Here is a 144,179-nt window from a genome sequence, read left to right on the forward strand (position 1 = left end):
GATTGTGAGGTGGCCACCAGAATGTGAGACCTTGCCTGAACTAGATCGAGTACCCACCGAGGTCTGTGTCTCTGGGCTGGTGGAGGGTGCAGATGACTGCAGTGACAGCTTTAAAGGGGCACTTCCTTCTTCCTCCCCAAAGTCCTCAGTCTCCTTTCAGATGGAGGACCTGCTGGACTTTTTCTGGCATTCCCTCTTCTTGCTGGCACCTGTAAGTGAGAGAGGAGAGAGAGCGAGTGACTGCATGAGCTGCCTCTATCATGGAGGAATACATGACTCTTAGCTTTCTATGTGACTACATTCTGCATGGATCCTTACTGGTGGAGGCCACCTGCCAACCTCCCCTTCCTCACAGGCTCGGTCTGTTCTTCCTTTGCCAACTGGGCTACCCGCTCCTCGAACTCAGTGAGGTTCTGCAGGTCAGGCCAGTCCCCTCCTATCTTCTCTCTCTCTCTCCTGTTGTGCCACAATTTTTCCTGCACAAAGAGAGAAGATGGGTTGATGGCAGTTGGGTTTCATTTATCTTCCTCATGCTTCCAGTCTTACCAATAACCCGTTGGATTGTGTCCCATATTATTGATGCACTGCAAGCTGTCCAGAGCGGTGAGCCCATGCAGCTAGAAGGATAAGGCTCACAGAGGCATGTCAGCGGCGCTTTTGCTGGTGCCCTCAACACCTAACCCCTTGCTGCCCTATCCCACTCCACCCCAGGCAGCATCTGAGCTCTCTGTTTGGAAGAGTCAGGGACCGGCAGTGGCCTCTCCACCTTCCTAGATGGACTGCAGTGAGGCCATGGGGCATCACCTTATCACATTGAGTAGCTCTTTTATGTATGGGTCACACGGATGGTGTCCTTGCCACTGAAGCCCATGTCCCCTCTACCATTTAGTGAGGTGAGTGTGAGCAGTTGAGGGTTTACTTACCCTGGCAGTGCGGATGATGGCAGTCCTCATGTGGAGGCCGTGGGCACTGACCACTCTGGCAACTTCCTCCAATGCAGTATTGGTCACACAGCTCGGCCTCCTCCTTCCATCCTTGGGGCTCAGGACGCCTGTCCTGGCCTCCACTGCATTGAGCAGCACATGGAGGGAAGCGTAGCTGAATCTAGGGGTCGGAGCTCCCTCGGATCACTGGGCCATCTCCTCCTTCCGCAGTGCGTTCACGACAAAGGATTTGAAGTCCGGGCACCTTTTAAATATGGCACCCGGATATGACGGTGGGACGCCTGTCACTCAGCTCACCCCGCCATGCAATATGTTAGGAAACCCCCGACTGCATAATTAATGAGCCCAGCATCGTGCGATTCAGTGCAAATTCCCACTGGGTTCCACGGCGGGAAACATTTCCGATTCACGCCCCCTCCGTGGGATTTAGGCCAGAATGGAAAATCCCAGCCCATACGATAGAAGTCAGAACATTTGGAGAATATTAGTACTTCAAATCCGTGTTAATGTTCATGGCCAGAAAGTGGCAGATGTCAAAAAGCACTTCTTCACAAAAACACAGAATTGTTACAATACAGGAGCCCATTTGGCCCATTGTGTCTATACCAGCTCTCTGAATGAGCAATTGACCTGGTGCCATCCCCCTGCCTTCTCCCTGTAACCCTGCACATTCTCCCTTTTCAGATTCCTGCCTAATTCTCTTTCGAATGCCTCGATTGAACCTGCCTCCACCACACTCTCAGCACAAAGCGTAGTGGAATCTGGAACTCTCTTCTCCAAAAAGCAATTGAGGCTGAGTCAATTGAGAATTTCAAAACCCATGGTTGATAGATTTTTGTAGGGGAGGGTATTAAGGGTTATTAAACCAAGACTGACAAATAAAGTTAACATACAGATCAGCCATTATCTAACTGATAGTGGAACAGGCTCAAGAGTTTGAATGGTCTACTCCAGTTCCTATGTCCCTTCCGCAGGGTCGGTGCAACAACTAAGCAGACTAGACAGTCACCTTGGACGGCAAAATTTGCGGGGTGGGGTGGGTTGCCAAAAAACTGAACTGATACTACATAGAGCTTTAAAGTGATATGAGCAACCTTCCACAAGTGCCCAAAGTTTCCACAGATTAATCTGAAACACTGCAATTTTCTAAAGCAGCTCTTTCCCAGTCCTGCTCAATAAACCTCCAATGACAGCAACCGCCATCCCCTCTGTGTTCATTGATCTACTAATCATAGCCTACCCTTCCCCTCAGTGCTCGCTGATCCACCAATAAAAGCCACCCTCCCCCTTCCTGCTTGCTGATCCATCAATCAAAACTTCCTCTTCCCACTCACTGATCCACCAATGACAACTTCCCCTTTCCCCGCTCTGCACCCACCCCAGGTGCTTGCTGATCCGCCAATCACAGCCTCCCATTTCCCTTCCCGTGTTTGCTGACCATCCAATCATGGCTTTCCCATTGATAAAAGCAAAATACTGCAGATGCTGGAACTCTGAAATAAAAACAGAAAATGCTGGAAAAACTCAGCAAGTCTGATAGCGTCTGTGGAGAGAGAAACAAAGTTGATGTTTTGAGTCTATATGACCCTTCTTCCGAGCTAAAGATAGGTAGAAAGGTGGTGAGATTTATGCTGTTTAAGGGGAGTGGAGCAGGAGAAGCTGGATAGAAGGCCAGCGATAGGTGGAGGCAAAGGAGAGGTTGACAAAGATACCATGGATGAAAAGTCAAAGGGAGTGTTAATGGTAGTGGTTAGGGCTAAAGGAGGTGTTGATAGTGGCATAAAGGTAAAATGCAGAATGTGTTAAAAGCAGAACAAGGGTCAGCACTCTGTGAAAGAACAATATGGAACAAGCAACAAATTGACCTTTTGGGGTTGGGGTGAGGTGGGGTGGGGGGGAAGGGGGGTGGTTGGGGGAAAAGGATGGAAAAAAGGATAAAAGGAGGATAAAAAGGGGGAATAAAATGAAGAATGAATGGATAAAAATGAAAATAAGTGGATAAAAATAAAAATAAATCTTAAAAAAGGGGATTTAAAAAGAGGTGAAGATAGAGGAGAGAATTCATGGTCTGAACCCATGAATTTTCAACCAATAGGAAAGCTCCTATGTGATCTTCTGGTGAGGTGGGTGTTGAGGTCTCGCGAGAGGTGAGGGAGCGTGAGAATCTGGTGAGCGACGTCGTGGGCATGTGCTGTTGCTGAGCTGTGGGAGGCTGCGGGTAACAGCTATCCGTGAGTTTGATCATCTTTAGCTGTTGTGTGAGAGTGGGATTGATGGGAAACACATCTTAGTGCCATTTTACTGTATTCAATTTTGAAAGTCAATTGTAGGGGAGGGGTTCAAGGCTGAAGGTTTGCCAATGGCGCCTAATAGTCTTGCACCAGCCCTTTCCTTCCAAGGTAAATATGAAAATGTAACAGTGAAGGGAAAAGCATAATATGCTTAAGATGGTTAAATTATGAAAACAATATTGTGTAATGTATCAAAATGCTGATCAGCTGCTCTTGGGTGACATCTTAAAAACACATTGTGCACACACATCATTAGGCAAAACAACCACCAACTGAATGACTTACTTGAAACAACCAGCTACTTTTCACTTTATATCAGACAGCTGACCTAGCAAACCCAGAGGTCAGATTTATGAGCTTAAGTACCAAATAATGTGACAGACGGGGTGAGAGGATATAATATCGTTAATTGCAAGCAAAGTTAAACAAGATAACTGAAGCAATACATGGAGAATGAGATGACTGACAATGAATTGCAAAATGGGATAACTGAATACATTCAGTAGCATGCAGTGCAAATGATGAGATAATAGAGATTTTCTAGTCCTGGTAAATTGGCTAGGTGCGAGTGCAAAGCTTGTGAAAAGTGCAGTGAACCGATCGCACAGAAATTGTGGTCAGTTTATTTGCATAATTCATTAAAACTCTGTGTGGAGCTGTGACCTCATGCAGAGAGACAATGGAATGAAAATCGCCCACTTTAGGTCAAATTTAAAACAAGTCACATTGAGGTAAAAATAAAAAAACTGCGGATGCTGGAAATCCAAAACAAAAGCAGAATTACCTGGAAAAACACAGCAGGTCTGGCAGCATCGGCGGAGAAGAAAAGAGTTGACGTTTCGAGTCCTCATGACCCTTCGACAGAACTTGCGTTCGAGTCCAAGAAAGATATTTCAACTCTTTCTTGGACTCGAACGCAAGTTCTGTCGAAGGGTCATGAGGACTCGAAACGTCAACTCTTTTCTTCTCCGCCGATGCTGCCAGACCTGCTGAGTTTTTCCAGGTAATTCTGTTTTTGTTTTTGACATTGAGGTAAGTGTTTGTTTGTGGGAGGGAAGCAGTCTTGGAGCTCATAAGGGCATTTCAACCAAATGGCAGCCTTTTCCAAAGCTGACAGGCGAGAGGGGGATCAATGTTACCAATGTAAACAAAAAATAACCTATGGTGGAAGCATGAAAAGGAGAGAAAACAACCTTCGTCTTATTGATGGCGAGGTGGATGCCTGAGGAGGACTGGCATATTTGACTGCCTTCTTGGGCACTCCCTGGTCCCCTCCCCATATATCCTGAAATGATCATCAGTTGAAATGACCTTCTCAGCCACTACCAGTGACACGCCCATGGTGTAATTGTGCTTCATTATAGCATGTGCACAATTTTCTCTGCTCAGTTAGTGAACACGTTGGGCTAAGCTACGTAATGCTTACTTTCGCTCATATTTGCAAATGGGAGGGTAACAGTTGTCCTCCTGTGCACCAACCTCTACCTCTTGGCACCCCTCTTTTGATTATTTTCTTCCTTCAGAGAGCACAATTAAAAGGTGGATTCCCATGGGGAAAGCCATGTTACCACTAGTGCATGTCACAAAAATGTTAGTGCCACAGTAACTGACACAGAGGGTGCTGACCATCTAAATGCAGACAGGAAACAAACACAAATAAAGCTAAAAGGTTGAGAAATTCCTTTAAAATCATCTTCTTGGACTTTTACTAACTACCTTCATCATTTTTAGTGAATGTTGATGTTAGTGTCTAGCATTGTACTCGGCACTCTGTGGGACATGGCTGAACTTACAGGCTCAGCTGGTCCTCCCCTTCTATGGATTGTAAAGGACATTGTCCAAAATCACTCTCAACGGGGTTATTGAACTGTTGTAGGTGAACCCAAAGCCCTGTAAGGACTCTGCCAGCCAACACACTCCTCCCTTCCCCCAAACCTACTCCACAGCGTCTCCCCTCCCCACCACAGAATCACCCTTGCTGGTTCCAAGCCTCCACGTGAGCTGCCATTCTCCTGTTTCCTTGCGTGTGCTGCAGAGTTCAACAAGAAAAACCACTAACCTCAGATGCAGCTGCACAGAGGTGACTGCTGTTCACCACTTTTAAACGGACGCTAACCGGGTGCCATGAGGTTCTCATGTGCCACCGATTTTATTTTGAAGGTAGGATGTAACTAAAAAAAAGTTCTATGCTAATAAGTATTCATGGCATTAAAATGTGTTACAAACGGGAGCCTGCTATAGGATGGTGTGAGGTCCAACACGCCACTGACTTAATCTCTGCATCTCAACCTGCCTAATTCAGTCACACTGCAAAGCACGTTTCCTGCTCTGATAAGCTCCATAAAATCACCCCTACAGATGAGAAATATACCCTAATCAAATGGTTGATGCAAAATAATTATTCATGGACTTCACAGAAGTGATAAGATGTGCTGAGTAATGACATTTTCACACAAATAGCAGAGGAAACCTGGAAACCTCTTCCTTCAAAAGCTGGATGGTCAACTGGAGCTTTCAAGACTGAGATTGCTAGTTTTTTTTTAGGTCAAGTTAACATAGGATATGAAGCAAATGTAAATAAATGGAGTTAAGGTATTGATCTGATATAATGATGGAACAGTCTTAAGGAGCTGAAAGGCCTAATCCTGCTTCTATGTTTCTCTGGCATGGTTGACAATGAAATTAAAGTTTGAGAAATTTAACAAAAGGTAATGAAGCACACCATGACTTAACTGTATCTGAGTTGATGTGGAGAGAACACGTAATGGGAGTAAATAACTTACAGGGAAGAGAGAGTTTGTATCTTCACAAAACGGATTTCAAGATGCCCCAGTAATTTAGCACAAAAATATAGCACACATCATAACTGCATTATAGATTAATGTAAGTAACTACTGTATGTAAATACTACAGTACCAAACTGAACTTGAATCCCAATGATTGAAATTTGATCATGTTAACTCAATTTGGTCTAGTTCAGATATTTGGGATTTGAGTCTTTATGTATTTGTGTCACCATATATATATTCTGACACTTCCAGATACATTAGATCTAAGTACATAAGTGCCATAAGTTCTAATAAAAACATGTATGTATCCAGCTTGCATTGTGGTTTCATTGCAAGTTTGCATTCAATCCCTGAGCGCCTGCTAAAGGGCTCAGATCTGCACTCTTAGGTAATATACAGGGTTGTATGGATTAATATGGTGGAACAGTGTAGAGGGATAAATAAATCCATGTTCTTTGCGAGGCCATTGCAAAGGGAAAAAAAATGTCCATTTCCCACAGCAGTCTAGTGGGGAGCACACACTTGCTGCCTGATAGTTTGGTGGAGCAATCAATGGAGATGAGATCTATGTTCCCTGTTAATCTGGTTGGGAACTTGAATGCAACATTTAAAGTTTGGCAGTGCAAAAGAAGCACTCCAGGCACTTACACATTGCTTGTGGAAGTTTTGTTCACTAGATTAATTATAATATGGGCCGTTTATAATGTCAACAGTATAGCTATGCCCTTTTAAAGATAGAGGTATTTGAAACACAGGAGGAAATGACAAATATCACCTTAAACAAGGACTGTCAGTATAGCTGTTTCAGAGGGCTGGCACAGGCATAATGGGCCAAATGGCCTCTTTCTGTGTCGAAAAACTCTGAGATTCTGGAGCTTATGACCAATGCAATCATAAGTGGGTTATTAATCATTTTATATGAGTAGGTCATGATAGTTTCCGATAGTAACACCTGTAATGGGTTTTCATTTGAAAAATGGAGCCTACGAAAAATAAATGAATCTGCTTTACAGTATCACAGCTTTTGTTGCTATTCATCACTGCATCAGTGAGAGTACAATTGGTGTCCTCACTAATACTTATCTAAATTAAATGTCATAAAGTTGGAAATTTTAGCAGCTTAAAACCCTGGTCAGGTTAGATTCAAAAGCGGATAAATACATCACGGATTCTTCTTTTGCATAAACACTAATATATGCTCCACTTTCCACTCTGCATTACATCTCAGTCCCCTTCCTGACATCTCGATCTGTCTCTGTCTGTCATACTCCGTAAGAGTGTCAGCATCATCGATCATTTATTGATTGGTTTAAATAGAAGTAGTGTCAGTTTTGAGGGAGAGATGCAGCAGGAGATGTAGCAATGCAAATGCATAGCCAGGCCCTGCATATCATTAACATAATATTGTCAACTTAGAGCCAGTCACTCCTTCTTCATCCAGGCTGAAAATAAAACTTTGTTGTCTCAAAGCTTCAATTGCCAACATTTATTCTTAAAGGGGAACTCAACCTTGACAAGCTTGTTCAAAATACAAGTCAATGTATTTTCTATGAATTTTAAGTTTCCCAGAGATGCTGTAAGGTGATCGCTGACAGTCAGATTGGTTATTAAATGTTAAAATATGAATGGCTGGAGCAGTAAAGTTTCACTGTAAATATAGATGGACGGACATGGGGTCATATGTCAGATGTGCAATCATCTATCTACATTTTCTCAGATAAGAGATCCCACACTGAAATCCCCTGTTTCATGGAAATGGTGGGGATGGAGGGGGGCTTGAGGATAAAGGAAGTAAATTTGCATGAACTCAGACACAAGCCAGCTCTTCCAGATTTCTCTTATTAAAAAGTTCTCCCAAATTTCCTTCAATTTGCAGGAACCTGACCTCAGTTATATATGTCAAATGAGGGTCAAAGTCATTGTAAATCATCCAGTGCCACATCTTGATCAACAACACCTGAATGCCCCAGGTGGTAGCATCTGAGCGAGTGCCTGACTGTGAGGAAGCAAGTGTTACAGGGGCAAAGTTGGAAGGTGTTGGGGCAGGCGAGCTCATAGCAGGATTAGTTGCAGAATCCCCTGGCTGGCTTGGTGCTCATCGTTCTCTGAGATCAGCGTCAATTGCTCAGGCAGGAATTTCTTTCCTGCTGCTACTGCTCTGCCCTTACTGCTGTGGTGGTTATGTAGAAAAGGAGTATAGAGCATGGACGTGCCTCATTTGGATTACTATGGTGAAAGACGGGTGCCTGAGTGTGCCAGTGCCCAGATTATGCAAGGAAGAATCAGAAGAAATATAGAATCCTACAGCACAGAAGGAGGCCATTTGGCCAATCAGGTTACGCTGGCTTTTTGAACAAGCTGTCCAATTTATTCCAAGCTCCAGATTTTTTGCAATAACCATGCAAATTAGTTCTACTCAACTACATGTCCAATTGTTTAACAGAGGTTCCTGTAGAAGCTGATACCACTGTCCTTTCAGGAACTGTGTTCAGGTGTTCATAATCCTCTGTGTGATGAAACTTCTCTTCTCCTCTTGCACTTTTAACAATTATTTTCCACCTATGACCTATGACAATACTGCAGTTGATGGCTAACCAGAGATTCATAAAAGTTTAGCATGATTTGACCCTTTAGTATTCAATGTCCCTAAAGATGCACACTAGGGAAGAGTATCCAGTGTGTTATCTTGTTGCCCCTAGTGCAGTCATTAAACTTTTTCCAGTAATACTCTGCAGTCATGGGGTGAGTTGGTACAGTGCAACTCTTAGTGTATTAGAGATTGTTTCTTGGAGCAGTATGTTGTGGAACCAGCCAGGGAGCAGGCTATTCTGGATTTGGTTTTGTGTAATGAGATGGGATTAATTAATGATCTCATAATAAAGGATCCTCTAGGGAAGAGTGGTCATTGCATGCTAGAATTTCAAGTTCAGTTTGAGAGCGAGAAACTTGTGTCCCACATTAGTGTTCTGGAGTTAAACAAAGATAACTACATAGGCATGAGGGCAGATTTGGCCTTAGTGGACTGGGCAGGAAGACGACAAGCTGGGACAGTTGATGAACAGTGGCAGGTATTTAAGGAGATATTCAATTCCTCCCAAGTAAAATATATTCCAAAGAGGAATGGTAAGAGGGGGGAAAGCATCCACAGCTAAGCAAGTAAGTTAAAGATAACATAAAGACAAAAGCTAAGGCATATGAATTGCAAAGGTCAGTGGCAGGCTGGAAGATTGGGAAACTTTTAAAGATCAACAAAGGGTTAATTATAAAAAAAATAAAAAGAGCAAAGGTAAATTATGAAAGAAAACTAGCGCAAAATGTAAAAACTGATAGCAAAAGCTTCTACAAGTATATAAAAGGAAAGAGAGTAGCTAAAGTGAATGTTGGCCCCTTGGACAATTAGACTGGGGAGTTAATAGTGGGGAATGCAGAAATGGCAGAGACGCTTAATCAATATTTTGCCTCAGTTTTCACAGTGGAGGACACCAGTACCACCCCAATAGTAACAGGTAGTGCAGAGGATATAGAGAAGAAGGAACTTAGAACAATCACCATCAATAGAGAAAAAGTACTGAGCAAACTATTGGGATTAAAGGGTGACAAGTCCCCAGGACCTGATGGCCTACATCCCAGGGTCTTAAAGGAAGTGGCAGTGGAGATAGTGGATGCATTGGCTATAATATTCCAAAATTCCCTGGATTCTGGAAAGGTTCCAGTGGACTGGAAAAATGCTAATATAATGCCCTTATTCAAAAAGGGGGGAAGGCAGAAAGTAGGAAACTATAGGCCAGTTAGTTGAACATCTGTCATTGGGAAATTGTTGGAATCCATTATTAAGTAAGTAGTAATGGGGCATTTGGAAAGTCGAAATGCAATCCATCAGAGTCAGCATGGTTTTATGAAGAGTAAATTGTGTTTGACTAATTTGCTAAAGTTCTTTGAAGACGTGACAAGCAAAGTGGATAATGGGGATCCTGTAGATCTGGTATATCTGGACTTCCAGAAGGCCTTTGATAAGATGCCACACAAAAGATTAATACACAAGATAAGATCACATGGATTAGGGGCAATATATTAGCTTGAATAGAGGATTGGCTAACCAACAGAAAGCAGAGTCAGGATAAATGGGTCTTTTTCTGGATGGCAAGCTGTAACTAGTGGGGTGCCACAGGCCCTCAGGCCCCAACTATTTACAATCTATATTAATGACTTGGATTCAGGGATAGAAGGTACTATAGCTAAATTTGCAGATGACACCAAAATAGGTGGGAAAGTAAGTTGCAATGAAGAAATAAGAAATTTACAAATGGATATGGACAGATTGGGTGAATGGGCCAAAATTTGGCAGATGGAATTTAACGTGGATAAGTGTGAGGTTATCCATTTTGGTCAGAAGAATAAAAATTATTTAAATGGAGAGAAACTTTAGAATGCTTCAGTGCAGGGGGATCTGGGTGTCCTCGTGCATGAATCACTGAAAGCTAGTATGCAGGTACAGCAGGTAATAAGGAAGGCAAGTGGAATTTTGGCATTTATTGCTAAAAGAATAGAGTATAAAAATAGGGAAGTGTTGTTGCAACTGTACAAGGCATTAGTGAGACCGCACCTGGAGTGCTGTGCACAGTTTTGGTCCCCTTATTTGAGGAAGGATGTTGTTGAATTTGAGGCGATTCTGAGGAGGTTCACTAGATTGATTCCGGAGATGCGGGGCATGTCTTAGGGAGAGATTGAGCAGTTTAGGCCTATGCTTACTAGAGTTTAGAAGGATGAGAGGAGATCCAATTGAGGTATATAAGATGCTGAAGGAGATAGACAAAGTAGACATCGAGCAGATGATTCCCCTTATGGGGCATTCTAGAACAAAAGATTTAAATCAGAGATGGGGAGGAATTACTTTTCTCAAAGGATCCGGAATTTGTGGAATTCACCACCTCAGAGTGCAGTGGATGCCAGGGACACTGAATAAAGTTAAGGAGGAGATAGACAGTTTTTAATTGGTAAAGGGTTAAAAGGTTACGGGGAGAGGGCGGGCAATTGGAGTTGAGGCCGAAATGAGATCAGCCATGATCGTAATGAATGGTAGGGCAGGCTCGAGGGGATGAATTGCCTACTCCTACTCCTAGTTGTTATGTTGTTATGTTCTTATGTTCTTAGGCAGCCCGCATGATATTTCTGACAGGCTTACTAGTAGGGTCACCAGGAATTCTGTCTTCAAACTCTTCAAAGATGACTTGGAAGTCTGAATGAGTAACGTTCTGTGTCCATGCCCTGTTGCCTTCTTAGTGAAACACCTTTCCTCCTTTCAGGCAGTAACTTCATCACTTGGCAATGAGCTTTTGCAACATCATGGAAGGTTTTTTTACATGGATAAATCTCACAATTAATTGGCAAAAGACATGTACTGAAATTTTTGATAATGTGCTACATTGGCCCTTTAAGAGATAGCCATTGGTACATGGGCATTTCGCTGCATACCTTCCAATTTCAAACAGCAATTTTAGAGCACTATTTAGAATGCATTGCTGTCTCAAGGATTAATGTTCACTGACCAGCCAGTCAGAATGTATAAAATTTATACTCTAGTATTAAATAATTTTAAATGAACACTTTAACTCAAGGCAGGATTGTCTCCAGAATCCCCTAAATGGTCTGGTCCTCATTATTCTCTTCGAGATCAGCGTCAATTGCTCAGTAATGAATCTATTTTCTGCTGTTGCTCTTCCTGTTCCTCCTCCATTTATTTTAAGAGGCGCATTCTTCTGTAAATTGTTATTTAAATAAATGTTCAAATGTACTCAGTACAATCAGTTAATCCTGAAAACTGGCTAGAAGATTTTCTTGTCGAAACATTAACATTTAAATCTGTTGTATGTATTTTATTTTAAAACCAGTCATTTCAGAAGATAAAATCTTTTTGCAAAGTAGAATAAGACCGGGAGCTTTTTCAAGACTAACATATTAAGTGCAATTGAATTCTGTAGTTTAATTTATTGTGAAATGCAGCAGCCTGCCAGTTTCAGAATGCACATCGATTTAGAATGTAATAATGAGGGCAAAATGACTTGTTTCATGTGGGGGAGGATTTGCCTAATTAGTTACATTTATCACAATTGTTCCAGTGGCAATGCTGATTTCAGTCTGAAGGACAGTTTTACAAGATAATCTGAACAGTTTATAAACCGACCTGTTAATCAACCGTTGCTGAGGAAAAGTAAGTCTTAATGGAAAAGAATTGAGGAAACCAGCAGGCAAACAAGGGGATAGCATAGTGGGGCAGTGGTTAATGCTGCTGCTTCACAGCTTTAGGGACCCAGATTTGATTCTGACCTTGGGTGTCTGTCTGTCTGTGTGGAGTTTGCACGTTCTCTCTGTGTCTATGCAGGTTTCCTCCCACTGTCCAATGGTGTGCTGGATAGGTGGATTGGCTATGGTAAATTGCCCTTTAATGTGTGCCCTGTGATGGACTGGCATCCAGTCCTGGGCGTACCCTGCCTAGCATCCCATTGCCTGTTGAGATAGACTCCAACTTCCCACGACCTTGAATTGGATGAAACAGTTTTGGAAAAGTGAGTAGGCAGCCAGCAAAGAGAATGGTTTTATTTTGCTGTTAGAAAGTTGTTTTAAAAGAATCTTGATATACAGAGGAGGGATGGGGACAGAACATGAACCTTTTACTTCTGGCTGGCGAGGTTCAAGTCTGGATCTGCCTTATGAGATGAAAGCAAATCTGTTGGCTGTAAGGGTGCTATGTGAATTGGGCAGTCTCAGTCAAGTTCTTAGCGATCAAAGGCCTATAAAGATGAAAACTCGTCTTCCTTTTTGAGTTAATTGCTTTTGCTCCCCTTTCCCAATTCACTTGCTTCTTTGTTAATTAAATGTTAAAAAGTAAGTTCCCCTCTCCTCTCCTTTCAAGACCTAGTGAAAGAATTGCTGCCACCACCCCGCCCCCCCTTTCCACCCACCCCGATCCCAAGTCAAAATCCCTGAATAAGATTAAAAGCAAAAAACTGCGGATGCTGGAAATCCAAACAAAAACAAAAATACCTGGAAAAACTCAGTTGGTCTGGCAGCATCTGCGGAGAGGAACACAGTTAACGTTTTGAGTCCGTATGACTCTTCAACAGAACTAAGGAAAAATAGAAAAGGAGTGAAATATAAGCTGGTTTAAGGCGGGGGGTGGGGGGGGAGTGGTGGGGGGACGGTGTTGGGACAAGTAGAGCTGGATAGAGGGCCAGTGATAGGTGGAGATAACCAAAGGATGTCACAGACAAAAGGACAAAGAGGTGTTGAAGGTGGTGATATTATCTAAAGGAATGTGCTAATTAAGGGTAGAAAGCAGGACAAGCAAGGTACAGATGGCGCTAGTGGGGGTGGGGAGGGGTGAAGGAATTGAAAAAGGCTAAAAGGTAGAGATAAAACAATGGATGGAAATACATTTAAAAATAATGGAAATAGGTGGGGAAAAAAATCTATATAAATTATTGGAAAAAACAATAAGGAGGGGGAAAATCGGAAAGGGGGTGGGGATGGAGGAGAGAGTTCATGATCTAAAATTGTTGAACTCAACGTTCAGTCCGGAAGGCTGTAAAGTGCCTAGTCGGAAGATGAGGTGCTGTTCCTCCTGTTATTCCCCTGAATAAGATTGCCCCTTTTTCAGTACTATTTGGCAATGTTTGGCAAACAGGTTGTTGCCTGGAAAATGTACATTGTAGGTATGGTTGGTGAGGCAATCTGAGGTGCAATTCACCTTTAAGAGAATGTGAGCAAATTGACCACATGATTATATTACCCAATCGCTGTGTAGTGCAGGCTACAGTGTTAATCAGTCAAATCTCACAATGGCAAACTATGAAACAATGTAACTTCATCTGAAACAGATGGAAACGGGTTTGTACTCGAAAGAGTTACAGTGTTAATCAGTAATTTAGAATAGGGACTGGTTAGAGAAGCACACATTGCGTCAGTGCTTCATCTGACATTGGTGTCTGCATCTGTAGTATCTTGTTTACCAACTTGCTCACCAGTAGAGAGGCGTGCAACTGTGTTCGTTGACCCAACAGAGAAGGAACACAACAGTTGGGATAGAACTAAGAGTGCTTTTTCTGCAGTACACCTAACCGGGGAGTGCTTGCAATGAAAAGTGCTCCATTACCAGCACTAAGAACTCATAAGTCAAATAAGCTCAAACTGTTATACAGGTTGGCCTGCTGTGGGGATAAATAAATTATTCTGAGCACCTCAGAAAAATAAACACTCAGCACTTTAGGTTCTCTTTTGAGAATCCTATTGAAACCCTGTTTCAAATATAAAGAAAGACCTTTCAAATTGGCTTTTTTAGGTTAGCACGTAGATCACTAGCCAATATGGATAAGAGAGGCTAGATAGGCACAAAATGTTTCCAGTTTTTGCAGGGTCAAGAGCAAAGGGGCCACAGATTAACTAAGAGATGTAGAACACAGATATAATTTCACACATAGAGTCAAGGGGCTGCAGAACTTAATAAGGTGTTTGAGGTGGTTGAGGCAGGAGCCAGCAGGGGCTGGCTGGGTTGTTTGGGCACACATATCACCCACCAGTGGTTTATTTCTATCCCATTAGCCAGCTAGCCGCCAGGTGGAGATGGGTCAACTCACAGGCCACCAACCTATACTCAGGTAAGTTAGAGAGGGCAGAGCATGGCAGTATCTGGCAGGTGAGGGGGAGTCTGGGGTGGCAGAGATCCAGTCTTTCATTGTGGGGGCTGCTGGAGCCCTGGGTGACACAAAGAGTTTAATATTGACCTTGTAGGCCAGTGTTGCTCAGCATAACATTGAAATGGAATCCGAGTCCTACATCTGTCACCCCAACCAACATATATTAATAAGGCTTCCAGAGGAATCAGTTGAGCACCTTGCCACAGGCAAAATCAGCAGGTTTAAAGCTGCTGCAAAGTGAGAATGGAGCAGCACTTGATTTTAATGTCCTTACCCCAGTTTCTGTCAGGCAGTGGAAATTAAAATTCACCCTTTATCAACATTCAAGATTAGGTCAAGTGGGTGGATGAAGGATAAGGGAAATGGAAAACAGGGTGGGTTAATGTTTATTTGCACCAACCTGGAATGCCCGACAACACTTCATACCTGACGACCTGCTAGGAGATAATTCAGAGTCTGCTCTGATTTCTAAGAATTCCTGTTCTGCTTTGAAGTAACATCCTGTTGTGCTCCTAAGATATTGGCAATTTTCCCATGTGGTCCCAAGGACGGGATTTTCCGGTCCTGTTGAAGTCAGTGGGCTTCGAGTGGCTCGCTGCATTTTATCATCCTGCCCCTGTCTCAGTGGGGCCACAAAATTCCGCCCCAGGAATTTTGATCAAGGAAGTAAATTGATGGATGCCCCTGGTGAATACTGAAGTCAGAGAGTGGACTTATATTCTACCAGGTTTTTTATTTTCAATTCATTTTCAGGATGTAGGCATCACTGGGAGGACCTGAGAAGGTGATGGTGGGGCTTCTTTTGGTCTAACTGAATGGATATCTAGGCCACAGAGGGCAGTTAAGAACCAACCACTTTGGTGTGGCACCAGAGTTACACACAGCCAATACTGACACGGATGGTGCGGTTCCTTCCCTAAACAATATTTGGGATCCAGCTGGATTTTTAATGTCAATCCAACAGCTCCATGATCACGTTGATTGAAATAATGACATTGGTGTGAGGATGGGAGTTCTGCTTTGCACTTTCAGGACTGCAGTGCAGCCTGACTGGTAAATGAGAGACAACGCAGCAAATACAACTGCGGATCAGAGAACAGATGTAGAAGTGCCACACCTTAAGAAAACTCCTCGGTTTTCTACTAGGCAGATGGCCCAAGTATATACAACACAAATTATTATTTTTCCAGGATCCGCAGTTTCTTGTTTTTGTTTTTATCACAAATTATTATCTGTCAGCCTGCTGCATGTTTACAGTTGTTCCATGTTAAGCTCTCCCACAGCCTTATAGTAATTTTTATAACAACCTATAGTTGTTTCATTACTTCTCATGTATACTGAAAAAAACCTTCAAAGTTTTTCATGCATAAAAGCATTGCAATATGATGTAGCTACACAGCACAATTTATAACTAGAATGGGTGGCAGGTTAGGTGCAGATGTGGCGTTGTGCAAGTACTAATTCAACTTGCAACATGTCTAGACTACTGGATAACAGGATAATAAAAAGGGAGCAGGCATGAACTGGAGGAGGCCTCAGAACTGAAAACTGATGATTTCCGTTGTGGGAGGGAGGCCAGCACGAGTGTGTTTGTAAAGAAAATCATTGATGGAACAGAGGAAGATGAAGGCACAGACCATTCCCAAGTGGATTTTCTTTGATTTTTTTACTGCTCAGCCACCAGGGGATACTGTGGGTGGAGTTTTCCGAGTACGTTTGCATCAGGCTTCATGGCAGGCGTGAGCGGACAATATGGTGGGAAGGCCAAAAATCGGTTTCTCGCCGTCGTGAAACCCCAATTTGCAATCGTCTGCTCCGCCCGTCAATGGCAGCCCGCGCTTCCCACCATCGCACATCGGGGACTTCATTTTAATACATCTGCATATCTTTATAAGCCCAGCCTGCCAGAATCATCCTCCCAACGTCAAATTTACCACCCAAGTCGGTGGGAAACCACGCTGGTGCAGAACATGTCTAGACAAGTGTGACATGCAGAAATCAGGACTTATGGTCAAGGCCTTGCTCACATCGGGGACACCTGAGGAGCAGAAGATGCTGAAGACGTGCAGCAACCAGACCCTGGAGGAACGTGCATCGCATGCTGGGTGGATTCCCACAGAATGTCACTGTCGAGGGCCCTCTTCGGGACATCAGTGTCATGGCCATGGTCTGCTAAGGATGATCGCCAAGGGGGTGGAGAGGAAGCTGTAGGCTTCACCTTGGGGGGGTGGGGGGGCGGGGGGGGGGGAGGAGTGTATCGGGGGGGGGGTGTTGGGAGAGGAAGGTCTACATTTAACTGGGAGAGGAAGATGTACTGGGGGTTGGTGAGGATGAGATGGATGAGGGTGAGGTTGGGAGGGGGAGGACGATGGTGTTAGAAGGGGTGAGGTTGTGGGTTGGAGGGAGAGAGTATTGGGTGAGGAGGGTGTGTTGGGAGAATGCAGCAACTGGTGAAGTAGGTGTAAGTGGGGAGGAATGTATAAGGGCAAGAGTCCATGGGGCAAGGAGGAGTCCGGGGGCAGGGAGGAGTCCAGCAGCAGGGAGGAGCAAATGAAAGGTTTGTGGAGTCGATGACTGTCTCCTGGGGAGCGAAATGAAGGTGGGTGTGGTAGGACGGAATGGTGAGAATGAGAGAGGGCAGAGTGAGCCGGTAGGCATGAGGGTGTGACAGTAGTGGTAGAGGGATGGTGAGGGTGGTTGGTGGGGACTCGGAGACAGACATGGGATGGGAGGGAGGAAGTCGGGGAGGTCAGTGTGAAGGGGGTGGGATTCTCAGGAAGGTAGGGAATGTGCACATTCACCTGGACATCCTGGAAAGAAAAGGGTTCTGGCTGGTAGGTGATGGTGTGGAGATGGAAAGTGATGCCAGGGGGGTGATGGGGGAGAAGATGGAGAAACTGAAGACAAACTTTGCTAGTACCATGCTTCTAAAATCAAAAGTTATAGGAGCCTCATGTTGGGAATGAACGGGTGCGGCATGGGAGTGTGATCAGTGGGTGGGCAGAGTTCCAGCTCAGATGGACAACTGAAAGAGAACCCCAGCAGGCAGCAATGAAAATGCTCAGGACATTGACTGTGATGGGGGAAGGATCCACCTGTGTGGGAGAGTGTTTGCACGAGGCCCCAAAAGACCCTGCCAAACATTCACCTCTCCCTCCAGAAACACTTGTGGACTGGTTGCTTGCAGCTGAACTGCTAGTGGAGGAGGATGCAGGGGGAGGACTCATGAAGCCTGTCAGTGAAGCTGAAAGACACATTACACATTACACATTGCTCAGTGGAAGTGAATATATTTTCAGATTATAAAGTAACAAAATGTGTTCACCCCTGCAACCACTTGTGATCAGAAATTCTTAACTTTTCTAGGCCTACCACTTCTAGGTGCTGCCCTGACATCCGCAGCAGTTATGGAGACAGCCTGAACAATGGTCGGCCCTGTTGCCTCTGATGACTTCAGTGAGTGTCCTCTGGAAAGCTGAGGCTTTGAGGGCCCTGGCTTGCTTTGGCTGTCCTCCTGTGGGCCAGCTACTCCCTCTGCGGTGACAGAGGATGAGGTTGATGGGGTCACAGACAAAGGGGATTCAGAGGGAGAGGGCAGCCTCTGAGGTTCCTAAGCGGATGACCCAGCTGCTGCTCCTCTTCTTTCAGGTGCCCAAGTGTCCCGGCCTGACTCATTGAGGGGAAGGACCACCTGAAGAGATGTCAAAGTGCCCTCTTTCACCCTGATGTTGCCACTGCAGGAATCCATCCATGGCTCCCGCGATGGAGTGCAAGTCTGCGGACATCTCCACATTCTGCTGGACCAGGGTCTCCTTGGCGACTGCCATCCTTCCCATGGAGACCTCCATATGTGCACATCACTTCATCAGAGGGCAGGCAGACACACTCCTCCGACTTGCGTGCCACTCTGTTGAGGTTTCCAACAGCTCTGCATGATGTTCCCCCACCTTCTGCTGACTCTCCGCGATGAGTTGGAAGGCCAAATCCAGAGGCTCATCATCTGACTCGGACCCCACAGATGTCTCTTTCCCAGCAGTCCTCCGAGTGCCGGGGGGCACAGCTGAACCTGCCTGCTCCAGCTGTAGACACAGGTCCGTGCAGTGACCACCAGATTGTGAACCTGAGCCTGCTCTAGATCTAGGTTCCACCAAGATATATGTCTGTGCGCTGGTTGATGGTGTGAGTAAGCGCTGTGGCCGGTCTTCCAGGCTGCTCATTTCCAGCTCTTCAGTGGAGGAGGTGTCCTCTTGGCTGGAGGTGAGGACATGGATGGAGCTGAGGGACTGGCTGGCAGAGGGCGTCAGTCACTTGGCAGAGCTCCCTGTGAACTAAAGTAAAGATAATTAATGCATGGCAGTAGAGTCAAAAGCAGGAGAGGGAGCACTCACAGTTGCATTGAGAGAGGGATGATGTGGTGCAGGATCCTCACTTGGTGTTCACCGCCAACCACACCATCACCACAGGCACTGTCCACATCCTCACCAGTCAGCGTGATTGCACACTCCTCAAAGTGAGTGAGGGGCCTAATGTGGGCCACTCCACCCCTGGTCTGGGACCTCTCCCTGCTGTTGTGAGCCAGCTTCACCTTCATGAAAACAGGTGGAGAGAGTGTGAGCAGGACATATGGCACTGTGTGGAATGTTTGTGTGGTGAGTGGAGCCATAGACAGGATGAGGATGTGAGCTCCAGAGGATGAGCCTGATGGAGATGTGAGGGTGTGTGTGTGAGAGTTAGTGGTGTTGTCCCTTGAGGTGTGAGATCCTTGTGGATGTGTGATGGGTTTGTGAGTGTGTGAGTTGAGAGTGATGAGAAGAGTGAGTTACCCTGGCAGAATGGAGAAGACCATCAGCAGGCAATGTTCAATCTTTTTAGCTCACAAGAGCCATCTCCAACTGTTCTGAAAAAAATCTCAAAATAAATTATGAAAATACAAAAACAGAACAAATTTCAAAAAAGTACATGTAATAAAAAGATGAAGAACTCTTAGAAAAATGTTTCAAGACAAATAAAATTCAAAGGCAATTGTAAAGAATGTAAGAAGAAAGGACATTCTCATTAGCTAAAAGTAATCAATATTATCCACTAATCTTTTGGAAAATTAACTATAATTGAAGCATTTACAAGGATTGAACAGGAAGAGATTTTTATTTTTACAAAGCCGTGGTCTCATGGACCAAACTTTCACCTCCATCGCTTCATCAGCAATCTTCTTGACAGTCGATCGTGGTAAGTTTCTCCAGAGGTGTCAATGATTGTCATTTCTGTAGCTATTCCAGTTCATATCTGTTCCCTTTTTATTATCTTGGTGTCTAGACATGTTGCAGGTTGAATGATGTGTGGTTTAAAAGTGAATGAATATTTTGAGGCTAGTATTTTCTTGGAATATATGAAGTAAAGTGCAAGGATGTTTGTGCGGAGCATAAATAATGTCATAAAGCTGTAAGGCTGAATGACCTGTTTCTGTGCTCTATCGTTCTCCATAACTTCATTTTACAAAGAACTTTCCGGAAGTCCACTTCGGATGAGCGGGTGGGGAAGATGATATTACAAATATTAAAAACACATTTTTAAAATGGACAGAAGAGCTTTTAAGCTGGCAACATATCATGTGGCTTTGGCAATATTGGCTGCAGACAGACCTAAAACTCAATTCATTCAATTACTAAAACTATGATTGTCTCAAAAGCTCTCGACATGTGAAAGGCTAAAACGCAGGATGTGAAAAAACAACCCGCTACCTTTTTTGGAAGAAGGACTTTGAACTCAATCACTCACATGATTAAGGAAGCCACGTTTGTTACGTAAAACAAAAACAGAATTACCTGGAAAAACTCAGCAGGTCTGGCAGCATCGGCGGAGAAGAAAAGAGTTGACGTTTTGAGTCCTCATGACCCTTCAACAGAACTAGGCGAATCCCAGGAAGGGGTGAAATATAAGCTGGTTTAAGGTGGTGGGGGGGTGGGGTTGGGCGGGGGGAGAGAAGTGGAGGGGGGTGGTGTGGTTATAGGCACAAGCAGTGATAGAAGCAGATCATCAAAAGATGTCACAGACAGCAGAACAAAAGAACACATAGGTGTCGAAGCTGGTGATATTATCTAAACGAATGTGCTAATTAAGAATGGATAGTAGGGCATCATCAAGGTATAGCTCTAGTGGGGGTGGGGGGAGCATAAAAGATTTTAAAATATTTTAAGATAATGGAAATAGGTGGGAAAAAGAAAAATCTATATAATTTATTGGAAAAAAACAAAAGGAAGGGGGAAGAAACAGAAAGGGGGTGGGGATGGAGTGGGGAGGTCAAGACCTAAAGTTGTTGAATTCAATATTCAGTCCGGAAGGCTGTAAAGTGCCTAGTCGGAAGATGAGGTGTTGTTCCTCCAGTTTGTGTTGGGCTTCACTGGAACAATGCAGCAAGCCAAGGACAGACATGTGGGCAAGAGAGCAGGGTGGAATGTTGAAATGGCAAGCGACAGGGAGGTTTGGGTCATTCTTGCGGACAGACCGCAGGTGTTCTGCAAAGCGGTCGCCCAGTTTACGTTTGGTCTCTCCAATGTAGAGGAGACCACATTGGGAGCAACGAATGCAGTAGACTAAGTTGGGGGAAATGCAAGTGAAATGTTGCTTCACTTGAAAGGAGTGTTTGGGCCCTTGGACGGTGAGGAGAGTGGAAGTGAAGGGGCAGGTGTTACATCTTTTGCATGGGCATGGAGTGGTGCCATAGGTGGGGGTTGAGGAGTAGGGGGTGATGGAGGAGTGGACCAGGGTATCCCAGAGGGACCGATCCCTACGGAATGCTGATAAGGGGGGTGAAGGGAAGATGTGTTTGGTGGTGGCATCATGCTGGAGTTGGCGGAAATGGCGGAGGATGATCCTTTGAATGCGGAGGCTGGTGGGGTGATAAGTGAGGACAAGGGGGACCCTATCATGTTTCTGGGAAGGAGGAGAAGGCGTGAGGGCGGATGCGCGGGAGATGGGCCGTTGAGGGCCCTGTCAACGACCGTGGGTAGAAAACCTCGGTTAAGGAAGAAGGAGGACATGTCAGAGGAACTGTTTTTGAAGGTAGCATCATCGGAACAGATGCGACGGAGGTGAAGGAACTGAGAGAATGGGATGGAGTCCTTACAGGAAGCAGGGTGTGAGGAGCTGTAGTCAAGGTAGCTGTAGGAGTCGGTAGGCTTGTAATGGATATTGGTGGACAGTCTATCACCAGAGATTGAGACAGCGAGGTCAAGGAAGGGAAGGGAAGTGTCAGAGATGGACCACGTGAAAATGATGGAGGGTGGAGATTGGAAGCAAAATTAATAAATTTTTCCAAGTCCTTACGAGAGCACAAAGCAGCACCAAAGTCATCATCGATGTACCGGAGAAAGAGTTGTGGAAGGGGGCCGGAGTAGGACTGGAACAAGGAATGTTCCACATACCCCATAAAGAGACAGGCATAGCTGGGGCCCATGCGGGTACCCATAGTCACACCTTTTATTTGGAGGAAGTGAGAGGAGTTGAAGGAGAAATTGTTCAGTGTGAGAACAAGTTCAGCCAGACGCAGGAGAGTAGTGGTGGATGGGGATTGTTTGGGCCTCTGTTCGAGGAAGAAGCTAAGGGCCCTCAGACCATCCTGGTGGGGGATGGAGGTGTAGAGGGATTGGACGTCCATGGTGAAGAGGAAGCGGTTGGGGCCAGGGAACTGGAATTTGTTGATGTGACGTAAGGTGTCAGAGGAATCACAGATGTAGGTGGGGAGGGACTGGACAAGGGGAGAGAGAAGGGAGTCAAGATAACGAGAAATGAGTTCCGTGGGGCAGGAGCAAGCTGACACGATCGGTCTACCGGGACAGTTCTGTTTGTGGATTTTGGGTTGGAGGCAGAAGCGGGCCGTCCGAGGTTGGGCGACTATCAGGTTGGAAGCTATGGGAGGAAGATCCCCAGAGGAGATGAGGTCAGTGACAGTCCTGGAAACAATGGTTTGATGTTCAGTGGTGGGGTCATGGTCCAGGGAGAGGTAGGAGGAAGTGTCTGTGCGTTTTGTTTTTGTTTTTTGTTTTTGTTTTTGTTTTTGTTTTTTTTTGTGTTTTTGTTTTTTTTGTATTTTGTTTTTTGTTTTTTGTTTTTTTTGTTTGTTTTTTTGTTTTTTGTTTTTTTGTTTTTTTGTTTTTTTGTTTTTTGTTTTTTTGTTTTTTTGTTTTTTGTTTTTATCTCACGTTTGTTACCTGTTCTTTTAAAAAAGTAACAGCAGAAGCTGTTCAGATCAGAAACACCATGAGAGATACCAACTGACACTCAGGGTCTGCAGACGCCGCCTGCCAATCCTGCAGATAACTACGAACCAGTGTCGCCGACGACTGCGCATGTCTAGGGACTTGGTGGCTCAGGTCTGCCACTTACTGCAGGAATTGGTGCCAATGGGACATGGAAGACATCCACTGCTAGTGGCTGTGAAAGTGACCGTGACGCTCAATTTCTATGCCAGTGGATCCTTTCAGGGCTCCACAGGTGACCTCTGTGGGATTTCACAATCCGCCACCCACAAATACATCCATGAGGTCACGGATGCCATCTTCTCCATGACCACAACTTTGTGCATTTCGCCTGGGACCGGGACAGCCAGGATGCAAGAGCCATTGGATTCGCCCGGATCTCAGGATTCCCACAGGTGCAGGGTGCGATTGACTGCACTCATGTGGTGCTCAGATCTCCATCGCTACACTCAGTGGACTTCATCTACTGCAAGGCTTCCACTCACTGAACGTGCAGCTGGTATGCGATGACCAGAAATGCATCCAGCAGGTGTGTGCACAGTTTCCATGGAGTGTGCACAACAGCTACATCCTGAGTTGCTCGCTGATCCCTGCAGTCTTCCAGGGTCCACAGAGGCTGCAGGGTTGGCTCCTTGGGACAAGGGCTACCCGCAGAGGCTGTGGCTGATGACACCCGTGCAACGGCCTCAGACTGCAGCAGAGTGACGCTATAATGAAGCTCATGCAGCAGGGGAACATAAATTAATGAGTATTATACATAGAGTGTGATACCATTAGGTGAAAGTCAAATAATGTGATGTAGTCGAGATGAGATATGCCCTTGTATTAAGGTTTGTGGGCCATTGGGATGCTAAAAATGCAGTTTCAGTGCCTGGACCGGTTTGGTGGAGCCCTGCAATACAGTCTGCAGAGGATGTCATGCATCATTGTCATCTGCTATGCCCTTTAGAACCTGGCACTGCAACAGGGTGAGGAGCTGGCTGAGGAGGAGATGGAGGAGCTGCATGTCTCCTTCGATGAGGAGGATGCCAACTGGGATGAGGGTGAGAGTGTCCTCGGTGGTGACGATGATGGGGATGAGGGTTTCACACTGGCTAGATGAGGCAGGCGCACTCAAGAGGCCCTCATAGCTGCCAGATTTGTGGAGGAAGATGATGACTACATGCAGTGAAGTGTCCCCATAAATCCCCACATCGCAGTTGTGAACGTTTGACTCCAGTCTGGCTTATCGCAGCGCCAATACCCTTTGAGAATGCTCCTGTCATGGAGATGCAGTGGTCGCCCTAACAGTCACTCGATAGCAGGAGGATGATGACAACACTCCATAAAACTTCACATGGCCTCTGAGAATGTCTGACTCCTGTCTGGCTGAGGGCAGCTCGCTTGCACTCCATGATCAGGGCTAACTCAGAGACGCAGCCATGAAACTTTAGATGCATCTGATGCTGTTTCCACCTTCAGCACCTCAGCCCTTCAGGAGCTGGAGCACAGCATCACTGGTCACAGATGCTGGTGTGATGGGGGCCAGCCCCACCTTAAAGCTGCTGAGAGCACCCAGAGAGAATGAGAGAACTCTGTGATGCCTGCCCACAACATTCTGGCAGCAATGACCAGCACTGCTGAGGTACAGGCATCAGTAATGTTTTCAGGGAGTATGAGGCTGGTCTGGAGGCCGCACAAAGCACAGGGAAGAGGCCCTGGACTGAGACACCTACCTTTTATCTTGTGCAGAAAGATTCCACATCTGAGTGACAAGAACACTGCTCATCAGAACAAGGAGCCACAGGCAGGGAGACATTCTTGGGAGTTTATTGACAATAGTGAACAGTTTGTACAAGTGATCAATACCCATGGCCAGGCTGTGCAACTACTTTTACTTAACTTCCCCAACCCTGCTGCTACGTCTTGGTGCTCCCCGGACATCTACAGCAGAGGTGGAGGCAGCCTGCTGACTGTGATGCCCTGTCTTTGGTGGGCATCCCCCGGAGGGCCGAGACTTGAAGGACCCCGGCCTGCTTTAGGGGTCCTGCTGTGTGGCAGAGGCACCCTCCTCGGCCTGTGAAGCTGGATCTGCGGAGGTCACAGGAAGAGGGGATTCGGATGGGCCGGTCACTCCCAGAGTCACCAGGTTGGATGGCCCCGGAGTGTGCACCTGCTGATCCTCCTCCCTATGGCTGCCTGAGGGCTCTGGCTGACTCCATCAGCAGAAGGGGTAGCTGGAATGAGATTGAGCTGCCCAGCACCCCTCTCGTGTACACACTGTTGGAGGCCAACTATGGCATCAGCGATGGAGTTAAGCCCACACAGCAGTGCAGGAGTGACATCCTGGACCAAGGTCTCCATGGCAGCCACCATCCTGCCAGTGTTGACCTCGGTGTATTGCAATGCCGGCGCTATCACTTCAGCCTGAAGACGGATAGACTCCTCCATTGTGCCTTGCAATCTGAGGAGTGCAGCGGACATCCCTTCCTGATGTTCCCGAGCTTGCCTTTGCAGCTCCAGCAACTGTGACATGACCGAGTCCAGAGGCTCGTCATCTGACTCAGACTCAGCAACATCCTTAGGAGTTTATTGAGTTTATCGAGTGCCGGGGACCTGGGAAGTCCCTGCCTCTGCCTGCTGTGGATCAGAAAGTGCGATGTGCTCACCAGATTGTGATCCCGAGGCTACTGTAAAGCTAGGTTCCACCGAGGTGTGTGTCTCTGCACTGGCGGAGGGTGTGGGTAAGCGCTGTCAGGGGGCTTCAGGGAAGTGCCTTTAGATTCCTCTTCAGAGGTTTCTTCGGAGCTTGATTGGAGGCCCTGGTCACGGACTCTGTCGGCTGTTTGGCAGATGTGCCTGAAAAAGCAAAGGAAGATAATTAGTGCATGGCAGTGGCCTGTGGAAGAGGACACATCACTCATGGCATGCTTACCTGATGGATGCTGCACTGCTGGATCCTCACTAGGTAGAGCAGCACCAACCTCACCGTCAGTACAGGACTGGTCCCAGTCACCGCCGGCCAGCTCTGTTTTCGAATTCTGTCAGAACTTTGATTTCCGGCATCCCTCCACCTGCCTGCAACCTTTTCCTCCTGTTGTGAGCCAGTTTGTCCTGCAGCGATAGAGGTGGGGAGAGTGTATCAGGACTCCTGCCGGGCCGGATGATAAGTATGCCTGGCCTGTCTGGGTGGTAAGTAGTCCCCTGGACAGGATGGGGATAATGATGGTGTGCGTGTGAAAGAGTGAATGGTGATGTCCCTTGCACTGGCAGTGAGTGAGAGCCCTGTAGCTATGTAATGGGTTTGTCAGTGAGAGAGCTGGGAGCGATGTAAATAGTGAATTACCCTGTCCGAACAGAGGAGATCATTCATCCTTTTGCGGCACTGGGTGGCTGTCCTCCTCTGTAGGGTATTTGCGCTGACCACCACTGCCACTGCCTCCCAAGCCAGATTGGTGACATTGGCACCCAACCTGCGGCCAGAGCCGGGGTAGAGTAAATCCCTATGGGGCTCCATGGCATCCAGCAGTCGCTCGAGGGACCCATCGTTGAAGCAGGGGGCTGCAATCTTTTTGCCTTTGCTGGCCATGTCTCCCAGGCAGAGGTGGTGAGCTACCGGCGATGAGCGCTTTGCTGCCGGCTTCCTTTTAAAGATGGCGGCCAGCGTGATGAAGCGGTGAGGCGATGGCGAGCGGATGAATGAGAGCCTGCCCGCCATGGAAACGGCGTGTTTCCCGGGAATGCATAAATAATGAGGCGTGAAAGCCCGCCATTTTCGTCGGCAGGTAGGACTCCATTTTACCCGCCCGCTACCGCACCTTATGCCATTCGGGGAAAACTCCGCCCCAGTGTGTGAGAGACAGTGGCCGGGATTTTCCGGCCCCCTCACGGGCGGGACCCACCTCGGGCGAGGCGAGCGGCGCCCCAGCCAGAAGTCCATTGACTTGCGGTGGGACCGGACAATCCCGGCGGCAGGCTGGTGCAGAAAATCCTGCCCATTGTCTTAAACCTCCTGGTCAAGTGTCTGCTAATAAATAATCTTTATTTTCAAATCCATGAAAAGCTTGCTGCTGGAATCATCTGCATTGGGACAAAGCGCTGCCAGGGTAAGAAAACACACTACCCTCACACACAAAAACACTTAGATCACGATTAACAATAAAGCACACAAACTCCATCCGTGACATGATATTAAAACTAATATAATTTCGCTTAAGAGCACTTTCGTTTGACCAGAGGATTGCATTGGTAATGATCTTAGTCCAATTTCCCCAACCAATCATTGGTTTTATTCTGGTGCCACCAGCCACTCCAGTTGAAATCTCTTTCCTGCTTTTCCTTTTCTACACGGCTGTTTTTTTCACCTGGTCATCTCTTTCATCATTCCTCTGTAATTACTTAATTCTTCATTTTTGAAGGCGTTGTTCTTAAGCCAGACTTGACTTCAACAAACCCTTCTATTTTCGATACAACTATGAGTATTTTGAGCTACATCCCAATTTCTGTTCCTAAAGCCTGTGGGGAAAATGACAAATGTGTGCAGGATCTGGAAGTCACAGTGCCCAACGAATGTAGTGAGTCCTTATTCTGTAATCATATTTAGTTTGGAGGGGAGGGGAGAATTATTTAAATGAGATCTTGTTTGCTCTTGACTTTCTCCCATAAGATTCTTCATTTATTTTAAACCTCCTGATTCCAAATGTTTGCAGCATTGCATTGCGCTTAACAATGGTCCCAGTCCTCTATAATTGAGTGGTGAGGGAAATTGCCACCACCACCAACATTACAATTAGTAAATACTGTTTTGTTAAGCAGTAAGGTAAATAGGCAATTAAGTCTGTTATTAAGGGATGAGACGACTTGCAGTGCACCCGGGAACTATTTTCTGTCACTAAATTAGACCATAATTAGGAATGATACTGAGCATTTTTTGAACTAGTATTTAAGGGCCCGAACTCTATTTGTAATTCGCTTTCAGCAAATCTGCAAAGTGGCCCTTGTTTTACATTATTGATTTTTTTGTTTTAGGAAGTCATTCCAAAGGTCTGTTAGATGATGAGCAGGGAACTGCCGAACGTTTCGACAAATTAGGAATTAAATAAAATTGAGGTGGCTAAAAAATATTTGTTTTTAAGGAAACATCAATTAATGTTTCATTAAAGTAAAAGGCACCCTCTCAAATTCTGCAAGAACTACAAGATTATTTGGTAAGAAACACAAGAATGCCACAAACTCCTTGTTTGATTAGGTGGATAAGGTCCCACATAGGAGGCTAGTGGGCAAAATTAAAGCACATGGGATCGGGGGGTAATGTACTGTCATAGATTGAGAATTGGCCGACAGACCGGAAACAGAGAGTGGGAATAAATGGGTATTTTTCCGGATGGCAGGCGGTGACTAGTGGTGTACCACAGGGATCAGTGCTTGGGCCCCAGCCATTCACAATATATATATATAAATAACTTGGAGGAGAAAATCAAATGCATTATTTCCAAGTTTGCTGACGACACAAAACTAGGTGGGGTTGTGCGTTATGAGGAGGATGCAAGGAGGCTTCAGGACGATTCAGACAAGCTGTGTGTGTGTGGGCAAACACATGGCAGATACAGTATAATGTGGATAAGTGTGAAGTTATACAATTCAGTGTGAAAAACAGAAAGGCAGAGTATTAAAGTGATATATTGGGAAATGTGGGTATACAAAGGGATCTGGGTATCCTTGTACACCAGGCAATGAAAGTAAACAGGCAGGTGCAGCAAGCAATTCGGAAGGCAAATGATATGTTGGCCTTCATTGCAAGAGTATTTGAGTTCAGAAGTAGGGATGTCTGACTGCAGTTATACAAGGCCTCGGTGAGAGCACACCTGGAGTATTGCATGCAGTTTTGGTCTCCCTGCTAAGAAAGGATATTTTCGCTATGGAGGAAATACAGCAAAAGTTCACGAGGCTGATACCAGAGATGGCCAGACTGTCGTATGAGGAGGGATTGGTTTGACTGGGCCTGTATTCACCAGAGTTTAGAAGAAGGAGAGGGGATCTGATTGAAATGTATAAATTCTAACAGGGCTGGACAGACTAGATGCAGGGAAGATGTTTCCCCTGGTTGGGGAGTCTAGAACCAGGGTCCACAGTCCCAGGATACAGGGCAGGCCATTTAGGACTGAGATGAGGAAAGATTTCTTCATTCAGAGAGGGGTCAACCTGTGGAATTCTCTACAACTGAAGGGTGTGGAGGTGGAGTCACTGAGTATATTCAAGAAAGAAATTGATGATTTTTTGGATATTAGGGGCATTCAAGGGTATGGAGAGAAAGTGGGAATATGGCATTGAGATAGAGGATCAGCCGTGGACATATTGAATGGTGGAGCAGGCTTGATGGGCCAAATGGCCTACTCCTGCTCCTAGTTTCTATGTTTCTATGCTAATAAAAGTTCATTTGGGATAGATGAGAAAAGGCATCTAGGGATACAGGTACAAATCACTATAAGTAGTGATGCAGGTTGAAAAAGCAATAAAAGCATAATGAAAGCACTGGGTACAAAAGCAAAATGCTGCAGATGCTGGAAATCTGAAATAATATATATCTATCCTTGACCCCCTCCTATATTTCATTTACATGTTGCTCTTTGGTAACATTATCCAAAGTCACTGCATTAGTTTTCACGTATATGCTGATGACAACCAGCTCTACCTCACTACCACCTCTCTCAACTCCTCCACTATTGCTAAGTTATTAGGCTGCTTGTCTGACATCCAGTAATAGCTGAGCAGGAATTTTCTCCAATTAAACATTGGGAAGACAAGCCGTTGTTTTCAGCCCCTGTTGCAAACTTCGTTTCCAAGCTAGCGCCTCTGTCCCTCTCCTGGACAACAGTCTTAGAATAAGACAGTTTGTTAGCAACCTTAGTGACACATTGGATCCAGGGAAGAACTTCCAACCTCACAGTAGTGCCATCAATAAAACCGCCTCCATAACATTGCTCAACTTCGCCCCATCTCAGCTCATCTGCTGCTGAAACCTTCTTCCATGCCTCCATTACCTCTTGACTATATTCCAGTACACTCCTGACTGGTCTGCCACATCCTACCCTCCATAAACTTGAAGTCAGTCAAAACTCTGCTGCTTGTGACTTACCTCGCAGCAATTCCTACTCCTCTATCACCCCTGTGTTGCTGACCTACATTGGTTCCCAGTCAAGCAACATCTTGATTTTAAAATTATCATCCTTGTTTTCAAATGCCTCTGTGGCCTTGCTCCTTCCTTTCCCTCTAATCCAACCCCACAATCCTCTGAGGTACCTACATCCCTCTAATTCTGGCCTCTTGAACATTTCCAATTAGAACTGCTTTACCATTGGTGGCTGTGCCCCAAGGCTTAGGCCCCAAGCTCTGGGATTCCCTTCCTACACGTCTACATCTTATTCCTCCTATAAGACACTTCTTTAAACCTGACTCTTTGACCAATCTTTTGGTCACCTGACTTAATATCTCCTTATGTGGCTTGGTGTCATTAATTGCTTTATAAAGCTCCTGTGAAACACCTTGGAACATTTCATTACATTATAAATATAAATTGTTGCTGCTGTCCCATTACCTCTCCCTTTTGCATTGGAGCATGAAGGCTTTTATCATGTAATCTCTCCTGCCCTTCGCCCTATCGCCTTTTGTTCTTTTTCACTACCCTCTCCCTTTCGTTTGCTCATAACATATTGCATGTCTAACTTTCCCCAATTCTAATGAAAAGACCTAGGCCGGGATTTTCCGGCCCTGTCACGGGTTGGACCCGCCAGGGGTAAGGCGGAGCCCCAGCCAGAAGCCCATTGACTGGGGCGGGACCGGACAATCCTGGCAATGGCGGGTGTGGAAAATCCCGTCCATAGGCCTGAAACGCTAACTTTGTTTCCCTCTCCAAAGATGCTCAATCTGCTGAGGATTTCCAACACTTTTTGTTGTCCTTTCAAAACATTGGAGTTCATTCTCAGAGCTAAAGAATTGAAAAACAAAGACATTAGGCAGAAATGTCCCAGATTTGCACTAAGTGCAGTAGCGGGGTGGGGGGGGGGGGGGAGGTGGTGGGGTAAGGACGTTTTACCTGCTGACCGCGGAGGTGGGTTTTCACCCATATCATCCCAATCCCGTCTCATTAATCATGTGTTCCCAGGAATAACACATTTGGTGGCAGGCCGTCTCCAATTCATCTGCCACACCATCACGGCACTGCTTCCTCATGCCGGGCACCATATTTAAAGCCGTGGACACACCTCTCATGCTTCCAGCCCAGAACTGCCATACGGAGGACAAGGATCTGAAAAGGGGGAAGACTGCTGCCCCCCTGATTCAGTGATGCATCCCTGGGATGCCTTCTGGACACCATTGGAGCCTGCTGCAATGTTCTCTATCCCCGCGCTGGCAACAGGAGATCCATCAGTGTCACCACCCTGGCTTGGAAAGCAGCGGCAGTGGTGGTCAGTGCTAATGCTACACAGAAGAGGTTGGCCATCCAGTGCTGAAAGAGGATGATTGATCTCACTCATGCCGCCAGGATAAGGCAACCATTTCATCACTCTAAACTCACACTCAAGCCCATCACACATTCAGTGGTATCTCACTCACTCAGCTCAAGGGACATCATTCAATCTCTTACGCCCACCCTCACATCTCCATCTGGCCTCATCTCCTCTGGAGACTGCCTCCTCAGCCCTCACCATCTCGAGGCCACTTGCACAGATCAACATGTTCCCCCACGTACACCGGGGATACCCCCCTTCCCCAGTAATGCCCTAGCCCTGTAGCCACTTACCTTGCCTGAGGCCACTTTTCCCCCTTCCCCAAGCAAGCCCTAGCCCTGCAGCCATTGAAATGCCAGCCCTGCCTTACGGCTGACCTCCTAAGTGGAGGCCTACCCACCTAAAGGCGACGTGGTGCTGCCTGGCGAAGATGACCGTGAGTGCTGCCCGAAGTAAGGTAGGAAAACAGGCCTCAAAGTCCCGAGCAAAGTGCAGATCGCCAGGTGCACATCGCTTATGTTCAGTTATGAAACACCACGCTCGGATGATCCAGTGTTGAGGGGGTGATTCCGGCGAGCAGGGCTTGTAATGATATGCAAATGTATTACAATGAAGGTTCTGACGTGCGGCAGTGGGAAACACGGCCCACCATTGACGGGCAGAGCGGACGATCGCAAACTGCTTTCACGATGCCATGAAACTGATTTTTGGCCTTCCTGCCATATTGTTCAGTTACACCTGCCATGACAGCCAATGGCAGTGGGCACGTTATGTTAAACCTGTATAGAACACTGGTTAGACTACATTTTGAGTACGACGAACAGTTCTGATCCATGTCGAAAATATAGAGACACTCGAGAATGTGCAGAAAATATTTACTAGAATGATACCATAGCCAAAAGAAAAGATTGAACAGCTCTCTTCTCTAGAAAAGACAAGGCTGAGAGCTGTTAGAGGTTTGCAAGATTAAGCAAAGGCTTGATGTGTTGATGTGGAGATGTTTACACATGTGGTGGCTAAGGGTGAGGTGGAGGAGTTGGGGGCGGGAGGCGCCCATAGGTACAAGATAGTGAATAATCAACTAAGTAATTCAAGAGTCAAGTTCTTACCCAGAGATTGGTTAGAATGTGGAACTCACTAAAACAAGGAGTAGATGAGGCAAATAGCATAGATGAGTTTAAGAGGAAGCTGGATAAACACAAAAGAATGGAAGGAATAGAAGGTTGTGCTGATAGGGTGAGATGGAGAGGGATGGGAGGAAGTTTGGGTGGAACACGAGCATGAACCAATGTACTGAATGGCCTGTTACCGTGCTGTATAGTCCCTGTAATTGTATGTAAATATACAACAGGCCAGAGCCAGTCTGTATTTTATATTTTACATTTTCAGTGCCGAGTATTTGTTGGCTAGGTCCTCTCACTATCTCAGGGTAATGGCGTAGTTGTCTGGAGTGGGGTTGGTTTTGGGGATGTGCATTAGTGCAGTGGTTGTGATAATTGTCACGTCAGCTGAAATTTTAAATTAAGTATGAGCCATGCATTTAAAGCTGGTGATGGCATGAAGTGACTTGTGAGTGAAAACCATTGCAAATTGATAGTTGATTGATAAACAGACCGGTTGGACTAAATATTGTTATAGGGGAGAAGAAATGATCCCAAAGAACCATGTAAAAATCTTGACTTCAATACTATTTGACTTAGGAACAGAATGGAGACTAATTCCTTTTCCATGTTACTACAAGAATCTTTGCATGGTTAATAAAGAAAATCTTGTGAAGCAGGCCTTGTCTCTCTGGGAAGTAGCCAGTCACCAATTTCTGATTCATAACTAGGCCCGATTTGTCGGAGTATCTCATTACTGTTTGATTCAGCCAATAATTATTATTTACAAAACTATTCTGTTTACTCCGTTTTGATGCAACTCATTCCTTAAATTCTAAAAAAAAAGTATCATGAGAGGAAAGAATCTTTTTTCTAAATTTGTGTTAAATAAGACACTTTTTCAACCACTTAAATAAACCTCTTTGTGTTGCTGACTATATTCTGTATGTACTAACACAAGTAATTGAACGCTTCATTCTGTTGCAATGTTACATTGTGTCTCTCACCTTTTTAATTTTAGTGATTAGCTAATAAATAATTCACTCAGTCCCATGAAATTAATAATAAATAAATCAATAGAAGGCCAGCAGAAAATTAGTTGACATGCAAATTAGCTTCTGCCCTGCCTAAATAAGACAATAGTTAAAACATCCCATAATGTGAATGAAGACTTGAGTAATTCTGTAAAATGCTATAACGTCCAGTATTAGAAGAGCACATCAACCCCAGAATCAGCCCCAACACACACCAAAATCAAGGGAAAGTGAGTAAAACGGTTAAATGGAATGCATATCAAAAGCTCTTAAATCATTGATATGCAAAAAAAACCCTCATATCCCATGTCTATTATATGAATGTAAGCAAAAGATATTGTTTAGGATTTAAACAAGAAATGAGTATTTACAATCATTTTCAGATGTCCAGGCACCTGAAAGTGCTCCAGTATGAGAGGACGACTTCAATTACTCTGATTTTCTTCTTAAGGGTTAGACTCCCTCCGTCATAAATTACTGTTACCCTTCAATTACTGTTCACATTTACAGAATAGGCCCCAACAGAGAACTTTCTTTCATCCTTAATTGTCCTGGCAGCATGACTCACAGAAGCACTGCAGTGTCTGTAAAATAAATAAATGTGATGCTGTTTCATGGTTTTGGGCTTTCAATGATGGAGAGTGATCTGCCTATATAATGTTGAAAATAGGTCAGATAAAAGACCAGCTATTATGCTCTTATCTTACACTTTTTGTCATTTTTCAGTGAATTTCTTTGTAAAATATCTCGGCTAAAAGGGTTCGGATACAACTAAGCCCTGAAGCCTGATGTGTTTCAACCCATTATGTGTGGAAGGTTTGTGTGTGTTTTGTAAGAAATTGTTGTAACCTTTTTCAACATCTGGACCCAGAGCAGACGTGATTTCATGCACAATATGATATGAGTTTTATTGTAAATTCACACCATCAAAACAGGAGAATTGGTCCTTTGTCTCATTGCTGCTCCTTATACCTTGCTGTATGCAAACTGGTTTCTGCATTTATGTACAAAAGATACAGCACATTACACCACACTATAACTCAATGGCTGCAAAGCAAACTGTCATGACCTGATGACATCATTCTTAGCCCTTTGTGCATGAGCTGGTAGAGCACCAAATAACATTTGCACCACACAAATGCCAGCGAATGACCGTCTGCATAAAGAGAATCTAACCATCTCCCCTGGCCATTCGATGGCAGTACCATCATTGAATCCCCCATCATCGGCATCCTCGGGTTACCATTGACCCAGAACTGAACTGAACCAGCCATATAAATACTGTGGCTGCAAGAGCAGGTCAAAGGCTGGGAATTCTGCGGCGAGTAACTCACCTCCTGACTCCCCAAACCCAGTCCACTATCTATAAGGCACAAGTCAGGAGTGTGATGGAATATTGTCTACTTGCCTGGATGAGTGCAGCTCCAACAACACTGAAGATGCTCAACACCATCCAGGGCAAAGCAGCCTGCTTGACTGGCACCCCATCCACCAATATAAACATTCACTCCCTGCACCAACGATGCTGCTTGGCAGCTGTCTGTATTGCACTGCAGGAACTCACCAAGGCTCCCTTGACAGCACCCGTGACCTCTATCACCTAGAAGGATCAGGGCAGATGCATGGCAGCACCTGCCCTCCAAGCCACATGCCATCCTCACTTGGAACTATATCAGCATAACTTCACTGTTGCTGGGTCAAAGTCTTGGATCTCCATCCCTAACAGCACTATGGGTGTACCGTGAGCACATGATTTGCAGCAGTTCAAGAAGGCGGCTCACCAATACCTTTTCAAGGACAATTAGGGATAAGCAACAAATGTGGCCTAGCCAGCGACACCCACATCCCGTAAAAGAATGAGAAAAAAGATTATAGGGCATATTCCTGGGCAGCCAACAGTTGCTAAGTAGCTGCTGGCAAAACTTACCAACATTTTTTTTATTTTAAATCACTTGGGACAGAATAGAATTACCTGATTCTCAGATCAGAGATTGGAGGTCATACAAAAGAAAGTCCTGCAACATGTGCGGGTAAGGGCCACTTAACAGTAAATAATAGGATTTTTCCAGAGGCGTCCCATGAATTGCCATTTTCAAATGAGTGCTAAACATCTGCAATGTTGGTTGGGTACTAGGCAAATGATGGGGCTTTCCCCCAATTTAGATTAAATTTGAGGCTGATTCCTTCTTCACAAGCTGTGAGCAAATCTTTCAGCCTTCTGGCCAACATGATCATGCGGACTGTACATGAGGCAGAGACTAGGCTGCAGACTTTTGTGCAGAACAGCACAGGACTCCACTGCCCAAAGCACCATGCTTACCATCACATTAAATGCCACAGTATATCATTTATGGGTTTATATACCAATGGTTTATAAGACTGAGTTCAATTTTGTTCAGGTTTCATCATCTTCTCCAGCATTTATCTTACCTCACATCCTCAATTTATATACCAAGAATTTGCTGAAGACTTGGTACCAGTGTAGAAGAGAGAATGCGGGAGCTGCAGTTAGGGCATATGAGTTAACATCTTTCAATATATAGATTGTATTTACCTGTTGAATATCCATGTGAAAGACGTACTGTTGTAATATGCCCTTAAGGGATAGCAGCATGCCATCACCAGAGGGGAAGTGTGTCATGTGTTCCAGCCTCAGTTTCGCTTTGGCCTTGAGCAGAACATAGCACACATAGCCCTGTTGCTGATGTCTTCAAGTTTTCTATCCACGTATATATATTATTAGGTGCTTAGTCTAAATAAGTGTTTACCCAATCCCTTATGGATGATTGGTGCCTTTATATCATTATGACAAAATGACAGGTACCAAAGATTAATGAGGAAGAAAGTGCAAAACAATGGTGGGGAAACAGCTCAGTGTGACAGAGATCAAAGTTCGGAAGGAGAAATGAAGTAAATGAACTGAACACGTTGAATATTTAGAATGGTGAATGCAATGTTGGGAGATAAGAGAGTTGTTTATCAAGAAGTAGAGCAGCTGAGCTGAAAGGCTAATCTGTGAGTAATGCCACCAGGCAGAAACTGATCAAGATTTGTTCATTTGCATGGATTGAAGCTTCAAAACAAGCTGACATCAATATTCTTTGGGGTTTGAACTGTAGAGTTACAAATTAACCAGTATACTGAGGGACACTTAGTCTGAATTAAGAACACAGCATAAAATAATTGTGTGTGGAAAGACTCATGAAAGAATGGGGAAAGTAGAACATGAAATTTGATCAGACAAAACAAGAAATTGATCATGAATTATTCAATGTGTTATTGAAAAGTTATGATAAAAGGAAAAAAAAGAATGGGTTATCCAAAGTGAAGATTGAACAATAACCTCAAGAGCTAAGTTGCAGAATTAATAATGTCAAATATATTCAACACATTGATTTTGAGTAAGGTTGTCCCATAGAGTGAGTATTGTGGTTCTCAAACTAATTTAAACATATTACATTAAAGATGAAAGAGAAAAGTTGATAAAGGATTGTCATCTGTACTTCCTTTTTTTCATTCTTTGTACATGTCTTCTGAAAGACCAGGGTGTCCACATATATTGACGAAAGTGAATCCTTTTCATCACTGGACATAAGAAAATAGCTTTTGTCAAGCCACTAATTTAACACAAATAAATTGGATTATGATTGAATTTGAATTTCTAAAACTGGCAGATCAAAATAGTAATGTTTTCTACCAAATCTTTTCACCACAACACATTTAAGCATCCATAGCATGATTCAATCTAAAGAAAGTGAGTAGGCAGTATTGTTTTATAAAAAAATGTGTGATGGATGTAAGTCTACTTGAATGTATTTAGTCTGCACACCATTAAATTAAACATCAGAAAATTGTCATTGTAATATCAGGCCTTGACAACCCTTTATATCATGAGGCCAATGATATGCATACCAAAACTAGCTTTTCAATGAAAACCCCGGAAAAAATATGCATTGGTTTACCTTATCATATATTTCATTAACAGGACAATTACAAAAAGACACACTGACAACATGGCAGTGCAGTTCATATAATCATTTTCCTTATTTCTAGATCAGAGAGGCTGTACAGGGGAATGGGAGTTGGAGGAGAAGTAAGTTGGATAAAGGAGATGGTGTTAACCTGGGTTTTCTGGGGGCTAGGTTGTGTCATTCGTTTTGTGCAATCGGTGATGTGCTTCCATCTCACGTTAACCTGCAGGCAGCTTCTGTGGGATTCGTGAGGAGAATTGTCCCTGAGCCTCCATGAATCCTGTATGATGGAGCATACACAAAACATTGTTACATTGAAGTTATTCCCAAAATTGGGAGCGAGGGCAAATAAATTACTGGAGCACTGCTCTTGAGGCAATGCTAACTGGCATTCGCCTGTGTTCAAATAGCTTGTATGAACTGTTGTTGCTGACTTTAACAGTCTGCTCACTGGGACATATACGAAGCCTTATTATAGTAGAATTGTAACAGATCTTTCACTAATGGAATTTGTTGGGTTGCCCTTTAAACATATAGAAAAAGATCTAATGGACAAAGAGAGACATTTTGAATTTAAGGAACCAATCTCCATAGTAATGAGATTTAGTGTTAACTGCAATCTGGACAGAGAAGACAATTAAAATCCATCTGAACTGGCCAGTATGAAATGTGGCATGAGTGTCTAAATGGATACCGTGCTTTTATGATCAGCAATGATTGCTGCAGTCAATCAAATTTGAACTGAACTCAGCTAGTACTGATCAGGTAAGATGAACTATAGTAAAGATACGTCCAACAATCTCTATGGATATCTACCTTGACGCAGTGGAGAGGCTTGAGCACTCTGACAATCCCTTGGGTGATGCCGTTGGAAGCTCCTTGCTACTGGTAGGGCCACCCATGGCAACAAGGTCACGGGTGGGGGAGGTGCCAGACAAAGCGCAGTGCAAAGAAGTCCTTGATGGGAGAACAGGCAAAGGAAGGCAATGGCCCAGATTTTTGTTCTCGGGTCTGGTGTGCTGAGATGGGAGAATTCCCGGCTCTGTGAACCCAACCTTTAAAGTGGTTGCATCTAGATCAGATTTTTTGTTCTGGGCGGGGGGGTGGGGGGGGTGGGGGGGGATGGGCTGGATTGGAGATCAGGCCCGTCACCCCCAGAACAAGCGTATAGGCTGCTAGGTGCAAAGGCAGGCCAGGCAGAAGGCCTGCCCCTGTGCCCTGGTGCGGCATTGAAATAAATAAAAAGAATAAAACAAAATTGGCCCTCACCCTTTCACCCTCCCCTACACACACCCTATGATCTATTCATGCCAACCTACGCTAGCTCATGCTTGCCATTCAACCCCATGGACGCCTATACCCCCTATGCAAATTCATGCCCCTCTACAGACACCATGGCCCCCATACCTCCTATGCCCTCACATTCCCAAGGCCCTTTATAGCCCTCTGCCAACCTAGTGCCAACTTATACCAACCCACGACCCCCCACCCACCACCATTTGTCCTTTCCTTAGTCCTGCCATGCCAACTCACCTAGTATCATTTGACAGCTCTCTGACAGCTTGATTGTTCTTTGACAGCTTGACAGTTCAATAAGTTTGTGCATAAAAAGTGCACAATTACGTTCACTTTTAACAATCCCAATAGGCACTTTACCTCTCCCAAAGGGTGCCTTATGTCTCCCAAAGATGTGCAGGGACCATATGCAAAGGGGCGCCTTACCTTTCCAAAGGAGTACCCTGGCTGTCCAAGTGAATCCACCAAGTTCAGACCTCCTCTTACCTGTTCTAATCTACATACTCTGTGTGGACAATGATGGCATCCAAAGGTTCCCAACAATAAAGCCAGTTCTGGAAAGGCTCCCACAAAATCAACTTCAATGCTCTGGACACTGTGTCCAGATGGCTGAAAAGTGCCCCCACTGCCAGGGCCTGGCAACACTCACCTAGCCAACATTCCAGAGGAGGACAAAGAAAACACTTCAAAGACACTCTGAAGCTCTCCTTGAAGTGGCAGCATTGACTGGGAGGAGCTTGCTGGCGAGTTTTTTAAATGGTGACAACTTGCCCATCAAGCTGTATCACACTTTGAGTCACAACGTCTTAATGATGAGGCAGAACATTGGCAGAGAAGGAAAGAAAAGGAAGCAAATCCTGCCCTCCAGATCCCACTACCTCACTGAACACCCTGCCCCATGTGCCCAAAAATCTTCGGCTTGAGAATCGGCCTGTTCGGCCACGTGAAGACCCATGACAGAAATTTGTGGCCAGGAGAAGACGTCGTTCTTGAATTGAGGGACAGCCACCACCGACAAGATACACCTAACAGGCACAGGTTTTTTAACTTAGATAAAAAGATAAATCATTTTTTGGTGCCCATATTTTAATTGATGTCAGTCCAGCTCAGTTCAGCCTGGATTTTATACATTCCAACAAATTGACTTGAAACATCTGGTCTCTGTTCACACCTGTGGTACATGTTGCATGAGCTTGGATGTAAGCTTATTCAATACTTCCAGGTAATTGAGAGAGAATAAAACACACTGGGATACGTCCTGAGTTTAGTTGCAGAATTTACATGAACAATGTCAACACTAAAGCAACAACAACTTATATTTATATAGCACCTTTAATGTAGTAAAAGGCCCCAAGATGCGTCACAGGAGCATCAGCAAACAAAACTTGACACCATGCCAAGGAGCTGATTGGACAGATTGTCAAAAACTTAGACAAAGAGGTAAGGTTTAAGGAGCAAAGTGAATGTGGCCTGTAATAGAATGCCTTGTGTACATCTTCTCAGGTTAACCAGGAATGGGCAACACCACCCACCTCACAGGAAAAATGTAAAAAAGAAGCAATGACCTCAATGAAAACTTCAGATTATGGTGCTGTTCGGGAGCCCTGGAATTCTGAACTGAGGCCCAGTATTTGCACTTATATTTTTATTTGCTGGTTTGCCTTGTTCAAATTTTATGGGCTTGGAAATTTGGAAAAAGCTGTCCTTGGCATTGTTGCTTCATTGGTAATCTGTTATCAAGAAGGAAGTTCAGACAGGGCAAATTCATATAACAAAGATTAGACATGCATCCATCTAATTTTCACAAGATGCACAACTTTCAGGTTATTTACATGCAATGCCAGCACAATGGGATTTGAAACTCTTCTTTGTAACTTTAATTCTCTGTGAATGGTAAGAGCTTTGTAAATAGCTAACAACAGCAGAGAATATCCTAATATTCTACAGTCAAACCTGTTTCAGTGGCAGGTTCTTCATGCTGCTAAGACAAGTTAAAGACAAGTACCTTCGCACTGAACACAAAGGTATCACAGGTCTGATGCAAGATTGATAACTTTCCTCCTGTATAAATGGCCCAACGATTGCTGTAAGTCCATAATAGGAGTAGGCCGTTGGGCTCCTTAGCCTTCTCTGCCATTCAATAAGATTATGGCTGACCTGATCTTGACATCAACTCCACTTTCCTGGCTTCCCATAACCCTCGGCTCCCCAATGGTTCTAGAATTTGTCTATCATAGCCTTAACATTTTTTTTCTCTTTATTCTTTCATGGGATGTGGGTGTCACTGGCAAGGCTAGCATATGTTACCCATCCCTAATTGCCCTTGAAACGAATGGCTTGCTAGGCCATTTCAGAGAGCAGTTAAGAGTCAAACACGTTGCTATGGATCAGGAGCCACATGTAGAGCAGAAAAGGGCAGCAGAATTCATTCCCTAAAGGACAAATGAACCAGATGGGTCTTTACACCAATAACTGATGGCTACTATTCCTGAGGCTAGTTTTTCAATTTCAGATTTATTAATTGAATTTAAATTCCACCAGTTGCCATCGTGGGATTTGAACCCATGTCCTCAGGGCATAAGCCTGGAACTCTAGGTTATTAGTGATATTACCATTACATCACTGACCTCACATAGTCAATGACTCAGCCTCCACAGCTCCAACTATTCATAGCCCTCTAATAGAAGAAATCCCTCCTCATCTCCATTTTAAATAGATGACCCCCTTTATCTGAAACTATACCCCTAGTCCTAGTTTCCTCCATGGGGGAAACATCCTTTCAGTGTGTACCCCAACAATCCCTTTCAGAATCTTATATATTTCAGTAAGATTCCCTTTCATTCTCCCAAACTCCAATAAGTATAGGCCCAACCTGCTCAACCTTTCCTCATATGACAAACCCTTCAATCCAGGAGTCAACCAGTGAACCTTCTTTGACTGCCTTCAGTGCAAGAATATCTCTCCTTAAATAAGGAGACCAAAATTGTACACAGTGCTCTAGATGTAACCAATGCCTTGTGCAGTTATATCAAGACTTCCCTACTTTTATATTCCATCTCCCTTATCATAAGGCTAACATTCCATTTGCCTTCCTAATTACTTGCAGGTCAACAGACCGCGCCCGCCGTTAGTTAGACTTGCCCTTGTCCAATTAATCTTCATGATGTATTGTGCTGGAAATTAAAGATGGAAAGAGTGCAGTGCCATGTCCAGGACATCTGGGATCTGAGGGAATAAGGCAAGGAACTGTAACTCTTTAATCAATCAGATTGAAGGATTGTGAAATGAAGATTACAAGGTTGGAATATGAAATTGAAAGTTAGATTCGTGGAGTCAATGTCCAATCAGGTATAGAAAAAGAAATAGAGAGAATTAAGGATTGGATTAAGAGAGAGAAAAGAAGAGACAGCTATATTATAATATACCTTTAATGGATAGCATCATGACACCACTAGAAGGAAGTACGTCATGCGATCCAGTTTAGTTTTGCTTTTGCTTTTAAGCAAAGCACACACAGATATATATGTTCTCATGTGCCTGGCCTCAATAAATGAATTCACAATGAATTTACCCAATCCCTGATGAGTAATTTTATATTATTATAAATATACAACAAGAAAGTAAAAGTATTTTGTTTGAAATCCAACAACAATTAAAACTGAAAAAACTAGAGTCCACACTTGCAGTTGTTAATTTCCAGTGCTAGAAAAGTTGACTGGCAGCAATTAACACTAAATATATTGTAAAAGTATATTAAGGCTTGAAATAGCATGACTATCCATGAACATTTACTTTGTACCTATATGCAAAAAAGGAACTCCATGCAGCTCAGTGCATTTGAATGGGGAGCTAGGCAGCAAGGTACTGTTTTTGTGAAGCTAACAGTAGAGCAGAAAGCAACATTTTTTCACAATTAATTGCATATCTGACCTTTCCTGAAGTTGCTGTGGTATGTGCACATAAATAAAGGTGAACACCATTAGCCTTGTTATTATTTTGGCAGCAATTCCAAGTCTAAAGTTACAATTTTACTTTAATCCTTAGACAGAAAAATGTAAGATCTTTTCCCTCCCAGTCTGAGGGTCTACAGGTTCAAGTTGCTTGCTCACGTGAAACCACAACTAACACATAAAAGCAGCAGTAATGTTTGAGATAAAGAGGCAAAGGTGGTGATTAATTTTCACCTATTCAGGAAATGAGAATGACGACAGAATGCTTAGCACATATGGACATTAAAAAGGAAATAGAAACAAGAATAGACCCCTAAGCACCCACCAACAAGATACACCCACTCACATGCACCCCCAGAGCCTGTTCTGCCATTCAATGAAATCATGGCTGATCTGTGATCTAACTCCATATCTCTTAATACCTTTGATTAACATAATCTATCAATCTCAGATTTTGAATCAATTGGCCTAGTATCAATCACCATTTTCAGAAAAGAGTTCCAAACTTCTACCTCTCTTTGTGTGTAGAATTGTTCTCTAATGTCACTCTTGAAAGTTTTGTCAATAAATTTTAGGCTATGTCCTCTGGTCCTAGATTAACAGTGGGATAGGTTTCTCTCTATCTACCCTATCAGGTTCCCTTAATGTCTTGAAAATTCCAATCAATTCACTCCATAATTATTTAAGAGTCCAGGGAGTACAATCCTATTCTCTGTAACCTCTCTTCATTTCTTAACTCTTAGGATCCATTCTAGTAAATATACACTGCACTCCCTCCAAGGCCAATATATCTTTCCTAAGGTGTGGTTTCCAGAACTGTATCTAATCAATGCATTCTACTTGGCTTTTACTCCATTGTATTTTAGTTCTCTAGATATAAAGGTCAGCATTCCATTAACCTCTTTGAATAACTTTCTGCCTGCCCATAACATTTTAATGATCTGTGTGCATGGAACCCTACCTATCTTTAGACCGCCTCATTTCCCAAAGATTTTTACTTGTTGCTAGAAGGTAAAACCCTTCTTCCTTCAGTCTCCATAGTTACGTGAAAAAGGTTCAAGATGTCATTAAACAAGGTATGACTCTTTAAAAAAGAGCAATGATAGATTAAAATCTAAATTGACAAAATTTTCATCCCTTTAATCCTGCTCCATAATGACTGGAACAACCAAATTTTCATTGTAACCATGAGATGAGTTTAGAAAGCATAGCAAATGTTAATTACAGTATAAACGAGGTCATTTTATTCAGTACTATCTTTCACTCCATTGACTTACATTGTCAGCTGTTTAATTGTACAATCTATCACCCTTTCTAGAAAATGAGAAACGGCATTACATTGCCTGGGTGATTAAAATTCCATTGAAAATTGCTGGTATTAAACTGGATAGATTGGGTGCAGTTAAAGAGCTCCAGCTAGTTATCACTTGTTTTAAAACATGGTTATTTTATAGCAAATATGAGTCATATCTTGCAATACTAGTGAGTTTTTACATATCTGGAACACCTCAGCAGTGCTGGATGTGACTTTTTTTAAAACTTACTTATTTTTCTTTCAAAGCAGTGCATAAAATGAAACGGAACCAAACAGGAGGGGATCCTATTATTTAAAAGCCTTATGTTCCATCGAAGTTGGCAAGATCATAACAAATAGGAGCAGGATTGGGCCATTTGGCCCATCAAACTGGCTTTGACATTCAATAAGACTATGTCTGATCTGATTGTGGCCTTAAATCCAATTTGCTGCCTGCCCCCAATAGAACACAAGAAATAGGAACAGGAGAAGACCATTTGGCCCAGCGAGCTTGTTCTGCCATTCAGTACAATCATGGCTGATCTTGGGCTTCAACTCCACTTTCCTGCCCGCTCCTCCTATCCCTTGATGCCCTGAAATCAAAGATAACCCTTGTCAATAGCCCTTGTAGATCAAAATCTGTCCAACTCAGCCTTGCATATATTCAATGACACAGCCTTGACTACGCTTTGTGGAAGAGAATTCCAAATACTATCATATAGTACTGCAGCACCACCACCGTGTTGAATGGGATAGATTTTGAACCGATCTAACAACTTAAGATTGGGCATCCATGAAGCGCTGTGGGCCATTAGCAGCAGCAGAATTGTATTCAATCACAATCTGTAACCTCATGGCCCAGCACATTCCCCACTCCACTGTTACCATCAGGGGATCAGCGCTGGTTCAATGATGAGTGCAAGAAAGTGCATGAGGAGCAGCACCAGGCATATCTAAAAATGAAGTGTCAATATGTTTAAGCTAGAACACAGGACTAATTGCATGCCAAACAGTGGAAGCAGCATGCAATAGACATAGCCAAGTGATCCCACAACCACCGGATCAGATCAAAGCTCTGCAGTGCTGCCACATTCGGTTATGAATGGTGATGGACTAAACAACTAAACAGAGCAGAAGTCTCCACAAATATCCACATCCTGATGATGTGGGAGCCCAGCACATGAGTGCAAAAGACAAGGCTGAAGCATTTGCAACCATCTTCAGCCAGAAGTGCTGAGTGGATGGTCCATCTCCGTCTCCTCCTGAGGTCCCCAGCATCACAGATGCCAGTCTTCAGCAAACTCAATTCACTCCACGTGATATCATGAAACAGCTGAACGCACTGGATACTGCAAAGGCTATGGGCGCTGACAAGATTCCAGCAGTAGTACTGAAGACTTGTGCTCCAGAACTAGCCACGCCCTTAGCCAAACTGTTCCAGTGCAGCTAAGTCATTGGCATTTACCTGGCAATGACCATAGAAGCAAAGAAAGGTTACAGCACAGGAAGAGGCCATTCAGCCCATTGTATCAGTGCCAGCCTAAAAAGAAAATGAATTAAAAACTAGCCACCCATTCTAATCCCACCTTCCAGCACCTGGTCCATAGCCTTGAAGGTTACAGCACTTCAGGTGCAGATCCAGGTACCTTTTAAAGGAGTTGCGGGTTTCTGCCTCCACCACTTACTTAGACAGCACCTTCCAAACCCATGAACACTACCATCCAGAAGTTCAAGGGCAGCAGACACAAAGGAACACCACCACCTGAAAGTTCATTCCTACTCACCATCCTGAGTTGGAAATATATCGCCGTTCCTTCACTGTCGCTGGGTCAAAATCCTGGAATTCTCTCCCTAACAGTACTGTAGGTGTATCGACCGCATGGACTGCAATGGCTCAAGAAGGCAGCTCCAGGGGACTTGTCGGCCTTTAGCCCCATTAGTTTTCCTAGTACTTTTTCTCTCATGTTGTGATTGCTTTAATGTCCACCCTTCCTTTTGCCTCTTGGTTTTCTACTATTCTTGGGATGTATTTTGTCTCTCCTACTGTGAAGACAGATAAAAATACTTGTTCAATGTCTCTGTCATTTCTTTGTTCCCATTATTAATTGTCACGCTCTAAGGGATCAATGTGCACTTTAGCTACTCCTTTCCTCTTTATATACACGTGGAAGCTTTTACTCTGTTTATGTTTCTTGCTAGTTTCCTTTCATAATCTTGTCTTTTTTTCTTTTGATTTAGTCATATTTTGCTGGTTTCTAATATTTTCCCATTTTTGGCCTACCACTAATTTTTGCAGCATTGTATGTTTTTTTCTTTCAATTTGATACAATCTTAACTTCCTTATTTAGCCATGGATGGTGCATCCTTTTCGTAGTCTTTCTCAATGGAATATACATTTGTTGAGAGTTATGAATTAGTTCCTTAAATGTCTGCCACAGCTTCTCTCCAAATTTATCTTTTAACTTATTTTCCAATTCCACTTTAGCCCACTTTGTCTTCATACCCTTGTAGTTGTGTTTAAATTTAAGAGTCTAGATTTAGACCCACATTTCTCACCCTCAAAGTGAATGTGAAATTCTATCATTTTATGATCAGTCTTACTAAGAGGATCCTTAACTATGAGGCCATAAATGAGGTACTGTCTCATTACCCATTACCAAGTCTAAGATAGTCTGTTTCCTGAGTAACTGCACTGAATACGCTCTATGGACTCATCCTTCAGGCTATATTTTCCAATTTGATTTGCCTAATCTATATGAAGATTAAAATCTCCCATGATTATTACAATAGAGCACCTTTCTTACAAGCCCCCATTATTTCTTGATTTATGCTCTATCCTAAAGTGTATCTACTGTCGGCGGGCCTGTAAACTACTCCCATTAGTGACTTCTTTCCTTTGCAATTTTTTAAAACACACAAACTGATTCTACATCTTGATCCTCCGAACCGAGATAATTCCTCACTACTGTACTGAACTTATCCTTTATTAACAGCGCTACCCTACCTCCTTTTCCTTTCTTCCTGCCCTTTCAAAGTGTCAAATAACCTGGAATATTCAGGTCCCAGCCATGGGCCCTTTGCAATGATGTCCCAGTAACAGCAACCCACCATAACTCATTTATTTCCCTTTGTGCTATCTTGTTATGAATTCTGCATGCATTCAGATAGAGTCTTTAATTCTGCCCTTTTACAATTTCCCCACACTGACCTTATTTGCTGGTGCACTCTTATGTTTGTACACTATGTCCCTTCCTGTCAACACTCCTGTTATCATTACCTGTATTGCTATCTAGCAGACCATTCGGGACTACCTTGAGCCAGATAGCTTTATACGGAGTAAACCAGGATGAAGGAGCCGTCCTTGAATCTGAGGATTAGTTCCATTCCGTTTCAGTTAATTAGTTCCATCCCTCCTTATTCACCACCACACTTGGGCACCACACATCACCATAAAGCACACGCTCGTTATTTTTTGAAGATGTGCCTTCTAGCCAGTGTACTAATGTGCGCTCAAGTTTTGTTTCTCTGAAGCCCAAGAAACTGCTGCTCAGCCCTAGATGGCCAGCAATCCAGTATCTTACAGAACTCTGTAGCAAGCACAGCTCTAGCACATCCATCCTCAGAGCTTTAGATAGTTAATTTGAGGAGAGTGCACTGGATGAATCACAGAGCGCAGGTGAGCAGAGGTGCCAGAGGAAAAGCAGAAAGTGGCTGGGCAGAATGTCAACTTATAATCAGGATTCATGGAGTCAGAATTTAAAAGAGGAATGTTATTTAAGCAAGGTGTGGACTGTTGTGGGTAGTCCACTACCTGTATCTGCGCAGTTGTGCATGAGTGCTTAGTTGAAATGCTATTCACTGTGGAGTACATAGTAACTTCAATGACATATGTGTTGAAGCCTCCCTTCACCACTCTTTTGCACAATGGGAGAATCTCCCATGAATTGTTACACTGCTGCCTGGGTTCCAATTTCCAAGAGTCATTCCTATTCAGTTTCAACTTACTTGCAGATTGAGTGGATAGCCCTTTAGCAGAACCTCCCTTATTGCTGATGGGAAGTGTGTTTCGATGCAGGTCGCCGCATACGTTGAAACAGGGCCCAATAGGAGGGAACGGCTGAAGTGGCCACAGGTGATGCTGTTATATCACTGGGACACCCAGCCTTCCTTGTACAAATGTCAGTGCCCATGCCAGAAAATAGCAAGACTCGACATCCACTACAGCAACAGTTGCAGGATTATCTCTTGACCCAGATCGTAGCTGTGCAGGTGAAGCTCAATTGCAAGTGGTTCCCACTTACACACAACAGTTCGTCACCTCATTTACTCCCAACACTTAAGGAGCAAAAGGCTAGATATTATAGCACATAAAACATGTACTGTCACAAACAGGAAGCAGCAGAAGGAAAATAAATTGCCACTTGCACCAATCACTTTTAGAGATACCATGTATAAATTTCTTTTGTTGATTCAGATTAAGGTGCTAGCAGTTGGAAGGGTTGGTACCCATAGTATTTGAGGACTTTGCTGGGCACCATATATTGGATCACCACATCGTATAGAAATAATCATTATTGAACACACTTTAACAGTCCTTCAGTGCGTTATGATGTTAATGTGTTGGACAAATGTGGCACTTCACTGAAGAACTCATCCATGAGAGAGTGGTATATGACCCTTGTTACGTATATTGATATTTTCTGACTCATTGTCAGAGCCTCAGCTGTGTTCAGTTATAAGCGGGCTCCTCCTCATTTTCCATTGTTTGGCCGCCCAGCTGGTACATTTCCACACTATGGCTGCGATTTTCCAGCCGCTTCATGGCAGGACCCACCGCAGGGGATTCGGCTGCCCAGCCAAAAGCCTATTGACTTTAGGCGGGACTGGGGGATGCTGGCAGCAGGCAGGGGCATAAAGTCCCACCCTATGATAATGTTGGAAATCTCCTGGGTTTGTTGATCATAAAGATAATAGCGTGAACTTGGCTGTGCAATGAATTGGTAAAGAAGGTTAAGAGAGATGTGCTTAGAAGTAGCAAAGTGCTTCTAGTTGATCCTTGGAAAAACATTTTTCTTACCCAATGCAGTTAAAGAAAGAAATTTTCTCCCTTCTCACTAGACAGTCTAGACAGTTGCATAAATTGGTCCATGTCTACTAGCTGTCTCACACTGCCTTGTATTTCTTTAGCTTTGTTTCTTAAGTAGACAGGAACATTTCTCCATCTGTCTCTCACACATGATTGTGAACAACAGTCAGCTAGGGTTAAGTAACTATTTTATTCACACTAAACACTGATTCCATTCAAATACGAATAAGACTGCAAGTTAGATTAACATATGGGAAAATGCTTTAGAACCCTAGTTATTGATGTAATAGGAAGAAGTGCGTTTTTCTGATTTGTATAAACTAAGGCACAGCAGCCAGTTACAACTCCTTGTTTCAACTAATTTTTAAATTATTTTTAGACATGGTTTTTAAGTATTAATAAGCAGAAGTGAAAAGAAAAAGCTACAATTTCTCTGCCAGTCAACCGTCCAATTGTTAAAATCTACCCTGAGTTGTTTTAGCAGTGATTGACCTAAAAAGGAGACAGAATAATCTCTTATTGGAAGGATTCAACAAGCTGCATGTATGGGATCCTGCTATTTACACGTTATACCAAATGAAAATGTCAGTGAATATTTTTATATCCAGGGTATAAATTTGAATAATGAATCTGAATGAGGCTTTGATGCACACTGCTATTATATAGAGTGAACCAGCAGCAGCTCTAAGTAAGATACTGTCTGCTTTATGGCATTATATAATTAGGGAAAATGTACAGTTGACCCAAGTCACATTATACGATAGGTTCTTCAACATCTTCAAACCCTCTGCCGAGCTGCTACAACCCCCACGACCTATCAGCGGGAAGACTTATGAGAAGTCTCAGGAATCCCTCTGCAAATTTACATAATGATTCTCGTTATTCCTGACGGTTTGTTGGCTGAACCAAATAGGCTGCCAGTGGTATGATCAAATCTAGACAAAATGTATTCCCTTCCCAAAGATGACTTGATTTCCGTGAACAATAACTGGGCTATCGGTGGATGGCAGGAAACTAATCCTCTGCCGTGGTCCTCACTGTCGCCCTCATAAGACTGTACAAAACATTTCAGAAAATTTACTCTCAGCTGAAACGGTTGAGAATTCTCTTTCAGTCATTACTAACTGATCTAAAACCTCATGCATTCAGCAAAACAGCTCATGCGGGGCAGAATTTTCCTGGTTCCACGGAGGTGGGTTTGAAGGCGGGGCTGGGGGCAAGATAAGGGGGTCGGGCTGGAGACCCGACGTGTTGCCAACTCTCAGCAATCTTGCTGGAGGCAGGTGAACATTGGCAGCGACTACCCGCCCGACAGCACCAGGCAGCCAAAGAACAATGAAGGGATTAAAGAGGGGGATTGGGAGGACCTCATTGGAATCTTCCTGGCATCAGAGCAGACTTCTGCTGAGTGCAGAGCCCCAAAGCCCTGTGGGGTGCCTCCTGACAGCAGGCCGGGTGCCCTTGGAGCCAGAGTCTCCATGGCTCCAAAAACAGGGCCGTGCGGATGAAAGGCTGCAGCGGCAGCGAGGAGGAATCCTCCAGAGGGATTCCCCTCTGCTCCAATGTCCCTACCAGCTTCAGGCCTCAATATTTGAGATTGTATTCCAACTTTTAAGGATGCCTCCAATTTGAGGTGCCCTTGCCCTCTCCTTTCTGCCTGAAGAGCACCCATATCTGCTGGTGGGGCCTCTGATTAGTCCTATAGTCTCAGGAGCCCACCTTAAAGATGGCATCCAATTAGGAGGCCCCCTCCCGGATAATCACGTCAGAGGAAGATGTGCTGCAGACCCATGCAGGGCCGGGAGCATGGTGCAAACTATCACAACATTCTGCCTCCAGAGACAACGCACCAAGGGAACACTTTATAAGAAGAATATTTAGGATGCAAACAACATTTTTAAACATCAACATGCCACATATTAGAGCATGGCATGGATTTAAAAATGCGTTGTCACTGAAAGGTCGTAAAGCTTGTTTTCACCATGTTGCAGCAGCTTATCCACACATTTTAAAAGCAATAAGCTGCTTTGAAGATACTGGAAATTCCAAATCATACCCACTATCCTGAGAATGGTGGAACATAGAATGGTTGATTGCTCAAAGGAAAATTCAGTTTGCAATATATATTTTCAAAGAGATATATATGCACATACATGAATCAAATATTTTCTGTTTTACTCAGCAATAAGGACAAATGTACTAGTGTTTGAATAGTTGCCATGGTGGGTACTGACTTTCATAACCAGATAACGTTCAAGGCACTTTTTTCAATTTTGTATTCATGTGAAGAAGTCAGTTATTTATCTTTTCAAATCATATTTTATCCCTGGTTTGGTTTGTCTTGCTCCATTACATCGCATAAATGTTCTTACAGCACGTTCAGTGGAATACTGTCACTTTCAGAAGCTGTTTTGACGTATAAATACCTTTAGGTTTCTTATAAAATTACCATTTAATTTGTTTACTGAGCCCTTGAAATAAAAATGCATTTTAAGACCAAATTAGATATTTGATTTGAGAATGTAAACAAAAGGCATTACCAAATATTAGAGTTTCATTTGCAAGATATCTGGTGAAGTTAAAAGCAGGGAAAGAGCCTCAGGTGGAGTGACACAGCCAGTCATATGGTATTGGCACTGATATAGTATTAGCATTGCAAAGAGTTGTATGAAACTAATAGGGCTAATTATAGTCAACAGCTAACAGTACTCAAGCACATGAAGTTCAAATTGCCACTGCTTTTGCAAAATTAATAAAGTCATAAATGACTTTGAATTTTCACTGAAAAGACAGATAAGCTGCCAAAGCTATTCATCTTGCACTCATCGGACAAACACAAGAATGCCAAATTTCAAACGATCACAAAAATTTATACCACAGGACAAAACTTCTAGCAAAACATCTACTGTTAGATGTGATTCTGTAATTGGGCAGCACTTGCTGAACAATCCTGAGTGTGTTGATAGTTGTAGTTTCAATTCTACTTTCCTGTCAACCCCCTATTATTTTACTCCCTTGTCAATCAAGAATCTAACCTGTCTAATCTTTCCTCATACGATAGCTCTGTCATCCTAGGAATCAATCATGTGAATCTACTCTGAGTTGCTTCAAACACAATTATATCCTTTCTTAAGTGAGAAGGCCAAATCTGTACACAGTACTCCAGATGTGGTCTCACCAAATGCGCTGTACAACTGCAGTAAAACTTCCCTACTTTTATATTCCATTCCTCTTACAGTAAATGACCATTTTCATTTTCCTTCCTAATCCCTTGCTGTCCCTGCATACTAACATTTAACGATTCATGCATCAGGACAACCAAAGCCATCTCTACAGCAGAGTTCAGCAATCTATCTCCATTTATATAATATACTGCTCTTCTATTCTTTCTGCTAAAGTGGAAAGTTCACATTTTCCCACATTAAACACATTCTGCCAATTTTTTCCCCATTCATTTAACCTATCTATATCTATTTGCAGACTTTTTATGTTTTCTTCTCAACTTTCCTACCTATCTTTGTGTCACCAGCAAATTTAGCAACTGTACATTTTGTCCCTTCATCCAATTAATTGATATAAATTTTTAATAGTTGAGCCCCAGCACTGATCCCTGTGGCACTCCACTAGTTACAGCTTGCCATACCAAAAATGCCCATTTATCCCTACTCTCTGCTTCCTGTTAGCTAACCAATCCTCTATCCATACTAATATGATATCCCCCACTCATTATGGGGTTGCCACAGGGAAGATAGTAGAGGAAGCCAAGACATTGCCATGGGGAAGAGGGCAGAGGGAATTATTTTTGAGATCAGGTTACAGGCTTCTCTACAAATCAATGAATATCACTGCCAGACAGCAGAGACTCTGTGTGGTCAGCAGAGAAAAAGGGCTGCTTGAATTTTGGAAGCCACCACAGCCTAATGCAGGAGGGGGACAATCTCTGGTTGAAGAGGCACATCCTGATGCCTTCTATGGATTCCAAGGGATTTGCTCTGGCATTGCCAGAGGGAAGAAGAATCATTGGAACAGGCTATACTGCTGGTGGTGGATTTAAGAAATGCTCCAAAAACTGAGGAAAGCACTGGAGGTGGTCACTCAAATTACTACTCCGGTAAATGGTAATACAAGAACCCTTTGGAAGCTGGGAGTAACTGTGATTTGTTTGCTAAAAGGACTGTAATTCATGGAGTGTGTAATGGGTAATAAATATACAAGGGAACTGTCATTATGTAATCAAACTATAAGTTGCCTCCAACAAGGAAATAGGTTTTTGTCAAAAGCGCTTTTTAGTCATTTGTTACAATAAAGGTTTTAAAGCATAAAATCTTGATGTGTCGTGCATTCAGATTAACTGGAAGTTCAAATTTTTTTTACAAGTTACCAGTCTCCTGCTGATCATTACAACTCAGCTGCATAGAGTTTCAAACCCATTTGAGAAAGAGATGGCTTGGGCAGTGGCCATGAAAATTATGGCTCTATTGATGTTTAAGAGACAGGCTTCTACTAGACAAGTTTCATGCTCCCCAACCACTGGCGGGTTCTGAGGAGGGGGCGGGGTGGAGGGTAGGGTGAAATTACAGGGACAGGATTCCCTCCAAGTTCCCATCTGCCCCAACCTGGTAACAATTTTATACTGGGGCGTGCAGGGCCTTGAACAGGAAGCCTGCCCTTGCCCCAGTTGAGGCCCTTAAGTGGCCACTTAATGGCTACTCAGAGATCTTTACCTGACCAGCCTCAATTTTTAGGCTGGCTGGTGGATGACAGCTTTGGCAGGTGGGAGGGTGGCGCTAAGTCTAGAATTAAACTGAGTTTTCGGGTGGGAAGTAGGGGTGAGGTGGGGGTTGCCTCCATCAGAAGGCCCTTTCTGGGGCTATCCTCACCCTAGGGCTCGGTGACTTCTGGCCCTCCCTCCCTACCCCGGCCTATCCCCTGAGACCCAGATCAACCCCCACCACGTGACCCACTCCCAGACGTTGCCTACACTCCATGCCCAAAACCCCTGCCACTTACCTGTCTGCTGGGTCCTGGGACTCAATTCCATGCAGCTACTGCAGTGGCTTTTCTGGTCAGTGTTCTCTGGAGCGCCTGGAGAGCTGCTGGCCAATCTGATTGGATTCTGATTCTGCCTTATGCCAATCAGCACACATTAGGGCACAAAATGGCGCCGAGGCTTCTGGACTCACCTGAGATGTATTCCCCACCAACTCCTTGGCCAAGATCCCACCATCCTAAAAACTCAGGCCATGTAGTTATATAACACCCTTAACATAACAAAACATCCCAAGGCACTTCACAGGGGCTTTATAAAGCAGGACATGACACTGAGCCACATACAGTAATATTAGCTTTGTCAAAGAGGTAGGTTTTAAGAAAGCCTTAAAGGAGGAAGGTGAGGTAGAGTGGTTTAGATTGGAAATTCCAGAGTTTTAGGGCCCAGAGAGGTAAGACCCAGCCACCAATGGTAAAGCAATTAAAATCAGGAATTCTCAAGAGACCAGAATTAGATGAATGCAGATATCTCTGCAGTTGGTGGGCCTGGAGGAGATTACAGAGTTAAGGAGAGATTACAGAGATAAACAGAGATTACAGAGATAAGGAGGTCAAGGCCAGGGAGTGAATGGAAAACAAGGGTGAGAATTTTGACTGAGACACAATGCAGGTCAATCAGCACAGGAGTATTGGATTAGCAGGAATTGGTGTGAATATGGACACAGGAAGCAGGGCTTTGGATGATCCCAAGTTTAGAGAGGGTATACTTTGGGAGGCCAGCCAGGAGTGCAGAGGTAACAAAATCATGGACATGGGTTTCAGCTGAGGCAGAGGCAGAGTTGGGCAATGTTACAGAGGAATAAGTGGACATAGCGTTGGCACGGATATATAATTGGAAGCTCAGCTTGGGATGAAATATGACACTGAGACTCCAAACAGTCTTATTGATCCTCAAACAGATGCCAGGAAGAGGGAATGAGGTGGTTGCTGGGGAACGGGGTTTGGAGCAGAGACCAAAGGCAATGGCTTTGATCTTTTCAATATTTAATTGGTGGAAGTTTCTCATAACCTAAGTTCAACAGACAGTCTGATAATTGAACAACACTGGCAGAATTGAGAGAAGTGGTGGTGAGGTAGAGCTGAGTCTTGTTACGATCTGATTATGGACCGTTAATGATGAAAGAAGAAAACTGAACACTCATCAATTAACCAACAGATCTACGCCACAATATTCCATATGTTTAAGCAAAAACAAACTTTATTGAATATCAAAAAGAATTAAACGAAGTAAGTACATACTATGGTTTATAAAGACATGCTATAAGCTCAATTCTACCTGTAAATTCACCCCACGAGTTCCCTTATTTTATGAAATCTTAAAGGTTTATTCACTTTTCCCGGGACCAACCCAGAAGGTAGGTCACTGTTCTCCAGAGGTCACTCTCATTTCTTTTCAGTGTTCCAGCTATTCTCCAAGTACAAGATTTCATGGGGATCTTTCCATTAGCTTTTGGCTAAGTGACCCTCCAATTTCTTCCCAACCTCACCACTTTGGATTCCACAGCTCAAGCACGGGCCTCATAGGAACACAGGACTTAAGAGCTGGTGTGGGCTATTTGACCCTACGAGCCTACTCCACCAGTCAATAGGGTCATTGCTGATTAGGTTGTGGTGTCAACTCTACTTTCCTGTCTGCCTGCCAAAGCCTTTTTCTATCAAAAAACTATCTAACTCAGCCTTGAATAAGCTCAACAATCCAGCCACCGTGGCTTTCTGGGGAGGAAAATTCTACAAACTAATAGCCCCAGAAAAAAATTATTCCTCACTTCCATCTTATAAGTGAGGCATCTTATTTTTAAACTGTGTCCCCTAGTTCTAGTCTCCCCCACAAGAGGAAACATCCTCCCCATCTCCACCATTTCAAATCCCCTCAGGATCTTATGTTTCAATAAGATCACCTCTCATTCTTCTAAGCCTAACCTGTTCAACCATGTTTCATAAAATAAGTCCTTTATCCTAGGAAAGAGTCAAGTGAACCTTCTCTGAACTGCTTCTAATGCAATTATATCCTTTTTTAAATAAGGAGATCAAAACTCTACACAGTGCTCCTAATGTGGTCTCACCCAGGCCCTGTACAGTTGCAGTAAAAGTTCCCTACTTTTACATTCCATTCCCTTGCAATAAACACCGACATTCAATTTTCCTTCCTAATCACTTGCTGTACCTGTATACTAACTTTTGCGATTCATGTACCAGGACACCCAGATCTTTCTGTGCCACTGAGTTCTGCAATCTCTCTCCAATTAAATAGTATACTGCTTTACTAATTTTCCTGCCAAAGTTGTCAAATTCACATTTTCCCTCAAAATTTCCACATTTACCTCCCTGCAACTCCTGCACAGTGGCATAAAACATAAAAAAAAACCCTGGTTTCCAATAACCTGCTGCTACGGTTATATACCTGCAGTCAAACTGATTACTTCCAGAACTCTAGCTGCAACTTAGTAGTCGATTGAAGGACATAGCGGTCGATTTATCTAGGGAAGAGTGTGTAGATAGCCTGGATCATGTTGAGATCAAAAAAGAGGAGGTGTTAGGCGTAATGAAGAATATTAAGGTGGATAAGTCCCCAGGGCCAGATGGGATCTACCCCAGAGTACTGAGGGAGGCAAGGGAGAAGATTGCTGGGGCCTTGACAGAAATCTTTGTATCCTCACTGGCTACGGGTGAGGTCCCAGAGGACTGGAGAATGGCCAATGTTGTTCCATTGTTTCAGAAGGGTAGCAGGGATAATCCAGGAAATTACAGGCCAGTAAGCCTTACATCAGTGGTAGGGAAATTATTGGAGAAGATTCTTTGTGACAGGATTTACTACCATTTGGAAGCAAATGGGCATATTAGTAAGAGGCAGCATGGTTTTGTGAAGGGGAGGTCGTGTCTCACTAACTTGATCGAGTTTTTCGAGGAAGTGACAAAGATGATTGACGATGGAAGGGCAGTGGATGTTATATACATGGATTTCAGTAAGGCCTTTGACAACGACCCTCATGGCAGACTGGTACAGAAGGTAAAGTCACACGGGATCAGAGGTGAGCTGGCAAGATGGATACAGAATTGGCTTGGTCATAGAAGACAGAGGGTAGCAGTGGAAGGGTGCTTTTCTGAATGGAGAGCTGTGACTAGTGGAGTTCTGCAGGGACCAGTGCTGGGACCTTTGCTGTTTGTAGTATACATAAATGATTTGGAAGAAAATGTAACTGGGCTAATTAGCAAATTTGCAGACGACACTAAGGTTGGAGGAGTTGCAGATAGTGAAGAGGATTGTCAAAGGGTACAACGGGATATAGATCGGTTGGAGACTTGGGTGGAGAAATGGCAGATGGAGTTTAATCCAGACAAATGTGAGGTAATGCATTTTGGAAGGTCTAATACAGGCAGGAATTATACAATAAATGGTAGAACCCTTAAGTGCATTGATAGGCAGAGGGATCTGGGTGTACAGGTCCACAGGTCACTGAAAGTGGCAATGCAGGTGGATAAGGGAGTCAGGAAGGCATATGGCATGCTTGCCTTCATTGGCAGGGGTATTGGGTATAAAAGCTGGGAAGTCATGCTGCAGCTGTATAGAACCTTGTGGTTAGGCCACACTTGGAATATTGCGTGCAATTCTGGTCGCCACATTACCAGAAGGACATGGAGGCGTTAGAGAGGGTGCAAAGGAGGTTTATCAGGATGCTGCCTGGTCTGGAGGTTATTAGCTATGAGGAGAGGTTGGAGAAACTTGGATTGTTCTCACTAGAGCGACGGAGAATGAGGGGCAACTTGATAGAAGTTTACAAATTATGAGTGGCGTGGACAGAGTAGATAGTCAGAAGCTTTTTCCCAGGGTGGAAGTGTCAATTACTAGGGGTCATAGATTTAAGGTGAGGGGAGAAAACTATAGAGGAGATGTGCGGGGCAAGTTTTTTACGCAGAGGGTAGTGAGTGTCTGGAATTCGCTGCCAGAGGAGGCGGTGGAAGCAGGTATGATAGTGGTGTTTAAGAGGCAGCTTGACAAATACATGAATAGGATGGGAATAGAGGGATATGGACCCTGCAAGTGCAAAATGTTTTAGTTGACAGGCAATATGATCGGCACAGGCTTGGAGGGCCGAAGGGCCTGTTCCTGTGCTGTGCTTTTCTTTGTTATTTGTTCTATGCATCAAGATAAACTGCCTTTCACTGAGAGAATTACTATAATTTTCTTACTTTATCTTCCAGCTAACTGAATCTTCCAATCGTTTTTCCCCTTACCAACTTTGTCTTATACTGAGTACCAGCTCTCATTCGTAGGCTACATCATGGACAATAGATCTAGCATTTACTCTACTTCAGGTGCAGGTCTGGCTTCATCTCTCGACTTTCAAGGAGTTAAATGCTAAATAAGACCCAAAGCTGACACAGTCTCTTAACTGCTTTTGCAAATATCAATCGTTCTTACTTGCTGGCTATGCCTTAACTGAATTCACAGAGATAAAATCAAAACAAAGAGTCTCACTAAATTACACCCATCTCTATGGCAATGTGACACACACAGCTTGTTCCCAGGTAGAAATGCAAGTTAATTTAATTAATTAGTTTAATCCAAAGCTTTCCTTAATTCTGGGAAACCACGTGAATAACATCCTTTACTGGAATAACTGCAAATGTCATGTCTCCATTTATTTCGATAATTAAGCCCACCTGCCCCTTTATGATCTTACCTTTCTAGCTGTCAACCTCTTCAGTCAACATGGCCTTAACATTTTAAGTGTAATAAAATTCAAGCTTGGTTGAATTGCATTTACTTCAAGGTCATTTATCAGATACCCCCATTTTCTACAGTTAAAACTTTAATTCCTAAAAGCCAAAGTTGTATTCTCAAACATATGAATTACAACTTAAATATCCACAACAGTGTCATCAACGTGCAAGTCTTTTTTATTTACTTGTGGGATGTGGGCATCACTGGCTAGGCCAGCATTTATTGCCCATCCCTAATTTCCCTTGTTCAGAAGACACTTTTAAGGGTCAACCACATTTCTGTGGGTCTGATGTAGGCCAGCATTTCTCCTTCCCTAAAGTACATTAGTGAACTAAATGGGTTTCTATGACAATGGTTTCACAGTCACCATTAAACTTTAGATATTTATTGAATTCTGCCATGGTGGGATTTGAACCCAGGTCCCCAGAATATTACCCTGGGTCTCTAGAAAAACCAATCCAGCAACAATACCACTACACCACCACCTACCCATGAAACTAATGCAATGTTTACAGATGCTGTCGCCAAACGGAAGCATGTAGATGAGAAATAGGACAGGCCCAAGGATAGATCCTTGAGAGACACCAGCGATAACTGTGCAGGAAAATAATCCATTACAAGTGATACCCTGGCTAGAATTTGATAAAGAATGGAACCAGGTGAGAGCAGTCCCACCCAGCTGGAAAACAGTGGCAAGGCATTGGAGGAGGAAGGTGGGATCAACCTGTCAAAGGCTGTAGACAGGTCGCGAAGGACAAGGAGGGGTAGTTTACCTTTGTCACAGTCACATAGGATATCATTTGTGACTTTAATAAGAGCAGTTTCAGTACTGTGGCAGAGGTGGAATCCTGATTGGAGATATTCAAACATAGTGTTTTGAGCAAGATGGGCATGTATTTGGGAGGTGACAACACATTCAAGTACTTTGGAGATCGGGTGGGTAGTTTGCAAGAACGGTGGGACCAAGGTTTGTTTTTTTTTGAGGGGAGGGGTGATGGCAGCAGACTTAATGGAAAGAGGGACTATACCTGAAGAGAAAGAAAATCATTAACAGTATCAGCTAAAATGGAGACCAGGAAGGAAAATGGGTGGTCAGTAGTTTAGTGGGAATAGGTTGATGCAGGAAATGGGCCTCATGAACAAGATGCTTAGAGAGAGCATGAGGGGAAACAGGAGAGAAACTATTGGCAAAGGTGTGAATTCAGGGCTAGGGTACAGGGGTGCTTTAGAGGAAGTTTGACCTGGTGAGCTATTGGAAGGGAGGTAAGTGGCAGAAGCAGCTGATCGGGTCTCAATCTTAGCTACAAAGAAGTTCATGAGCTCCTTGCACTTATTGTCAGAGGTGAGGATGGAAGACAAAGCAAGGGAGGGGTATAAGAAAATGGTTTGCAGTAAAGAAAAGAAGATGGGAGATATCTTTGCATTCCAGGAGCAGTTTTAGCAGGCGAGAGTATGAGCCGGCGGTGATATATGTGTCCCAGCCAGATTTCACCATGAATTGGTGTCAGGCCAAGGTGTGAGCCACAACCTAGCATGACAGCCTTGGTGGGGCATGTGGTAGAAGCTAGGCTGGGAGACTTAACTTAGGGGAATGGTGTCGTCACCCCTCAGCCAGGTTTCCAACAAGGGGCTGACGTCAATGCAATCCTCCACAATTAGTTTAAGGATGGCAACTGCCTGTTCAGAAGTGAATAGACAACCTGGAGGAAAAGGCAGAGAAGGGCAGCAAGAGCTGTTCCACAAGCACAATCTACTTCTCGGTTAGCAGTGGGAGGGATGAGTTGGACAGGAAGGATATTGGGGGCGGAGGGTTAACCCCAAGCGGGTGCACTGGGTGGAAATTTGATTAAATGGTAGGATGGGACAATTGGGGTTGCTGCTCATAATGAGCCAGCACCAAGTGCCCTAATGAGTCCTTCGATGGATGCAAGAGAGGCACGGTGGAGGGGGGACAGAGCTGCAGGCTTATCCAAGAGGGAGTCAATGAGATGACAGTAAGAGAGGAAGGGATCGAGAAGTACTGTTGGGTTGGGGTACGGAATTGAGACTGTAAAGTGCCTGAAAGGGGAGAAGTGAAAGGAGACATTATGATAGAAAAGGGTTTAGGAGAGACAAAGAGAAAAGATGCATTTAAAAAAGAGCAATGGAAATAGAAATGATGGGCTTTGTTCTGGAGCAACAGTAAAAATGCACATATGAATGGACACAGGAACAATTTAAATGGCATAAGCCTGATTCCAGTAGCAGTTATTAGGATATGTTAAAAACCTGATAGCAAACTGGAAATAAACAACAGGAGGCAGTCTAACATTAAAGTAAAAACTCCGCTGGTGAGGTAACAGTAAGATCAATAGGGTGGAGTCAGCATGGAGCATCGATAAATTGTTGTTTGAGTTTGAAGAAAGGGTTAGTGAATGAAGTCTAGGAGCTATTTGAGAGTAGTGTTGGAGGACACATTGATGGAAGTAGTTTCGAGGGAATGAGAATGAAGGAGGTGTACAGAATTGGCTGCAGAGAAGAAGGATGGTGCTCTCCTTTTGAAGCCAACAAAGAATAACATTACGTGGAGTGAAATTGAAATTTCCCTTGGTATACCTGCCTGGTGAGTAGGCTACAATTGCGCCCATGGCTGCCTGGTCAGTAATTTGCATTCTGTTTGGACAGCAGCGTCAATAGAAACGGTATAAAAACAGAAAATGTTGGAAAAACTCAGCATGTCTGGCAGCATCTGTGGAGGGAGAAACAGAGTTAACGTTTTGAGTCCCTATGATTCTTCTTCAGAGCTAAAGAGAGGTAGAAATGTGATGGATTTTATTCTTCTTAAGATGGGGTAGACCAAAATAGAAGGTGAGGAATAGGGGGAGCTTAGGAGAGATTGAGTAAGATGGCATGGACACAAGACAAAGCGAGTAGTGTTAATGAGGAGTAATGGTAGTGTTAAAGACTAAAGGAGTTCATAGTGGCATAAAGGTAAGCTAGCAAAATATGTTAATAGCAGAACATGGGTCAGCACTCTGTGAAAGCACAACATAGAAACAAGTGACAGAAAGCCCTGTCAGGGGAGGACTGTCACTGATCTCATCTTCTCTGGAGATCTTCCCTCCAAAGCTTCCAACCTCAGAGTCTCCCCAACCCTGGACAGCCCACTTCTACCTCCTTCTCAAAACCTACAAACAGCTCCGTCCTGGTGGACTCATCATATCAACCTGTTCCTGCCCCATGGACCTCACTTCTTCCTATCTTGACTCCATTTTGTCTCCCCTTGTCCAGGCTCCTCCCACCTACACTCGCAATTCCTCTGATGCCCTACGTCATATCAACAATTTCCAGTTTCCTGGCCCTAACTGTCTGCTCTTCACCATGGAAATCCAATCCCTCTACACATCCATCCCCCACCAGAATGGTCTGAGGGCTCTTCACTCCTGAACAGAGGCCCAACCAATCTCCATTCACCACCACTCTCCTCCATCTGGCTGAACTTGTCCTCTCACTAAGCAATTTCTCCTCTAACTTGTTTCATTTCCTTCAAATAAAAGGTGTGGCTATGGGTACCCACATGGGCCCTAGTTATGCCTGACTTTTTGTGGGGTATGTAGAACATTCCTTGTTCCAGTCCTACACAGGCCCCCTCCCACAACTCTTTTTCTGATCCATCGATGACTGTTTCGGTACCACTTCGTGCTCTCTCTGGACCTGGAAAAAATTACCAATTTTTGCTTCCAATTTCCACCCCTCTCTTACCTTCACATGGTCCATCTCCAACACTTCCTTCCCTTCCTTGACCTCCCTATCTCCATTTCTGGTGGTAGACTATCCACCAATATTCATTACAAGCCCACCGACTCCCAAAGCTACCTCGACTACATCTCCTCACACTCTGCTTCCTGTAAGGACTCCCTATGTTTCCAGTTCTTCCGCCGCCATTGCATCTGTTCAGGTGATGCTACCTTTCAAAACGGCGCCCCTGACATGTCTTCCTTCTTTCTTAACCGAGGGCTCCTCTGCACTGTGGTTGACAGGGCCCTCAACCGTGTCAGGCCCATCTCCTACGCCTCTGCTCTCACACCTTCCCCACCCTCCTAGAACCATGATAGGACACCTTGTCCTCATTTTTCACCCCACCAGCCTCCACGTTCAAAGCATCATCCTCCACCAACTCCAGCATGATTCCACCACCAAACACATCTTCCCCTCATCCCCCTGTCAGCATTCCATAGGGAACGTTCCCTCTGTGACACCCTGGTCTGCTCCTCCATCACCCCCAATTCCACATCCCCTTCCCATAGTACCGTTCTATGCAATCACACAACGTTCAACACATGCCCTTTGTCGCATTCCCCCCTCATCATCCAAGGCCCAAAACAGTCCTTTCATGTGAAGCAACACTTCATTTGCAACTCCTTCAATTTGGTCTACTGCATTCACTGCTCCCAATGCGGTATCCTCTACATTGGAGAGACCAAACACAGACTGGGTGACTGCTTTGCGGAACACCTTCACTTGGTCCACAAGCATGACCCTGACCTGCCTGTCACTTGCCATTTCAACACGCCATCCTGCTCTCATGTCCACATGTCCGTCCTTGGCCTGCTGCAATGTTCCAGTGAAATGGTCCTCATTTCTATCATGTGACAGGATTCTCACAATGGAGGGTGTAACTGACTACACTGCAGGTTTATATGTGGCTGTAACTCCAGTGCAGCCCAATTCAATTGCCTGGATGAGTGCAGCTCTAACAACACTCAAGAAGCACGACACCACCCTGGACAAGCAGTCAGCTGGATTGGCACCCAGTCCACCACCTTAAACATTCACTCCCTCCCCACTGATGCACAGTGCGTACCATTTACAAGATGCACTGCAGCAGCTCACCAAGGCTCCTTCAGCAGCATATTCCAAACCCACGGCCTCTACCACCTAGAAGACAAGGGCAGCAGATGTGTGGGAACACCACCACTTGCAAGTTCCCCTCCAAATCTCACACCATTCTGACTTGAAACTATATTACCGTTCCTTCACTGTCACTGGGTCAAAAGCCTGGAATTTCCTTCCTGATAGCACTGTGGGTGTACCAACACCAGATGGACTACACAGTTCAAGGCTGTGGCTCACCACCAACCTCTCAAGGGCAATTAGTGATAGGCAATAAATACTGACATAGCCAGCAATGCCCATATCCCTAGGGAAAAAAAATTAAAAATTATAAAAGCAGCTCCCACTCCATGATTCCACAAATGGTTTGCAATCATTAGAACAGAGTTTTGCACAACAATTCCTACCACCCAGCAGCTCCTAGGATTCCTTTATCCAGAGGCAGGAAATTGCACCCACCCACGTCTCCAGAACAAAAATAAGCCACAATGTATTGTTCTGCTGCTAGTGTTTAGTTCTTAAAATGAATTATATGCTGATTGCTCTTTGCAGATCAATTGGAGATCAGAGATCAGATGCAGTTTTCTCTTAACTGTGACTTCTGAAGTCAATTAGAAGATGCTTTCTGTGTCTCTCTTATCAATTAGAGGTTGATTAGTCTTGGATGGTGTTTAGGTCAGATGCAGAATAGTTTTCTATTTTTAATACTATTTCTTCTAGTGTGGCACAGAGATGTGTGTGTGTGTGTGAGACAGCATGCCACCTCATGGCTGATGACAGGGACAGGTGTTAAATGCAACTCTTCCTCTAATTATAATGGTGAATCTCCCTTGAGCATTAAGAATGGTGAATCAGAATAAAAGCTTACATTGTTCCAGTGGTTGGGGTGCTGGAATCTGGAACTGGGAGAGATTGGACATCTGTTTAGGAAAGATCTGCAAGACAATGAGTTGTTACTTCAGAAGAGCCTAATTTAACGAGAGACATAACTAGATTAAGAATGATTACGGTGCTTGCAGTTTTTTTTTAATGTTGTTAATTCAAAAATAATTGTCTATGTAAAGCTTGATGCTGTTTTCCTAATTATATACAGAGCTGAAAGCACAGGTGCACTTGGTAATTCCCTTCAGTAGACAACTCTGGGAAAAAATATCAAGCACAAACTTCAGAGAAAAACTGAGACCCCCAGATAAGAGTGTTAATGAAGACTTGCAAAAACACAATTTTATGGGTCATAGAAACATTGAAAACAGGAGCAGGATTGGTCATTTGACCACTCGAGCCTGCTCCACCATTCAATATGATCATGGCTGGTCCTCCATCTCAAAGCCATACTCCTGCGCTCTCCCCATACCCCTACTTTGAAATAATGTCATAATGGAATGCAATACAAATTTTTTAATGGTTTTATTATGTGAAAAATATATTTTAACCATTGAATGCTGCACTTTACAAGAAAAGAATAATTGCAGCCAACAGGATTTTTGGCTGCTCTCCAAATTTTCCACAAGCAGGACCCGGAAAACTCCGGCCGCTATTGAGCAATTTCTCTTTGGCTTTGGACGGTGGGCTGTGTGCGGGTGTTGGTGGAATATATGTAATTTTTTTTGAAGCTTTTCATCATTATGTCATTCACAAGGGGACATAAGTTCAAGGTGAGGGGCAGGAGGTTTGGGGGGAATGTGAGGAAAAACTTTTTTACCCAGAGGGTGGTGACGGTCTGGAATGCACTGCCTGGGAGGGTGGTGTAGTTGGGTTGCCTCACATCATTTAAAAAGTACCTGGATGAGCACTTGGTACATCATAACATTCAAGGCTGTGAGCCAAGTGCTGGTAAATGGGATTAGGTAGGTCGGTCAGGTGTTTCTCATGTGTCCGTGCAGACTCAATGGGCCAAAGGGCCTCTTCTGCACTCTGTGATTCTGTGATTATATCTTCTTTGTTGTTACTGAAAGAATTGTGGAAGAAGAGTGATTTGAATGATCCTTTATTTTATATCTTGGATTTTTTATATAGATTTCATAGTAAATTTTATTTAAACTTTAGCTAGTCAAAAATTAGTATATCACAATGTGACACAGGAAGAGCAGTGGGAGGGACATCAGAGTGAAAAGTCTGATTTGACACTCAGTTAGTTCTTGCTTGATAGTTCACATATGTTAATTGGGTTCCAATGTTAACATATTTCCCAATGTTCCTGTTAAGATATCATGTTTTGCCAGTGCATTCATCCAAAATGGGTATTTGTGTCTGCTGATGCTTGAACTGTTGATGGAATTGCTTCATAAGAACCTTGCCTTAAGACCACAAGGATACGTTAACTTCTATTTTTGGTATCTTCTTGTTTGAAATTTTAAATGGTTTACTTTCCTTCAGCACTGCCCCACTCCCTTTCCAAGCTGCTACTATCCAGTCACTCCTAAAGAAAAAGCACTTAATATCTCTTATCTCCCTCTTTAACACTCCATCTCCAACCTCCCTTTTCTCTTCAAGGTCATTATTGATGTTCGGACCTCCAAGAGCTATGGCTGTTTCTCCTACATATCTCTTTAATCGAGCTTCCAACATGAAAGAAACTGACCCAAGCAAAGTCACAATGGCATTCTTTGTCACAGTGACCAATGTGCATTATTCCTCTTTGTCCTGTTTAGAGCCCTTGACAGAGTCAACCATGTCACCGTCCTCCATTTTCCAGCTTTGTTGGACTTCCTTCACTTGGTTCCACTCTTAAAATCATAGCTAGTCCATCTGCAACAATTGTACCTTCCTACCAATGCACTGTCACCTCCTTGCCCACTCCCTTGATGATATGATCTACTAACATGGGGTCAACTTCAGCAGGCAGGCTGATGGCTTTTGCTGTAAGACGTTGGGTGGTAGGTCCTATTAAGGTATTTGTAGTCTTAGGTAGTTCAACAGTAAGCATTTATTAAATACTAGAAACCATATGCATAGGTACAGTAAAGGTCCAAACTAGGAGTTGTCTCCACGCTTGCATCTACGCATGGCTCTGTCCAACACCACACTGACCCCTAGATGTGTGTCATGTGTTCTCTTGCATTACTGTGTGGGCGGTACTATACTCAGTCCCCAAGTTAACCCTTTTTGTGTCAGACCCTTGCACTACATTTTACTTTTAGTTCTCCACTCGAACTCCCTGTGTACTGTCAGAGTGTTAGTGTTGGATAAGATTCAGCAGCTTCTAGCTAAATGGTGGGAAGACCGAAGCCATTGTGTTTAGCTCTTGCCACAAATTCCATAGTCTTGTTACCCATTTCTACTTCCATAACATCACCCATCTTGAGCTCAGCCTATCTGCCACTGAAACATTCATTCATGACTCGGTTACTGCCAGACCCAATTGCTGCAATGTTCATCTGATTAACCTCAGACTGAGTTGTGCCACATTTTGTAAAGTGGCCAGTATTAAAATCATTTTGTGCCAATGGCTTCCAATTTATATACCTCTGGATCATTTTAAAGTGTCACTGATGGTATCATTAGGCAGTTCACAATTTATAGCAGTAAAAAGCAAGTAATATTCAACCCACACCGCCAGGTAATGGCCATCTCCAAAAGAGGGAATCTAACCATTACCCCTTGATATTCAATGGCATTACCATTGCTAAAACCTCCACTATCAACATTCTGGGGGGTTACCATTGACCAAAAACTTAACTGAACCAGCCATATGAATACTGTGGCTGCAAGAGCAGGTCAGAGACTGAGAATTCTGCAGCCTTTAACTCACCTCCTGACTCCCCAAAGCCTGTCTACCATCTACAAGGCACAAGTCAGGAATATGATGGAGTGCTTGCCACTTCTCTGGATGAGTGCAGCTCCAACAACACTATGAAGCTTGACACCATCCAGGACAAATCAGCCCACTTGATTGGCACCCAATCCACCACCTTAAACATTCACTCCCTCCACCATCAACACACAGTGGCAGCAATGTGTACCATCTACAAGATGCACTGCAGCAACTCACCAAGGCTCCATCCAAACCCACAGCCTCTATCACCTAGAAGGACAAGGGCAGCAGATGCATGGGCACACTACCACTTGCGTGTTCCCCGCCAAGCCACACCCCCCATCCTGACTTGGAACACACTGTTTCTTCACTGTTGCAGGGTCAAACTCCTGGAACTCTCTCCCTTACAGCAAGTGGGTGTACTATGGGGAAACAGCAGTGGCTCAAGAAGGCAGCTCACCACCATCTTCCAAAGGGATGGGCATTAAATGCTGGCTTGCCCGGTGATGCCCACATCCCATGAAAGAATAAATTAAAAAAAAGATAGAGGAGGCCTTGGCAGAGGTGACAGTAATTTCTGCTTCTCCCCATTGACAATCGTTGGCAGCATGAGAGGACAGAGCATCAAGATTTCCAAAAGTTCCAAGTTGCACCCATTTGGCCCAGTATGTTCCACTGTACACTGGCACATTGTGTATGAATTAAGAAAGATCTCTATTCCATGTATGTCCAGCTGTTTGCAACCATTAGTACTAGATTATGCAAACCAATGATTTTGTCCAAGGCAGTTGACACGATGACTTTGGCCAGGATTTTCCGGCCCTGGCATGACAGGAGGGATTGGAAAACCCCGGCCTTTATTTTAAAGCTGTCCATGTTCCCTGTATTGAAAATTAAATAAAATCTGTTTTGGTGCCTATTCTTTGAAATCCAGCCATTGTACGCAAGCAGACATAAAAAGGAGCAATTCAGATTTCTATGGCAAAATTATTGTTACAGTGCTTTGTAATACAGTGTTGCCAGTTTCTTCAATACAGGCTGCTGAGAAGATAATTAGAATTTAAAATAATGCTGAGGGATTGGTTAAATTTCGAATTAGGTCTGGAGTGGTCTGATGTTCAAAATTCAAATAACCCCAGTATCTTTATTCCAAGATATAAAAAGAGCAATTTGACTTGAATTTGAAAACCTCAAAAGGAGGAATTGGGCAGTTTGAAACCCAAAGGAAAAAATGGTTTAGAATTTCCAATAAAGGATTAGGTTAAAATACTGTTAAGAAATTTGAAGAAAAACTTTTCCATTTTCTTTTAACAACCTGTCAACTCTTAAGAGTTGTGAACTTCTTATTTAATCCACTTGAGGGCATAGATAACAGACTATATACAATGAATATACTGTATAATTGTACCTATGGCAGTTAGGTAATTCATTTATTCATTGTGGAAGGGGTTGCTTTCACAATGTTTTCTTATGGTGACAGCGTGCATTGTATACACTCTTAAACCTAGACTTTGCTTCAAGTAGACACTACAAAGAGTTCGGCAGACGGCTGATGATACTGTGCTTACACAAGAAACCCTTGGGATTAGAGTCAGGTGACCAGATGTCCTGGCCTGACCGGGCCAGTCCCCGTATTTCACTAAGGATCCCAGTGTCCTGACAGTTTCCTGCACTTCGCTCAAATGTCTGGGTGCTTAGCTCCGCTGAGGCCCTTCCCCTTTAAATCCACCACCCGCATTCGATTTACTGTCAACAAGAAAAAAAACCTTTCCTCTATGCTGCGCCCTGGAAATTGGGGACAGCTTCACTCTGGGGGCTTCTTCAGCAATTTAACAACGGCCAGCGCCATTGCAAAGAGCTCAGTCCAAGGCTGGGGGTGGGGGGGGGGTGGGGGAGAGGGCTGTCATGACCTTTATGCTGCTGATGACGCCATTGCTGATGACGCACTTTAAGGGTCCTTGCGGCACCCAGCCACTTGGCCGGTTCGCCTGATTTCATAGCCACGTGCCATTCAACCAAACTGCTGCTGGTGCTCTGTAACAGCTCCACCCCTCAACCCTCCCACTTGACAATCCCATGGCTCCTGCTCCGGAAGTCATCCTTGCCGATGAGCCATTTGTGTGGCTGCGAGGAGCTGGAGATCATTTTTCAGGTCAGGACAATCCCGCCCCACTGATCTGGTTGGCCTCCAGAAGCAGAGCAGGGTGTTCAGAGCAGCCAACTCACTTGCACAATGAACCTTCTATTAAACTTTAGAATTATTTGATTGACTAGGCAATTCATCAGTGACAGCAGACCAGGGGTGCGAATTATAACCAACTATCTGATACTAAATCTAATACTGGAATTACCAGGTACAAATGTGTACATTTATGGAAGTGTGATATTCAATGGTATTGATAAATGCTCACAAATGTAATCATCCTGCCACATGCTAACACAATCTGCTCAGAACATGTGTTCAACTGTAGCTAATGGATTGGATTGCTGACAATGCTGTCCTGAGTTACCCATTCATTATTACTATAGCTTCACTGCACTGTTGTTTGTACAGAAGTAGAGGAGCATGCCCGAGATTAAAGCGACCTCTGTCTCCCAGATGGCTGAATCCAGAGATGGATGTGCTGCAGGTCCAGACGCTTTTACTACTGTATGCCTGGCCCTGCATACATTCCCCGACACAGGCACATCTATCAGAAAGAAACTGGGTGAGAGGGGAAGCATTATCGGGATTGGGGGGTGGCGGTGGGTGGCACAGGTAAAACTGTGTTTCTCCCAGAGCAACTGCATTGTGATATGTGCCCAGTGACCTCACTGGTGGCCATGCACTGACTGACAATGAGACCAGTGAAACCCTATCTCAAGGCCCTCTAGCCAATTCTCAATTCGGTTAGAGTGGGAAGAGATACCCCATTCCAGCCTGTACTGGCTGAACATTCATGTCAGAATCACCGATAGGGTCCTGAGCACAGGAGTCTCTGCAGCAAACATGACTGGAGGTGTAGCATGGTGGACTGCAGTGTAGTGAAATCACTTTACAAGGCTACACACATGCTTCATCCGCACAAGTCACCATCTCCAATGACTGCACCAATGAACAATTTTCAGAAAGCACCTTTCTTTTGAAAATAGTTCCAGTGATGTCCTGATCCCTGAGCTCATCTGCTAAAGATGTACACCCGCGCCTTCCCTGCTTCCTAACATTGCTCCTGTTCACCCAGGTTGGGTGTGTATCTCACATTTCAAATCCCCTGGTGTGAATGTCTGAGTTTGGGAGGGATAGGATGAATGACAGTTTGAAGTGTGAAGTGCTAGCAGGCCTGGTGTCACTTATCCAGCTTTACCTTCCATTGGCACAGCCAGAGAGATAAAGAAAAACATTATTATATTTCCACATAGCTTCCAATGAGAGAAGAATTTCAGAAAGAAAAAAGCTGGAGAAAATGGTTCACACGAATGCTTGGCTTTGACCAGTCCTCCTACTTCACAATTTTCAGCCCCCCTCTCTTTTTCTGTTCCTAATGGATTTATGGACCAACATTTATGTGCACTTCCACTGCCTTTAGTTAAGCGCTAAGGAGAATAAAAGAAGAGGCCACAAAGGTGTTTACAGTATACATTGAAATGTAAGTAGCAGCATACAGCCCACGGAGACTGTGATAGCGGGCTAGATTTTTCATTTGCAAACCAGGCATGTTTCCCTCCCACCACCCCAGTCCCACATGTTTGTAAAATAGGGCATGATGACATTGTGTCAGCAATATGACATCATCACACCCGTCTCCCAAACTACAGCAGGCCAGTGGGTGCTGAAATCTGCAGCCCGCCAACCATTTTGAAAGTACTAATTAACAAGTTAATAAACTAGTTTTCATTGTTTGCTGCATTTTCCGGGCATCGGCCACGATAAAAGTTGGAAGCGTTTTACGCCAGCTATGATGAGGTGACACCGGGGCAGAAGTAAAGGCCTACCACCAGGACCAGCAGAATCTGCGGGGAAGGGAACAGCGTCTCCACGTTTTTTTTAAGTCATTTTAAATCTTTTATGGCCCTTAAGTAAAAAATAAAGACCGATTCTGAGAGCAGGGGGCCTTTACAATTCTAGCCATGACCAACTTCCTGTTCACAGCATTAGTCATCTGCCACGTGACATCCCGGCCTACAGTGCTGACTGGGCAGGGAGCCCCTCTTTGCTCCTCTAATTGGCTTCCTTCCTGTTGGACGGCTGCTAATTGGCCGTCCGACGCTTGATTGAATGAGCTAAGATGGTGGGGGTGGAGGCGGGGCAAGTGAACCACTCGGTTTCCATTCCATCTCCCTCACTCCACCAAGAAATGCAAAATCCAGCCCAACATGTCCATGCAGCTAAACTAGATGGGACAATTGTTTTGTCTTGTGCATCTATAAGGATACAGGTGAAGGATCTCTTCCATAGAAGGTTATTGGCATTAATTGTATCCTTTACTTAATTAGTATTTATGGCAAACTTTGCAAATAATTTAACACAATGTGAAGGAGAGACAGTTTTACATGGCACAGGTGCTTAGTACACTAATAGTGTACTGATAGTAAGGCCATTAAACTTCTTCCTCTAATAACTCCAGGTGCTAAGACATATACGCTTCCTGAGATTATGGAACTGAAACCAACCCTGGAGGTTTGTGCATGGCCAGTTCACTATTGTTTGGACAGTTGTTCTTCTGATGATGTCTCATTTCTGATCTAATTTACACCCAATAAGAAAATCTGGACTTCTGCCATTCAGGAGTTAGGCAACTTGTTCCCTTAGCGAATATAAATGTTAATCAGAAACTTCATGTATTACGTAAAAGATATACCCAATATTTCACCTTTGGTACCTGGCTTTGAACATCATACAAGCTTATGGGATGAAATTTGTCTCTGTCTTTTGATCAGATCAAAACTTCCACAACTTCACACAAATTGTCACTAAGCTGGACACTCCAATCAGTGTAAAAATTAGAACTGATAAATATTATTTCATACTTAGTCACTTGAAGTTAATGGAGAAGCGCAGAAAGCATCCATTATCATATGTCATAGCACAGGTGTAGATATGATATATAGCTTTTATTAAGTAAATTAAAAATATTTGAAGTCAATTTCCTGCACAATAATAGATGCTGGCAGTGAGATATTAGACATTGAATTAAATATATCTGATTACATAATAACCAAGAGAATAAAGCTCAAAATAGCTCACAAAGTCATCAGAACCCCTCAATGTAATCATTCCTGTTTGATATCATAATTTATATCTTCCACATTCATTTATGTTGCTGATTGCTTTTTTGTTTAAATTGACATTAACCTCCAGCTTTACATGAGGGAAGTTCAAGAATGATCTAAATGGTTGAGCTGAAGAAAAGTAACAGCCTGATGGGCTGAATGACCTGCTTCTCTGCTGTAACGTTTTACGATTATCATAATTTTACACAGGTAAAAACTTTGTCGGACTCCAAGTCCAGAGCATTGCATGGGGGGTAATATAGTAAAGAAGCTTTTTAGTGGGCACATTGAGAAATGTAATTAGGATAAGTCAAAACTAGTCTTTCCTTGGGGTTTAAATGAAAATTATAAATAATGCAAGGTTTATTTTTAGCCTGTAGCATCATCTCAATCCTGAAATTAGGTTACAACCTTTTCACTTGTTACCAAGTATCTACATATACACATTACAAGGTACAGGCTGTACTGACAAAAGCAAAGTATTGTTGTGGTGTTTCTCTCCCCTGTAATGCTACCCTTCCTGTTACATAATGTAAAACTACACATCAGCACAGAATGGCTGCAGCTACTGATAACGCAAGATACAAACTCAATGCAATGCTCAGCAATAAAAAAATACGTTTGTTGATTTGATGGAAATTATTAGTTTTCTGAGGACTGAATACAACAGCTGAATTTTATTGGTGTTGCTTTCAGTGGAAGATCTTAGCTGAGTTACTACCTTATAACACAGCACTGGCTGTTTAATGATTTATGTGGATGCAGCACAAATTCCGAAGTGTTACCTTAAAGCTGAAGGATGAATAAAGGTGCATTTACAAATATCTGCATAGTGTAAATCCAGAGTTAAGACCTGACTCTGGACTGAAATGTCCACATCAGTGTTTTATTATGATTTTTTCCTGTGTTGAGTCAGACTACATATCCTCATTTAAGCTGCATTTACACTATAATTGTATTGTAAATTCTGTTAAATCAGGAGTCAGAACCATTTCCTATCAATGCCAGTTGTAATGTCCCCTAGAGCAGCCTGAAATTACAGCCTTTTTTATTCTGTTTGCCTAACATTTGATTTATTTCTGTAGTGAAACATATTAAAGCTGTTATCAATCACATATAGAGCGATATACAATACAATAAATGTACTCCCCTTTGATTCAGATGGGCCATGAGGAGTGTGAAGCAGGTTAGCATCACTGTGAAGCAGACCAGGAGGAGTGTGAAGCAGGTCAGCATTACTGTGAAGCAGACCAGGAGGAGTGTGAAGCAGGTCAGCATCACTGAAGTGAGAGAGAAAAAATAATCAAACTGGAAAGCCCTGAGTTAATTGGCTGGTGAGTATTCCTGCTGCTTGTCCTTTTTCTAAATTTAGACTTGGTGAATGGTGAAAATCAATGAGAGAAGAGCAGGGCTTAAAGTAGCAGAGAGAGAACAAGACTTCACTTGGTGAGTGGTGGGAAACAGTAAGGGTGGAGCAGGGCTTAAAACAGCATGGAGAGAGCATTTGTTCATGGGGTGTGGGCATCACTGGCTAGGCCAGCATTTATTGCCCATCCCTAATTGCCCTTGTTGAGAGGGCATTTAAGAGTCAACCATATTTCTGTGGGTCTGGAGTCACATGTAGGCCAGACCAGGTAAAGATGGCAAATTTCCTTCCCTAAAGGACATTAGTGAACTAGATGGGCTTTTACAACAATCAGCAATGGTTTTGTGGTCCTAATCAGACCTTTCAATTCCAGATTTTTATTGAATTCAAATTTCACCATCTGCCAGGTCCCCGGAGCTTTTTACCCTGAATCTCTAGAATACTAGTCCAGTGACAATGCCACTATGCTACTGCCTCCCATCAAGACTTCACTTGATGAGCATGGCAGGGCTATCCACCACCACCATGAGCCAGTCTGTTGGTTCAGAGCCCACATTCAAAAAGAAAAATAAAATCAAAGTATGACATCACAGGGAAGTAGGTAGGTGATTGGCTGTTGAGCATTTCCTACTTGCCTTATCTAAACAAGGAAATAAACGGGTGAGTCTTATCTTTTAAAAAAAAAAATAAGGATTACTACAACTATTAAGGTGTATTAAGTATTATTAGGGTTTATCAGTATTATTAGGGCTTATCAGTATTAGAGAAGTTTATTGGTATTGGTGAGATTTATTAATAGTAGTAAGCTTTATATGTAATGGTAAAGGCTTATTAGCAGTGGTGAGGTTTATTAGCAGTAGCAAAGTTATTAGCTAACAGGAAGAGGAATAACAAGGCTGCTCCAACTTCTAGAGTGCACCTGTTGTGCTATGTGGGAACTCCAGGATGCTTCTTGTGTCCTGGATAACCATTTGTGCAGGAAGTGCCATCAGTTGAAGCTGCTTGAGCTCCAGGTTTCAGAAGGTGAGCAGCAGCTGGCATCGCTCCAGTACATCTGTGAGATTGACAGCTTTCTGGACAGCATGTTCATAGATATGGTCACTCTGTAGCTCAAGTGTATGATGGGAAAGAGGGAATAGTAGATGAGACAGTCAAGTAGAAACAGGCAGTTAGTGCAGGAGTCCCTTGAGTGCATCCCATTCTCCAATCAATATTTGGTTTGGAATACTAATGAGAGTGATGGTTCATCTGGAGAGTTCAGCCAGGGCCAGGTCCTTGGCACCATGGGTGGCTCAGCCATACAAGGAGGTATAAGGAAGATCGGAAGAGCAATAGTGACAGGTGATTCAATAGTTAGAGGAATAGACAGGTGTTTCTGTGGCAGCAGATATGAATCCAGGGTGACATGTTCTCTCCCTAGCGTCAGAATCAATGGCGTCACTGAGTGGCTGCAAAGTACTCTAAGGGAGAAGGGTGCACAGGCAGTAATTGCTGTCTTCGTTGGTATGAACAATATAGGCAGAAAGAGGGATGTTGTCTTGCAGTCAGAACTTAGGGAGCTGGTAGGAAATTAGCAAGCAGGACCTCAAAAGTAGTAATCTCCAGATTACTCCCAGTACCATACACAAGTGTGTATAAAAATTGGGGTGTCAGAATTCAACTCGGTGGCATATTTGTGTGGTTAATGAGGCTTAAAATTGGCAAATTGTGCTCATGCACACTGTATGAAAAATCTTAATTTGCATATTTTAATGTGGCTTTCAGAAAAAAAACTTAAGTTATGGCCATGATGACGCCAGGGCACTCGCTGTCCCAGAGCATCTTTTTAGATACCAACTATAGATGGCAGTTAGAATGGGCACAAACTGATTCACTCAAGAGATGTGGCCTGAGCATCAAGTTGTTGCGGGGGACCGGTAATGTTTTTCCCATTGGTTCTGAATCCAAATATCAATTAGCAGTTGAATGTTGCAAAGTTGCCTTATAAAGGGTATAAAAGAGGGCACATTATAGAGACCTTCTTGGCACTTGTCAGTAGGATACATGCTAAAGGAGGCTCTTGCTGAGAGAGTAAGTTAGGAGTTGAAGGAGGAGTTTGAGTTAGGAGTTAAGAGGTGGCTAACGAAAGTGTCACAGATATAGGGTTTGGGAGAGAGATAGCAGCAGCCGCTGCAGAGTGTGCAGGCCTAGCAGTTAAAGTAGATTGGAAAATTAAAGTTGATGTCTCAAAGCTACAGAGGTGTTTGTGTATATATTAAGGATAGCTAAGTTAGAATATTAAAGGGCATTGTCGGTCAAGAGGCTTCAAGGAACCAAGAGGAGAAGATCCAAGAAGTCCTGGGGCAGGATTTTCACCCTGTCGGAAGCGAAGTTGAAGGGTGGGCGTGCACAGGCGCACCTCCGATCGGTGCCCCTGATTGGGGGCACAGCGCCATTTTACGTGGGCGGGCCAATTAAGGCCCGCCCAGCGCGATGTCCGCACAGAAGTGCTATGCATTCCCTGTGCGGGAGGGGGGGTGCTACTCCCTAAATCAAGAGTGCACTCTTTCGCGCATGCACATTAAAGAGCGCACTCATCTCCCTGAGGCTAAGTGCTGCCTCAGGGAGATCGGCTGTGACAAAAGTTAAAAATAAAAAGTCCTGACATTCTCTCATGTGACACTGTCACATGAGTTGGGACATGTCCTTAATTTTTACAAAAACTTTAACAAAATTTTTAAAAACCTACATGAAACCTCATCCCGCCCGTGGATGAGGTTTCATGCTTTTTCTAATTCCCGCCAGGGCTCCTGGCCTGCCTGCCAATCTTAAGGTTGGATGGCCAGGTCCATTAATTAGCTAAGTGACTCTGTCAATGGCCTCAATTGGCCATTGACAGGTCGGTGGGCGCACAGCTGATTTTGCTGCACCCCCACCCATCTGAAAATTTAAATGGGACGCAGTGACCTCAGGAGTTCCACCCGACATCACCACGCGTCATTTTACGTGTCGGTGAGCAGGCCCCGCCCCCCCCGACGGAAAATCCTGCCCCTGGGAAGAGATAGACTGATATGTGTTGAACGCTGGTATCGTATCATATCTCCATTGATGGAATGCTAAGTATTAATTCTTGTTGTCTGGTAGATCTTGTTAGTTTGCCCTCTAAGTTAGTAATTATCCTTTTTTGCCAGCATGGTGATTCCCTGGCAAGAATTTTTGCTCCTTGGCGTTTAGTGTTAAGTCCAAAACTTCATATTATTAATATAATAAACCCTAATAAAAATCCCAACAGGAGGATAAGGCAGAGTAATGTGTTGTTGGAGAGATCTGCTAGAAGAGGGAGGGCTTTAGATTCTTGGGATATTGGGATCAGCTCTGGGGGAGATAGGACCTGTACAGGCTCAATGGGTTGCACCTAAATACTGAGTTCCTAGCAGGAGATTTGCTAATGCTATTGGTAGAACTTAAACTAATTTGCCAGGGGTTTGGGAACCAGGAGGAATTATCAGAGAGGAATACCAGGATGCACAGAATATTGGGAGTAATAGATAGCACTAGAGTATGGAATAGTAAGCTAATAGGTGGAATCAGGGTAAGGGACAAAGTAATAAAGTCTAAATCAGTGTTAATGTGCATGTATGTGAATGCGTGGATTGTGATCAATAGGATTCGTGAGTTAAAGGTACAGACTGACGTAGAAATATGATGTTGTGGCTATAATAGAGCCAAAAGAGGGGCAGGACTTGTTAAATATTCCTGGGTACAAGGTGTTCAGGAAAGATAGGGAAAGATGAAGAGGGAGTTGGGTGACGTAATTGATTAAGGTGAGCATTGTCATGCTGGAGAGAAAGAGGATGTCTCAGAGGGGTCAATGACAAAATTTATTTGGCTAGAGCTAAGGAACCAAAAAAGGTGCAATTACATTACTCAGTGTAGTCTATGGGCCATCAACTAGAGGGAAGGATTTAGAGGAATGGATTTGTAAGGAAGTTACGGAGGTGCAAGAATTATAGAATAATTATAATGGGGGACTTTATTATCTGAATATTGGCTGAAAAATAACAGTGTAAAGGGCAGAGAGGGACAAGAGTTCCTGAAGTGTGTTGAAGAGAATTTTCTACAGCAGTATGTTACCAGTCCAATGAGAAAGGAGGCACTGCTAGATCTAGGTCTTTGGGAATAAGGTGGGTTAAGTGGATCAAGTTTACGTAGAAGGACATTTAGGGGAATAGTGATCATTGTAACATAAGGTTTGGGCTGGCTACGGGAAAGGACAAAGAACAATCCAGAGTAGAAATAATTAACTGGGAGAAAGCCAACTTCAATGGGCTAAGAATGGATGTGGACCAAATAAATCAGAATCCAAGGTTGGCAGGATAAATGGTGGCTGAACAATGTGCTAACTTCAAAGAAGCCACAGTTTGGGCACAATCAAGGTACATTCCTTCGAAGGGAAAAGGTGGAATGAACAAAATCCAGAGGTCCCTGGATGACAAAGGAGATAGAGATTAAGATGGAGAAGAAAAGGTGTGCTTTTAACAGATGTCAGGTGGATAATACAATGGAGAACCAGGCTGAATATAGAAGGTTTAGAGGGAAAGTGAAAAAGAAAATAAGAGCTAGCAAAGAGGGAGTATGAAGAGAGCCTGGCAGTTAACAAAAGGGAATCTCAAAGTCTTCCATAGCTATATAAATAGTAAAATGTTGGTAAAAGGAGGAGTAGAACTGATAAGGGACCAAAAAGGGAATCTACACATGGAGGCAGAAGGCATAGCTGAGGTATTAAATGACTACTTTCCACCTGCCTTTGGCAAGGAAGAAGATACTACCCAGGCCATTGTGAAAGAGGAGGTAATTCAGACATTAGAAGAATTTAAAATTGATAAGGAGGAGTATTCGATAGGCTATCTACTCTTAAAGTGCATAAAGGCACCAGGACTAGATGAGATACATCCAAGAAAACTGAGGGAAGTGAGAGTGGAAATTGTGGAGGCACTGACCATAACTTTTCAGTCTTCCTTAGACTCAGGTGATTCTAGGAGACTGGAGAATTGCAAACGTTACACTCTTATTCAAAAAAGGGTGTGAAGATAATTCCAGCAACTACGGCTAATCAGTTTAAATTCAGTGGTAGGGAATCTTCTAGAAACAATTATTGGGGGCAAAATTAATAGCCACATGGACAAATTCAGGTCAATTAAAGAAAGCCAGCATGGATTTCTTAAAGGAAAATCATGTTTAACTAACTTATTGGAGTTTTTTGAATAGGTAACAGAGAGGGTTGATGAGGGAAATTCTGTTGATGTGGTGTACGTGGAATTCCAAAAGGCATTTGATAGAGTGCTTCACGACAAACTTGTAAGCAGAGTTATAGTTCATGAAATAAAAGGGAGAGTAGCAACATGGATAAGAAATTGGTTGAGTGACAGGAAACAGAGTCGTGGTTAATGGATGCTTTTCGGGCTGGAGGAAGATTTATAGTGGAGATCCCCAGGAGTTAGTGTTGGGACCCTTGCTTTTACCTGATATATATTAATGACCTAGATGTTGATGTACAGGACACAATTTCAAAATTTGCATATGATATGAAGCTTGGAAGTATCGTGAACTCTGAGGAGGATAATGTAGAACTTCTAAAGCACATGGACAAGTTGGTGGAATGGGTGGACAACTGGCAAATTAAGTTCAATGCAGAGAAATGTGAAATCATTCATTTTGGTAGGAAGAACATGGAGACACAATATAAAATAAAGAATACAACTCTAAAGGGGGCGCAGGAGCAGAGGGATCTGGGTACATATGTGCATAAATCATTGAAGGTGGCAGGACAGATTGAGAGAGTGGTTAATAAAGCATACCCTATCCTTGGCTTTACTAATAGGGTTTAGAGTACAACAGCAAGGAGGTTATGTTGAACTTTTTTAAGACAGTAGTTCATCCTCAGCTGGAGTATTGCTTCCAGTTCTGGGCACTGCACCTTAGAAAAGGTGTGAAGGCACTGGAGAGAGTGCAGAAAAGTTTCATGAGAATGGTTCCAGGATGAGGAACTTCAGTTATGAAGTTAGGTTGGAGAAGTTGGGACTGTTTTCCTTGGAGAATGGAAGGCTAAGAGGAGATTCTATAGAGCTGGTCAAAATCATGAGGGATCTGGACAAAGTAGGTAGGGAGAAATTATTCCCATTAGTGAAAGGATCAAAAACGAGAGGGCACAGATTTAAAGTAGCTGACAAAAGAAGCAAAAAGGAGATGATGAAATTTTTTTTCATGCAGTGAGTGATTAGGGTCTGAAATGCACTGGGAATGGCACTAGTTGAATTGTTTGGAGAGCCGATGCTGACATGATGGGCCAAATGGCCTCCTGCATTGTAACAATTCTTTGATTGTGAGAGATTTTCCCCATTATTATATCAATTAAAACATACCTTGCATCCAAACACAACTTCTGATTTAAAATAACTCACTCAAGTATGATCACCCTCGAGAGTGTGGAATCTGTGCCAGTAACCAACCAATAACTATAAATAAGCACCTGTTCCTACAATTTTTGTAAAAAAAAGCATTGCCTACTAAAACATCATGCTACTTGAATGCTGTATGATCAACATGTAAACACTGAAGGTGCAAAAGCCCATTGATGAATTTAGTTGAGATTTTTATTGATATAAGTTCATCAGTATACATTTACTTTTCCTTGTAAGGAGCGCTGACAACATTTAATTCAATGATATAGAAGAAACAGGTCAGGCCAAGTCTTCCGAGAGTAAAACAGTCTATTTAAAATTATTACACAATCCAATGAATCCCATGAATGTGTGATCAGCCAAAGCAGTTTGGAGTATGTTTGTACAAAGGAAAAAGCGGTACAGCTTCCATAGTTTGAAATTTGACTATCCCAAACAAAAAGGTAATGCCCTGTTAGAAATGAACAGAAATTCAGGTTTCCTTGAGTGCTAATAGAGATGGTTCATTATGTCAGGCACATGTAGCATTATCAGTGGTAAATTGGAGAGAACTGAGCTTTCAACCCATCTATTCACACTTAACAGGAATCAATATTGTAACAATTACTTTTGTAAATTTAATCGGTAGCTGAAGATAACATTTTCTGTATGGGAGGGGTAGTTCAAATTTACAGGAAATAAGAGAGGAGCAGCCCATAAACCAATAATTGATAACTATTGTACCATAAAACTAGATATCATATAACTTACATTCCAGAATGAAATGCTTTCAGCGCTGTTATTGTGAGCATAGGAAACATTATCCACAAAATTGCCTTATGTCATCCTAACCGCTGAACTGTGCTATTTGTAATTGAACGTTCTTCACATCTGTGGCTTGTTAGGGTCATTTTTTTTCCACCAGCAGAACATTACAGGCGACAGTGGAAATGGGGTATGCTCTGTCAAGCAAAAAACTGATTACAGATTACCAAGTTTTGTTCTTTACACACAGTTCGTCTTTCACTAACATTTGTTCTCAGTGAAATTCTGGCAGGAGCACCTGTGAAGAACAGCAAGGTTAGTAACAGTGATGAATTGCCCTCCATGGAACATGTGTACGATGGATGAGTGTTCATTAACAAAGATGGGTAAGAAATAAAATTCTGGTGCAATTATCGACCATGCACTGAAAGTATCCAATCAATACAGGCTGTCATCAGCAAGGTTAATCGAGTACTGAGATGTTCCTCGAACACAGCTGTTTAAAAGACTGAAAAGAGCTAACTTAACCCTTCTGATCACAAAGTGTTAGCGCGGAGTTTTACCTGATTGACTTAGTTGCTCATGAGAAATTTCAGTATTTTTTAAAACAAAACACATTTGAAATGTTATGGAGTTATTTTGCTCTGAAAGTAAAATAATGTGAAACGATAGTATAAAAGTACAAAATGTACACTGACTTTGGGAAGGAGTTGACCTGATGAGCTGAATATTCTTTTTAGTGTTCAGTGCACAAGATGAGACATTGAGAATGGATGAGATAATATCAATTCAAGGTGATCCTGAGGCACAAGGTGAGGAGATGACACAGTCCTGGGAGGAACAACATTTCAAAATGTAAGAAAGCAGCCATGTTTACTGTACCCAGTATGAGTGATCATATTTGAACAATCCAGCTCTGGATATTGAAAGCAATACAGCGACCACTTCCATCATTTCTCCAATCTGCATATATACACACACATATTACAAGCATTTCTGACCTCCAATCAGATATACTACCTAATTGCAAAGCAAAAAAAAAGTTCCCAGGAGTTGATATTGTTGCTTTGTGGTGCATGTAGTTTAAGATACTGATTAACATACTGCTGAATATGTAAATAGTTTGGTATACATCATCACAGGAAGTGATGCAAGTTAATATGTGATGTCGTTGTTGGAGCAGTGTTGATCAGCAGGTAACAGATGTATGAAGAGCTCTCCTGTGTCATTCTTCCATAAAGGATCCTTCATTTAGTTTACCAATAATTGTCATAGCATCTTGTAATATTTGTGTTAAGAACCAATAATACAAATAATTTTGTTGAAAAGAAATGAACCCCCTTTAATGTTCAGGACAGTAATACTGCACCATTTAGCTTCATACTGAAACATGTATCAAAGGCAGCACTGATCTAATGTTTGAGAAGTGGGAAGCTCCTTACTTAAAATAAAACCTACAATAAATTATAAACAATGCTTTATAATGTAAACATTACATAAAAGTAGCTCACACATCACACTACGGAACTGTCAGCATCAAAATAAAGGAAACAGTTAGGCCAAGCTCCAGTGTGCATGTACATAGCCTCAACAACGTCCATATACCTCAAAAGCTAAAATGTGAGCCAACTGCATATGGACTTAAATATCTCAGGAATCCCAACATGCCTCAATGTGTTCAGGTGAAAGAATCATAAATGTTATCCTCATTATCACTTATGAAATTATGCCTAGTCACTTAACCATAGAACAAATAAAATATAATAATTGTGTCTTAGGGTTTTGCAGTATTTTTATAACTTGCTAACTATTTCTCCTGCATTGTAGTCAGTTCTAGTCATTGAATATTAGGAATTATCTGAATATCATTTACCTTATGGTGCTGCTTGCCAATGCTCTTAAAGAGCTGTTCATCAGCAAACAAAAAAATAAATTCTAATTAGAAGGTCAATGTGACCAGTCAGCATCTAAAATGGTCTTCCTGTGTTACTGTAATAGAAACTGTTCATTACCACTGATAGCTCAAGAGCACAAGAAGGATTACATTACACTGCATCTGTGCTGCAAGAGAGAAGAAAATTCACCTGCCTGCATCAGTTGGAAGATATCCATTTTTCCTAGAGAACTACTATAATTCACTTTGTTGGCCTAAGGCCAACTTTATAAATTCAAAATTAACCAATTAGTGATTTCTGTGCACTGGGCATTTAAGTATTACTATCCTTTCAGAATTCAAAGAAATAAACTAGAAGTGACATGAAATGATAAAATGTGCTTCAATATACATATATACTTTATGTATAATTGAAAGGTTTTTAACAGTGATCTGGAAAAAGGGTTATGATTTGTATTTTAACATCACATATGAAGAGATGAAAAAACCATCTGCTTCTTCCATTTCAGTCACATGTAATTCCCTCATAAATGTCTATCTTCACAGAGAGTCTTGAAGCACAGAAGGAGGCCATTTGACTCATTGTGGCATCAGAAAAAGCCATTCAATTAGTCCCACGCCTACACGCTTTCTCCACGGCATTGTAATTTGTTTCTTTTCAGATATTTATTCAATTCCTTTTCAAAGTTACTAATGAATTTACTTCTACCAACCTTCCAGGCAGTGCATTTCATACTGTAACAACTTAAGTGATAAACAAATTCTCTCCTCAGGCTCCTTTGCCAATTATCCTAATTCTGTGCTCTCTGGTTACTAACGCACCTGCCAATGGAAACACTTTCGCTCCATTTCCTCTCATTTTGAACACCTCTATTAAATTTCCTCCTCTGCTTTGAATGAGATATTTAAAGCAACGACCCATCACTTCCAGGTTCCTCGGTAGTACTTGGGCGGTGGGGACAGGGTGTTGGTGGTGAGGGGGTGAGCGTCCCAAAGATGCGCTGGGTAACACCCCCACCCTGACTGTACCATGTAAGGATTGCGCGGCAATTGTCCGAGAAGTTTAAACTTCCAATGGGAACCATCTGAAACTCCGATTTAAGACGCACACTTCAGATGGTTCCAACTGTATTGTTTCATGAAATTATGGCAAGATTTATTTCAATTTTGCCAGGCTTAGCTTTTGCTGCAGTTTAGAAATAATCTTATTAAAGCAGATAAGAGTTGCTCTTGCCAAGTTTTGAAAAAAAAAAAATCAGTGCCATCCGCAAAGGGAATTGCAATATTTATTAATATACTAGGCATGATGTCACTTAAACAATATTATATTTAGGTCATTTTTACAGCAGTCTCACACAATCTAAATCAGAATCCTGGGTGTGAGCCAAGAAAGTGAAGGGAAATAGTGAGCAAAGAAAGGAAATCAGCCTGGGTCACTGTTAACCACCTTCACTGCCACCTTGCATTTACATAGCACCTTCAAATTAGCAAAATGGTCCAAAGCACTGAAAAAGAGTGGTATCAATAAAAAAGATGTTGACATCGAGCCACAGGAAACATCAGGGTCGACAACCAAAGAGGTAGGTTTTAAGGGGTATCTTAAAAACAGAAGGGAGAGAAATAGAGAGGCAGAAATGGGTTTGGGGAGGGAGGCAGAATTCCACAGTCTGGGACTTTGGTAGCTTAAAACATGGCCACCTGTGATGCTGCATTTAAACTCAAGGATGCACAGGAGATTAGAATTGGAGGAGCACAGAGAGCTTGAAGGCTTGTAGGGCTGAAGGACATTACAGAGATAGGGAAGAGCAAAGCCCTGGAGGCATTTGAAAACAAGGGTGACTAGGCGTCAATGTTTGGTGAATGGCTAAGGTCTATTCTATCCTTAATATTTAAAATAGTATGCAAATTGATGGTAAAGTTAATAAAATATATATACAAGCAACATAAATAACTGAATAATATAATTAAATAATTATTTAAAACAGTTTAGGAAGATTGGACAGGTGATGTGTCAAGGCTGCAGCATATGGGAGCTCCAGGATAATATTGTGATCCAGGGCAAATATGTCTTCTTAAAGTTTCTGTGTCTCGAGAAACTTCAGCTCAGATTCATTGAGCTGGAAGCTGAACTGCAGACTCTGCAACACTCAGGGAGGGGGAAAGTCACCTGGGTACTTTGTACCAGGAGGCAGTCACACCGCTTAGGATAGGGTCTTCTGATTTGGTCAGTAGTCAGGGACAGGAGGGTGTGACTGTGAGTGAGGCAGATAAGGGGATGCAGAGGCAGGAGTGTGAGCCTCTGCAATTGTCCAATAGGTTTGAGGTTCTCTCAGCTTGTTTGGATGAGATCAGGGGCTGCAGAGTGGATGAGCAAACTGACCATGGTACAGGAAACCATTCAAGTGAGGTGTACAAAAAGGAATGAAGGGAAAACTGAATAGAGAAAGGAAATCAGTCAGTAGTAGGGACAGTGTAGTGAGGAGGATTGACACTGTTCTCTGCAGCAAAGAGTGAGAGTCCAGATGACTGTGTTGCCTGCCCAGTGCCAGGGCTCAGGACATCTGCTCAGGCTTGGAGAGGGACTTGCAGTGGGAGGGGGAGGATCTGGTTTTTGTGGTCCATGTAGGTACCAACGACATAGGTAGAACTAGGAAAGAGGCTCTATATAGACAGTATGAGGAGCTAGGCAATAAATTGAAAAGCAGAACCACAATGGTTACAATCTCTGGAATTTTACCTGAGCCGCTTGCAAATTGGCATCGGGTACATAAAACTAGAGAAATGAACACGTGGCTCAAAGACTGGTGTGGGAGAAATGGGTTTTGGTTTGTGGGGCACTGGCACCAGTACTGGGGAAAGTGGGGGCTGTATCGTTGGGATGGTCTACACCTGAAATGTGCCGGGACCAGTGTTCTTGTAAACCGCATAACCAGGTAAGTAGAAAGGGTTTTAAATTAAATAGTGGGGCAAGGGATCAAATGTGGAAAGATGTGGTTTATCAAAGAGTAGAGACAAGGTAAGAGAGGAAAATAGTCATATGGGAAATGAGGGTCAGAGAATGGCAGGAAGGGACAGAAAGAATAAAGTTAAGAATGCACCAAGAATCAAGACTAGATGTTACAAAGATAACAGAAAGTCAAAACTAAAGGCTCTGTATCTGAATGTGCGTAGCATTCATAACAAAGTAAACAAATTGATAGCTCACATTGAAGTAAATAAATAAGATCTGATAGCCGTTATGGAGACATGGGCCAGAATTTTCCGATTGATGGGAGGGTGGGCAGCCGATTGCCGCTGCCGAAACAGGCCACGCTGCCATTTTCCACGGGCGGGTGGCCTCAGACTGCCAGTTCCAATGGGGAACTGGCAGTCTGTATAAAGAGTGGCCAGGCAGCCTGCTTGAGGCAGTGCACCATGGCCACTTGGGGAGCTGAGGGAGGAGCATGAGCAGGAGGAGGGGGGCAGGCTGCAGGAGAGGCCAGCAGGGGGGCCACTGTGCCCCTCGATTCTCCGATGCATGCCTTGCTGTCCTCCTCCAAGAGGTTGTACCCGGAGGATGGGAGGAGGAGGGCCCCCCATGTCACCAGCCAGGCGTGGAGGAGGTTGGTGACGCTGTGAGCGCCTGTGATTATATGCAGCACACTGGCACCCAGTGCCACAAAAGATTCAATGATTTGCTGCGTTCTGGAAGGGTGAGTACCATTTCGGCCTTGGCCATTTTACCCAGCAGGTAGCCTAAGCCTTTGAGCACCCCCCCCCACCCCTCCACATCTTAGTGGTGTTACTGCATTGGGCATTTGGTGCACGCTGGGTGGGCAAATGGGTACTGACCATGCTTACATCAGCCTTACTGGCTGAGGAGAAGATGGGTTCTCCCTGCAGAATATGTTGGTGTTTGTGGCATTTGAGTTGTCTGGGGGTAACCTGCAGGGGAGGCAGCTTGACACATACTCAGAACTCCAACACATGTCTTATTGATGGTGATGAGATGGTGCAAGGGGACCCTCAAGGTGTGGTGGCCAAGTGCCATCTGCTGGCATCGGTGCCGCACCTAGTTGCGCCTCCTTGCCATGGGCGCCAAGACCCCCAGATGGGCCACTGTGGTTGGGGTGCTGCATGCGCGTGCCGAGTACATGAGCGATCAGCCCCAATAAACCCTCTTCTCTGTTCTGCAGGCAAAAAGTCAACACAATCTGCAGGAGCACCAGGGGACTGGGGGTGAGCACGCCCTGCTCCAGCGCCTCACAACATTTGAGGAGCAGGCCATGGAGCTGAGGAGGAGGCAGGAGGCCAGGGCGGCCGGGGGGTGGCGAGGCTGGGGTCCAGCGGGCAGGTATTTGAGGTCCACAGTCCCGTCCACTCTGTCTCCCCACCATCCAAACCACTGATGGTTGCTGCAATTGTTAATGCTGCAACACTGCTCATTCGCTGACTGAGACTCTCTGATGTGTGGGTCATACACAAAGGTCCCTCGTCCCCTTGAGGATTCGCATCTCCACCGCCTTCCAAAGTTAACTCATCCCATTTGTGACCACTATCACCATGGTCTAACATGCCATAGCATCACTGCTACACAGCCAAAGACTTATTTGCATCTTAGGAGGGTTTGTACCTCCACCACCCTTTCAGCCAGTGCGCCCACATTACTCTGTCCAAAAGGTCCTCAGCACCTCACCTGTCAACCTCATGGCACTCAACTCAAATAAATGCCACCACATCGCTGCGCCAAGGGGCAATGTTGCCTTCTGCCCACCCGGTCTATGCCCCTCCTAACGGTATGAAGGTCAATAATGTGACCTCTCAATCTCCTGTGATCAACTGCAAATGTCGCAAGTGTCCGCAATGTTTCCTCATCACTACAACTATCCAGGCCAGCATGCATCCAGGTCAGGAACTTCTGCACTCTCCCCACTCCAATTGTACATAACATGCCATGTGGCATTCCTGAGGCCAGAGCACAGCATACTACCACAATCAGAGAGTCACGATCCAGGGGGTACTGGAGTGTGCCCCTGAGCGGTCCAGGCAACGGAAGCGCATCTTGAGAAGACTGATGGCTCTCTCCACCACAGCCCTTGTGATGCTGTGGCTCCTATTGTACCGCTGCTCAGCTTCTATTCTTGGATGGTGGAGAGGCGTCATGAGCCAACTTCTGAGGGGATAGCCCTTGTCACCCAGCAGCCATCCACCAAGCCGGGCTGGAGCACTGAAGAGCCCCAACACCTGGGAGTGTCTGAGGATGTAGGCATCATGGGAGCTGCCTGGGTACCTTGCACAGACTTACAGAATCAGCATCCTGTGATCACACACTATCTGCACATTCATGGAGTGGAAGCCCTTCCTGTTGATAAAGGCACCGGCCTCACCCACTGGTACCTTGATGGCCACATGTGTGCAGTTTATTGCACCCTGGATGCAGGGAAAGCCAGCAATGGCCATGAAGCCTCTGGCTCGCTGTGCCTGACTTGCCTGGCCCCAGCGAGAGTGGATGAAGGTCAATACCTGTCTGAACAGAGTGTCTGTAACCTGCTTGACACACGTGTGGACAGCTGATTGGGAGACACTGCAAAGCTTACCCTGCTGAGCTCGCCCGCCGACCGAAATATCGCGATGCCGCACGCTGATGTCGGGATGCTCGTGCGACATTTTAAGCACTGATATGTGGGCTCCGCCACCCACACGTCAGCTGTAAAATTCTGCCCATGGCAGCAGGATGACAAGGATTGGATCCTGAATATTGAGTGCTGTATGAGCTTCAAGAAAAATAGGAAACTAGGTAAAGGTGGGAGGGGTAGCGTTCAAGAATGGCATTTGTGCAATAGTTAGAGGTGACCTTGGTTCAGATCATCAGGATGTAAAATTGGTTTGGGTGGAGATGAGGAAGAGTAGGAGAAAGAAGTCACTAGTGGGAGTGGTCTACAGGCTTCCTAACAGTAACCACAATGTAGGACAGAGTATACCAGAAGAAATATTGGGTGCTTGTGATAAAGGGACAGCAATAATCATGGGTGACTTTAATCTACATACAAACTGGAAAAATCAGACTGGCCTGGATGAGGAGTTCATAGAATGCTTTTGAGATCATTTCTTAGGACAGCACTTTTTGGAACCAACCAGAGAACAGGTTATATTGGGCTTGGTATTGTGTAATATGACAGGATTGTTATAACTCAGCAGTTGGTAAAGCTGAGTTATTTAAAATCGCAGAAGGAAATTTTAAACAACTGTCATAACCTATCATTTTAAGTGTTATGTTTGAGAAGCAACTCTAAGGCCTGGATTTTTCCTCTGGCAAGTGGGCTGGGCGGGAGTAGGTGGGGACTGAATGGCCTACATCTGCTCTTATTTCATATGTTCATATGTAGGTCAGCAAGCTCAGTGGTGATGGGTAAACGAGATTTAGAGCAAGTTAAGGCACAAGAAGGAGGGCATTAGATGAGTGTAAGTTTATGTAGGTTGGAAATTTGGAGGCCAGGAAGGAATGTGCTGAAGTAGATGAATAAAGGCATGAGTGAGCAGCAGAGGAGTGGAGGCAGAGTTAGAGGTCAGTCAACATTTCAGAAGGGGAAGTAGGCAATCTTGGTGATGGAGTGGATGTGTGGTCAGAGGCTCACCTTGGGGTCAAGCACTGCACCAAGGTTGTGACTGGTCAGGCTCAGCTTAAGCCAATTGGCAAATATAGAAATAGGAGCCAGGGGACAGAGTTTCTGACAGGGACCAGGGATCCAAATCATTGATTTTACTCTTCATTATTGCAGTTTGCAAGTTAAGGATTATGTGGATAGCTGAGTTGGAAACGTGTCTATGGCATGGGAGTTGAAAGGTGGTGTAATCAGAGTCCTAGCAGCAAGTTACCCACTCACACTTACAATCAGAGGAGCATCACAACCTAAGAGGAAAGAAATTGGAAGGTAATTTACCCTCAAAACATTTTTTTAACAAGTGACAATGGACCCTTGTAGGGAACAATTTAGAGCCTAATGCAAAAAGCCATCTATCAATGTGATCAAGACCCTATGTTGAGGGTAATATTTTACCTCTGCTGCCCAAGTGCCGAGGGTGCAAATTCTTCCACTGTGTTCTTAGTATAAGACTGGAATGAATTTCTAACAGTGAGTGCAATTTTGGAACTTGTTGGACACTTACCTTATCAAAAGAAGCTTTATATTATCTTTTTTTCCAATGATGTCCTACCATGAGACAACTTCACATCTAGAAGTAGTTCAGAAAATGGAAACTTTTGTGGAAAATCCGAAGAAGAGAAAGCAACAATAGCCTGACAACCAATTATTTCAGGTTTATGCAAACATGGCCAGAGTTGAAGAAGTTAGAACCAAACATTGTTAAGGACATGGCCACAAGCAGTTGAAGTGATATTTCTGGAGGTATGGCACTTATTTGCACTAAGAATGTATCAAAGTCTTCCCAATGGAACTACTTATGGTACTACCTGCTGGGGGCCATTACAGAACTTGAAAATACCAGGATATTTCTACTGTTATCACAATTTCATCAATTTTGTCTGACTAGGTCTCTTGGTGTCTCACTAACTGTAGGTTGAAACTGTCGGTCATAAGTCAAAACTGTCTTGTTTCTTGTTTCTTTTTTTAATGATGCACACAGGCCATCAACATTGTAGCTGAGCCAAATTTATTGTTTAACTTTAACTTTATAATTTTCATAATGTTATTGGGATTTATTATAACGTAGGAATAGTGGGGTCTGGATAGTCTGTGTTGGGGGGGGGTGGTGCTTAATTGAATTAAAGACAGCTGGTCTGAAGGCTTTGGTGCATCAGAAGAGAAGCTAGGTTTGAAATGCTAAATAAGTAAACATGGCTGAAGTTTTAGAATGTGAACTGTAAAGGAAAATTTGCAATTTTAGATAAACCAGAGTGGTTTGAATTTCAAAAGAGAGGGTGAAATGTTACCCTTAGCCAGAAGAAGCCACATAGTGTGTTTATTTTTCCCAAAGTTTACTGATAAAGTTGGTACTATGAAAATTTTTATTATTAGGAAGGTAAAGTCCAAAGAAATATTGGAACAATGGGATTTACATTAAAAAGGGAGAAACATTTATAAAGGAGATGAGGTGAAGTGTAAGAAGGGGGAATTCTAAGATCCAACAAATGTCTAACAACTATGTACCAAGATGCTACCTATAGGAACTGAAGCTAAGAGAATTCATTGTGAATATCCCTGTCCGGGGTATTGTGTGCTTTGCCTGGGGTTATTAGAATCCATTTGGCTTTTACTGTTGCCTTAACGGAGGTGTAACTGGGAGTCAGATTAATTAGGGGATCTATGAGTTATCATAGTAACAATTTGTAGACCTATATATATGCTTAAAATTATTTATTTTATTGATAAATGTTTAATTTAGTTTTGTAAAAAAAACTCAAAGAGTCGGTGGACTTATTACTACTGAATTCAAGGCACACATCTCGAAATAAAAATACAAATTGCAAAACAGTTATGGCAGTTGTTTCAAGTTTCCCTCTAGGATTTGAGTAGCTTAGCATTTACCATCCACTGTTCCATAACAGTAACATATTTTCCTAACATGAACACATATCAGCAGTGTCTGAACTCTATCAAGGCAGGCTCTATCTGACCTTCAACCCGCAGGTCAGGTGACCCTGTATATAGTACTGAGTACTGTATAGTATCTAATACTGGAGTCCACAACCACAATCAGCTATTATCATGACAAAAACCAAAACAATTGAACTCATGATGTGCTTACAAGAAGAGGATTTCATTAGCTTGCCTGCTGGATGTACTTTTCTCTGAGCTGGAACAAGCACACGAATATCTTCAGGGATTCCAGTTTTGAAGAAAATAATGAGAGGCCAATCAAGACCAAATATAATTCAAATGAATTGTGGCTAGAGTACAGTGTGCAGATGGAATTCAATTCCAAAATTATTGTCATACATTGTTATTATTTTTATGTATATTATTTATGTTTCTATAGCAGGAATAGTGGGAATTTGGAGAACCGAGAATAAGGGTTAATTGGAGCATGAGAGATTCTTTTTGAAAAATGCACCACAGGTGGAGTAACTGGAAAATGCAATGTGAGGTGCTCTACACTGCTACTGCAATTACAGCTTGACAAGTTCACATAGGCAGTTTTCATTATAAATGTGGGCTTAAGAATTGATTGTAGAAACTCGACACAAATGTGTAACAGCAAGAAGAAAGGATTTGTAGACAGGAATTAGTTGCAGATATAAGAATACTGCATTACAAATAAAAGTTTAAGCTGAATATGGGCAGAAAAAAACAAAACTACCAAAACAATGCAGGTCAATTTTCATCCAGACCTAACCATTTGTAAAATGGTTACCTGATGTTTCTGAAATTCAAATGATCATGAGAAATGCAATCATCGAATTATATCATGAGTTGAATGAATTTTTGAGGTATTTGCGAGTGAATATTTCACCATCAGTTACCCCCTTTGACACATTCTCACTTCTGGATGTTGAAAAAGTTGGAACTCTGGCTGCAATGTAGAAGTAAATTTATTTGAAAAGGCTTGGGAAATATGAACCTTATTTGTTTATTCTAAACTCTTCTAGACTTTTCCATATACCCTCCAATAAGAAAGAAATACTTTAGCTGGTAATCTGAAACAAAAACAGAAAATGCTGGAATTTCTCAGTTCAGTTAATACCTTTTCCATTTTCCCACTGGTGCTGACTGACATGCTATGTGTTTCCAACGTTTTGGGCCAGATTTTGATGTCAGTGGTGGGCAATAAATGTCAGCCATTCATTGCACTTGCCCGTAGACTTCTTTTTCTGGCTTTTGCATTGGAAATTCCTCTCAGCCAATTCTTGGAAGAGTGCAGCACCCAGCACAAGGCATCTGAAACCAACGTAAACTGTGCATTGCCTTAAAAAGATTGAAGAATCATTAACGATCAGCAGAGTTTGAACCAGGAGCATCAGCTGGGATATTTAATTCAATGAGCGGGATTTTCCAGCCCAGCCCATCACCGGACTCCTCCAGTCCACCCAGAGTCAATGAGCATTTGGCTGGCCCATCACATCTGCTGTGGCGAGTCCTGTCACTTTGGGGTTGGAAAATCCCAGCCAATATCGAATCAGGAACAGAAAGCAAAAAAAAAATGAAAGAAAGATTGGATCAAGGGAGAGAGGAAAGAGACAGAAAGACAAAACTAAAACCACGATTTAATTGTTTCTTTTAATTTAAGATCTGTAACAATAATTAAAATCTGAAAGAATGAGATTCCTTAAGTGATCACGTTAATTTCCCATGCCAGAGAGGTTGTATGTCAATAAGTAAGACTTACCATGCCATTAAAAAGGTTGTCTGATAAGTTTGGTGCATATGTGTTAGTCAAAAGCAGCAACCACACACCATTTCGATGCCAAGTCCCTCTGCAAGCTACCATTATCATACAGCTTTTGAAGGAGTAGAGCATCTGAGACAGCAACTTCCTGATTTGCACACCTAAGTGCACATGTGTGGATGCTGGAAATTGTCATCCAATAGTAATTTAGTTCCATTAGTAATGGTGAAGGCAGTTAGCCTCATGAATATGTTTACTGACAAATTTCTGGTTTGGTTTCATGTCCTCTACCCAGTTTGATACCTCTAAATAACTCTCCATCTCTTCATTGCCAGTGGCAGAATCCATCACATCAAGGTAACAGCTTGTGGCATAGAGATTTGCAATGTTATTATGGTTTTAAAAAAGATGGCTAGAAGGACAAGTTTCGCTATAACTGTTGCCAACTTTGAATCTTAGGAACATCAATATGAAGTATAGCAAGGGTTAGTTACAGAATAGTGTAGCTTCAAAGCAGACCCCTCTGATGGACAGCCTTTGCATCCTCATTTGATACATTTCTCTTCCATATTTCTACCTGATTAATGGTGTCGCATACTCAGAATCAGGAGTACTATTAATCCCAATGTCAGCTCCTTACAGAAGGTTGCAGGATTGATTCAGCTCTCAGTGCAGCTTTCAGACTTTAATATGTGGAGCAGTACCAATTTCTCGGATGGTTATTACTGGTGTAATGTCAATAGCAACATTGCACAGCATTGAGCCTGTTCTTTTAATGTGGCAGAAGCCTAGTACAGCTTTGAACGACAACACAATTGTGTAAAACAAGAAGGAAATTGCAAATGTTCAAAAAAAAACCTGACATTTATGCACAATAAAATCACTCTGATCAGTAAGATTTTGGGAAAAAATATTAATTAGTTGAAAGATTCTGAATTTTATATATTTGCAAATAAAATTCAAGCTTTTCAGCTGGAATTTTCCGGCCCTGTTGGCATCGGGTGTCATGGAGGCTGGTGGGGGGACAATATAGTGGGAAGGTCAAAAATCAGTTTCACCCCAGCGTCAAAGCACAGCGGGGTCATCTGATGGTGTCCCCCATGGCAGAACGCCAATCCCGCTGGAGGCCAGCATGAACCCGCTTTCCATCCACGAATGAGATGCAAAGTAAGGTCCGACCAGATTTGTCCCCCGCACCACCCCCCCCACGCCCGATTTACCGTTATGCCAGCGGAGGAACACGCCAGCCTAGAACACGCCTGGACATGTGTGACTGCAGAAGTCGGGGCTTACCCGTTAGGCCCTTGCTCAGATGATGGACATCCAAGGAGCAGAAGATGCTGGAACCATACAGCTACCAGGCCCTGGAGGAACACATGCGTCGTGTGCTGGGTGGATTCTCATGGACATGGCTCCGCCATGAAGCAGGAAGGTGGGAAGTCTCCACTGATGCTTCAGGTCTGCTTCGGAACATCATGGATGATCTGCGAAGGGGAGGGAGAAGAAGGTCCAGCTGTGAGTGGGAGAGGAAGGTCTAGGTTTGACTGGAAGAGGAAGGTGTACCAGGGGGTGGAGGTGAGGCTGTGAGGGGGGGGAATGAAGTTGGGAGGTTGGGGAGCGAAGGTGTCGGGGGGTGAAGCTGGGTGAGGTTGAGATGGGAGGATGAAGGCATCATGGGAGGTTGACGTTGGTGGTGGGGGGGGGTGGGGAACGAAGTGTCACACGGGGTGAAGTTGGGAGGGGGGAGGAGTAAGTACGGGGGTAAGAGGGACAATGTGGCAAGTTGGGATGTGGGTGTAAGGGTGGAGGAAGGTGTAAGGGAAGGAGTTCAGAGAGGGGAAGGAGTCCAGGAGGAGGAGGGAGTTCAGAGGGGGGGAGTCCAGGGGAGGAAGGTGACCGGGAGGAGGAAGGAGTTCGGAGGGGGGAAGGAGTCTGAGGGGAGGAAGATGTCCGGTGGGAGGAGGGAGTATAGGCGGAGGAGCAAGTAAGCTGGGCAGGATGCCCAGTTGAACATGCTAGGGAGGAGTCCGTAGCGTCAATGACTGCTTCCTGGGGAGCGAACTGAGGATGGGTGTGGTAGGAGGGAATGGTGAGTGTAAGAGGGGGCAGAGGGAGCTGGTAGGGTGGGAGGGCGAGGGTGCAAAGTAGCAATGGTGGTTGATGGGGACTTGGATGCAAACTGAACCCTGGGGATGGGAAGGAGGAGGTTGGGAAGGTCAATGTGGATGGGGGTGGGATTCTCAGGAAGGTAGGGAATATATATGTTCACCTGGACATCCCGGAAAGAAAAGGGTTTGGGTTGGCTGGTGACAGTGGGGAGATGGAAGGTGATGCTGGGGCATCAACAGTGACGGGGTAAAGGACATGGGGAGGGGAAAGGACAAGGGAGTTGAGCAAAAATCTGACCACAACCATTGTTGTCGAAATCAGAAGTGAGCAGATCCTCGTGTTGGATGGTCACAGGTGCTGCATGGAAGTGTGATCAGTGGATGGGCGGAGATACAGGTCAGCTCAGATCGACAACTGAAAGTGAACCCCAGCAGGCAGCATTGAAAATGCTCGGGACAGTGAGATGAGTATAATGGAGGAAGGATCCATGTGCGTGGGAGAGTGCTTGCATGAGGCTCCGAAAGGCCCTGCCACACACACACACACACCTCTCCCTCCAGAAACACTTGTGGACTGGCTGCTTGCAGCTGAACTGCTAGTGAGAGGAGGATGAAGTGGGAGGACTCGCGAAGCCTGTGAATGAAGCTGAAAGACACCATTACACATTGCTCAGTGAAAGTGAATATATTTTCAGATTATAAAGTGACAAAATGTGTTCACCCCTGCAACCACTTGTGAACAGAATTTCTTAACTTTTCCAGGCCTACCTCATCCCCTAGTTGCCGCCCTGACATCTGCACCAGGGGTGGAAACAGCCTGTGCAATGGTTGGCCCTGTTGCCTCTGATGACTTCAGCACGTGTCTTCTGGAGAGCCGAGGCCTTCATGGCTTTGGTTGTCCTCCTGTGGGCCAGCTGCTCCCTCTGCAGTGACAGAGGATGAGGTTGAGGGTGCCACAGGCAGGGACTCGGTGGGATCGGACAGCCTCTGAGATTCCTAAGTGGGTGACCCAGGTATGTCTAGCACTGCTCCTCCTTCCATTTGGTGCTCAAGGGCCCTGGCCTGAATCCTTGAGGGGAACCTCACCTGGAGGGTCATTGAGGTGCCTCCTTTCCCTCTTGCGTTGCCACTGTAGAAACTCACCCATGGCTACTGCAATGGAGTGCAGGTCTGCACGCATCTTCGCATTTTTCTGGACCAGGGTCAACATGACGTCCACCTTCATTCCCATGGAGACATTTGTACATGCACACATGGGCACCACTTCATCAGAGAGCTGGCAGATGCAGTCCTCCGACTCACATGCCACTCTGTTGAGGCCTTCCAACAGCTCTGCATAATGTTCCCCCACCTTCTGCTGACTCTCCATGACGATTTGGAAGACCAAGCCCAGAGGCTCGTCATCTGACTCGGACCTCACAGTTGCCTTTTCCCCAGCAATCCTCTGAGTACCCCGGAGAACCTGCCTCCTCCTGCCGCAGACATGTATCCGTGTGATGACCACCAAAGTGTGAACCCAAGCCTACCCGAGATCCAGCACCCACCAAGGTGTGTGTCTCTGTGCTGGTGCAGGGTGTGAGTAAGCGCTGTGACGGGTCTTCCAGGCTGCTTACTTCCAGCTCTTCAATGGAGGTGGTGTCCTCTTGGCTGGAGGTGAGGACCTGGATGGAGCTGAGGGACTGGCTAGCTGAAGGTGTCGGTCATTTGGCAGAGCTCCCTGTGAACTAAAGTAAAGATAATTAATACATGGCACTAGAGTCAAAAGCAGGAGAGAGGCCACTCACAGTTGCGTTGAGAGAGGGATGATGTCATGCAGGATCCTCAAGTGGGTGTTTGCCACTGAACTCACCATCACCGCAGGCACTGTCCACGTCCTCCCCAGTCAGCGCGATGGCACACTCCTCAAAGTGAGTGAGGAGCCAAATGTGGGCCACTCCACCCCCAGTCTGGGACCTCTCCCTGCTGTCGTGAGCCAGCTTCTCCTGCTTGAAAGCAGATGGAGAGAGTGTGAGCAGGACACACGGCACTGTGTGGAATGTCTGTGTGGTGAGCGGAGCCGTGGACAGGCTGGGGACGCGAGCTCCGGACGATATGAGCCTGATGGAGATGTGAGGGTGTGTGTGAGAGTTAGTGGTGTTGTTCCTTAAGGTGTGAGATCCCTGTGGATGTGTGATGGGTCTGTGAGTGTGTGAGTTGAGTGATGGGAAGAGTGAATTACACTGGTGGAACAGATGAGACCATTCATCCTCTTCCTGCACTGGATGGCTGACCTCCTCTGTGCTCCAGTGGTGCTGACCACTGCTGCCACCACCTCCCAGGCCGGATTGGTGACTCTGCCGTCGCAGCAGGGGTAGAGGACATCTCAGCAGCCTTCCTCTACATCCAGCAGGTGCCTCAGAGAGGCATCACTAAATTTGGGGGCTGCGGCTTCTTTGCTTTCGGGGCCATCTATCGCCTGGAGCGGTCCTGGTCTGTAGACATGGAGTAGGCGTGCGCTCTGATGCGCTTTAAATATGGTGCCCGGAGCGAGGAAGCACTGATGTCACAGCGGGGCAGGTAAATCATAGCCTGTCTGCCGGCGATCCCACGTGTTTCCTGTGAATACGTTATTAATGAGGTGGGACGCACCAGGAATGAGGCGATACAGTGTGAAAACCCGCCATTGCGCCCGGTGGGTAAAAAGTCCTTTTTCCCACCCCGCTACCACACTTTGTGCAAACCTGGGATGATTCTGCCCATAGTCCATGCTGGTACCAGCAATTAAGAAGTCATAAATAGAACAAAGTATTTGCAACTGTGCTACATGTGCTATGCAAAATAACCCACACTCAGGTTGATACTGATTTACTTGAAAATGGTTTTTAAAAATTGAAGAATGGGTTTATGAAAATTAGAAAATTTGTTTTATTAATATTTTCCAGTATATTCCATTACTTCCTCAAATAACTATTACATATGCCAGACATGTTTTGCTTTTCAAAAGTCCATACTCACTGGTCTTAACTAACAAAGGCCTTAAGTGAGTATTATTTTTCCCATGTCTAATACTCTAAAGGTTTACCCATGATCAAAATTGTGCTGTTTGGTTTAAAGTTCTGATTTATTCTATTCTCCCATTTCAGAGACAGACTGCAACCCTCTGGCAAAACTTCCAGCAAGAAGGAGGTTTGGAAGATTGTGGTCAGAGCCTTTGCAAATTCCTCTCTGTCTCCCCTCAACATCCTAGAACACATGCCATTTATAGGCTCTGGACCTGTCCACATTATCAGTACCACTTCCTCATTTATAATTACCTTACCTGATTGCTTCACCTATTCAGTGATGTGCTTTCAGATGCTTTCTGTGTGTACAATCGATAGTTGGCTTTGCCCCATTTGCAATTTTGATTTATGGCACTTTGTTGATCCATATTCTGTCATTTTAAGACAAAACTAATTTCTTTTGGCTCTTGTTATGAGACTCCCTGCCATGGAAACAGAGAGGTAAAACGTTCCAGATCGACTTCTGAGCATGCTTATGGCAGAAGGAAATGGGCAGATATTGTGTCACTATAAATGGTTCAGAATAGAGTAGTTTGCTGCTGTCAATTTTAAAATGCTTTTACTGGAATATGATTAGAGAGAAAATTGTAATGCTTTGTATAAATGAGTGACCAAAATAGAAAATAACTGAAAGAGAAAATTTCAGAGATTATGGAGACAATTGGATGGAAAGAATCGACAGGCCCACTCACCTCAACAATAATGGTAACAGCACAATTAAACGCACAACACACATAAATACATAAATTAGTGACAGAAGTTAACAACATCACTCCATTTCCACTCATGCAACTTGGAAAGAGAGTAAGGAGAGAGAGAGGAATGTCTTCTCAGAGCACTCAATACATTAGCAATGTAATAAGAAGTACACATCAGAACATGACTAGTGACAGGATAGAAATTCTAGCCACTGGTACACAAGGACTTCAAAAGTGTCACAGTTCCTCCAAGTACATTCTAAGAATAGATGGACCAATGAGCTGTTTGTTCTAAACAGGACCTACGCTTGACATTAGTAAATGACTGTAAGTGATAGCTCTGAAATCCAGACTTTAATCTGGTTCAGCCACACTATTGGAGACTGGAACTAGCACACTGCAGAAACGTTTATCCATTGTTATTGGTTCTGTGCCCTGCAAATCACATTCTGCCATATAACAACTGCCACAAAGGTCAAGTTTGTGAACTGCTTGTCCTTGGTAAGATTGCCTACAAGCATTTTGGGTTCAATAGGAGGAAAGGAAGAAAGAGAATGAAGAGATAGCAAGAAAGGAGAAGAAAAGAGAAAGGGAGAAAGAACAAGAAAAAATGATTATGAGCCCTTCAGGGATAAATGTTTTGGTCCTGATTTTGTGTTGACCTTTATCCCAGTTGTCCTCTGGCTGACATTGTATTTAACTATCAGAAGAGGATATCCCAACATAAGACCATAAGACGTAGGAGCAGAAATTAGGCTAATCGGCCCATCGAGTCTGCTTCGACATTCAATCATGGCTGATAAGTTCTCAACCCCATTCTCCCGCCTTCTCCCCATAACCTTTGATCCCCTTATCAATCAAGAACCTATCTATCTCGGTCTTATATACATTCAATGACCTGGCCTGGCCTCTAGCAGAGAATGCAATTGGTGGGTTTTGATCTAATTTTGGGGCTGAAGTCTCCAGTGGGCGTGCAGGAGAAGGCCCAACACGCCAACGCCATTAAGGCCATTAAGAAATCAATTGAGCCACTTGAGAACGCTGTCTGTCCAACCTTAAGGTTGGTGGGCAGGCAGAAAGCCCAAGCGGCCTTCGCGTTTTTCAGGAAACCTCATCCATGAGCGGGATAAGGTTTCCTGAAGCTTTTAATAAATAAATTAATTAATTTTCATAAATATAAAAACACGTTACCACTCATGTGACACAGTCAAATGAGGGGACATGTTTAAATAAATTTTAAAATCAATTCTTTAATTATTTTAATCTCCATTTCAATCTCCCTGAGGCAGATGCGCACAAAAGAGTGCTGGCCTCGAATCTCCCTCTTCCCCCCACCCACACAGGTAACATACTGGCCGTGTATTACGCCCGTGTAAAATGGCGACGCGAGCAAATCGCGGACAGTGATTGGCTCCGCGCCCGTCCCGCCCACTCCCGTCCACTATAGGAAAGATCCTGGCCTTGGTCTCCAGGATATTTGAATTGATTTAATTTTTATACCACTGGATCTTCATTTAGAATCTTCCTTTGAAGAACTTAGTTCAGCGAAAAAAATGAAAAGCACTTTCCTGGAGGAGACCAGAACTTGTGTTTATGCACGCTTCATTGATCATATAAAATTGGTTTGAACAAATTGTGTTACCTCAATGGGATGAGTTTCACAGCCCTTTGGGGAAGGGCTGGGAGGCAGGAAGGCTGGCAAAATGGTGGAGGAAGGCAGAGGGTTGCATGCCCGACATTTCCTGCCACTATGCCATTCTGCCAGTGATAGGAAGCATAGCATGCTGCCTGCCCACCCAGGGATTAATTCACCCACTTAAGTGTTCAATTATCGTTCTCTTCTACCTCCACTGGCATTTTATGAGTGGCTGGGGGTGGGGGGGTGTTGGGGAGCACTGGTGCCTGGAGAGACCGCCAGGTGAACACTGCCAGTCTCTCAGTGGGTTCAGGAGCACCTTTATGCACACTATTTGGCCTACAGAGAGACCCCCAGCACCAATGGTGCCACCTGCCCTCAGCGATTTCTCCCTACCCTTACTGAGGCCTGAATTACTTGCCCTTGTGCCCTCAGACTCTGCTTACCTGACTTTGAGGGCACACGGTCATTGATGCATCCTCATTCTGTGGGTGCAGAGCCAGTAGTGACCACCACTAGTGGTGGCGCTGTTGAGGCTGGTGAGTTGATTAGACTGGCAGCTCTTGGGAATGGGCCGTCCGCCTTAATAGGCTGCTACTGGAATAAAGTGACTTTGGGTCCCTCTGCCTGCTGGAATTGGTCACTCCCTACTTTCAATTCAGCGGCAGGACCTCTGTCTTCCAAGTCACATTGATAGAAGAGCTCTGTCAGTAAATTTAATTGATAAGACATAGATGAGGATTGTACAGCTAAACTAAAAACCAACCAACAGCACATTTGCATCATAGCTGTACAAATTAATCAAGACTCTTCGTAAGCAAACTACTTTATACTTGTATCCATTTATTCTTTTATTTGTAACTGTTTGTTTTTGATATTATAGTTAAAACCATCACCAGGCAGAGAAGGTTGGATTCAGTAACATTGAGATGGGCTGACTGAGTGTTAAAGTTCTCATTGAAGGCATATAGTTTCATCTTCCTTCTACCAGTCCCATTTTCCCTTGAGAATTAAGAAGACATTTCCCTTTAGAATGCTTCAATGGAGACAGCAGTCACTGAAGTGGATAGCAGAATTATTGTCCTATTCTTCGGACTGTGAGGAACGTATTTTCCCACTTGGGTTTGGCTACCAGATCTCCATCTTATAAATAAGATTTGTTCTAATTTTCCCTGTTCAAATATTCTCTACATGCATCAAATCAATTTCCTTCCAGTGATTTTTAAAAAACTCACAATGTTGATCCTCTTCCAACAACCACAATTCTCCCCTCTCCCACTCATTCCCCCCAAGTAGAAACAAATGAGCACCCTCAGTTGTTCCCCATAGTTTAATTGTCTGGGGCACAAAACAAAAGACACAGAGAAATCAGGATTATTGAATTTAGTGATTAAATACTCTCCAGGCTCTGATCGTATATGTAATATTTGTTGCTGCACACCAGTCAGTGACAAATAACAGACTTCAGGGCTAATTATATTTGCTTTTTTCTGTAAGGAAATCTTTATTCACCACTAACATATAATTTCACAGAATTTCAACACAGAAAGGCCATTCCACTAGCCAGTCCATGCTTATGCATATCTGCCACATGAGCAGTCATCCTCATCCCACTTGCCTGGTCTTTTCCCATTTCTTTTCATTTCTCTTTCCTTGAAACCCATATTGAACGAATTGTTCAATGTTGCCATGGTTTCTGCTTCAATCAGTAGCTCTGGTCATGTATTGCACAGCCTCATAATTCTCCGTGTGGAGCAGTTTCTCCTTTTCTCTTTCCTAAATCTCTTACAGTTCATCCTAGATCAATATTCTCTTATTTAGACTTCACAAAAAACCAATCTGTTTGTATCTATTCTGCCCCGCACTTTCCTAATTTAGCTCGATCAAATCATTCCGTCAATTACTCTGAAACAGCCCCAAATTTTCAAGAATCAAACATGACACAACCTTGAGTTCAGAGGCAACTCAATGTCGATGTAGAAATTTATTGGAGCTACACCCATTTTACAAATATAAAACAGGCATCTAACCATCCAACATGATAGGTGTCATGCACACAAACATTCCTATGCCAGCAGAGCACTACCCACCATATTGGTAATGCCTTCTGCATGGATATGTAGGATTTGCACCTGAAACAGGCATTAGGCTTTCTATTGTCATTAGCTGAAGCCTGATGCCCATTTCAGATCCCCATTTGCAGTATTCCTATGTGACTGACCATGTGCCATGCACTCACCAAATGACGTTGAAAAGTTGGTCAACCTGGACTTTGTATCTGACACATCATGCCAAATCTGTTATTTGCAACCAAAATACTAAATGGCACTGAGGTTAGGTCATTCTGCTAATGTACACGTGATCCTTGCACAACTTGAGTCTTGTGCAGTATGTTCAATGAAGAGGGACCTGTACAATCTGGAGTACATACTTCTTCAAATTAAAGGGACACAACTGTTCTTCAATGTTCAAACATGATCACAAAATTTTTAACCTATGTAGGCTGAAATATGGGGCAGAATTCACAAGCGATATTGAAAGGACCGACCAATGCTGAGGGATGTAGTAGATTCCCCAGGCAAAGGGGAGAGGGGCAATGCTACCAGTGTTGTTCAATGGCTGCAAAATGGGCATTCTGCTAACACATCAGGACACCCTTCTCAGCTTGTACACCACTTCTAGCAGGAGATGATATCCAGACTAAATGTTAGGTATAGGCCCTGCAGGCTAATGTGGGAGAAGATGACACACTGTTAGGAATCTGGCCAAGTATATTCCCCTTGAAAATATTTATCTTGATGCACAGCTACATAGAATTTTACAGCACAGAAACAGACTGCTTGGCCCAACAAGCCAATGCTGAGTTCCACATGAGCCTCCTCCCACCTTAATTCATCTCACCTTATTGACATATTCTTCTACACCTACCTTCCTTGTGTACTTATCTAACTTCCCCTGAAACACATCTAGCTCAAGAACTCCACATGGTGTTGAATTTTGTCCACTTCATTTATACCCAATTCTCATTTGAGGTCAAGTTATTAAGTTCCTCTATGAACATATCCTCTTTGGCATAAAGAACCATCCTCTCCTTGTTTGTCCTTTGTATCCCTGCACAAACATGTATATCCCTGAGAGGAGAATGGAGAGACAGAGTTGGACAAAGGCAGAAAGAGACAGAAAGAGAGAAAGAAGAGAGATGTGAGGCAAGGAAAAGTGAACAGAGGAAGATCGAGACGTAGGGTGGGGAAAACTTACTGAATGAGAAAAGGCAACAGAAAGAGGGAAGAGAAGCGATAACATGTGATGAGGGAGAGAGTAAAAGACAGAAAAAGTGAAAGAGGCAGCAGTTTGGATCAGTTGAAATTTCACATACATGGTAAAGAATTGTCAACCCATATTTCTGGTACAAAATGGTCAACAGTTTAGAAATGTATAGGTGTCCCACTACAATGACTAAAAGGATCAAATACTTGAATTCAACTATCACCCCATCTTAAGCCTATAATATTCACATATTTACCTGTCACACATACCAGTTGACAAATACACCACAAAATATTAATTTATTTTAAATTATGAGGCTCCTTATGTCCCTCCTTAAAACCTGCCTCTTTGATCAGGTTTTTGGCTACCACTCCCTATGTTCCCTTTGATTTGGTGTCAATTTGCCAAGTGATTATACTTCTGTAAAGCCTTGGGATGTTTCCCTACATTAGAAGTGTTATATAAATGTAAGTGTTGTTACTTTTGAAGAAGCTGTTTAAATTCCTTGGGCACTGGCCGGGAGGAGAACTCATTTTCTTGTCAATCCTGTATCATCTAGACCAGAGGAAAAGTGCAAGTTCTAGACTTTTTTTTCGCACAAACTTAAATAGCAACAATTTTGGAAGGGAGGAATTGATCTTAACAGTCATTCTACTAATAAATCATACCACTCAGCAGTTTTTCTGATATCAAAAGGCAGCATTAATGGAACACGCTTGTAACATTTCTGTTACTCACATACCAAGATCTTAATTTATCCAAGCAACACAAAGAATTTTTGAGTGATCAAGCTATGACTATTAATTTATTCATGTCAAGGACATGATTAATATCCTTATTTATTTAAACAAACAGTTGGTGGTAGTCTACTTAAAAAGACAGCAAAGGTGAAACCCTATTTCCCAAATGTCATGGTAGAAGCCTTGCCTGCAGTCAGTTCCAGGCCTAACGCACATAATCAAGGCTGACACTTCAGAGCGGGACTATTGGGAGTGCTCTCTTTCAGATGAGACCTTGAGACCTTAAACTAATATTCCGCCTGGTGAACATAAAAGATCCTATGGCATATTCAACCAAAAGCAGGGAGTTCTTTTGCCATGGCCTTGAAATGGCCTAGCAAGCCACAAGGTCAATTAGGGATGGGTAACAAATGCAGGCATTGCCAGTGATGCCCACATCCCATGAAAGAATAAAAAAAATTGTGGCCAGTAACCCAAGCTGTCTATTGAGATATTGTGCTGCTGGAATGTAGAAATCTGCATGCATTGATTTTTGTGAACTTGCCTGTCTATTTTGTTGGTCCTGTAAAATATCCCTATTCAAAAAAATAAAAGAGATTTCGCTGAATTACTGCTCTGAAAATTTAGGACCAGGTGAGCAGAGTAAACTGACAGTCCCTGGTTGACAAAGCTTTTGCTAATTTGCTCAATAATCTCCTGCAATCCACCTGCAAATGGTTACACTGCAGAAATCTATATTTAGGAAAAGTAAAATCAATGGAAGTTTATTAAATCAGGGCCATAGTCAGCTCGAACGTAAGCACCCCAGAACTAGTGCTTAAACTATTTGCCCTCCCAGTGAATGGAATTGTGTAATGATCCTATCGATGAAAATAAAGGCATATGTTTTTGTTGATGGAAAGATTGAATAGGAATAATTTTAAATATCTTGCCCATGTTTTAAACAACACATTTTACTGTCATTTTACAAAGTATTCTATGTAATACTTTGTTAGTAACAGTGATCTATGAAAATGTAGAACATTTGCAAACAAGGCTATTTGAACTAAGGAATTCCCATGTAATTTGTGAGATGCACAGAAGTAATATTGAGAATAAGAACCCATACAACTACACTATAATAAGCATAATGAGATAACCAAACAACAAGCTTTGTATTTAGTCATTGCATCTTTATATAGCTACACCTTTACAAGCACATAGCAAAAAAGGAAAACCAATAACTTTAGCTGGGGACAATATCATGTACATTTTTTTCCCATTCTCAGGATGTGGGCATGGCAAGTAAGGCTGGCATTTATTGCCTACTATAAATTGCCCTGAAGTTTGACACTGGGTGTATTGCTAAGCCACTTTACCTGGCAGTTAAGAGTCAACCACATAGGCATGGGGCAGGAGTCACGTAGGCCAGAGCAACTTTCCCTCCCTAAAAGATAATGGTGCTTTCCAAAATCATCTTGCACTAAATGTAGTTTCCAAGAATGAACTAGTGGCTTCTGATCATTTTCAATGTAAAGCATTTTTTTTGAGTTTCATTTAATAACAATAGCCCCATGTTTTACTCAATTGCACCATTAAGTGCATTTTTCCAGTACAATAAGTTAAACATCAGGATTATACTGTTTTTAGGTAGGAAACTCTTTAATTTGATTGGCAATTAGTAACATCTCCTGTGATGCTTTCAACAGTGCTCGATACACTGCCTACAACTTGTAAAAAAGGATGAATTGTTGATGAAGTGTGTTAGCGTGTCACAACTTAAGAACACTCCACAATTAGATTAAATACATTTATACATGAGTAGCAACGACAGATACCTTGATTGAGGTGAATGCCATCATCACCCATTTTCCAGAGTGGATCTCAATTAGTGATAATTCTGAATGTAACAAGAGGCGTTTGAGAGATTGCTGAACTCCATAAATTAGCCCCTAAATGTTCAGAATAATTAACTGCTTTCTTATTACTTTTTTCAAGTATGAATAGAATATGAATTAAATAAAACTGATACATAATTTCACGGAATCAGTGCCTGCAAATTTCTATCATTCCTATTTTTAGTTCTTTGATATGTAACTTATAATGATATTTCATGCAAGAAGATATGGCACACACCATTATGAACATGATACTCTATAGGATGAACAAACACAAAGTTCCTCATAAATAGGCTCCTAAGCATCTTTATAATGAATTCTCAAACTGAATATAATGAATTGAAAACTGTTAAGTCACTCACATGTAGGGTATAATTTATATTTTTTTTTTACAAATTATCACTCCTTGGGCACAGTGAAATTGCAGTTTGCAAACAGAGAGTAAACAGTTGTAACAGGTGATTGCCAAGCGGTCATTTTGCTTAACTCTGCTTTCCTGGCTTTTGTGTGCTGAACTTAATATGTCCATTAGAATGTACACATATCTGGTAATGTCTCACTCAACTAAAACCTGTGAAACAGCTGCTGAGGCACTGACAGCACAAAATTACAATATTAATGATTGTCACTTGTAGTGACGCTAACCGCAAAATTGAAATTGAGGTGCCTTTTCTTATCAAAATCAATTTCTCAAGGAACCGGTGCTAAACGTTCAGTAAAAAGACTGAATTGTGTCTCAGGAGCAATGATCATTCATGGGATGAGGAAGTTTGTGGATGTGGGAAAGCATCATTTATGCTACATGTACAGGCTACTTGACCTTCTAATGCATTAAAAAGGTTTATAGAAGACAATTTAGAGCACTCTGAGACTGGCTCACCGAACTATAATAGCCTACCTTTGACTTGCCTGTAATCTTTTGCAGCACCAAGGACAAATGTGTTATGTATCACACAACTAGTTAGAGCATTCAGGCATCAAAGGATTGGTAGTTAAAAGCCACTTGGGGATGAGATTGTTCTTGTTTTGAAGAGTGGTATATCCTAACCAGTGAGATGCCCAACAGGGTGGAGGAAAAAAGATCGATGGGTGCCTATTCTTTAATTGTTCTCATGATCTGGGCGACTCTGGCAAGTTGAATTTATTGGACATCCCTAGTTATCCTGGGATAGTAATGTTTCTACTTCTCCTTCAATTGTTGCAATCCTTGAGGCAATACCCAAGATGGTTTGGGTCAGACATTTTAGGATATATATCCAGCAATGATGAAGGAATAACAATATACGTATAAGTTAGGATGACACTTGCTGTTCCCACAAAATAGCCAATCTTGTTCTGATGATTGTTCATCATCCTGAAACAGCAACTTGTTTCTTCCTTCACAGATTCTGCTCAATCTCTTGAGTGCATTCCAACATATTCCTTTTTTAGTTTCAATCACCTTCATGATATTCTGGTCTCAAAATGTAGGTGGCAAAAGTGAAACTGAACTGCTGGATAAAACAAGGCCTTGAAGAATTGCTTGCTTAATATTAACTCAAACCATCCACAAAATGGTGCAAAATGTTTAAAACTGTGAATTACTGAAACAATTTCCTTTCCCTCTCCCAATAATTGACAACATTTGTATTTGTGTGAAGACTGAATGAAAAACGCCCTATTCTACAACATTGTCAATCTTCTGTTTGAATACTGGTACAAAGGCAAACCCCTTGAGCTTCAGGGTTACTTACCAACCAAATATGCCAACTTTACAGTAAATGGGACCAGTTCCGAGCAGGTACAATTGAAGAAAGTGAACAATATTATCTATCTCTAGCAATATTATTATTGTTTGCATCAACTAAGCGTGGAGCATGCCTGACAACCAGAATTGCCCCTGGGACAGGACCTAAGAAATCTAAATAACAGGAAGCCAAATGCAAAAACTAAAAAATACAAAATGAAAGCTTGAAATTAATTCATTTTCAGAACATATCTTCAGAGAGCCATGACTTTTTTTTACAGCATCTCCCCAAATTAGTTTCTGTAATGCAATTTCAGCTAAACTATCAAAAATAATCAGTGAACCCATTTTTAGTGGATTGGAGAAAGAATAAATTATCAATTTATAACTGGAAGCCTTTTTTTCAAGAACTACTTTGCTCAAAGGATCACCAATTTTTCTTTCTGCCCTTAAGATAAAGATTAATCTTTATCCAAAGAAAGGTTCATACAAACTAACAAACAAGCTAGCTGACTGGAAACCACCTGAAGTGTGCCTCTATCCACCTTAATGGTCATCTAACAGATTCAGTTATTCCAATCTGGCGACCATTGAAAGTGTCTGTCAACTCACTTTACCTACCATTTCACTTATATTAACACCCAGACTGGCCATTATTTCCATTGTCCATCAATCTATTTTACTGACAGCTTCATTTGTTCTGAAAGCCAAATTAGCAGTCAAACATACTCATCATTTCATCCTACTGACCATGACAGAGCTATAAAGCAGAGATTGAAAACACAATATACTTCAGTCACTTTGAAGGGAGTCATTTTCCAGAGATTATCAAAAACCCTTTCAAATAGAAGTGAACTCCCTGCTAGAGTGATCAGCCATCTATCTTGCTGATTATTGCACTGCTTCTAAAGTGTGAAGTTCTGCTTAAATCACAATACATCATTAATTTTTATTTTCCTTTGAATTTTTGTCATTTTCCCCGATTATCCTTATTGGTTTGAACGAGCTTGGCCAGTTAAGTCTAATTGCAATCATATTTCAGATACTTTTTTTATTCTGTGGGCATCGCTGGCATTTATTGTCCATACCTAATTGCCCTTGAGAAGGTGGTGGTGAGCTGCCTTCTTAAATTGTTGCAATCCATGTGGTGTAGGTGCATCTACGGTGCAGCTGGGGAGGGATTTCCAGGGTTTTGACCCAGCAACAGTGAAGGAACGGCGATATATTTCCAAGTCAGGATGGTGTGTGGCTTGGAGGAGAACTTGCAGGTGGTAGTGTTCCCATGCATCTGCTGCCCTTGTCCTTCTAGGTGGTGTATATATATATATTTTTTTTTTTATTATATTCATTTTTGACAGCCAGAAATTAAATTGAGAATACCAAACTCCATTTACCTTTGAAGCCTTAGTAGCTGTCAGAAGAACGCAGCTGAGTGCTTCCAGTGTTCAGAGGCTCCAGCCTATTATGTTTGCATTGGTCCTTTGACAAGGTCTTATGGTCATTTTACTGGTGTTATTTTAATAAGGATGTTTATGTCATATTATTTATAGCTAAGCTTCTCCAAAGAAAACTGACTGACCTTAAATTTTAATTAGGTATGAAATACAGAGAGGCAACTTGCACCCTAATATTATGTTGAGACCACTTCAGATTCCATTCTCCTCTCATCCTCCCCCTAACAGTATATAGAAAATGTCGCATAACAGAAATTTTCTTTAAAAGGATATTGAACAGAAAAAGAAAGTCAAAAAGAATGGTGGGGGTGAGGGGGTTGATGAAAAAGACGTAACTGAAATAAAAGAATTAAGAAAAAAATTGTTAAAAAAGGAAACTCAATTGATACTCTAAGGCATTAATCATGGCCAGATTAGTGTCTTGGACTTATTTCAATGGTCTAAGGGGATGAGTTTTCCAGAGCTTTTTGCAACCCAGTTGAGTTTTTAATTTTTTTTTTGCCTTTTCCCAAGTGATCACATGGTTTTTAGATGGGGAAGGAAGAGCATATGTATTCACAAAGCATGCATTGGACCAGAGATCTTTTCCTATCCATAATTATTCATATATTCATAAACAGAACAGCTGGCAAAGATAGATTTAAAGAAAATGTAAAGATCAGAGTAGTGAAGGCACTGTGTGCAAGATACAAGAACTGATAGACTTTCCGGTTAGATAAGGAGCAGCTGGTTTTCCTTTTTAACTTGTTACAATACATACAGGATGAAAAATTACTTTGTAAATTTCAGGGATGGATATTGATGGGCAGGAGATGTGGTGTGCAAGTGAGTTGGTTCTGGTGACGCACAAACCCGATGGAGTGAATGTGATATTGTTCATTGTGATTGGTAAACAATACAGAGGAAAGCTCAGACCAGAAATCAAACCACAATTGATCCAAATTTGTTTTAGTGGGGATACACAGGAGTTCTAAGATGTCAATCTGGTTTCAAATTCCTAGTTTACAAAAATTGCTGATTGTGCTGATTGTTGTATGTATCCTGAAACTAAGTGAAAAATTGTATATTTGGAACAGAAAATAGTGAAAATATAGCTGATCAACCAGTCCCTTAAGGAGGAGATGGTTTAAAATGTCATGATAATGTTACAAATATGAAGCATTAGCTTATGTGCTTTATTTTCAGATACTGAGTTACCTGATGCAATATTTTCAATTTACATTTACAGTTGCAGCATTTTCAGTTTTTCATTTATTACTGCATATTTAAAAGTGTATGTGCAAATGAACAAAGACAGACACACAGATTTAAAGCTTCAGATTTTCATGACCCAGTGGGATGGCATCATTGCTCCACATAGGGCGTTGCAGTTGTTTGTCTGGATCCTCTACCAGGCAGATCACTTTCTGTACATGCTATATTTGTCTCAGCATATATGTCACACAAGAAAAGGGTTAATTAAACTGAGAGAAAAATGTCCAAATTTAATCAGAGAAGATAAATGGAACGATGTTAGATTTTAACTAACATGTGATGTATGAGCTAATGGATTATTTGTGTTCCAAGGGAGCAGAAAGTGCTTGCAGTCCACTTCATTCACTTTTAGGATGGATCGCCTCAGGCACTGCAGCACAATAGTCTTTATTCACAGCAAGTGTATGGGTACAAAGGCAGCTTAAAGCCACTCAACATCTTGTTGAATGCCTATGTTAACATATTTGAATTTCCTTTTCAGAATTAGAATCTAGAATCATGGCAGCTGTGGAAAAATCATGTATAGGTAGCAATGAATACAACTCCAGTGCATCCAACTTATATTTTAGACATTGAATACCATGCAATCGTCTCGTGAAAACCTGCATTGGATAAACAAGCCACTTTAAAAGAAAACTATTTTTTTATCACATTATCATGAACATAGCTCAACAACAGCTTGCCATTATATAGTGCCTTTAATGGGATAAAATGCCTCAAGGCACTTCACGGAGACATTATCAATCCACATAGGGAGATATTAGTGCAGATGACCAAAAGCTTGGTCAGAGGTAAGTTTTAAGTAGCATCTTAAAGGGAGGAGAGAAAGGTAAAGATGTGGAAAGATTCAGAGAGAGAATTCGAGAGCTTAGGGTCGAGACAGCTGAAAATATGGCAATCAACGGTGGAGCGATTAAAACGTGACAAGCACAAGAGGCCAGAATTGAAGGAGTGCAGAGATCTCAGAGGATTTAGGCTGGAGGAGGTTACAGAGATAGGGGGCTGAATTTTCTCCCTGTCGGGGGGGGGGGAAGTTGATGGGCAGGTGCGTACGGGCGCGCTTTCGATTGGCGCTCCTGATCGGAGGCACGGTGCCATTTTACGTGGGCGGGCCAATTAAGGTCTGCCTAGCGTGACGCCCGCATGGAAGCGCTATGCGCTCCCTGTGCAAGCTGAGAGGCGGGGGGGGGGGTTCCTAAAATCGAGAGTGCGCTTTGTCGCGAATGCACACAAAAGAGCGCATTCATCTCCCTGAGGCTAAGTGCAGCCTGAGGGAGATCGGCTCTAAATGTGAAAAGGCTCAAAACAGAAAAATAAAACTTCCCTAACATGTCCCCTCATGTGACACTTTCACATGAGTTGGGACATGTTCATAATTTCCAAAAGTCTTTATTAAAATTTTTAAAACCCTACTTGAAACCTCATTCCGCCCGTGGATGAGGTTTCATGTTTTTTCTACTTCCCGCCGGGGCTCCTGGCCTGCCCACCAACCTTAAGGTTGGACGGGCAGGTCCACTAATTACTTGAATTGCTCTGTCGATGGCCTCAGTTGGCCATTGACAGGTCGGCAGCCATGCAACTGATTTTGCTGCGCGCCCGCCTTCCTGAAAATTTAAATGGGGCGGGGTGACATCGGGAGTTCCGCCCAACATCACCACGTGTCATTTTATGCATTGGCGAGCGGGTCCCGCCCTTGTTGCCAACGGTAAAATCCAGCCCAGGGAGTAGAGAGGTCATGGGGAAAATTTGAAACAAGTGTTGTCAAACCATGCTCTATATCAAAAAATGATTTTTGAATTTACTGGTTGGAAACCCCTAATTGAATTTTTAAAAAAGGCTAAAGCCACATTCCAGTAACTTGGAACCATATTCAAAGATGACTACATATTTGTATCACAGTACCTTCAATATCCCAAAACCATTGAAGTGGAGACAATTCATTTGAAAAGCCCCACCAGGAACACTTGCCTTGAAGGGCTATGAATGGGGGCCATCTCCTATCCTACTTGCAAAACGTACAAAAAATCACCTAGGTAGTCAACTCAGTGGAGACAAACAATTAGACATAATCAATGGACAATAGGACCCTGGCTGAAAGAGGGATTCCCAGCCATGATCTAATCAAGTTACAACTGGAATGCACTAGCCATGACCATATTTGGGTCGCTAGGTAGTTAGAGAGAGATGTGCATGTGACAAGCTACCCCTTTCTGTGTTTAAGCACCTGCTTTCTCTGCAGAATTGGACAAGCAATTGAGATGCTGAAGGAGCAAGACCCTATGTGGGTTCTCTCTCTCTCTCTGTCCATCCAATTTGCAAGCTTTGAACCTTGTCTGCTGATTTTGACTATCCAGGTGCTGCAGACAGAAATATTAAAAAGAGCTGAACCCAGCGGCTGTTTTCTCTGGGAGAACAGGTAAATCATCCATCTGCATCTTTAAACCAGCTCAATGCTGAAAACAGCAGGACCACTTACTTCAAGTCTGAAGCCAAGTCACCTACCTTGAAGAGCCATGTACACCTTTAACTTTACTGGACTCTAAATTGCTTAATCTATCCTCCCACTCTGTAATCTATTTCTCAGACTGGGTAAAGTACAATAAAAAAACATTTTCTTTTCTTTATAAAAGCTCAAGAAAACCTGTCTGATCATTGGGTAGAATATTACGCTCGGTGTGCGAGCGCACACCCAACATGCCTGAGTGTAAAGTGATGCACGATGTGCGCAGTCTCACGATATTTCGTTCGGCGAGCGCGTACTGGAGTCGGCTGCGTGCCCACCAACAATTAAAAGGCCTATTGAGGCCATTAAGAAGCTAATTAAATTCAAATTTACACTGCCCGTCCAACCTAACAGTTGGCGGGCAGGAGAAAAGGCCAAGCGGCCTTTATATTTTTTAGGAAACCTCATCCACGGGAAGGATGAGGTTTTCTAAAGCAAATAAGCATCAAATAAAAATTTTATTTTTGAATTAAAATCATCTCCCAGCTCATGTGACCGAGTCACATGAGGGGACATGTTTCATGACACTTTTATTTCCTTTCATATTTTTTTTAAACAGCGCCTTCATCTCCCTGAGGCAGCTCCGTGCTCAGGGAGATTGAAGCACTCGTACGCTCGCATGCACAAAGATCGCACTAGGCCCACTTGCCCTTCCCTCCCCTTGCCCGCACAGGCAGCACTGAGCGCTGAACGCTGCTGCTCACTCTCACATTGGGTGGGCCTTAATTGGCCTGCCAGTGTGAAATCGCAGCACGAAGCCGAGTGCGGGTGGTGGTCAGCTTCCCGATCGCCCCTGCCCACCCAGGCTGGGCACACCCACCAAGGGCAAAATCCTGCCCCATGTCTATTATGGTCACAACACGTAAAAGCTAAACACTCACAGAATCGGCAAATATAGTCGTTTTTTTTTAACAAGAACCAGTTATGGTCAAACAAGGAGGAGGAAAAGAGGGGATCCATTCGTCCCATCCTCACCTGATTATAACACAAGGATGAGAACTTTAAAGCTAATGCATTGTTAGTCTGGATGCCAATGAAACTCATTGATGAACAGGGCTTTGTGAAAGTTAGGATATGAACAGCAGTGTTTTGGATGTGCTTACGTTTTGAACAATATTCCATTTCTTTCTTTAGTATATACTACAACAGAACATTCTGTCAACAAAATAGAGGGGGTTAGCGTGCAAGTATTCAACTCGGTAACTTATACATCAGAAAAGGATGGGAATCAATCTAATGCACCATAGCTATTTATTTACTGGACCATTGGAAACCTGCATAGACTTGGGATTGGTGCCTGTATTCATTAATACTTCAGAGGAAAGGCACTTTTAAAAATAGGACAACTTCTCTTGACTTAGTGAGCCTTGCTTGGTGGGGTGTTTTAATGTTGAGTGAGATGATTGGTGAATTGGTTAATTAGATATTTTACTGCCACACCAAGGTATCAAAGTGTAGAGAAGTGCAGGCTCAGCAAGACAGAGGAAATTGGAAAGGTTATCTCGCAGCAGGTTTGCTGGGTGACAAGGTTGTCAAGAGAGAAGAATGGGGCTGTTAACCCCAAACTCTGCCAGTCGACTAATCATTATCCCTTTCTGCATTTCCCTACAGAATAACCATTCATTTGTGAACAAGTCTTTTGTTGTGTTTAAATGTCTTCACGGGCTAATCCCATGCAGACTATTACCTGCTCTGGCCCTATAACCATTTTGAGCTCAGTTTTTGGACTCCAGTCTTTTGTCTTACCCTGCACCTCACCATTGCTGGTTTCTTACAGCCATCTAAGCTCCATGTCTGGAATTTCCTTTGTGGACCCAAGTACCTCCACTTCACTAATTCCCTGGTTAAAATCCATCTCTTAAAGTTTCCAGCATTTTCCCTCAATATCTCCTTCATTTACTTGGCGACTGTCATGGTCTCTTACGTTCTGCTGCCACCATATACATTGAGGATCTCAATGTAGACCCCAAGGGACTTGTCTCTATGCTAGCTATGCCAAGGCTTGCGGGCATGCATCCAACCCACTCGAGCATAAAGTAGCGTGTGATGATGTCAGGCAAGAGTCCCGACATCATCCCACACTCGCACAATATTTTAGTTGGCAGATGCGCGCAAAAATCGGAAGCGCACCCGCCAACAATTAAGAGGGCAATTAAGTTACAATTGTCCCTGATTTTCTATGGTCTGTTCAACCTTACAGGTGGCGGACGAGTTAATCTGCTAGGCGGATTTTGCATTTTTGATGAGGTTTCCGTTATTAAATTTTTAAAAATTAAAATGTAAGGACAGAATTTTCATCTTGTGTATGTCCAGGTGACTGATTCTGATGCATGGGCATTTTTCTCCAGATTTTAAAATCTTTCTTTATTGCTTTTAAATTCTTCAGCTTCCTGAGGCAGCTGTCTGCGTTCAGGGAGCTTTCATTCCACGCTCACCTGTACCCATGCTTACGTCAGTGCCCGCACTCTTCCTGCCCTCACCCCGGCAGCACTGAGCCTTCCAGTGCATGCATCATGCTGGCTGGCCATTAATCAGACAGCCAGTGTGAAATTGGGGTAGGGGGCCGATCACGGTTGGCAGTCCATTCCCTGGCCGATCCCACCGACTGTGCTCGCCCACTGAACTGAAAAGCCTGTTGAACTTTTCACTCAGCGTACTGGCATACACCCAACCCGCTCGAGTGTGAAGTAACACGTGATGACAAAGAACAAAGAAAAGTACAGCACAGGAACAGGCCCTTCGGCCCTCCAAACCTGTGCCGATCATATTGCCAGTCAACTAAAACATTTTGCACTTCTGGGGTCCGTATCCCTCTATTCCCATCCTATTCATGTATTTGTCAAGCTGCCTCTTAAACACCACTATCGTACCTACTTCCACCACCTCCTCTGGCAGCAAATTCCAGACACTCACTACCCTCTGCGTTAAAAACTTGTCCCGCACATCTCCTCTATAGTTTCTCCTCTCACCTTAAATCTATGACCCCAAATAATTTACTCTTCCACCCTGGGATAAAGCTTCTGACTATCTACTCTGTCCATGCCACTCATAATTTTGTAAACTTCTATCAAGTCGCCCCTCAATCTCCGTCGTTCTAGTGAGAACAATCCGAGTTTCTCCAACCTCTTCTCATAGCTAGTAACCTCCAGACCAGGCAGCATCCTGGTAAACCTCCTCTGCACCCTCTCCAATGCCTCCATATCCTCCTGGTAATGTGGCGACCAGAATTGCTCACAATATTCCAAGTGTGGCCTAACCAAGGTTCTATACAGCTGCAGCATGACTTCCCAGCTTTTATACTCAATATCCCTGCCGATGAAGGCAAGCATGCCATATGCCTTCCTGTCTACCTTATCCACCTGCATTGCCACTTTCAGTGACCTGTGGACCTGTACACCCAGATCCCTTTGCCCGTCGATGCACTTAAGAGTTCTGCCATTTACTGTGTAATTCCTGCCTGTATTAGACCTTCCAAAATGCATTACCTCGCATTTGTCCGGATTAAACTCCATCTGCCATTTCTCTGCCCAAGTCTCCAACCAATCTATATGCCGTTGTATCTTTTGCCAATCCTCTAAACTATCTGCAACTCCTTCAACCTTAGTGTCGTCTGCAAACTTACTAATTAGCCCAGTTACATTTTCCTCCAAATCATTTATGTATACCACAAACAGCAAAGGTCCCAGCTCTGATCCCTGTGGAGCTCCACTAGTCACAGCTCTCCATTCAGAAAAGCACCCTTCCCACTGCTACCCTCTGTCTTCTATGACCAAGCCAATTCTGTATCCATCCTGCCAGCTCACCTCTGATCCTGTGCGACTTTACCTTCTGTACCAGTCTGCCATGAGGGACCTTGTCAAAGGCCTTACTGAAATCCATGTATATAACATCCACTGCCCTTCCATCGTCGATCATCTTTCTCACTTCCTCAAAAAACTTGATCAAGTTAGTGAGACACGACCTCCCCTTCACAAAACCATGCTGCCTCTCACTAATACGCCCATTTGCTTCCAAATGGTAGTAAATCCTGTCACAAAGAATCTTCTCCAATAATTTCCCTAACACTGATGTAAGGCTCACTGGCCTGTAATTTCCTGCATTATCCCTGCTACCTTTCTTAAACAATGGAACAGCATTGGCCATTCTCCAGTCCTCTGGGACCTCACCCGTAGCCAGTGAGGATACAAAGATTTCTGTCAAGGCCCCAGCAATCTCCTCCCTTGCCTCCCTCAGAACTCTGGGGTAGATCCCATCTGGCCCTGGGGACTTATCCACTTTAATATTGTTCAAGACGCCTAACACCTCCTCTTTTTTGATCTCAACATGATCCAGGCTATCTATACACTCTTCCCTAGACAAATCTTTGGTGAATACTGATGAGAAGTATTCACTCAATATCTCTCCCATTTCTTTTGGCTCCACACACAGATTCCCACCTCTGTCTCTGAGTGGGCCTACCCTTTCCCTGGCTATCCTCTTGCCCTTTACATATGTACAAAAGGCCTTGGGATTTTCCTTAATCCTGGTTGCCAGTGACTTTTCATGACCCCTTTTAGCCCTCCTGACTCCTTGCTTAAGTTTCTTCCTACTTTCTTTGTATTCTGCACAGGCTTCATCTGTTCCCAGCCTTCTAGCCCTTACAAATGCTTCCCTTTTCTTTTTGACTAATCTCACAATATCCTTCATTATCCAAGGTTCCTGAAACTTGCCATGCTTATCCTTCATCCTAGCAGGAGCATGCCAGTCCTGAATTCTTATCAACTGATGTTTGAAAGCCCCACATATGTCAGTTGTTGATTTGCCCTCAAACATCTGCCTCCAGTCTAGATTCCTCAGTTCCTGCCTAATATTGTTATAATTAGCCTTCCCCCAATTAAGCACCTTAACCTGAGGACTCCTGTTATCCTTATCCACCAGTACCTTGAAACTTACTGAATTATGGTCACTTTTCCCGAAATGCTCTCCTACTGAAACTTCGACCACCTGGCCGGGTTCATTCCCTAATACCAGGTCCAGTATTGCCCCTTCCCTAGTTGGACTATCTACATATTGTCTCAGGAAGCCCTCCTGGATGCACCTTACAAATTCTGCAATATCCAAAACCCTAGCACTAAGTGATTCCCAGTCAATATAGGGAAAGTTAAAATCACCCACCACAACAACCCTATTGCTCTTACATCTTTCCAAAAAGCCTACATAACTGTTCCTCAATCTCCCGCTGGCAATTGGGAGGCCTATAGTAAACCCCCAACATTGTGACTGCACCCTTCCTATTCTGGAGCTCTACCCATATTGCCTCGCTGCATGAGCCCAACGAGGTGTCCTCCTGTCTTACATCTGTGATATTCCCCTTAACCAGCAGTGCAACTCCCCCACCTCTTCTACATCCCTCTCTACCCTGCCTGAAACATTTATATCCTGGAACGTTTATCTGCCAATCCTGTCCATCATTCAACCAAGTCTCTGTAATAGCAATAACATCATAGTCCCAAGTACTAATCCAAGCTCTAAGCTCATCTGCCTTGCCTGTTATACTTCTCGTATTGAAACAAATGCATTTCAGACCCCCAGTCCCACTGTGTTCAGTAATTTCTCCCTGCCTGCCCTTCCTCTTAGTTCTACTGGCCATATTCACTGGTTCCCAGTCCTTTATTTCCCCTGCTGTCCTATTGCTCTGGTTCCCACCCCCCTGCCATACTAGTTTAAATCCTCCCAATTGACAATAGCAAACCTCACAGCCAGGATATTGGTGCTCCTCCAGTTTAGATGCAAACCGTCTTTCTTGTACAGGTTCTATCTGCTCCGGAAGAGATCCCACTGATCCAGATATCAGAAACCCTCCCTCCTACACCATCTGTTCAGCCACGTGTTCAGCTGCACTATCTTCCTATTTCTAGCCTCACTGGCACGAGGCACAGGGAGTAATCCTGAGATTACACCCCTAGTGGTCCTGTTTTTTTAACTTTCTGCCTAACTCCCTGAACTCCCGCTGCAGGACCTCGTCACTCTTCCTGCCTATGTCGTTAGTACCGATGTGTAACTCGACCTCTGGCTGTTCTCCCTCCCCCTTCAGAATGTCCCGTACCCGATCAGAGACATCCTGGACCCTGGCACCAGGGAGGCAACATACCATCCTGGTGTCTCTTTCACGACCACAGAAGCGCCTATCTGAGCCCCTGACTGTAGAGTCCCCTATGACAATTGCTCTTCTGTGCTTTGACCCCACCCTGCTGAACAACAGAGACAGCCGTAGTGCCACTACTCTGACTACTGCTGTTGATTTCCCCTGATAGGCCATCCCCCCCAACAGTATCCAAAATGGTGTACCTGTTAGAGAGGGGGACAGCTACAGGGGATTTCTGCACTGACTGCCTGCCCCTTCTAGCGGTCACCCATCTATCTGTCTGTGCCTTGGATGTGACCACGTCTGTAAAACTCCTGTCAGTGAAGCTTTCTGCCACCTGAATGCTCCTAAGTGCATCCATCTGCTGCTCCAACTGATCCATGCGGTCTGTGAGGAGCTGCAATTGGGTACATTTCCTGCAGATGTAGTTGTGCGGGACACTTAAAGCATCACAGGTTTCCCACATCCCACAGATGAAGCACTTCACCCCAGCAACTGCCATTTCTAGAACTATTTAATAAAATTAATTTAAATCTAATAACTGCTTATTGACTCCTTATTAACTATACATTCCCTCGGGCTAGATTTCTACTATAAATGCTAAATTCTAAAAACAGTAATCCCCTGATTCTGGTCTAGATACCCTCTACTTATTAATTAAGTGATTAATTTATTTGGTTTAATTAGTTTAACAATGTTTTAGTTTCAAATTCAGTGTAGATTCTCTACCAGCCAATCAGGTCACAGATTTACTGTGACGCCACTTTGAATTTTTCTCTAAGACCCAAGGTCCACGAATCCCCGAGGTCAGGTTTTTATCCTCACCTCTCTGGAACTCCGCCCTCTGTCCCTACGTCATTGTGCACTTGCATGATATTTTGGTTGGCGGGCACGCGCTAAATCGGAAGCTCGCCCACCGACAATTCAGAGAGCAATGAGGCCCATTAATGGCGCAATTAACAGAGATTTTTCATTGCCCGTCCACGTTAAGGTTGGCAGGTGGGCAAACCGGCCAGGCAGCTTTTGCATTTTTCAGGAAATCTCATCCTCGGGCGTTATTAAATTTTTAAAAATAAAAATGTAAGGACAGAATTTTCATCTTGTATATGTTCAGGTGACTGATTTTGATGCGTGGGCATTTTTTTTACCGGATTTTTAAATCTATTTTTATTGCATTTAAATTCTTCAGCTCCCTCAGGCAGCTCTCTACCTTCAGGGAGCTTTCCTTCCCGTTCCTCCTGCACCCACGCTGAATTCAGCGCCCGCCCTCCTGCCCCCCACACACCCCCCCACCGTGACCACTTGTGTGTTCTCTGCGACTGAAATAACACTCTCTGCGTCTGTGTCATTGTCACTCCAATTCATCTGCAGTTCAGCACGCGCGATGCAAAGGTGCTGAAGGTCCCTTCTCAGCATCTGTCCGTTTGGCATCTCAACTTTCTATGGCTGCGGCTATGAGCAGTTTCGCAGTACCTTGTTTCCTTGCACCCATGTCTATGTGTGGCGATCCGGTATGTGCAAGCTTTGACCTACATTTAACTGTGTTAATGGTTTTGCTCGCTGGTCATGCTGCTGGGACAGCCTCTCTCTCCGTCCTAATAGAATTTTATGAGCTTCCATCTGGACTGAGGACAGATGGCTTGGGAAAGTGGTACAGACTAGCCTCCCGAACATCAAATTGGCCGGTGAGGGTAGACCATCTCCCTGTGGTGTGACACAAAGATTGAGCATGGTGATTCAGAAACCTTGCTTGGTTGCCTTACACTTTAGAAGTGTTGCTTTAACCGTCTTGATGGTCCATTCTGCTAGCCTGTTGGACTGAGGGTAGTGTGGGGAAGATTTGATGTGTTCCACACCCCATTGTGTGTACATGTCCTGGAAGGGTTGTCCTGTATAATGGGGACTGTTGTCTGAGATGATGGTTTCAGGCACACCAAGCATGCTGAAAATTGCGGTGAGCATGTCAACAACCGTAAAGCTCGTCATGTCCTTAATCTGCTGATCAAGAGGGAATTTGGTAAAATAATATGTTACCAAGATGTAATCTTCGCTGTCTAGATGGAATAAATCAGTGTCTGTTTTCAACCATGTGAGCAGAGGGGATTTCATGGGTTAACAATGGTTCTCTGCCCTGCTGTGGTTGATACATCTGTCAGGTATGGTATGTCTGTGTCAATTTGTCAATGTCCTTGTTAATACCCAGCCAATAAACCAATTTTCTGGCAAGGCATTTTGTTCATTCTGCACCCATGTGTCCAATGTGTAGGTGGCTTAACATGGTTTGGCGCATTGTCTAAGCTATGAGGACTTGCTTGAACATGATGCTTCTGGAGATGCCCAGTTCATTTCTGTAATGCCAAAATGATCGGACACTTTTGTGACCATCTGTGATGTGATCGGGCCAACCTGTCATAATAACTTGCTTCAGCTGTTGTAGTTGTGGGTCCTCTTGAGTGGCTTGTTGTATCATTTCATCTTGACTTTGCCTGAAATGGACCAAGTCAACAGAGAGATTGTCTTCCACCTCATATTTGATCTTGTCCACATGGAGGTCCAGAGGCGCATTTTTGTTTTTGGCTGGGTTGGGTAACCAACTCAGGGTGTCAGAGGTTAACTGTGTGCCCTTTATAGAATCAATGCTTCCTTCAGCACTTTCCTGTCCAGTGGTAGTGGCCTCTGTCACATTGTGGAGAGTAACCATGTGCATGTCACTGCACGCTGGCAGATCAATGATTGTTGGGCTTCTGGTTGCCACAACATAAAAAATCCCCAGTGTCCACCTGGCATTGTATTGTAATGGTGCCAATACAAGGGGTGTCAGACCATTGTAGGCAGTAAGCCTATCATATGTTAACTGGACTACGTCGTGCCATTGTCCTATGTATATGGTGTTGAGAACGTGTAATGGTTAGTTGTTGGCACTTGCACGGTATTGAATTTTGCATATATGATATATTGTCCATAGTGTTGTGGATACTTGACGTTTACAGTGATGAATGCTTCAGCTCGTCCAACTCCATCCACTTGATGAGTGAGGCTGACAATATGTACAGTTTGGCTTGGATCTGTGCACTGTGGTGTACTGGAGGTGTCTTGCACTACATTGACGTGTTTACGTTTTGCAGATGAGCTCTAGAACTGTCATTGGTGTTGGATTTCTATGGAGTTCCTCTTTGTTGTGAGTTTCGTACTTTGGGTGTGGATGGTTTGTGGAGTTTGTGACACATTTTTGCCACAGGCCCTCTGGTAAAGCATATTTTTGCACATGTCGAAAAATGCTGGTCATTGCCTGAGTAAGTGTCTAAAACCACACTGCATACAGGTTTTGGGTGTCTTTGATGTTTTGGTTACCGTGGCAATGGTAGATTTGTGATTGAGGGCTTGAAGGTGCTGTTCATCAGCCACTAATGTCTCAAATTTTCTACTTTTGTCCAGTAATGCATCTGTTGAGTAACCTTTGGCTTTGTCTAGTAGCTTTTTTCCTGACAGACTTGATCCATCATGACAAGCTCCATCAATCTTTCCACAAAGGTCATTGGCATTGAAGTCACATTCAGTTCCTTTGCACCAGCACCTGTTCATGAATTGGTCGATGCTTTCATTTGTCTGTTGTCGGTACGACATGAACTCTAGCCTGTGAATTCTAAAGTTAACTCGGACCTTTAGTTGATTTTTGACGAGCTGGAAGATTTTATCAGGGTCCTTTTGGTGTTCATTAGATAGATCTGATGAGTTTATATGCATCAGCCCCTCGTTGCCAAGAGCAATTAGTAATTCGGCGGCCTCATCTGTTGTTCTTGTACCTGCTTGTCCACAAAGTGTAAACGCATCTTCTGTCTAAAGAGTTGAAATTCTTCAAGAAGTTTCCTGCGCGCCCGTTCATAGTCAAGTCTCTATTCGCCATTGTGATGTTCTTGGTTATTGGCTGCACTGGGTGCTACACAAATGTAGTGCTGAGTGCTTTGTCTCTATGGATGAGAATTTGCACCTGTTGTCCCTGTGCTGTAGAAGAACAGATGCTGTGACACTGTATCACTATGGGCTCCTAATAGTTGTGCTGCTAAGGGAAAAATGTTGCTTCTCCTTTTGCTGTATACTTTAAGAGTAATACTTTAGATGCTTGGCCTCTTCTAGTCTGGCTTTAAATAAGGAGAAGGAATTTTAAATTGCGGATCTTTAGATTGCAGAGATTTTGCCTTGTGTGTTGTTTCTGTTGCAGTGCTGAAACTGTGCCATTTTATTCTGCTGTGTCGCTGCCACGCTTCGATTGCCGGGACAGGAAAGCTGGTTTTGGCCCCAAAACTGAAAAAACAAAATGACGGAGTCAACCGACAACCGTGCTGAGCTCTGCCAAGAGCCGTTGGAACTTACCTCTCCCAGCCCTCTCAGTCTGGGGTACGTTTGTTTCTTTTTAGCAAACTTGATGCTCTAGCCTTCACTGTTAGGATGGGCGGTTACAAATAGCCGGTCCTGACATTCAGATAAAAAAAAATCAAAGCCTGCTGCCCAAATCACTGAGCTTGGAGTGATTCTTCACTCACTTCTGAACTCGAGTGTTTGTTGGAACTAGCCTCTGTGTCTAATGTCGGATGCCAAGATCTTGCGGTTGAAGAACTGGACCTTTATATTTTTAAACCAAGGCACCCGGACTGAGGTTCACTGTGAGCTACTTTCCTTAAAGTGCTGTACTTACAGACCGTCCTTCCCTTGGGGAGTCTGAATTGGACTTGGGTAAGTGGAATCACTACCGTTGGTATTGCTGCTGAAGTAGTTTTTTTCATTATGTTCTGGTATCTTCAGAAATTATCTTCTCTGCTCCAAGACCTTTAGACTGCCAACCATGTCATGGTCTCTTACAGTTTGCTGCCACCATATATGTTGAAAGTCTCGATGTAGACCTCAAGAAATCTGTCTCTCTGCTATCTGTACAAAGCAAGATATTGAGACTTATGAGGGTTCTGGTCAAACACAATTACATGAAGTTTATTACCAGCAAGGCACAGGCCTTGATCTAGCCTGGGTCCTAACAGTTATATAGGCAGATTACTTGACTATATGCTTGACTCATAAGGTAGGCATCAAGTCTTACTGATACAGAACCACAGATAGTAATGAACATCTGCAGTAGGGATCACAGGCAATTGTCAACATCTAACATAGAGGCTGTACCTTTTATCCTCCAGCCTAACACACAGCAATGTCATAATGATGTCACTATGCAGCTTCTTAAGGTGCACGTCATTGTCTGTATTGGCATGCTTACAATAATTATTGTTTCCCATTTTTATGAAGGATTTTGGGATTTCCAACATTAAAGTTGCTTCAATAACTGCAAGCTATTGTTGTTGTTATGAAACTATTTGGTTCAAAGTAACAACAGTTGCCTAGGTAATGTTTTTGTAAGGACAGTGGGTATATGATGCAAAAGTATCAGAAAATGTAATTTGGCCAAAGCCCCAAAAATTCCAATTTTTTCCAAAATCACAATATTGACTAGGTGGATAAGGAGTGGGGGAGGATATAAATAGAGAATCTGCAGGTGAGAATAACATAGCTGTAATTTAAAGTTTACAACACAGTGAATCAGTAATTCAGTGTCTTAGCCAGGCAGGGTCAAAGTATTTAGGCCAGTGAAGACGTCTGACATAGTCACCTTGATGTGTCAAATAGGACTTGGAGGTGTGCACCGGACACAGGAGGCTGGGACTATTCCCGCTAGGTACCAGATAACCTTGAAAGCCACTCTCTTAGTGGGAAGTGTTGTCCTGGCTGGACAAGCAGCACTGGTACTGCACTACTAAGTGTATGGGTTTTAACTGGTTAAATTGCAACAGTACCCATTCCTATAATTTGCCAATCAGAAAGACATCTAACATCGAAGCTAAGTGCACTTTTAACTCGCCTGTATGTGAGTTTATGTTTTATATGAACATTTACAGCTAGGAAATGACCGTCTGGCCCATCCAATCTGTCCCACACAACAGTGATGTCTTATGCATCACAATATATACACCAGTGAAGTGTGGTCAGCCAATGTGGCATGAATGAACAGCGTTTATCCTTTGCTTTTTTATAAATGAACTAAATGAAGTTTCCAAATGACTGAAGGGTGTTTATAGCTCAGCAAAAAAGATGCACTGCCCCATGTGGTGATAGGCAGAGCAAGAGTTCTCTGCTTCAATTGGCAGCCTGTGCTGTTAATATATAGACATGGAAGCAGGAGTGGGTTGTTCGACCCTGCAAGCCTGCGCCGCCATTCAATATAATCATGGCAGTGACTCTCTCTGCAAGATATTGACATGTGTGTACTGGGGTTGGAGAATGCCAGGCTCACAGGTAGAGGCCATCAGCACTCAGGGATAAATTAACAAGAGAGCAGGCACTGCGCCCACTACTTTCTGATAAGTCGCCCATTGCATGCAAGGCCCCAATGGTGGCATGGAACCTCAGAAAAAGAAAACTCCCTCATTATTAAGTTCAGACACAGTAACAGAGTAGGAATAACAAGAAAGAAAGGAAGAAAATTGGGGTTTTTTTTGTTGTTTTAATAAATTACTGCATCACGTACACAGTGCACATTTACAGATGACCTGCAAGTCAATGGCTTTAAGGAATGAAGTAATCTGCTCTGTTATTTTCTTAGCTTAAGCAAGATATTATCTCTCCTCTTTGGGAGTGGCACCAGAGAATATTTCAACTGGTATTAAAGAAGTAGGATAGGAGAAATCAATTTAATGAAGCTGGGCAACTGTCGATTCTAAAGTTCCTTCATATTCATGAAAAAGCCATGTGGGAGTAGAGTTAGCCTGAAGGCCTGGGTCCACTAATTAAACATCTGTCTCTTTATGTTATCAGAAGGTGCCTGTATGAAATTAATAGCAGTGATACAAGGCATTTGTCTTATCTCCTCTCTGGTGGCAAAAATAAAACAATGCTTTGCATTGCCCTTGAAAATTACAAATCCATAAAATTTAATCACCCACAAAATTATCATATTTAGAACATATTTATTGAAACTTGTTTCAGATCTAGTGTATAAACATATCATAGTACTTTCAAAATGTTGCAATGCACTGAATAAAACAATATATAGACACAGATAATGCAGAAATAGAATAATGAATAGCTGGAAGGCTCTGACAAATCAAATGATGAAAACTCAAGCTATTTAAGTCGTTTGAACTGAGGTCAGACCCCAGCATTTAATAATGCCTTCTTTTATAAACCATGCAGTAGAAATCAATTATATAAAATTAGCGAAGATTTTATTTATATGTGGGAAGTGATACTATATTACCCTATTCTCAGATCTCGACTATCATTGACTTAGGCTGAAGCGATTCAAAAAGAACCATGGTGAGATTGTAGAATTTAAAGTTTACCATTTATGAGAAGCTTGGGAAAGAACACTATTTGTTTTTTTTTAAAAAAAGATGGCTTAATAAAAATTCTGTTTTTTGAAATAAAAATCACTCCATTTAAAATTCCAATAGTTAAGATATTATGTAGATGTTCAAAATGTAGTAGCGGTTTTTTTTAAAAAACATGAATTTTTTTTCCTCTCTGCCACAAGCGATATCAAATCATTTTGCTTTTCAGGCCTTTGAAGTCTGAGCAATTACCACGTACAGAAAAAATATTTTGCAAGGGGCTCCTGGGGGTTTCTAGAAAAACTCTTATGTTAAATTAAATATTTCTCCTGTTGCAAGTTCATAACTTCCTAAGTGCTCAAACTATGTGCACTCTTGGACTGTGGGACTGCCATTATCGTCTCCTGTCACTTTTACACGTCAAAGGAGTACATTGTTGCTGTTATGTCAGCGATCTGAGAAGGAATTAAATTCACAAATCACTCAAACTTCCTCTACCTTCACAGCAATTGGAAGCTCTGCAACATGTGCTAAGGCACATGTGAAGTGCTATTCATCAGCCTCTGCTCACTGTTAATATTTGTAATGATTTAGAACAGCTCAATCATTTTTTTAAAGTTAAAGTTATTTTGGTGTGGCTTCACGCTGCAGCCGATGTCCACCATTATCAGGGTCTTTCATGGAACCATGGCTGCATTTTACCAGGTGGAGGTGGGTGAGGGGAAAGTTGGTGGTGGGGAGGGGGGCAGGCTGCTTGGCCCTCTCCCTCCAACCCCCTCAGAAAGGAAAGTCAGTCCATTAAAAAGCCTGCCTCACAGCAAGAACAGACTGGGGGTTGGGTTAAACAGGCTGAGGGTCAAATTTCTACCCCTCAGTGGACCAGGAGTCTCACCATCGAGAACTGCCAGCCAATCAGATTGGCCGGCAGCTCCAGCAGCTCTGGCAGCGCAAGAACTCAGTAGTGGCCACTGCTGGGATTGCAAGGAAGCAAAGCGATGGTGACCAGAGACAGGTAAGTCCCGAACTTTTAGGGACGGGGAGAGATCGGAGAGCCTAGGGAGGAGTGAGATGGGAGTGGGGGAATGGGTTTTCGAGGGCAGCTGGAGAGGAACAAAGGTTGGGAGACATCTCGGGGGGGTGCCCCTGATGCGCACAGGCACCCCCCAAATTGATGTCTTCCCTCCCCTTCCTTCCTTTTCAAAGAAGCCCTTTCAAAAAATAGCCTTCACCCTCTGGCCCAGCTGCCACTACCCAATGTTTTATGACAGTGAAGGCAGATTGAGGCCCTTAATTGCCAATTAATTTGGGCAGTTAAGGGCCTCAATAAGCTGAAGGGCTGGCCACTAGTGGGTGACTTACCCACCCACCCAACACATATTATGGAGAACAGGTTGGGGGTGGGTAGGAAGGAGGTGGGCTAAGCACGCAATAGCTTATAGATCCCTCGCCCCCACCCCCACCCCCAATGAAAATGCACCTGATGTGCGGCTATAAAATCCAGCCCCATGGCCTTGGAGAAGTTTCACAGGTAATGCAATGCAACCAAAAACTCCCATTCAAGTTGTACTTCTGGCCAAGAAAACAACAAAATGTACATTTGAAACCTTTATTCCAACATAAGCCTTTGCCTCTCTACTGAAGCTGGGCTGTACATAGTCTATGACCTGAGTGTCCTTTGACTTAACTAACCATGGCCAACTGCTCCCAAATGGGTAAATGGAGTGCATGGTGGAACACATACTTACTCTGGGAGTACACCTGGTTAGATTTCTGCTGTGTTGAGTTAATTGAGCTCAGCTATCAGTGGCAGGTGGTGTTACAATTGGTCTCAGACACAACAACATACAGCAGGCCACAAAAATATCAAAGCTTTGATTTTTCTTTTCATTGGAGAGATTAAGGGCTGGCGATCCTTGTGGTTGATACAATGTGCATTCACATAGAGGACTGACTTCACAAGCAGCAAAGTTATGAATAGTACTTCAAAGGTCGCAGGTCATACACATGGCTCTTCATTATTTTGTTTAAAGAAATAAATCATTACAAGAAAACACTTCTTCCTGCAATACTGAGCCAATTATAATCATCGATATTGTCAAGTGGAATAGAAAGGGTGAATTGGGAGTCATTTTTCAACTTAAATTGTGACGCAGAACAAGGGAACACAGTTTTAAACTGGTAAAAGCCAAGTTCAGGTCTGATTTCAAGAAGTACCTCTCCTGAGCAGGTTAATAGAGGCAAAACCTCTGCAATTTTTCAATAAGCATTGTATTGAAGGGGCAGGGACTTCAAGGTAGCTGGATAAGTAATGGCCTTCTCCATCGCACATTATCATTGTGATATCCTGCAATTGCCCACACCACAGTAACATCTTGGTATTCACTGGAATCACAATGATACAGAAAAGCATATTGCCAAAAAACTGCAGGTCTCACATAAGCATCCTGTCCATTACGGAACCCAAGCTATATAGGCCAGGAAATTCCTGGTTTGTGTCAAGCTAGTTGCTGTCAGTCAAGTCAGAAATTGGAAAAGGACATATTATTAATGAAATGCAGAAATTTTTAGTTAATTTTTTAATTGCTGTTGGAAACCTCAGCCGCCATGGATGAGGTTTCCTAAAAAATCCAAAGGCCACTTGGCCTTTTCGCCAGCTCACCAACTGTAAGGTTGGACAGACAGTGAAAAATTCAATTCAATTGCGCCTTTAAAGGCCTTAATAGGCCTGTTAATTGTCGGCGGGCGCTCGCCCAATGTCATCACGCGCCATTTTATGCTCGAGCAGATCGAGCACGTGCCCGCCCAACAAGCAAGGAACTCTGGCCCGAGACTCATTTCTGCCTGGGTCAGTAATTTCCTTGTACCAAGGATAGATGCCCAATAATCAAGGCCAAGAGTGATCTCCTGGATCACTTTTGATCACCCAAGAGGGTCAAAGGGGAAAAGGGAATCTGCCTAATTTTGTTCTCTCTCTCTAATTGGCTTGGGCTTTTAGACTGGTTTTCTGTCTCTACCAAGAATTAACATGTTTTTTGGGTGGCATAGGGTGGGGGATGGAGTTCATATATTGCAAGGCATCATGCTTGTGTGGGGCAGGCTGGGTGGAGCAGTGAGTTTTTTTCCTGTCTGTCATTGTTCACATAACCAAGCTGAGAGCAATATATTGCCGACAAGGGATTTCAGATCTGCCAGGACATAGATCTGAGATTCCCAGCAGTGTGGTGTGATTTTCCCTTCCAAAAGAGAGCCAACCTCAAACACTTCCACAGGATGGATAGTAAGACTTCCCTTTCTCCAGTGGATTTCCTGCAAAGTGTGGAGTGCCTCATTTGACAAATGCTGTTGGGAAGGTGTCCTTCATGCAGAATACTGAGCTGTATGACTACAGCTGTAAGTCACTCGAAAAACGCTCCACTTTCTGCCAGATGTGCTTCCTTTTCTATTCAGAAATCATCTAATTAATCTTCTTGCTCTTTTACTGTAATGGAATTAATCTATGGTTCAAACTGGTTAGCAAGTAAATCCCTATAAATTCGCCCAACCATGCAAATGTTTTTGAATGTCTCTCGATAAGACTCCTGCTTTCAAACACCGCATCTCCCTTTCTCTGTTCATCCCCGAGGTATAAATATCACATCACATTGCAAAAGGATAAATCATTCTATGATCTCCCTATTTAAAAGCTGCTCATGTCCCTGTAGCCCTGTAATGTCCCAGTTATGCTGCACGGTTGGCTTTGGTACACTGCAATCTTCTGCTCTAGCAGCACCAAAATCAAACAAGCAGTGTAAGGGAGCAATTGTAAATGCACTATTTAATCTCAGTCCCACGGCTGAAGGAGGGGAGGTCTAAATTAAGTTTGGAGCCCCTGAATAGATCCATTCTAAATTGAAAACAGAGTCAATGGCCAGGATTTTCCAGAACCTGCCAGTGGCGGGTATATGGTGGACGGGGGCAGGCAATACGTTGGGAGCTGAAAAATCGGTTTCCCGGCTGTGCGAAATAATAGTGGGAACCATAGAACCACGGAACCATAGAAAAGTTACAGCACAGAAGGAGGCCATTCCGCCCATCTTGTCCATGCCAGCCCGAGCACACCCAGGTGCCCTTTCTAATCCCTCCTTCCTGCACCCGGCCCATAGCCCTGCAGCTTACAGCACTTTAGGTGCAAAGCCAGGTACTTTTTAAAAGAGCTTAGAGTTTCTGCCTCTACCACCAACTCCGGCAGCGAGTTCCAGACGCCCACTACCCTCTGCGTAAAAAAGTTCTTCCTCATGTCCCCCCTACACCTTCTGCCACTTATCTTGAATCTATGTCCCCTGGTTCTAGAATTCTCCACCAAGAGAAACAATTTTATCCTGTCCACTCCATCAATTCCCCTCATAATTTTGTACACCCCAATCAAGTCACCTCTCAGCCTTCTTTGTCATAAGGAAAATAACCCCAACCTATCCAATCTCTCCTCGTAGCTGCACCTTTCTAACCCTGGCAACATTCTTCTTGAGGTCCTGATTGTCATGGTGGGATAACGGTGGGTCGCCATTCCCTGAATAACAGTCGCCATTCCTGCCAGAGGCTGTCGGGAACCCGCCTTGCATCCCATAATTGGGATTCAAATGAACACCTGACAGGAATATCCACCCCCCCCCTCCCCCCACCAACCACCACCAAGGCCCCCCCGCCCCCCCACCCCCCCCGCATCCAACTGACCATCCCCACCAGTGGGATTTCACGCTGGTCTAGAACCTATCCTGACCAATGTGGTGTTCACAGGTCAGGACTTAACTGGATGAACGTTGAAGCAGCAAGTGGAGCCTGGAGCCTCGCAATGTTGGGGCAGGAGCTGCAGGTGGGGCCTTGAGATGTCGGATCCAGGAATTGAAGGTGGAGCCTCGATCAAGTGGAGCCTCCAGCAGCAGGAGTACGGCTGCAGCAAGTAATGGTGCCCGACGAGGGCCTGTGTTGGGGGTGGGGAGGAAAGAAGATGGGAAGGAGAGGCAGAAATAGGTGGGGCAGGTTTGGATGCCAAAATGGTGGGGGGAAAGGTGGGAGTCTTGGATGGTTGTGGTAGGAAAATGGAGTGAGAGCAAAGGAAGAGCAGTGGGGAAAAAAAGTGACTGTGAGTGGGGTGTGCGGGTGGACAAGCGGATCGGGTCGGGGGAGGGTTCAGAAAGAGAGGTCTGTGGTATCAGTTGAAAAATCCTGGGGGGATCAGTGAGGGAATTGGTGGTATGATGGAATAGTTACAGTTAATGGGGGCAATGGCATACAGTATGCGGGAGGGTGAGGGCCCTGCGATGATGGGTGAAGGGAGAGTTAAAGGTCTTTTTGGAGGGGAGACAAAATCAAACGCTCACCTTTGGGGTGGGAAGGACAAGGGTGGGGGTGCATTGCAACAGTGACTAGGGTGGGCTCTTCAGGGAGGAAGGGGACTTGGACATTCACTGTAATGGGCTGAAGGGTGATTGGGGAGGGATTCAAGGGTGACCATGGGGAGGTTGACAGTGACACCAGAGGGATCAACGGTGATGGGGAGGGGGGAAAGAGTGTGGGTAATGGGGGGAGAGTACGAGGTATTTGATTGAGCCTCAAAGGACGCATCATGTGTGCTCCAGACCTACCCAGTGCCTCAACATCCAGCTATGGAAATGATGGATGGGAGCAGGGTAATTGGTGGGGGGGGCGCGCGGAGGGGGCTGCAGGTCAGCTCAGCTGGACAACTAAAGGGGAATCCCAACATGTCGTTCTGATGAGGCAAAGGTGATTGTATCAAAAAGGCTGTGAAGGGCAGAGGGGCAGCGTGTGTGGGAGGCTTCTCACACATGGCTCACAAGGGCCATGACAAAGATCACTGCCTCCCTGCGCACAGCTGATTCAGGAGGGACATAGACCTGTTGCCTTGAATATAGGGGAGAGTGCACAGGCATTAAAGTGAACAGGCGCAATGAAAAGACAGCAGACCTCCTTAAAGTGCAACTGTACTTATATTAACAAGTGTATATCAACAATCAGCAATGATAGTTGCACTGTGCCACCATAGTGAGATCAGAACGTCATTAAATTACATTCCCTGCCATTGGGTCTAGGTCCTTCCCCGACATCTGCAGCAGGAGTAGAGGCTGCCCGCTCACCACCATGCCCTGTTGTCTTTGATGACTTTGGTAGGTGTCCTCTGGAGCCTTGAGGCCTGGAGGGCCCCAGCTTAGTTCAGGTCCCCTGCTCTGGGACAGGTGCACCCTCTGTGGTCCCAGAGGCCGGAGCCGATGGGGTCAAAGAGGAATTGGGGCACCCTCAAAGAATCCTGGGTAGAGGCCCCAGGCGTGTTCACCTGATACTCCTCCTCCCTTTGGATGCCCGAGGGCCCCTCCCTGACTCCTTGAGGGAAAGGGGCACCTGGAGGGAGGCTGAGGTACCCAGTCCCCCTCTTGTGTAGCCACTGCAAAGGCTATAGTGATGAAGTGCAGGTCCACGCACATCTCCAGTAGAAACTGGACGTTATGTGGACAAGGTTCTCCATGACAAGGAGACCTTGATGAGTGCACATGGTATCGCTTCATCAGCCAGCAGGAAAACAGACTCCTCTACTTCGCATGTCAATCAGTTGAGGGTCTCCGACATCTCTGCCTGATGTACCCTGCCCCTTGCTGCATCCCCAATGTCCATCCCCAGAGGCTCGTCATCTGATTCAGACTTAGCAGGAGCCTCTGCCCCAGCCGTCCTCTGAATGCCGGTGAGCTTGGCTGTCCCTGACTTCTCCTGCTGCAGATATGTGTCAGTGACGTGACCACCAGAGTGTGGGACTCTGCCCGAACTCGATCCGGTACCCACCGTGATGTGTGTCTCTGGTCAGGTGGAGCGGGCAGGTGACTGCGGTGACAGCTCTACAGGTGCAATGTCTTCGTCGTCCTCATCATCCTCGCTCCTCTGCGGGCTGGGCTCAGGTTCGGGGTCAGGTCTCATCCCCTTCTTGCTGGCACCTGTAATAGAAAGAGCAGATGGTGAGTGACTGCAAGGGCTGCCTCCATCATGGCACCCAGCATGACCTTTAGGTTTCTATGTCAAGGCAGTAAAAATGGTTCTTTACTGGGTGGAGGGTGGACACCGACCTTGCTGCCTGCACATGAATGGTCTGGAACATCTCCTGCCATCTCAGCAGCTCTCTCTTCGAATGGTTTGCGGTGATGGGGGTCAGCCATGCCCCCTGCCATCCTCTCTCTCTCTCTCTCGCACTTGTTGCGTGTTAACTTGTCCTGCACAATGAGAGAAGGACGTTTGAGAGCAATTGGGATGGAGGTGGCATTCACATCATGCCAGTCTTCACCATTAACCCCCTGGCTACTGTGTGCCATGTGAAGGCTGCACTGCAGCTAGTCCACAAGGGTTCTTTGGCAGCACCTCCAGAGCGGTGAGCTCATGCTGATAGAAGGATAAGGCCAACAGAGGCATGGCATCAGCACTGAATACTGCTGCTCTGTATGCCAACCCCAGTCCCCCCACACAATATGAGCTCTCTGTGTGGCATGGTCAAAGACCCACAGTTGCCTCTCTACCTGCAGACTGCATGAACGGCAGTGGGGCTATGACACATCACCACACCAGGTTGAGATGCTCTTTTATGCGTGGGCAGCACAGATGATGGCCTTGCCACTGAGGCCCATGTCCCAGTTCCCATTCAGTGAGGTGAGTATGTGGAGTGGAGGGTTCACTTGCCCAGGGAGTGGGGATGAGCTCATTCATTCTTTTCCTACACTGCAATGTGGTTGACTCTTAAATGCTCTCTAAAATGCTCTCTGTATCAAACCGCTAAAATGTCAATAAAAAGGAATGAGACTGGACAGGCCACCCGGCATCAACCCAGGCACCGGAAATGACAAATGCAAACTCAGCTCTGTCGACCCTGCAAAGTCTTCCTTACTAACATCTGGGGGCTAGTGCCAAAATTGGGAGAGCTGTCTCACAGACTAGTCAAGCAACAGTCCGATATAGTCATCCTCACGGAATCATACTGTACAGACAATTTCCCAGACACCACCATCACCATCCTTGAGTATGTCCTGCCCTACTGGCAGGACAGACCCAGCTGAGGTGGAGGCACAATGGTATACTGTTGGGAGGGAAATGCCCTGGGAGCCAACTCTGGACCCCATGAAATCTCATGGCATCTGGTCAAAGATGGGCAAGGTAACCTCCTGCTGATTACCATGTACTACCCTCCCTCAGCTGATGAATCGGTGCTCCTCCACATTGAAACCACTTGGGTGAAGCACTGAGGTTGGCAATGATGCAGAATATATTCTGGATGAGGTTCTTCAATGTGCATCACCAAGAGTGGCTCGGTAGCATCACCACAGACCAAGCTGGCTGAGACGTAAAGGACATAGCTGCTAGACTTGATCTGCAGCAGGTGTGGTGAGGTAACCAAGAGGGAAGAACATACTTGAACTCATCCTCACCAACCTGCCTGCCGCAGCTGCATCTGTGCATGACAGTATCAGCAGGAGTAACCACAGCACAGTCCTAGTGGAGACAAAGTCCTGCCTCCACATTAAGGATACCCTCCATCATGTTGTGTGGCACTACCACCGTGCTAAATGGGATAGATTTCAAACAAATCTAGCAACTCAAGACTGGGCAACCATAAGGCACTGTGGGCCATCGGCAGCAGAATTGTACTCGAACAGAATCTGTAACCTCATACCCCTGCATATCCCCCACTCTACCATTACCACCGAGCCGGGGAGTCAACCCTGGTTCAATGAAGAGTGCTGGAGGGCAAGCCTAGAGCAGCACCAGGCATACCTAAAAAGGAGGTGTCAACCTGGTGAAGCTACAACACAGGATTACTTACGTGCCAAGCCATATAAATACTGTGAATACAAGAGCAGATCAGAAGCAAGGAGTGAGTAACTCACCTCCTGATTTCCCAAAACCTGCAAGTGATAGACAGAGCTAAGCGATTCCACAACCAAAGTATCAGATCTAAACTATGCAGTCACAGAGTCACAGAATCGCAGGGGAGGGGCTCCACAAATATCCCCATCCTCAATGATGGAGGAGCCCAGCACATTAGTGCAAAAGATAAGGCTGAAGCATTTGCAACAATCTTCAGCCAGAAATGCCAAGTGGATGATTAATCTCAGTCTCCTCTAGAGGACCCCAGCATCCAACTTGCCAGTCTTCAGCCAATTCAATTTGCTCCACATGATATCAAGAAACAGCTGAAGACACTGGGTACTGCAAAGGCTATGGGCCCTGACAATATTCTGGCAATAATACTGAAAACTTGTGCTCCAGAACTTGCTGCGCCCCTAGCCAAGCTGTTCCAAGTACAGCAAAACACGAGCATCTACCCAGCAATGTGGAAAATTGCCCAGGTATGTCCTGTGCACAAAAAGCAGGACAAATCCAACCCAGCCAATTACCACCTCATCAGTCTACTCTCCATCATCAGTAAAGTGATGGAAGGGGTCATCAACAATACTATCAAGCAGCAATTGCTTAGCAATAACCTGCTCACTGACGGTCAGTTTGGGTTCCACCAGAGTCACTCAGCTCCTTATTACAGCTTTGGTTCAAACATGGACAAAAGAGCTGAACTCCAGAGGTGAGCTGAGATTGACTGCCCTTAACATCAAGGCAGCATTTGGCTGAGTGTAGCATCAGGAAGCCCTAGCAAAACTGGAGTCAATGGGAATCAGAGGGAAAACTCTCCACTGGCTGGAGTCATACCTAGCACAAAGGAAGATAGTTGTGGTTGTTGGAGGCCAATCATCTTAGTTCGAGGACATCACAGCAGGAGTTCCTCAGGGTAGTGTCCTAGGCCCAGCCATCTTCAGCTGCTTCATCAATGACCTTCCTTCCATCATAAGGTCAGAAGCGGGGATGTTCGCTGATGATTGCACAATGCTCAGCACCATTCACCACTCCTTAGATACTGAAGCAGTCCATGTCCAAATGCAGAAAGCCCTGGACAATATACAGGCTTGGGCAAGGCAATAACCATCTCCAACAAGATAGAATCTAACCATTGCCCCTTGACATTCAATGGCATTACCATCACTGAATTCCCCACTATCAACATCCTGGGAGTTACTATTGACTAGAAAATGAACTGAACTAGCCACATAAATACTGTTTCTACAAGAGCAGATTAGGGGCTAGGAATCCTGTGGTGAGTAACTCACATCCTGATCCCTCAAAGCCTGTCCACCATCTACAAGGGACAAGTCAGGAGTGTAATAGAATATTCTCCAATTGCCTGGATCAGTGTAGCTCCAGCAACACTCAAGAAGCTTGTCCATCCAGGACAAAGCAGATCGCTTGATTGGCACCCCATCCACAAACATTCACTCCCTCCACCATCAGCGCACAGTGAGAACAGTGTGTACCATCTACAAGATGCACTGCTGGAACTCACATCGGCTCCTTAGCACCTTCCAAACCCACAACCACTACCATCTAGAAGGATAAGGGTAGCAGACACATGGGAGCACCATCACCTGGAATTTCCCCTCCAAGCCACTCACCACCCTGACTTGGAAATATATCACTGTTCCTTTACTGTCGCTGGGTCCATAAGACCGTAAGACATAGGAGCAGAAATTAGGCCAATCAGCCCATCGGGTCTGCTCCGCCATTCAGTCATGGCTGATAAGTTTCTCAACCCCATTCTCCCACCTTCTCCCCGTAACCTTTGACCCCCTTACCAATCAAGAACCTATCTATCTCGGTCTTAAATACACTCAATGACCTGGCCTCCACAGTCTTCTGTGGCAATGAATTCCATAGATTCACCACTCTCTGGCTAAAGAAGTTTCTCCTCATCACTGTTCTAAAAGGTCTTCCCTTTACTCTGAGGCTGTGCCCTCGGGTCCTAGTCTCTCCTACTAATGTAAACATCTTCCCCACATCCACTCTATCCAGGCCTTTCAGTATTCTGTAAGTTTCAGGTAAGATTCAGGTCAAAATCCTGGAACTCCCTCCCTAACAGCACTATGAGCGTACCTACACCACATGGACTGCAATGGTTCAAGAAGGCGGCTCACCACCTTCTTAAGGGAAATTAGGGATGGGCAATAAATGTTGGCCCACCAGCGATGCCCACATCCCATAAGTGAATAACTAAAAATAAGTTGCCAAGCTGTCCTCTGGTGGATGCAGTTGGCACTCACACCCTGGCGACTGCCTCCCTTGCAGGGTTGGTGAGTCGGCCGGGCCTCCTCATTCCATCCCTCGGGCAGGGGACATCTTCCTCTCCTCCACTGCATTCAGCAGTACTTGCAGTGAAGCATCACTGAATCTGGGTGCCAGTGTTTCTTGGGTTCTGCGTTCCACGTGCTGGGTCATAGTTAAGAGTGTGATGAAGCTATATCGGTGCAGGCACCTTTTAAGTCAAGCGCCTGGATATGATGGTGGGGTGCGCGCCTCCCTGCCCGCCCAACCTGCTATACCCAATGTTGGGAAATCCCTGGGTGCATAATTAATGAGACCACCATCACACGATTTCCCACTGGACTCTGTGGTGGCGGCACTATCGCTTCTCGCCCTCGCCATGGGACTTAAGCCCAGAGTGGGACATCCCAGCCAATATCGTTATTACACAATTGCCTGTACAGAAACATTCTTTATAGCCTGAAAGAGACTTCTGAAAGGAACATTTGGAACTCGTGTATAGAGTATGCATGAATAATAAGATCCCTTTAGCCTGAAGGCAAACCCTTACATGAATGTGAATATCATGGAAACTCCATTACATTTTTTTTTTGCATTAAACTACTGAGGAACCCAAGAATAGAGAGTTTGGAAAAAGTACAGTATAACAAAAATTACACAATCCAGTATATCTTTACCACATTGGTGCTACGCTGTCAGAGGTGTTATCTTTCAGATGAGACACTCAGGGTGGAATTTTCCGGTCCTGCCAGTGGTGGGGATCATGGTGGACATGGGCGCAAAATTTAGCTCGATGGCAAAAGTCAGTTTTCCGTCAGCGGAAAGGTAAGTTGATATTTTCCCCTCCCGACTTTCATGGCGGGCTGATGGCGGCCTGATCCATGTCAGGAACCACATTTGCACACATCATGGATACTCATTAAGAACCCAGCTCGCTGGGATCACGTTCTCCCTCCAAATCTAATTGGCACCTATTCACGACCGTATATAAGTGACATGCACCTGGCGACCTTCACTTCACTCTCGACTTCGAGGTTTGTACAAACAGCGTTCGCCTACTGCGCTGCTGACATATCTCGCAGCTGCTCCGATTCTGCGTCAAGGCTGCTCACCGTCAGGCAAGGCCAGCGGGAGGGGAGGGGAGGGGGTGGATGGCAGATGCATGACTGGGGGTGGAGGGAGTGGTGTGACGGGTGTTGACCGAACCAAGGGAGGGAAGGGGTGGACACATGCATGAATTGGCGGGGGGTGGGGTGGTGTTTAAGGGAAGAGGGGGGAGAAATGTGAGTCAGTCCTGGGGCTATGTGGACCACATTGTTGGGGGCAGAATGTAAAAGCAGTCCTGGGGCTGTGTGGACCATGCTACAGGGCTATGCCTGGCACCCATATCTTGGTCCCTGCCCAGGGAGGGGGGCAGGTCTGTTCCATGTAGGTTGTGCACAGCTTGCTGTTCAGGGCACAGTCTGTCCTTCACACATTTGGGTTCTGGGGGTTGGTAGCTGGTATTGGGCAACACATGGTACTGTCAGGGGAGACGTCTGCAGCCTGTAAATGGGGTACTGGTAAGTAAGGGAAGGGGTTTAGTTGATGGTCTCATGGGGAGTGGTCCCTGTAGGTCACTGTGCATAAGGCTTTAAGATGAGGAGGGGTAAGGCTGACATGGGGCATGGGAATATCAACAGAAAATGGTTCAAGGTGGGGGGACAGGAATATTGACAACAATCACGATGGGCTCCAGGGTTAAAGGAGGAGGCAGGAGAGTGAGCAGAGGAAATGGACACTTGGACATTTTAAGAATCGAGAAGGATAGGAGGGACTTGGACAAGATTGGAAGTTGGTCTTGAAGCAGAAACGGAACAGCACCATCCCAAAAATCTGATGGAATGATGCAGTCGAAAAATAACCTCGGAAAAAAATGGCCAGGGGAACAGTCTGAGGGCACCTTTGAGCTGATTGAAGGTGCATCCAAATAATTACCGGCTGAAGGCATGGAGATCAAGGCTCACCTGAGATGTTAAAAGGAGTCAAATGCCAATTGGAAGATCTAGGCACCTTAACTCATGATGGGCATTCTCGCAAGAATCTATTAGGGTCTGGGGCAACATTTGTCTTGGTCCTGGTTGATCATTTGTCCATCACAGAGGAATATGGAAAGTTAAGATGGATCAAACTATTACAGGGCCACAGCTGCAAGACAAATGCGACATGCTCAGGCAACCCTACACATTGCAGTTGGGATGTTCATGGCTTGCAGGGTCAAACATTTGCAGTCATTAAATTAGTGCAAGGCTGGACTGTAGTCTAGTCAAAAAGAGGCAGCCTGACAGCGCTGTGACTGAGATTCATGACACATGGCTGTACTCAGCCAGATCCAAGCTGCTTTGTGAATGTGTTGTCATGTCAGGGGGCAGATGGCGGGGGTGCAGGGGGGTGGGGGGTGTGGGGGTGCTCAGCCACCTGCGATCCTTCAGGATTTGCTTCAATGCAAGGACAGACCTAGGGATGGCATGATTGGAATGAGGGCAGCCCAAGGGCTTCGCAATGGCTTTCTCGCTTGGCAATGGAAGGCGATCATTGCAGAGTAAGGTACAATCACGTTTCTAATTTATTTGCCCACAGAAACAAGGAGGAGTGCAGGATGCAGGCTGCAGCCAGTGTTGCCTTCTTCATGCCTTGGGTGCAATAGGGGAGGAGAAGAAGGGCCCATCGCCATCTGGCAGGGCTCAGGGCAGAGCCTGGCCCTCAGGAACATGGGCCAGCGAGGCCCCATGAAGACCTGGGGGCTCAGGAGGAGAGACAAATTCCACAGAGGCATTTGGAACGACCCAGATTATACTTAAGATGCCTCATACTTGGAGATGAGTGAGAGACAGTGCTGCAGAAGTCTTTACTGGTCAAGGGCTGTGGTGGGTCATACATGCTGGTCTCTTTGGGAGGATCTGATGCCACATGGACTAAGAGGCCATCCATTGTCAGTGGCTCTAAAGGTGACCACTGCATTCAACTTTTTTTGCAAACGGCTTGTTCCAGGGCTCCACTGGGGACCTCTGCAGGATATTGCAATCATCGACACAGAAATGCATAAGGGAGGTCACCAATGCCCTTTTCAATAAGTCGCACAGTTTTGTCCAGTTCTCCATGGATGAAGCCAGCCAGGTTGCGAGAGTAGTGGGATTTGCAGCAATCTCCAACCTTGCACAAGTGCAGCGTGCCTCACATGTGGCCTTAAGAGCTCCACGGCAGCAGCCACTAACATGCAGCTAATCTGTGATCATCAAAAGCAGATTATGCAGGCTTGTGCGAGATACCCTGGGAGTTTGAACGACTCTTACGTCTTGAGTCACTCCCAGGTGATACAGATCTTCGAGGGCTCTCAGCGCTTTCAGGGTTGGCTCATTGGTGATAAAGGGTACCCCCAAAAGATGTGGCTATTGATGCCCATTCAGTGGCCACAAACTGCATCAGAGGAGAGGTACAATGCATTTCATTCTCCTTAATTGAGCAGATGATTGGCATGTTGAAGATGTTGGGACTGATCAGGCAGTGCTTTCCAGTACTCTCACTGTGATTTGCTACATCTTACCCAACTTGGAGCTGCAAAGGGGGGCATGAGTTGCCATATGAAGAGATGGAGGAGCTGCAAGTCTCCTTGGATGAGGAGGATGCAGAAAGGGATGACATTGTAGAGGGCAAGAATGACGACACCCTGCTGGAAGGGGCCATTGCATGGGCCAGATGCAGCAGATATGCCTGTGAGACCCTTATAGCGACAAGATTCCAGGGAGATTAAGGTTAAGACTAGCTCATTCGATTGCATTTCACCTGTCTCTTCGACGCAGGGTAGACATTAAGACCTTCTTTGTTATCCTCAACATCTCATTGAAGGGCATCATTCTCAGAATGAGTAGTCATAATCATGCATCATGATGGCCTCATCCTTGGAAGGCCAAAGGAGCACACGGCCATTTGGTAAGAACTCCACCAGCACTCAATCTGAAGTGCTCAGTTTGAAGTAAGTAGACTTGTTGCTTTCCTTTCAAGCATTGCACTGACATTTCACTGGCTATGGCAGCCTTCAAGAGGCAGAAACGCCACTGCACACATCAAGACACTCATGGCAATATGCCTGGAGCATTGCAAAGCGCCTGAAGGAGGAAAATCATCAGTCACTGGTTCTCGCTTCACTTGACACTCTGAGGACAGACCTTAATCCAAATGCCATCTCTCATCATGATTAATGGACAGGCCTCATCCTGATACTGAGCCCCCCAAAATGACATCGCTCCTCAGGACACTGTGATCTTGTCACTCTACATCATGGACATCAGGTTACCTTCGTGTGCACAGAGAGTGCTACAGCTGGACCATCATCTGATCAGCAAGTGAACCCGCCCCACCAGCCAGTGGGAATGAGGCCAAGCTTTCAGCCCGCCACTGGACTTAGTCTCCAGAATGGAAGATTCCAGCCTAAGGCCCATCTGCCCTCTTAAGTGCAAATAAAAGATCCCATGGTACTACATTGAAAAAGAGCAGGGGAGCCCTGGCCTCTATCTTTGCCCCACATTACTTTTGTGCAAACTTGCTCTGCATAAATTGTCTGCCACGTTTCCTACATTACAACAGTGATTACATGTGAAAAAGTATTTCACTGATTATAAGCACTTTGAGATGACCAAGGGTGGTGGGGGTGGTAAAGTCATAATATAAATGCATGTCTTTCTTTCCTGAAATCAAACAGTATCTTACCTTGAAAATTTAATAATTTAGTTTCCATTTTAATATTAATGGTCAGATTTTACTTGTGTGAAATGGAGAGCTTATTAAAGCATAATTATCTAGTGTAAGAGCTGAGCTGAAAACTGACCAAATATTTACTTCTAAGGATTGCAGATAAATTACAAATGGCTCAGCAACAAAGTCAAATTTTGTTTTTTTAAAATCATAACATTATTTTCACACATGATAAATGAGTAGTGTAATGATCTTGTTCAAATCAAAAGTGCTGGAATGTGGATTGTATACAATGCAGAAATCACAAGGTTATATTCGTAAATTTTGCTGGCTAAAGAGGCATCATATTTGCTTTGGCGATTTTCTTGACACTGTAGATCTATTTTTCCAGTGATGCCCATTATTAAGAAATAATTTTCTTCCACCTGCTCAGCAGTTATACTCATCATTATGTCTTTATTACTATTTCAGCACCTGTTTGCATTAACACACATATGCAATTAGATGTGGTTTCTCCCTCATCTAAGAATCCAAGTAAGCATTTCAAAATCACGGGAAAGTCTTATGGTAACACATAAATCCATATATGATTTGAATTCCATTAATGTCTCTCCTGTCAGCCTTCCTACAGTTTTCCATTAATCGTAGAGACTTTTCCCTCTGTGCTTTTTTAACTTGTACCTGGTTTCTTCTGCATTTCTATCAGCCAGCCATGTCAACTCCTTCTCCAACACCTCTGCTCAACTCCTGTCAGCTCATCTCAGTTCTTTTTTCAATCTTTCCCATTATTTCCATCAGCTTCTTCCATTTTCTTGCTCTGTCCAATTTACCTCACCAATATAATGTTCCCTCCCCGATCTCTCTTGTTACTTTGCTC

This window comes from Carcharodon carcharias, chromosome 22, assembly GCF_017639515.1.
Source record: "Carcharodon carcharias isolate sCarCar2 chromosome 22, sCarCar2.pri, whole genome shotgun sequence".
Taxonomy (NCBI): Eukaryota; Metazoa; Chordata; class Chondrichthyes; order Lamniformes; family Lamnidae; genus Carcharodon; species Carcharodon carcharias.